General features: G+C 44.7%; 9 protein-coding genes across 45 annotated transcripts; 2 read left to right on the plus strand and 7 right to left on the minus strand.

Annotated features, from left to right (window-relative positions):
• Nucleotides 1-20,975: 20,975 nt before the first annotated feature.
• c8h1orf127 (chromosome 8 C1orf127 homolog) lies at nucleotides 20,976-24,943 on the minus strand. Of its 5 annotated transcripts, none has more exons than XM_057040989.1 (11): nucleotides 24,371-24,943; nucleotides 24,217-24,293; nucleotides 24,030-24,128; nucleotides 23,820-23,944; nucleotides 23,582-23,722; nucleotides 23,473-23,511; nucleotides 23,252-23,386; nucleotides 23,072-23,156; nucleotides 22,757-22,953; nucleotides 22,561-22,678; nucleotides 20,976-22,132 (listed from the first exon to the last, which is right to left on the minus strand). In XM_057040989.1, the coding sequence occupies exons 1-11, from the start codon at nucleotides 24,397-24,399 to the stop codon at nucleotides 21,813-21,815; spliced, it is 1,365 nt and encodes a 454-aa protein (XP_056896969.1). In that variant the 5' UTR covers nucleotides 24,400-24,943; the 3' UTR covers nucleotides 20,976-21,812. The 5 variants fall into 5 exon arrangements, with proteins under 5 accessions (XP_056896969.1, XP_056896968.1, XP_056896966.1 ...); XM_057040988.1 differs by having other exon boundaries at nucleotides 20,976-22,180; XM_057040986.1 differs by having other exon boundaries at nucleotides 20,976-22,180; nucleotides 22,561-22,953; nucleotides 24,030-24,125.
• Nucleotides 24,944-24,977: 34 nt separating this feature from the next.
• On the plus strand, nucleotides 24,978-28,737 carry tardbpa (TAR DNA binding protein a). Of its 8 annotated transcripts, none has more exons than XR_008951742.1 (7): nucleotides 24,979-25,715; nucleotides 25,902-26,065; nucleotides 26,177-26,317; nucleotides 26,491-26,649; nucleotides 26,729-26,813; nucleotides 27,522-27,667; nucleotides 28,118-28,737. XR_008951742.1 is itself a non-coding variant. In XM_057040992.1 (6 exons), exons 1-6 carry the CDS (start codon nucleotides 25,475-25,477, stop codon nucleotides 27,614-27,616), a joined length of 969 nt encoding a protein of 322 aa, XP_056896972.1. In that variant the 5' UTR covers nucleotides 24,980-25,474; the 3' UTR covers nucleotides 27,617-28,737. The 8 variants fall into 8 exon arrangements, 5 of the variants coding, with proteins under 5 accessions (XP_056896971.1, XP_056896970.1, XP_056896972.1 ...); XR_008951739.1 differs by having other exon boundaries at nucleotides 24,981-25,715; nucleotides 25,854-26,065; nucleotides 26,729-26,849; XR_008951741.1 differs by having other exon boundaries at nucleotides 24,981-25,715; nucleotides 25,854-26,065.
• Nucleotides 28,738-30,145: 1,408 nt separating this feature from the next.
• pgd (phosphogluconate dehydrogenase) lies at nucleotides 30,146-34,503 on the minus strand. The gene is made up of 13 exons (XM_057039795.1): nucleotides 34,363-34,503; nucleotides 33,884-33,959; nucleotides 33,629-33,808; nucleotides 33,482-33,547; nucleotides 33,282-33,400; nucleotides 33,092-33,161; nucleotides 32,878-33,012; nucleotides 32,598-32,787; nucleotides 31,734-31,864; nucleotides 31,506-31,639; nucleotides 30,974-31,073; nucleotides 30,721-30,843; nucleotides 30,146-30,634 (listed from the first exon to the last, which is right to left on the minus strand). The coding sequence occupies exons 1-13, from the start codon at nucleotides 34,368-34,370 to the stop codon at nucleotides 30,515-30,517; spliced, it is 1,452 nt and encodes a 483-aa protein (XP_056895775.1). The 5' UTR covers nucleotides 34,371-34,503; the 3' UTR covers nucleotides 30,146-30,514.
• Nucleotides 34,504-35,003: 500 nt separating this feature from the next.
• Nucleotides 35,004-76,412, minus strand: kif1b (kinesin family member 1B). 20 transcript variants are annotated; one of them, XM_057039782.1, is made up of 51 exons: nucleotides 76,116-76,412; nucleotides 74,813-74,966; nucleotides 65,517-65,593; nucleotides 65,237-65,416; nucleotides 65,061-65,129; nucleotides 64,589-64,767; nucleotides 63,939-64,050; nucleotides 63,752-63,829; nucleotides 63,595-63,660; nucleotides 63,424-63,441; nucleotides 63,041-63,116; nucleotides 62,668-62,746; nucleotides 62,443-62,585; nucleotides 62,186-62,227; nucleotides 60,364-60,497; nucleotides 59,630-59,709; nucleotides 59,128-59,203; nucleotides 57,956-58,035; nucleotides 57,239-57,345; nucleotides 57,027-57,110; nucleotides 56,754-56,934; nucleotides 56,592-56,664; nucleotides 50,054-50,159; nucleotides 49,943-49,960; nucleotides 48,928-49,076; nucleotides 48,571-48,749; nucleotides 48,311-48,448; nucleotides 47,315-47,566; nucleotides 45,783-45,901; nucleotides 45,453-45,538; nucleotides 45,158-45,287; nucleotides 44,787-44,937; nucleotides 44,546-44,636; nucleotides 44,341-44,459; nucleotides 44,168-44,223; nucleotides 42,941-43,049; nucleotides 42,801-42,867; nucleotides 42,592-42,676; nucleotides 42,219-42,324; nucleotides 41,856-41,882; nucleotides 41,044-41,158; nucleotides 40,815-40,948; nucleotides 40,637-40,698; nucleotides 40,403-40,548; nucleotides 40,053-40,304; nucleotides 39,872-39,943; nucleotides 38,688-38,809; nucleotides 38,429-38,581; nucleotides 38,032-38,224; nucleotides 37,778-37,896; nucleotides 35,004-37,691 (listed from the first exon to the last, which is right to left on the minus strand). In XM_057039782.1, the coding sequence occupies exons 2-51, from the start codon at nucleotides 74,916-74,918 to the stop codon at nucleotides 37,649-37,651; spliced, it is 5,439 nt and encodes a 1,812-aa protein (XP_056895762.1). In that variant the 5' UTR covers nucleotides 74,919-74,966; nucleotides 76,116-76,412; the 3' UTR covers nucleotides 35,004-37,648. The 20 variants fall into 20 exon arrangements, with proteins under 20 accessions (XP_056895762.1, XP_056895754.1, XP_056895753.1 ...); XM_057039774.1 differs by having other exon boundaries at nucleotides 60,364-60,566; XM_057039773.1 differs by having other exon boundaries at nucleotides 60,364-60,575.
• A 705-nt stretch (nucleotides 76,413-77,117) lies between these two features.
• ube4b (ubiquitination factor E4B, UFD2 homolog (S. cerevisiae)) lies at nucleotides 77,118-90,958 on the minus strand. Of its 3 annotated transcripts, XM_057039748.1 has the most exons (29): nucleotides 90,662-90,958; nucleotides 89,490-89,706; nucleotides 88,949-89,084; nucleotides 88,667-88,754; nucleotides 88,258-88,402; nucleotides 87,947-88,172; nucleotides 87,306-87,785; nucleotides 86,530-86,634; nucleotides 85,721-85,862; nucleotides 85,519-85,619; nucleotides 85,236-85,350; nucleotides 85,012-85,095; nucleotides 84,760-84,816; nucleotides 84,545-84,661; nucleotides 84,369-84,467; nucleotides 84,183-84,296; nucleotides 83,815-84,013; nucleotides 81,974-82,112; nucleotides 81,801-81,900; nucleotides 81,281-81,408; nucleotides 81,085-81,183; nucleotides 80,749-80,984; nucleotides 80,516-80,642; nucleotides 80,285-80,429; nucleotides 80,021-80,155; nucleotides 79,732-79,923; nucleotides 79,403-79,577; nucleotides 78,258-78,404; nucleotides 77,118-78,139 (listed from the first exon to the last, which is right to left on the minus strand). In XM_057039748.1, exons 1-29 carry the CDS (start codon nucleotides 90,683-90,685, stop codon nucleotides 78,075-78,077), a joined length of 4,137 nt encoding a protein of 1,378 aa, XP_056895728.1. In that variant the 5' UTR covers nucleotides 90,686-90,958; the 3' UTR covers nucleotides 77,118-78,074. The 3 variants fall into 3 exon arrangements, with proteins under 3 accessions (XP_056895728.1, XP_056895729.1, XP_056895730.1); XM_057039749.1 differs by lacking the exon at nucleotides 86,530-86,634; XM_057039750.1 differs by lacking the exons at nucleotides 86,530-86,634; nucleotides 87,306-87,785.
• A 626-nt stretch (nucleotides 90,959-91,584) lies between these two features.
• Nucleotides 91,585-92,549, minus strand: rbp7a (retinol binding protein 7a, cellular). Its single transcript, XM_057039759.1, has 4 exons — nucleotides 92,380-92,549; nucleotides 91,978-92,156; nucleotides 91,796-91,897; nucleotides 91,585-91,698 (listed from the first exon to the last, which is right to left on the minus strand). Exons 1-4 carry the CDS (start codon nucleotides 92,450-92,452, stop codon nucleotides 91,639-91,641), a joined length of 414 nt encoding a protein of 137 aa, XP_056895739.1. The 5' UTR covers nucleotides 92,453-92,549; the 3' UTR covers nucleotides 91,585-91,638.
• Nucleotides 92,550-93,028: 479 nt separating this feature from the next.
• On the minus strand, nucleotides 93,029-96,976 carry nmnat1 (nicotinamide nucleotide adenylyltransferase 1). 2 transcript variants are annotated; one of them, XM_057039756.1, is made up of 5 exons: nucleotides 96,837-96,976; nucleotides 95,864-96,002; nucleotides 94,768-94,951; nucleotides 94,209-94,321; nucleotides 93,029-93,972 (listed from the first exon to the last, which is right to left on the minus strand). In XM_057039756.1, the coding sequence occupies exons 2-5, from the start codon at nucleotides 95,976-95,978 to the stop codon at nucleotides 93,572-93,574; spliced, it is 813 nt and encodes a 270-aa protein (XP_056895736.1). In that variant the 5' UTR covers nucleotides 95,979-96,002; nucleotides 96,837-96,976; the 3' UTR covers nucleotides 93,029-93,571. The 2 variants fall into 2 exon arrangements, with proteins under 2 accessions (XP_056895736.1, XP_056895737.1); XM_057039757.1 differs by lacking the exon at nucleotides 96,837-96,976 and adding an exon at nucleotides 96,245-96,377.
• lzic (leucine zipper and CTNNBIP1 domain containing) lies at nucleotides 96,870-98,307 on the plus strand. The gene is made up of 6 exons (XM_057039758.1): nucleotides 96,870-97,000; nucleotides 97,125-97,260; nucleotides 97,378-97,476; nucleotides 97,577-97,672; nucleotides 97,811-97,892; nucleotides 97,975-98,307. Exons 1-6 carry the CDS (start codon nucleotides 96,900-96,902, stop codon nucleotides 98,028-98,030), a joined length of 570 nt encoding a protein of 189 aa, XP_056895738.1. The 5' UTR covers nucleotides 96,870-96,899; the 3' UTR covers nucleotides 98,031-98,307.
• Nucleotides 98,308-98,943: 636 nt separating this feature from the next.
• Nucleotides 98,944-118,973, minus strand: clstn1 (calsyntenin 1). 4 transcript variants are annotated; one of them, XM_057039751.1, is made up of 19 exons: nucleotides 118,361-118,972; nucleotides 112,503-112,625; nucleotides 110,286-110,315; nucleotides 108,782-108,977; nucleotides 108,455-108,663; nucleotides 108,013-108,162; nucleotides 107,738-107,923; nucleotides 107,400-107,648; nucleotides 106,603-106,724; nucleotides 106,353-106,515; nucleotides 106,100-106,150; nucleotides 105,000-105,157; nucleotides 104,765-104,913; nucleotides 104,440-104,684; nucleotides 103,627-103,797; nucleotides 103,333-103,478; nucleotides 103,091-103,226; nucleotides 102,389-102,573; nucleotides 98,944-101,702 (listed from the first exon to the last, which is right to left on the minus strand). In XM_057039751.1, the coding sequence occupies exons 1-19, from the start codon at nucleotides 118,440-118,442 to the stop codon at nucleotides 101,505-101,507; spliced, it is 2,949 nt and encodes a 982-aa protein (XP_056895731.1). In that variant the 5' UTR covers nucleotides 118,443-118,972; the 3' UTR covers nucleotides 98,944-101,504. The 4 variants fall into 4 exon arrangements, with proteins under 4 accessions (XP_056895731.1, XP_056895734.1, XP_056895732.1 ...); XM_057039754.1 differs by lacking the exon at nucleotides 106,100-106,150 and having other exon boundaries at nucleotides 118,361-118,973; XM_057039752.1 differs by lacking the exon at nucleotides 110,286-110,315.
• Between the last annotated feature and the right edge of the window lie 7,936 nt (nucleotides 118,974-126,909).

Raw genomic sequence — 126,909 nt, forward strand, 5'->3', positions numbered from 1 at the left:
AGAGGATTATTCATACTGAAGTCACGGATAAATGTTTCAAACAAGTGATAAACGCGCAGAATGAAAGAAATGCACGTCAAAAAGTTTCCACGCTTGGAGGACAAAGTTCATCCTGCACGCTGGCCGTGAATACAGCACGGCTACAGCGCCCCCCACTGGCGCCCCTGGATATAGGCGCCCTCCCGATCAAGCCTAAACAAAATCGCTGCTTCTTTTTAAAGGCATAAAGGGAATATTTAAGGTTTATGGGTCATTACCAGTGGATGGGAAACATTTCATGGATCACAATTACCGCAGAAATGATCTCAGGGTGTTAAAAATGATGCAGAAGTTAGAGATGGGAAAGGCTGCAATTGTGAGACGTTGTAGATCAGAATATCACTTTAAAGGACAGATTCTAAAAATACTTTATGAAATTCACCTTTAATCAAGGAGAATATCAGCTTTTAGAGAGGCAGTGGCCGATATATTGCGCACACGAGGCTGTTAATCCGCATGAATGTCACTGTTCATATATTATTGTTTAAATGCATTTTATTGGCCATCAAAACAGAGATTGGAAATATCAGGGACAGGTGGAAGCGAACCGCATTCTCCTTCCAAAGCCCGGATGATTTTATTAGATATCCTTGTCCTTTGTTCGGAGATCATTTCAATAAACCAGCTGCAGTTGCTCTGCAGGTAAACTTCACCTTTTCCATTCAAACTTCTGAATTTGTGCTAAGATATCCTGAGCACCTCCCCCACCCCACCCCCCAGGAGCCAGGCAGATTTCTCCGAATTAACAACAATAAACACACAGCCAAGGATGTCCTCAATAATGGATTTACGCAAAAACCCAAGACAACGTCTTCAAAAGCCCACCACCATCTGCAGGAGACTTCAGGGAAGGTCGGCTTTGTGAGCAGCCGAGTGAGGGGGGAAATCACGCTTTCGCTCACCACAATGTGAGCATTTCAATAAGAAATAGAACCCGAGCCCAAGTCCTTTATTCCAATTCCTCCGTTCCCACACCGGATCATGCAACAAAAACACAGAAAGGAACTTGTCTTCAGGTGCCGCTACAGGGGAGAGCGAGCGCATGTGCTCGTGACACACAGTCTTGTCAGTGAAGCGGCTTTATAATAAAGCTTGTTTGTCTGGCCCCCATCTACATGTGACACAGAACAGAAGTCTGCACTGGTGGGGCCCTGAGGGGTCGGCCAGGCATCAGCGGCAGCATCACAGAAGTGGCCGCACTGTGGCAGGTGATTTAACGGTTGTCACGGCAGCCGGGGAAGCGTACGGAGACAGGATTCCAGTCAGAGCTAATATTTGTGATAAATCACTGTCATGCCATTGGTAAATGTATCACTAATCGACGCAGGGAAGATCTACTGTTAGCTGCTTCTGCTAATGAGCGTGTTGTTTCAGTGGGGGAGGGGGGTCTGTGGTAAAGGCAGAAATGAGGGGGCTCATATGGAGGTAATGACAGTTTAGTTGGACAGTGGAGGAGCTCAAAAGTGCAGGAGGATGATCCCCGGAAATATTTATTATCAGCCGGATGAGGAAGAATCATGTTCCTGCAGGTTTTGGACTCGTCTGTTGATGAAGTTATATTTTGCAGGAATGGATACACTCATTTCTATTCCAGTGGATAAGTGGCTCTGCCACAAAGTGGCTTTCTTTAACAGCCTTTTCTCAGGTGATAATAAAGGCACCTGTTTCATATTTCCTGGTTATGAGTAAAATGTAACATTGCCTGTGTTGATTTTTGTTATGAGACAACAAATTATCCAGTGATGCTGGATAATCTACATAAATATACCAGCGTGCTGTATACATCACCCTCTGTTGAATGTGGGAGGCCTCTAACACACATTTGGGACCTTTATCAACTTTATTATACTTTACATGTTCTATTTATACATATTTAGATTTCTTATTAGGCTTAAATTAGCTAAACTATTCCTAATACTATGTTAGCACGGAACATTTGGAGCCAAAACTATTAAAACCAAGTCTTGTTTACTTAATCAAGTGCAAATTGAGCTTCAAATATAATTTTTTTTTGTAAAAAGTCGTCTGGCAGTGAAGCCTAATCCTGTGATTATTGAACAAATTATCTTTCTTGAATTTCTGCCATGTAGTGAAAACTGGTTTGAGGGAAGTTAGGGAAGAAAATCTCTCTCGTTCTCTGTCAATATTGTATTAAATCGCTCAATAAGCCCCAGTTCCAACCCTTGCTTCCATCCCTGAACACACAGGGGAACTCTGTGACGACACACTCGCAGCCCCCTGACATCCCATAAGCCTCTTTGGAACCACGTCTGTGTCTGTGTGTGTGTGTGGGGGGGGGGGGATTCTATTGACTGAACAGTGAATGACGTCAGGCTGTGTGACGCTGGCGTGCGGGAGGGGGGACAGGAGGGTTGAGGCCAAAACAGACGAGTCTTTTAGCGGACATGTGTTTTGCTTTAGCTCAGTGGAGTCAGATGTGTTCTGTTGGACGTCAACGGCAGCGACCGAGAGGTTTAATATCACCGAAATGTCTGCTGCAATATGTCTGCAGACGCAGAATTTAATCAAATCTATCGAGAAAAAGTGGCGGTTTCTGTGAACCAGAGGCTGACGCGCAGCCGTCATCGTGTATTTTCCATCGGATTTGTGTGAACTGATTAAAAAATAGGTGTGTGCGCTGTCACTCAGGCTCTCCGGCCCTGCAGTTTAAAGGCTTCTGTCAGATTTACAGGCCCGCGCCGACTTCTGTGCGTCCGTCATGATTCATCTGGACAAAGTTAAAGCGCCTTTTAAAGCAATTTCTCAAATTTCTCTTCCAGCGGTTTCACTTTGCCCCTTTCGTTTTCACAGAACTGGTGCCTGTATGCACTTACAAATGGGCCAGTATAAACTGGGAACCACAAAAGACGGCGCTCCGCTCAGTGATGTCACAGCTACTTAATCCCGCCGCTCATCCGGCCAGCCTTTGAACCGTGTCTTGTAAACGCTGAGCTCCTTCCTCTCCTGGAACGTCGATCCGCCGAGCATCACAATGCGGTCGGCCTGCGTCTGCCAGGGAAATATGCTAAAGCCTATCAAAGTCAGAAGGCCTAATTCGTCTTGTTGGGGGTCTCGCTCAACCCCCCCACATGCAGCACCCTCCTGCTCCGTACTCCCTCCCAGCACATTCAGCCCAAACCCTCAATTGCTTGTTTAACTTGACACATAATTACCGTGGAAATATTTGTGTATTTTGTACGAGTGCCACGGCCCCGCGTCGCCGACCGACTGCCAAGTCCTCACAGCTCCCACTGCAGCTATCGCAGCCAGAATCCCTGATTAAAACAAGATGCTTTCATTTGGGCCAGCTTTGGAAGAAATCGCTCCCAGAGTGGGGGCCTGTGCCTGCCAAGGCTGGCTGCTGCAGGCTTTGCCATGTGTGGCAATGCTGACATTCTCATTGCACCAAAGGAGGCTGCCCCCCCCCTTTCCTCCTTTATTTGGTTTCAACCCAAATGTGCTACTGAATCTACCCTTCTCCATCAAAGCGGTCTGAGTCTGGCTCAGCCGGTGCCACTCCAGGCAGACATGACACACGACTTCAAACCCACTGAGTTGTTATTAACAACCCGTTCAGTTTGACATCATCTCTGTAATTTCTTCTCTTTTTTTTACACAGAACCCTTTCATTTTAAACTTCATTTGCTCTTTTTATAGTAAGTCGAAGGTAAAACCGTTGAATAACCATCCAGTTCATGGGTAGGGTGCTTTAGGCATTAGATTGTAGGGGTGTTATTACACTGTGGGCTCGTGTGTCTGTTTCTGACCTGCCAGGTTGAGGTTTCCTCTCACATTCATCCATGTCGCGGTGGTTCTGCTCCCGTGACCCTTTGACCTCTGTGGGTTCTGGGTGTCGTTAGAAGAAATTTGAAGGTTAGTAGTTATGTAACATCTCCTGGGGACCCGGGAAGTCACGGTGACAGGTCACGTGACTCAGGTTAACCAGCTTTCTGCCCAACGCAGGGGCAACGGGCCTCGCAAGTGGTCATTTCCAGGCCGATCATAAGTTTCCAAACAGCCAGCGCTTTAGCCAACGTCGGGGGACGCCTTCCCGGTAAATTGGGACCTCATTCACAATATCCAAAGCAAATTACCTTCATTAGGTTTCCGAACTCGTGCCGCTGATTTGTCAAGCTGTGAATGATAATGAAGATGTCTTGTTAATAGAGGACTGAAGATGCAGCCTTTCACAATCAGGATCCTCTTCCACGACGCTCTTATGAATATTTAAGGGTCCTAATTCTGTATATAATTGCACACAAAAGCTGGGCCCTCTCCACAGACTTCAGAAATAAAGCACATAACAGGGGAGACAGACGAAGCTATATTTCATTAATCACTGACATTAATTAACTATAGGATGTTACACTTGCTGCCTCCATGGGAACCGTGAAGGAGGGCGTATTCCAGGAAACTCTACGTCTTTGGTATTTAATGGAAAATCACAGGTATTCTTCCACCCTGAGACAAACTATAAAGCTCCAGGAAACGCACAAAGGTGTACCTATTCTACCTAACTGAGCAGATTTAGAGGAGTAGAAAAAATACTGAGAGTATATAGAAATGTGCAAAATCATCTAAACTTTAGCAAATAGTTACCTGTGATAAATGAGGAATTAGAAATTCATATTAAAAGGCAACTTGTGCTCTGGAGGATGTGCAAGCTGAAGGTCAAAAATGTAACTATGAATGTAAGACTGGTTTAAAACAAAAAAACACTTAGCATCCATTTACTTGAGGGGATATTTAAGAGGAACAGTTTGTCTAGAACTGTACTCACTCTTTAGTGGCAAATCAATTCTTAAATAGTCATAAATTATAATGCAGAATTGCTAACTAACCATTAGGTCCTTGTTTGACAAATCAGAAATGGGCCAGAGGAGTCACATATAAGTAATATTTAACTAATCGCTCATTTCTTATTAATTCAAGATTAATTCCATTAATAGTCAGTGACTTAATAAGCATGAACGAGCCTTAGTTCTTCCCTGTTAATACCTATTTTAATTTAAAAATAGATAAATAAAAATAAAACCCTGCATTCACTTTAAGACGGAGACCCAGATATATTTCACACGGCCATCATGATGTCACCCTTGTAAGCGACGACCGAACCACTTGAGAGAGACGGACGCCCGGCTTTAAGTGAAATAAATGATCTTTTGTGTTTCCTTACAGCAGCGGCGCATGAGTCAGGCCACAGGAGTGGGAAAACAGGAAGCAAATAAGCTCGGCGCTATTGAGATCTTATCTGCCCTCTGTTCCCAGAACAGCTTTGGGGAGTGAACCAGAGTGGATTTGAGTGTCATGGTGGAAATCCTCAGTCAAATAAAACAAAGTGGGGCTGCATCGATGCTCTGTCTTGTTTTATATGATGGCTTGAAATAAATGAACTTTAAATGGAACCTTGGCAGGGGTGCAAGCTATTGATCGATTGGAGCAGGAGCTGAAGTTTAAGGGCACCGCTTTCCCGGGCTGGGGCTGTAACCAGAGTAATGAAATTGATTAGGCCAAGGGAGGGTGACAAGCCAGCAGAGTCAAGCCCTTGATGTAAGGAAACAAGAGTGCCATCTAATTGGGGTGTAATATGGGTCTTTAGAGGACATTAAGCACACAAGTGGCGGAAGGGAACCACTCTGCTGGATGGAGCCAAGATGATGTTGCACCAGTGTTATTATTTTGTAATTATTCACCCAGCTGATCGGATTACGGGAGTCAAAACCCAGAGTCCAGCCAAGGGTCAGCGTGAACACGCGCCGCGGCGCCATTTATAACAACTTTACAACAACTTTGCCTCTGCGTCTTGCCTCAAATCCTGGGGGAAATGATCTTGTTTTAATTCACGCATCCTGTGGTCTCTTCTTTCATCGGGGGATTTTCTTCCCTCGGATCTCGGCGGCGTCAGATCTCCAGATGACTTCATGGAGGATTATTAGAGGCAGACAGGCAGCTGAAGTTGAATAAAGAGCGCTGGAGTAAAAAAGCAAATGCAGGCTACCGGAGGGCCTGGCTGGTTGGGAATGAGTGAGAGGAGCTGGGATGAAGGGGGACACCTGGAAGCACAGTTACTCCTCCTGCTTTGGGGAGAGATTCTGGCAGTAAATCGTATCCTTGGTCGTAGGGTGCTTGTTGAGGGACCAGCAGGCATCCAAATAATTAAACGATGCCGTTTTTAGTCTAGTTTAATGCTTTTTTACCTATAATCCTCATTATAAAAATGATTATTTAGGTTAAATTTACGCCTGGTTCCCCCTTCAGCCTAATTTACCGAGTCTGGACTTCTCCCTGACCTCGGAGCAGACGCGTCCCTCCCGTCTCGCCACTGAACCAGAGTAATTCCGTGCGGGATCATGGGGAGTGCCGTGTCCTCCTGCCTTTAGAGGCCCTGTCCGGCGCGGGGGGGCATTTATCTCCTGGCCTGAACTGTCTCACTCAACAGGACGGCCAGAAGTTACGGTGCATTACAAGCACTTAGCGCAGTGATATCAAGGTTCACCTCCGATTTCCAATCTCAGGCCAGAATAGTGGGCTGGGAGGCCGTCATTAAAAAGCCATTACATGCCCATATTTCATACACCAGTCTGTGCTATGTTTCAAGGTGTTAAAAGCTCAATGTATATTTCCTCTATATTTAAGCGGCAGGACAACGGTGCAGCACATAGCATCCCGCTAGCAGCCATTGACCTTGGCCTAGCCAGCCTTCATTAGCTTTTAGACACTTATCAGTCATAACTGGGTTTGTCCTCTCCGCAACGTTTCCTCCTTCACTTCACTTAGGCCGGAAAATAATGGCTGAAATCCATTTATCTGCCATTTCCAACAAGTGCGTGACATTAACAAATTATCTACTTTTCTCTAAGTATGGCCAAGGTACCCTCTAAAGGATTCCTCCACTCTCCCGGCCAAGGTCAGAGCCTTTTAGACTTTTTTCTTTCTTTTAATACCTGGACCCGCTCTTTCCCATCTTTAAATATTCATCCTGCGCCGGCACGCCGGTCCGACTTTCAACGGCCGCTCTCCGCCGTGTTTCTCCAAACGCGCATCTTTATTTGTTTTTGATTATTTATGCTCCACTCCGACTTTATAACTCACATCCCTTGGAAAAGATTGATCCGAGAGGCAAATGAATCTAATTAGGACCTCTTTCTTCTCTGCTGTATATTGACTTGTTTTGAAAGGTGCCTCTCCATTTCAAGCGAATGTCTCTGGAATGCTCCGTCTCAATCTCTTTAAGGCAAACATTTAAATGCTGATGAGATATTTTAGACTGTAAATGGGACCGTATACAGATCTATAGCCCGGGCTTCATAATGTATTACATTAATTGCCGGATGTGCTGGGTGCAGCTCTCAGGAACTCAGAGGCCCCGGTTGCTTTCGCAGTTGTTCTTTTCCTTAATCTTAATCTTAATTCATTTCAATGCCAAGCGGAGTGCCGCGAGGCCCCTGCCGATGGCACGCTCACGGGCACGGCCTGCCAATCCGGTCGAGGACGGTGCGGGAAGTGACGCGGCACCGTTAGTCAGGAATCATCTCGGCTCCGGAGAATCTTTGTTCTCGACGCGGAAAACCTGTGCTCCTTTTCGATCAGGGAGGAAATGGGGCCTGGCGTCATCTCGCATTCAACCCCCCCCCCCCCCCGCCCAGATCTCTATTCTCAAGGCTCCCACTGCTTGTTCCTGCCAACGCTGCCGCCAGCCTTCGATGTAAAGCCTTCGCGTTTCGCCATTTCTCCACACACCCGATTCCAAAACATTCCCTCCCTTCCTTGTAGTTGGTTCCTATTTAAAATGGTTGTGATTATTTTATTTTGAAATATTAATGGAAGTACATTTGGGGGTGGTTTGGGGTGGCGGGGGGGGGGGGGGGCATTTGCAATTCACATTTCCCTGCATGATTACATTAAGAGTATGTTCTGTCGTGTTTGATTAATGTATTGTGTTTTCTTTAAAACAGGATTAAAATATGAAAACCGACAGAAACGAAGCTATTACAAAGAAAGATCAATTTTTAATAATCTGCTCAAGGGGGGAAAATGGAGTGCTGCTCAGAAATGCAGAGATCGGGATTCTGCGACATTCTGTAATCAGCGCTGGGCCGCGAAAACAAGCTCTGCTTTAAGATTCAGACACAATTAAAATGAAAGGCTGCCAGGCTGAGCTTTTATGGCTATTATGTTATGACGCTTGAATTTGAGATATGACTTGACACGGTTGCCAGGTGTAATAACACATAGTGCATTCACTTTAAACACACCGACAGCTGCCGTGCTGTTAGCATCAACTACCGGTAAAACTGTGAAAACTCGCTCGCTGCAGGTTTGCTCCTAAGCTCTGATGTTTAACCTTGGACAAACACAGCGAAAACCTGCAACTCCAGCACCAGCAGCCAGTTTTGAAATAAAGTATGTGTACCAGAATAAACGTGGGCTTCCAATTCCACTGTCAGCCATTTAGCTTGACCATGGGTGACTGTGAATTAAAAAGAGGGGCCTTTATGTGCGACCCCGCAGCACAAAAGGCTACATCCATAACTTACAGAGACAGGGAGGCCATTAGCCGCCACTGCCGGGGCCACCTTTACATAATACGGTGTGTGTCCACTAATCACTGAGCTGAAAAGTCAAACTGTGTTAAGTCTACATCACACGCACGCACGCACACACACACACACTTCCAGAAGATCCAGCGGTGATGACATGCTCCTCATTTGCAGCCAAGGTGTTTAGTGTCCGATCCACTAAAATAGTTCTAATCAGTTAAATTTCACTTATCTTCATCTCACTTTTATCACCTGAGCACATGACCTTGTGTGTGTGTGTGTGTGTGTGTGTGTGTGTGTGTGTGTGTGTGTCTTCACATTTAATGCATATTGAGCACCAAAATCCTCATTCTACTCGTGAAGTGGGGCCATTTTGCTGGTCCCCGCAGCTTCAAAAGACCATTTTAGGGTCAAGATGACAGAGATTTAAGATTGAGGATAGAGTTGGGTTTAGGTTGGGGTTAAAGTAGGGGATGGGATTAGTTAGCATACCGTAGTTTGGGTAAGGACCTGGGTGATGTATTATGTCCGTGAAATTCACCTAGGTATGAATGTGTGTGTGTGTGTGTGTGTGTGTGTGTGTGTGTGTGTGTGTGTGTGTGTGTGTGTGTGTGTGTGTGTTTCCCCAACCAAATGTGATCCACATGGGTCGCAGTGCTGGAAACCAATCCAAATGTCTCCAAAGAGCCAGTCGTCGGTGCTGAAGGAAATAACGACAACAAAGGGGGTCAGAGGAACCAGAACCACATGGACCGGGCGTGAGGCTCAAGGAGGATGATCCAGCAACACACTCTGCGCAGCTGTCAACACAGCTGTGTGTGTGACGCTTGTGTAAGCTGCGATCAGTCTCAGGGCCCCGTGTTGTTCTTTATTTTTATTGGAGTGCTTTGTGTGTTTACTTCTCCTCTGTGTACACATCAGCGGCACCTTTTATGCTCGATCACATTAGAGTAATATCTGTGCGGAATCGTATTGAGGACCGGGGACGGTAATAATTCCGAGTGAAAAATGATTGTCTTTGATTTAACTTATTTAAAACGGCGAGACTCCAAACAAAGTTGTGCAGGAATCAGGTGAATGATACGGCGTGTGTGCTGCTTAAAAGGGATTTGCAAGCCATTTGGCCAGACTGCTCTTCATATTACCTTAATGTCTCCCAAAAGGCCCAAGCCAAGAATGAATTATTGATAGGCATCATATGGATCGCACGCCGTGGCTCCACATGCCTATTAGAGGGTTTTGTTCATTCATTTACGCTAGCTGGGATGGCTTCCTTGAACGGCGCATCACTCTTCTTCTTTTACTTTTATCCATTAGCTGTTAACAATAACAACGATTTTATGCCGGTCACAGAGTTTCCAGCAAACAGTAAAAACAAAGTACCATCGCGGGAGCGTCGTTTGCCTGGTGGTCACACTTCATTGGCTGAAATTTGACCCGCGACGTCTCTGGTTAGCCCCGGCTCCACTTAGCTTTCCCCTCTTCTCTACACAGAAATTAGAAAAGGGGAGAAACGACAGCTGGAATGATAATTGCGAAGTTTAAAAAACAGAAATCTAATTGTGCAAATCTCCCCAGAGACTAATAGTGGACTATCTTATAAAAGGCAGAGAGTATCTCTGCAATGATTTATTGCTGAATTCCAGTCATTTTCAATACATTATAGTTTCCAAATTGTGTTTAAATTGAGTGTAGAGGAGAAAAGGCCATTAGGAGATGCAGAAATGAAGATTATATTTAAATATTCATGCACTCTGTACCTTATTATTGAATCTGTACACTAACAAAATCAATATTAAGTGCAGTTTGACATAAATTTATTTATGAATTTCGACTTTCTAAGTACTTGTGTTTTTCACTCAAAAAAGGATGAGCATAATGCTGTAATGATATCAAAACAGCGTGTCAGGGTGCATTAGTCTGGGAGTTTATGAACCCGCACATAAAAACTCAGGAGCGCTGCGGTGGAAGCGCTTACTCGGCAGAAATGTCGCTTTTTACAAACATCAGTCATTTTACGGCCCCGTATCGCCCGGGCGCTGCTCGGCTGCGGGTGATAGTTAGAGAAAGATGTAGTCATCTTGTTTGTTCCTAAATGAGATCTTTGCAGCGAGCCTACTTGTATTAAGGCCCGGGAGTGGGACCCAGTGTAACATTTAATTAAAATTGATGCCTCTCGCCGTGCCCAACCTGTCCCCCCGACTTCTTCTTGTTTCCAGGCCACATCTTTGTTTAGACAACAGCCCAATGTGACGTTTATGACATGAGGACGCCGTGGCTCCGAGGACTCTCTTGTTGCTTGAGACGGGCGAGACGCCGCCATTGGCTGCCGCTGAAAGCCTCAAGGAGAATCACGGATATACTACCAGTAATAAAATATCAATGTCTCCTCTTCTGGTGTTTGTGGAAGCTCGGGAAACACTTCTCGTCCGTCCTGTCGGGCTCAGCGCACACGTGTGTGTGTGTGTGTGTGTGGTGTGTGTGTGTGTGTTGGGGGGGTGGGGGGGCACTGTTGGAACAGTAGGCTGCTGCGTTTTCTTTTCTCTTTATAGAAATGTGAGCAAAGTTAAAAGGCTCTTTATTGGAGGAGCCGCATCTCTGGACACAAGATGATGCCATAAAAGCGAGGCGATATTGAAAAGCAAAGCATCAAACTGAACCCAGAGCGGGAAGCCATAAATCATGCAGAATCATAGCCCCTCCGCCCCGCCTTTAAAATCATTTAAACAGATTCAGAAAGCCTGATTCCGCTCCGGACTGTCTGTAAGCACCCGTATAAAGTCTTTATGTGCCCGAGACACAGAGGATGTAACCACACAGATCCTGTTTGGGAAGGGGCGGGGAAGGGGGGGGGGGCTCGTCCTGGGAAGCTGGTATCACAGAGAGGAGAAGAGTGGGTGAAGATCAGGGAAGATTCCTCTAATCTGCTTTACAAACCTTTCCAGCTCAAACACTGAGTTCCAGGTTTATACGTCTCAATCAGAGGGCGAGTGCATCTCTGATGGAGGCCCCCGATTTCCGTATTTAGAGAGGTATCAGCTGCTCTGCTTAAGCTCAGCGGCGGATAACCACGTGTCCGTATCAATCAGCACGCAGCCGTGCACGACCTCCGCTCGAGTGCTACCACAGATCAGGGAGGAGGAAATGGATTTATTACATCTAAGGGAAAATCTGAGAGCGTAATCAAATTCACGAGGGACGCATGGGGAGCGCGGCCTGGCGCAGGAAGTAGCCGTCCGTGAAGCGTTCAGGTGCTGCTTTAAAGAGGGAAAACACAAACTTTAGCACCAGAGACCAAGATGTGGAGCTGCCTGGCAACAAGGCAGAACATGAGATGGACAGATGTCCAGGAAAAACAGGAGAAATAACCTCACTGAATGTTGGCGAGTGTTTAAAAATATCCAAATGTGAAATTTCCTTTACGTCCTGTTTCACTAACTTTAGTAAAATGAGGGTTGTTTTCATGCTCTAAATGTTTTCCATAAATGAGGCGACTAATTGGATCCAATCATAGCGTCCGTGTCTTCTGCAGTTTGTCCCTTTTGTTGGGTTTTGAGGCACCAATAGAACCTGAAAGGATCTGCTTCTGTATTAAAGTGCATTAAAATGGGTTTCAGTGGCCAGAGACGTCATTTTACTGTAAATCTCAGCTGGAATAAGAATCAGGTGAATGAAATCAGGTTCAAAGGTGTGAAGTTTAGTCAAAAGGCTCAGACGTTTAGAACTTTGGCTGCGGCCCATCCTGAGTGTTTCCAGCCTGGTCCTATGAGGGGTAGGACCCGCTTTCTCCCCGCTTGTTTACATTTTCTCCTCCCCGGAATATCAATTTTACACATTCGGTGACATTTGAGCGGAACGGTTTTACAGCGTTGTCAACAGAGACGGCAAAGTTCTAAATGTTTCTGATGTATCTTCCGTCTGTTCCCGAACCCTCGGTCCCGCCTCAAGCTGCGTTCGCACAAGAAATGGAATCGTAAAAAAAGAAAGAAAAAAAGCGTTGAGGCTAAATGAAAAAGGGGCATCGTAAAGCTGCATTACGCTGCAGTGGGCTCCCGCACACCTTCCATTCTTATCAATATCAGCCTTCATCTCATCGTGCATCCCTCATCTCCACCCTCCAGCACCCGGAAACGAAGTATAAAAGCTGTAGAAAGACGTTAAATCAATCATTCCTGTTGCACAAGATAAGCCTTTAAACACTAAAGGACCAGATCGCCCCCCCACCACCACCACCCTCCTTGTTGACAGTCTGCTGCTGAGGATTAGCACCATCCACAACTATATATTATTTGCAGAAGAGCTTAGTGAGCAGAGCCTCAGCCTCTACATATAAGTCAATTTATATTAAAATTTCCATATGTGCATTTTCTTGTTACCCTCAGCATGCAAAACTGGTAGTTACCAGCAAATAATGCATAATGCACTCCAGGCCGCGCATCAATAACTGCATTTGAGCTTTAAAGGGAAATGTGAAAAGGCAGGGCATAAATACGGCCCGCGCAAGATATACAACACATTAAACAGGGAAACGTCAAAAATATAAAGATGGCTCTTTGCTCCAGAGACAGCAGGTCATTTATCTCTAAAGAGGAGGAGGAGGAAATAAAAAGCTTTACCTCCCAGAGCTCCTTTTATATTTCATTTACTAACAAAGTCAGGTTATCTGCTCCCTCTCCATCCGACGGAGACGGCAGCAGGAGGGACGGCATCAGATGTTTACATCTCTCATTATCCGAGCTTCCTTTTACACCCACATGCGAAACGCTCTCCTGGTTCTGCCGATTTCACAGTCTGCTCGGGGTAAAACACACAATTAGCGCCTCATTTCAACCGCCAAATAGGCCTTTTCTTTCTATTTAAGATCCACCGGGGAGGGGGGGGACGGCAGCAGTCACTTAAAGAGCAGTAGTTTGGGGATACGGAACGTGCCAGCAAACACCTCCTCCGGGCACTTTGGTACACCACATAACACGTGTTCCTCTCTGCTGGCTGGCTCGGAGTGGAGGGGATGCCGCCCAGCTTTGTGGTGAGGTGTACTGTTGCTTCTGTTGCATTTTCTCCCACTGGTTTGACATTCAAGATCGCTCAATTATGTATGAACGGCAAGCAATATCCTTTACCATCAGGCCCTGGCGTAATATATTTCATTTTCAGGGGCTGTGGAGCACAATCAGACCCTCTGTGTAATTACGACTTATTAAAAATGATTCCAAATTATCAGCGGATCTGCGGGCTGGCGTCTGGGCCCGAACCCAGAGCTGCTGCTCCGTGTCATCCGCGGCGCGGCTCCCCACGGGTGGACGGCGCGCCGACAAAGATCCCCGTCCTTAGATCACTCGACACCACAAATTAATTACACGGAATCCGGGGCCGCCATTGTGGCTGTGAGGGCGCGAGGAGAGCACCTCCGGAAGCTGCGTTCGCCTCCTCTTTCCTCGCTCTCTTCAGAAATAAGTGGCTTTGGAGAATAGCCGTTATTGGAGAGGCACCCCGGGCGACTTGTTGCGGTACACTTTGAGCACTTTCGTGACTAGTTTTGGCTCCCCGGCGCACAGCGGCATAATGAGAAAACACAGTTCAGCAGAGAAAAGACATCTCAAACAGCATGTTTACCCTTCACACAACATGGAGGAATTAAAAATGGATGAGCGCCCCATCCATTATTTCAGCCTCCAAATGGCAAAATCCGTATAAAGCTCTGAGTATCCGTCTGGGTGAAAATAAATAAATCAAATATGCACTTCAGCATTTCCTGCCTCTCCCCCCCCTGCATAGGATGCGGCGTGGTGCTGGCGGAGGACACATCCTGCTCTTGAGAGCGTGATAAGCTTTCTTACCGTGTATAAATAAACCAAGAGCTTGCAATTAGCTTTCTCATCTTTTCTGTTAATTCAAATGATTTTGTCACATTTTCCGGGGCCGTGCATATAATATTTAGGCCGCCCTCGTCGCCCCCCCACCCCCGCCCGCCCCCCCCCGCCCTCGCGCCCCGTCCTCCCCGCTGAATTCCCCTTATCTGAAGTATTCTAATCTGCAAACACGCTGGTGTCAGAAGTGATTTTGCTGTAAAGCCACTAATTATATGCAGCATCAGTGCGATGCGAGGGTGGGGGCACGTTAAAAATTTAGCATCACAAGACAAATGGAAAAATGCGTGCGGAAACAAGCAAAAGAAGCATGAGCGGTCGCAGTCTTCCGATGAATAATGCATGTTTTCCCCCCTGCCTTCTTCACCAAATCTGGCCTCGGCGACACCTAAAAAATGTGTTCCGTCTCGCTTTTTTTCCAGCGTTTCGCACGTGCATCCACTCACCGAGGCACCGCAGGACTATAGGGAGCATTGTTCTGATTTCATTAGCAGCCTGTGTGCACGCAAGTGGAAAAACAATAGGAGGATGAAAAAAAAAAAATAACGGCTCCGTAGTGGGAACAAGTCTTTTTTTTTTTCGCACGTCAACACGTCTCCTACTGAAACAAGAGTGCAGCAGCTTCTTTTTTTAGGCGAGGCCTCTTCCAGCTGCAGGACATCGGCACACTGGGAAGATCTCACCTGTTTGTGACGGAACGTCGGCAGCTGTTCTGCAGCTGCCAGCTGCGTCGACCGAGTAATTGCACCTCAACCGTCGACGCATCGAGCCGACGGCAGCTAGCGCGACCCGCCCTCTGACCTCTGTTAACCGAGGTCGACACGGCGGGGGTCAGCGTCGGCGAAAAACAACTCTGTTTTATTCCGAAGGAGTTTTCCTGGCTCCCTTTACGCAGTAATTATATTCCAAATCATTATGTGTTGTAAAGTCTATTGACCCCTGGTAAACTTATATTTACCAAGCTGGAACAGTTAATGAAATAGTCTTTTAATTAGTCCCCATCTTAAGGGTGGACTGTCTAAAGGGTGGGGGTGGGAGGAGGTGGGGGGGGGGGGTTGTTTTGTTTTGGCTTTGAGGTTGACTGAAAGGTGCAGATCCGCCATCCTGAGATGAAGCGGGAAAATCTTAATTAGGACGCGCGGTTCAGCTGCCTAAAGTCGAAGTTAACGCCGTTGCACGGGGGGGGGGGGGGTGGGTAGGCTGGAGGAAAGGGGGGGGCACCTGCAGCCGAGGCCTAATCCTGAGGAGTCCAGATCAATGAAAGAATGCCATAATTTCTTTCTTTTGTTGTATTTCTTCTTGTTTTTTAAACGCAAGCTCGTTTTTCAGGCTTGACTGATTGAAAGTGGTCCGACTACTCAAGGTAACAACTAAGTGTGTGTGTGTGTGTGTGTGTGGGGGGGGGGGGTCCTTTTCTTTCCTGCTTGTATAATGCAGTCTTTGGCAGGCTCTCCCTTTGTATCAAATACATTAGGACGCAAATGCGCGCTAACTTAAAAATGCTCATGTGAAAAAACACGGAATGTATTAAATTAATGGTCTCTTTTGCCTGGGGGCAGTAATGAAAAGGGACCCCCAATGAGTTCATTTTTCACGGCTTTGGTTATGCGCTCAACACTCTAATTGAATTTCAATGTAAGTTTTACAAAGTCTTTATTACGCCGACTCTTGATGTAAATCACATGTGATCTATCGCGGGACGTCGGCCCATTAAGTCCTTTAATTGTGACATGCACTTCCTGCGCACCTCATGCTTTTATGCCTTTTCCTCCTTATCAAAATTGTCAGTTTCGTCTGTTATCCGCGACTCTTGAGCGCGGGTGGAGGGAAGGGGTCGCCGTGCACTTCCATGAGAACAGCGCCTTAAAAGAAGTAATTGCTCATCTCCCCCACGGTGGGAGAGGGAACAGCAGCCGACAGCCTGAGTAGACTCACGGATACACCAGTCAGAAGGATTTGCCAGATGCTGGCAGACGGCTGCACGCTGCAGTTTTATTTGGGAAAAGTGTGTTATTAGATCATCACGAGAGGAGGAAAAAGGACTTCCAAAGACCCGATGGGAGGCTTTTAGACAAATCTGCTCTGCGTTTCCAAATAAAAGACAACACATTCAGGGTTTCCTCCATGCTGGGGAAAAAACCGAGGAGGCTCCGGGCGGGCGAAGGTCTCGGTCACTTTTCTACGTCTCCATCTAGTGTTTCTGCCTCTCGAACATCCTGAGAGGAAAATAGGAAACCGCGACCTCCCTTTTCCTCCACCCTCAAGGAGATAAGTCTAAAAACATCAAACACACGGATGGACGGAAATCTGATTCAGTGTCTGTATGTTTTTCATCGACAGCGTAGCTGCGTGTGGGTGCGCGCGTGTGTCTGAAGTCGCGGGGCTGAATCGAGCTGATCATTAGAAAGGGGAAGAGGCTTGACCTGATATTTCCTCTGTTGTTTGCTCAGGAAAGGGACGTTATTGTAAAAGGGCCGTAAAGATAAATAAGCTCGCCGTTTCCATGGCAAAGGCACAAACAGCGGCCGCCGAAGACAAAAGAGCAGAGGACAATAAATCCAGCACTGTCAATTTTGTTTAGTTTTCGGAGTGTTTTTGAGGGAAATATGGTTTCAAAACAAGAGGCCACATCCATTTTTCCACAGGGAAAGGGAAATCAGATCTTTTCGCTGTGCTTTTTTTGTCTGACGGAGCCTCGGTTCGGTCGTGTACATTACTTTCCAGGCCGCGCCGTCCTGATTGGTAATAGGAATATCTGACACCATTTTGCCTCCGCTTCAGGAAGCTCCTTGTACAGCTGTATACATGTTTTTATAGCCTCTGAAAGAAAGGGTATTGTCTTTAAATTCCTAAGAATACTCTGTCCAGCCCTGAAATTTTAAGTGGAAAACCATCCCAGGTCCTGTTTTTTCACAAGCTGAACAATCAAGAGTGACCCTCCCCGGTGGGGTCAGGAAGAGTTCATCTGACCCCATCAATCCATGAGAAAGCTACCATGTTTATTACCCCCCCAAAAAATAACTATCCACTTCAGTTTTTGACATATTGCTCAGTGCTGGATGTTTATCATGGAGGAACTGCCCTCTCGAGAAGGTCTCATCACTCAGCAGAGGTACAAAAGGTACCAGAACACCATACTGGTGGCCAGCACAGCTCCACAGGACCTTTCCCATTGACATTTTTAGGATCCTAGATAACCTGGATTGAAACATTGAACTCTTCTGTGGTGTGTTGTGCTCCGCCTCATTTTTCCAGATAATGCATTGAAGCCACCGCTCTGGTCCTCCAGCATCGTACAGACCAGTTTAAGTCTCCTCAGCTTTTCACAGGTCTGTTTCTGTGTGTGCAACATCCAGCCCCTCTGGTCTCTGCTGTTCTTCCATCGATCCAAACACAGATGAAGGGAAGCTTGTTGACATGAAATAAAGGGTCCTTCAGCCCACATCCCCACTCCTGGAGAATTCTGGAAAAGCTGAATCTTTCCTTTTTTTCATTCAAATTTGGGGGTTGAGAGAAAGTTTTACTCTGGTTATTTCGGTGGAAAAGCAGCAAAGTTTTCCAACATCTTGATGATGAAGTTTCTGTGGTGGGAAAAAAAGGGTTTCTGCATGAGCAATGCTTAAATATGGCTCCCCTGCACCACTTTTGGTCATTCTTCATTTTAAAACGTTCTTCCAGGATGTTAAATAACATACTTACTCAACCTGGAGCTGTGTTTTAGATATCTAACCCCTTTAACTACTGGCCGCTCGGTGAAACGTGTCACCTTCATGCACACTGCGCTTTTTTTAAAGGAGCAATCGAGACCAGAGATTAAGGCTGAAATTCATAGATGACGAATTTCTCAATGAGGGAGAAAGAATTGATGAGATTCCTGTACTTTTGTGGAGGTTTAAACCTCTTTTTAATGTAGGAAGGCTATCAGGGATTCCACAGCGTCATAAAGCAAAACCTCTCCGTCGCTGCCCTCTCCGACAGCTCGCCCTGCAGTCTCATCGCCGGGGGAGACGAGCCCCCCGTCACCAGTGAGGTGTGATGAGGGACCGGCCTTATCGCTCCAATACAAGAGCAAACAGGGGAGTCTTTCCAGCACGTTGTCTCACAGAGCCGGGATCACTGCCCTCCACAAAGCCCCGACACACCGCCAATCCCAAACACAGCTTTATCTTGACAGTTTGCCGCGCTTTGTTTGCCTTTTCTGTGAAGGCCGGGGATGAAAGCGCCGCCTCCGTGAGCCGTGTGTGATGAGATGTAATTGTTAACGTTCCCTGCCTCTTTTTATTAGCCAGGCATACACAGGCGGCAGGTACGGGCCTTCGCAGTGATGTGGAGGACTCTCCCCTCGCTGCTCCTGTGTGTTACTCAAGTACTAGTTAGCGCTAAGGTGGCAGGAGTGGAGCCCCGAGCTCGTTGACATCGGCAACAACAACAACAACAACAAACAGGAATTGATGGCGAGTGTTTATTATCTGGTTTAATTGCTCCTCATTTGGAGGATCTGACAGTTGCGGTTAATGAGAGAGGGAGAGGAGGCATGTGCTGCTGGCAGCGAGCGTCATGGTGTACGACATGTATGCATGCACTCGCGTGCCCGTGTGTGTGTGTGTGTGCGTGTGTGTGTGTGTGTGTGTGTAACAGGAACACAGGAATGTTGAAAGTGTTTTGTGAATTATTAAAACAGACCACTGAATCAGGATTATTTAAAATCCAACCAAGAAAGGTCTGAACTTGTGACATCTCACAAGTCAGTGTGCTCACGCACACACACACGCACGCGCGCACACACACATCCACACACTCCTGCAGGGCCGGATCTTTGCTCCTACACAGGCCCAGACCCCAGAGCCAGAGCAGAACAGCCAAATGGAGCCTCTTCCTCGCTGTTTCATCTGGGCCACAGCAGCTCTGGCTCTGCTCCAACTAGGGACCTCCCTGACATCGTGCACTGTCACGCACACCCACACCCGATCGCGACCCAACAGGGAGAAGCATCGACGCCAGTAGGCGTTGTGGTGGGAAGCAGAACGTGCATTGATGACATGGCCAAACGAAAGCGCCACCTCCGGCGCCATCCGATGCTCTTCTCCCCCTCCATTCATAAATTGCTGTTGGAGGAGGACGGACCGAGTTAAACGGGCCGTACCCGGGCCTTTTACTGCTCCAGCTCAGTGGGCCCACGTGGGAACAATTATCGGTGTACGGGAGTTTGGCGAGGGCTCCGTAGCAACGTCTGCGTCTGTTTTTGTTTACCTTTGGCTGCTGCTGGATAATGTCACCAGCACATCTGCTACTGTGCAAGGCAGCCGTGGTTACATGCGTGGTTGACCCGTGATTCTGTAATTACTCGCCAAACGAGATGAAGAGGTCCAGCAAACCACTCAAAGCTGCACAAAGCCTTCCTCCCCACCCCTCCTCTTCTTCTCTCCAGTGGCATAAACCCCCCACCCCCACCCTGAGAGACGGAGGGCTGGCAGCCAGCAAGCAGAGGATGCTGAAGTGGCATTTAATGACCCAAAGTTGTCCACAACAGTAATTCTGACTTCATTTCGGTGCCATTAAATTGTCAGTCAGTTAACGATGCTCTCTTCCTATTACGCGGGATCAAATGTGGTTATTCTCGAACGAGCCGAGATGAGACGCACTTATCAGGTTTCCTGATCTGATCTGGTTGCTCGTTTGCGGTCACGTGGCAGCTCGGTTTGTCACCCAGGGCCCGTTCACCCCGAAGACGCCCACCATTCTAAATAGTCCATCAAAGCGGCCCCGCGGAGGGAGACGCCATAAGAGGGGTCAGATCGGGACAAGCATGCCGGGCCCACATGGATTTATAACAAGACAACATCTAAAGACCAACAGTCGCGTAAACAGGGCTGCAGTCGGTGACACGAGACAAAAACCTTCAAAGTTGATCCTCTGAAAGTTCCAAATTATTGAGCGTTTCTTTTTTTTTGTTGTTCCGCAATCAGAAGGAGGGCAATCAAGACCGAACTTGTTTATAATAATGATGAGTAATTATGAATAATAACAATGAAGACCATATATGGATCACTACACAGAGGCGGCGTGTGCGGGGGCTGGGTGCCACCATGCTTAGCATCTCCCAGATGTGCAAACCATATGTTCTGAGAGAAATTAAAAGAAAAAAGAGAAGAAAAAAAGACAGACATGAAAGGAATTTGCAACTTGGAAAAAGCAGCAAACAGTCAGTACAGATAGCGTTATGGCCAAAAAGAAGCCACATGAAAGACCCTATTTATTTTTAAAAATTTTTGCACCACTTATTCCATTTCCTGTTCATAAGTTCTCCCAGCAGATGGTGACCAAAGGCACGTGGAAGTTTGGAGTTTCTGCCTCACAGCCCGACGTATATGATGCATGTAACGGCGTGAAGCGGCGCCTTTATCATTTACAGATGCTTTGGTGCGTACCAGGAGGTCACCACAGCAGAGGTGAACAAAAGGGTGGAAACAAAACCGAAACACGCCATATTCAGTTATTTTAGTAAAGAGGATCTGTTTCAAATCTGCGGTTTCGTATGGAAAAGTGTTTATTTCAAATCACAGCTGGCAAAGATCCCACTGTATAATCAACAGTAACATTTAGATAACCTCTTGGAAATTACAGCATCTTGACAATTAGGTTCTTGTGGCTGCTTATTTTTAACTAGGCATGAGATATTTGTGTTTTTAAGGTAAATTCATGCCGAAGTAAGGTTTGTTGGGACAACAGCATTGCAAATATGTATTATTTATTGTCTTTTCTGAATAAATCATGTTTCATCAGGCACTTTGCTTCCATGTGATTTTATGAGCTGCATATTGTGGCAAGTTGCCCACCAACTAAAACAGCCTAACAAGGTCAAATATATTTTGTTATAGTTAGTAGGGGGTGATTCGTCAAGCATAATTCCTTTTGTCCCCCTTGTTGTTCACTTCTCATTCCCCAAACAAATAAAAAAAACCTATTTTTCACTCATAACTACAAATAAAATCAGTGTATGTACAGTGTTATTGAACGTAATGCTGTTGGCAGACGAAAAGAAGGCCATTTTCATCGCGAAAATAGATCAAATGTGTTAATTTCCAACATCTGCAGACAAGCTGTGGGTCCCTCTTCAAATAAGACGGAAAACGCGTTGAACGCTGCCCTCTACTGTCGAGTCGGTGTACTGCAGCAGATACGCGAAACTCAAGGGCAAACGTTAACAGTTGTAAAACAAATGCTGGGAGTCTTTTTTATGATGGCATAAAGACATTTAATTGGTCAGCATGGCTGTCTTTCTATGTCTTATTAATACTATGCATTAGAATGTTCACAATAAAAGAGGTGTAACTACATTGCTGCTCACTCACTCAAGTTTCTAATTCTACCAAATGAACTTCAGCTGCTGCTGATGGTCTTTGTCTCCACTGGATGTGGTGAATTGTCGGTATTGCGGCTCAGCTAATGACTCTGAACGTTCGGCTGCGGTCGGTGGCCCGAGCAAGGCCGGCTCTGCATTCATGGTCACATTTAGAAAATCCAGCTTGGTTCTTTCAGTCGCATTATTGGAGGCGGCGCCGTCGCCACCAAACACCACAGACGCATTTGCAGCTCGCTGCGCAGACGTAGCATCCATGTGGAGGTCAGGAGTGCTGTTCTCCAGCTGCACGCGCGTCTCTTCGCGTCTCTTGAGCAGGGGCCCATCTGAGGGCCCAGGAGAGGTCATGACCCCGTGTGACACAACAGGCCCAACTGTGAGTATAAAACATCAGATAGATAGATAGATAGATAGATAGATAGATAGATAGATAGATAGAGATAGATAGATAGATAGATAGATAGATAGATAGATAGATAGATAGATAGATAGATAGATAGATAGATAGATAGATAGATAGATAGATAGATAGATAGATAGATAGATAGATAGATAGATAGATAGATAGATAGATAGATAGATGCAGCTTAACATTAAACAGCTTTAATGTGTAAAGTTAGATGATGACAGATCGACCGAGCAGCAAACAAAAATAAGAGTCTGGCATGTGCAGTAAAACGGCCATTGGATGAATCATATCCTGCAGTAATTAATCACCACTTTAGTTTTATGTGTTAATCAGCAGCAGGCTCACCTGTGCATGGCAGTGTGTTCTCTATGCTCCACTGCATTTTGTGATTTGTCTCTTTGAAGGAGAGCAGCACACCGACCCTGTAGAACGGCTGCAGGAGGCGTTTGCTGTCGGGGCAGGCCTGTAAAACAAACCCCCGGCTCAGGCTCGGACCCTTATTGGGGAAGATGCAGTGAAAACAGGAGCCCGTCCTGCTGACCTTTGTCTGGAGTATTTGGGCCGAGGGGATGGTGAGTGTCACAAACTGGCTGGTCTCCTGCACAGTGAAACGATCCGTCTGGTTCACCGACACGCTGCTGACTGTCAGCGCTTCGGGGTCATGGCTGCCTCGTTTGGTCAGACCCACGTGCCTTTTGAGAATGTGCAGCACAATGTCCTCTTTAATGGAGGTGGTCACTATAATACAGGGCAAAATGTCCTCAAAAGTGTGTATATTTATTATAATACATTTTTTTAAAAGTATTAGTATTAGACAGGTTGTAGTTTCTTCTTGCTACTAAAGGCAGCAGATTACCTGTTGGACATATGGCTTCCATACTGTAGGCATACTGGCCGCTGACTAGCTTCAATGCCAGGAATTCTCCTACATTTCCCAAAACCTGCATCAACAACAAACAGGGCAAAATTATCCAACATCCGTTGCGATGCGTAAGCAGACCACTAGATGGCGGAATTGAACGTGTTGAAGATTTACATCGACAGGGCTCAAGACCTCCGTCCTCCTGCCCTGAACTGAGACGTTCGTCCCTCTCACAGCGGTGCTCATCTGGATCAGGCTGGCATCCTCCAGAGCAACAATGAAGTCGCCCAGAGACAGAAACCACTGCAGCTGCGTGACCAAACACACGCTCAACAAAGATTTACCTCCAGACGTCCAAGCAAATAAAGGATTGAGGCATCAAAATAAATTAGTACCTCATTTCCCCAGTTGACATTGGGAACTTCTCTGGTCACCTAATGATGGGAACAAACCTGATCAAAATCTATGATTGAAATGATCCAAATACGACCATGGCATGCTTACCTGGATAAACTCTGGGTCACACTGGATTTGCTCTCTGCAGGGTAGCACAGAAACCACAGGACACTTCATTATAAGCCTTGGAGACCTGCTTCTGAAGCCGTTTATCCTCTTCAGATTCAGTACAAGTACATGGTATCCACGCTGAATGAGAGCCAGAGATGTACCAGTGACGAAGCTTGGCCGCAAATGTCAAAATCTGTGAATGCAGACTAGAAAATGCTCCGACAGTTTGACAAACCTGATGCTGCACCGAGCAGCCAGAGTAACTGGCTCTAAAAAGGAAGTCATTGTTTGAGTCTTTGTGCAGTGAGAATCCACAGGCAGACAGCTGGAGGTTCAGGTGATCCAGAGAGGCAAGACTGACTGTTGGGAAAAAACCTGATATTCAGCTTGTCTTCAGTGTGTGTGTGTGTGTGTGTGTGTGTGCGTGTGTGTTGTGGGGAATCACCTTTGCTCTGTAAGGTCTCTGACATCCAGACTCTCAGTTCTTGTGCTCTTGCACTGTGGATCGTCGTCTCCATATATTCAGAAAAACACGTCACACCTTCTGAAAAGACACAAAATACAAAAATGCACCACATCCTGCGAGAACACCGGGAGCAATAGTGTCAGTCAAATAAATCGGTTCAATATACCTGATGATGTCGGCGTCTCAATCAATTCTCTTTTTTGGACAGGAGATGCATCCCCCAGAATAAAACGCAGTACAAAACTGTAGAAAGAACCCTAACGTGAGATGTTATATCAATAATAATAAATTTGATGATGCTTAAAATGTATTGTACTCACACAAGTCTGCAGAAATTTGTCTTGTCCATACCGCTTGCCCTAAAAGAAATGCCCGTAAGAAGTCTGATCCTGTATTTGTAGGCAGGTGGGGAAACAGGTGTGTTTGCGTTGCGTTTTTATGTGTAAGTGACAAAAACTTCAAAAAGAACCATCATTGTCTCCAAAAGGTCTTTAAAACGATTTAGCTGCATCTATTCACTTCCTTAGATCTTACTTCTTTTTTTTACACCCACATTCCAAAGGAGAAGAATTAGGTATCATAGTCGTGCACTATAAAACATTTTATTCCATTTTTAGATGTTCATTTATTTAACATTATTCCCACTGCATACTTTTGTTTGGGTTCAACGTTCCGTTGAGCAGTTGGGGGGAGATCCAACAAACTAATCTTTGAGGGTTGAAGGATTGAAACGCTCGTTCAGCAGAGGTAATTGTACAATATTAGAAAGTAAAAGATTTAGCTATATTACAGGTGAATACACCCTTAAAGGCAAACTACTAGTGAAATTTATTTTTAAAGTAAATTTCTCCACCCCTACCAAAATTCACAATGTACTCTGCCATCGGCATGATGTCATCTGTTGAAGCTGGCCGGCCATTTTGTTAGCTAGCGTGTGGCGATAGGGTTAGCTTTGCAGTCACTTTTTTCTGATGCTTCTGCTGTTATATTGCCGCAAATAGCATTCCCTATCGACATTTGTATTTGAGGGTAATTTTCGACAGCACTTTGTTAGACAGGAGCACTATTTGGGTGTTTGATGTCAGTAAAAACGCGTCAAACTGGATGGTCATTCATTTTTTCCAAGCTGTCTTGAGTTTGCTAGCTTGTTAGCGAGCCAGCTAACTTGCTTCAACGTGCTACCAGTGACGAATTTTAAAGAACTTGTAAGTTTTCATGGCCGCAAATATTAAACATTGGGGCAATCGGTGGCGGTGCGTCTTCTGCGTTTTATAAGATTTCGTTGTCTGCCTTTGAGTGCCCTTGCAGTTGAGTTGCGTCACCTTGCTAACTGGAGAAACTTCGCTAGAAACTCGCGTGCATCGTTACAGTGTTTACTGGTAACTTGAGCTCTAGCCTGGACCGGCCTTCAACCCCCTGGAGTCATGCCGTATTTATACATTCGTGTGGCCGAGGATGAAAATGAAGAGCCCATGGAGATCCCATCGGAGGACGACGGAACGGTCCTCCTGTCATCCGTGGCAGCGCAGTTCCCAGGGGCGTGCGGGCTACGGTACAGGAACCCGGAGACGCAGTGCCTGAGGGGGGTCCGGCTTCTGGAGGGCGTCCTGTACGCACCGGAGAACGACTGGGGAAACCTGGTGTACATCGTCAATTACCCAAAAGGTGAGACCAGGTTTGGTGGCCGGGACTTTGTCTCTGTCCAGCTTAACTTGAAATATGTAGCCTAGACAAGAGTGTTCTCATGAAGAATGATTGCTTGTTTCTACGGTAAACCTTAATCATTCATATTCTTTTCTTCAGTTTCACCAACATCTGATGCATCTGAGGCCGCGTCGATTTATGTTTCAGATAATAAAAGGAAGATGGAGGAAATAGATGCTGCCTCTGCAGTGAAAGTTAAAAGGGGCTTTCAGAAAACGTCGGATCTCATCGTTCTTGGGCTGCCGTGGAAAACGACAGAACAAGATCTGAAAGATTATTTCAGTACCTTTGGAGAAGTCATCATGGTACAGGTAAAACATCCTCATGCTGTTGGATATTTTTAGACCGCTCATTTGAGGATGTGCAGCTTGATTTAGTTTTTTTTTTTTTTTTTTTCTAAAATTGTATCTGTTTCGCTCCAGGTCAAGAGAGATCTAAAGACCGGCAACTCCAAAGGCTTCGGCTTTGTCCGGTTCACCGACTATGAGACGCAGATTAAAGTGATCGCTCAGAGGCACTTGATCGATGGTCGGTGGTGCGACTGCAAACTTCCTAACTCAAAGGTACCGGAGCAACATTACCGGAATCGAACCCAAATGATAGGCCGATAATGATGGCTGGGATTCAGTTGGGAGTGTTTTTGTGAAGAGAATCCAAAACGGAAAATTGTGAAAGTGAAAAATAGCAAGATTCCACAGCGGCAGCTGATCTCCGGCTTTTGTTGTCTGTCCTGCAGGCGTGTCCCGATGATCGTAAAGTCTTTGTTGGCCGCTGCACAGAGGACATGACGGCCGAGGAACTGAGACAGTACTTTATGCAGTACGGCGAGGTCACCGACGTCTTTATCCCCAAACCTTTCCGGGCTTTTGCGTTTGTCACGTTCGCGGATCATCAGGTGAGAGTCTGGAAAAGCGAGGAGCGACTTTGACCCGTTTGGGGTTCCGATACTAACGGTGCTGTGATTTGCTGTCCAGGTTGCTCAGGCCCTGTGTGGAGAGGACTTGATCATCAAGGGCGTCAGCGTGCACATCTCCAATGCCGAACCAAAACACAATAATAGTAGGCAAATGACGGAAGGAGGGCAGTCCGGGGCTGGTGGGTTCAGCCAGGGCTACGGCAGTAATCGTTCTGGGGCTAATTTAGCGGGGATGGGGCTTAACCCGGCCATGGTAGCCGCTGCTCTGCAGAGGAGTTGGGGGGTGATGGGCATGCTGGCTAACCAGCAGGGTCTGACCACAGCGGCGGGCACAGCCAGTACCACCCGTGATCAGACCTTCAGCTCTGCCAGCACCAGCTACAGCGGCCCCGGCTCAGCGGGCGTCAGCTGGGTCCCAGGCACTAACGCGGCCTCTAGTGGCGGCTTCAGTCCTGGGTTTGGTAACTCTGCAGAACCCAGCAAGTCTTCCAACTGGGGCATTTAGAACTTAGCGTTAGCCTTTTCTCTAGTCAAGCTAGGTCAGTCTGGTAAGTATAACTACAGGGAGAACTCTTTGTACCTTATTTGAAGACAAAATCGCCTTTTATTTTGTTTAAAGAGAATTTATATGAGACGTTTGAGCAGTTTTTGTAGTTGCACACTGAATGTGTCGCACTCTGTTAATGCGCATTTATGTTACATGTTGTGATCATGATCAAAAGAGCCCCTTTTCCCCATAATTCCTCATGTGTATGCGCCTGAAAGCATCATTTATTTAAAAAAAAAAAAAAAAAACTTTTTTTTTTGGTTGTCATCTTTTGGAACCGACCTGATGAAAATCTCTTCTGCAGTTCATCAAGCGTTCCCCAATTTCCCGGGAGGAATGGCCACACTGGCAGCAATGTTCAACAGATCTCAGTATCAGTTCCCCTCTTCCCATGTGTAAATGCTTTGACATCAAAGAACACAACTTCACTCTGCATTTACTGTGTGGACGGTGGGTGTCGTCTCCTTTCCATCTCCCCTTTATTAGGCATTAGTGTTTGGAGATCAGTGGTTGGTGAGAATGAGCCGTTATGAGAGCGAGCATGCGAGCGTGTGCTTGTCAGAGGAGACGAACCTGTGGATTTGTGCGGGCGCGGGCGCATCACGCCGCCGCTGTTGCCACCAATCCTCTGCAAGGTTCAAGCGCTGCGCCCGTCTGTACCTGGTACCTCTTGACTGTCTGAGTCTGATGTGCGTGCTGGCTGTCTGTGCTCCACTTCCTCCTCTGCTCTGTGTGGAAAGGCGACTCTGGAGCGAGCTCGGAGGGTGGCGTGTTGAGTGCTTGTTCCTCTGTGGAGGTTGTGTTTCTGACTCTGATTTGTGAGGAGAATAAGCAGAACCTGACGTATTTCTGTCTATGTGGATGACACTGAACTGCCCGCACTTTAATCCACATGTGTAGGGGCCTCGGACACGGACAGCCCAGGTTTTCGTCCAGGTTGGAGTCACTTGCAGAGGAGCTGAAGATGTCGGCGGGACTTCCACTGGAATTGTTGCATGACTGCCTTATTCCTGAAAAGGACCATCTTCACTTCGCTAGCAAGACCCCCTCTCTCGCTCTCTCCCCGCCCCACCCGACCACAGCGCTAAGAAAATTCTAGCGGACCGAACCCAATTGGGCCGAAGGCATTTGTCTCCACCCACAAACGCCACAAATTGACCCAGACTCACTCCCACCTCCAGCATCGCTCCGACTTGTGAAAGACAAAACCTGCCTTAAATTGAAAACCCTGCATCTCTGTCAGCGAATCGTCTCTCTCTGTCCTGATTAATCACCGATAACAGGATCGTATTTACGGCTTGGTTTCCCTTTGGTGTGAATCCTGAGGAGGCAGCGTGCGTCCTTTTTTTTTTTTTTCTTTCTTTTTTTGTTTTTGTTTGTTTCCTTTGTAAAGTGGTTCGATGTACGAACTGAGAGGTTATTAAATGGATTTTAACAACCAACCATGCCAGCAGGAGATCACTTTGTGTTTTGAACTATTTTAGTATTGGAGTGTAAAATAAAAGTTGAGTTTGTAATCACCTGGTTTGTCTCAGTCTAGATGTGCATACACATACACAGGAGAGCGCGGGAGGACTTTATAAGTTGTTTATTTCTTTTGTGTAGAACCCTGTCCATTAATAAGAAACAACACATATATATATTCATTATTATAAAGCTCGAAAAGTACATTTGATCCTACATTTATTAGTCTCCCTCAATGGCTTAATAAATAAGCTTATTCTATCTCATTTGCAAGAAAAGGCCATTTATTATTATTATGGGAAAAGAATTCAACGTTTTTAAATGTTAAATGACGTTCCGCGTCTCAACATTTAAAATCTTCAGAGAAGCTGCTCGGACCGCGTCCGTCGTGACCACGTGACTCCAATAAAGATTTGTCATCAAAGGAAACCTTTTATCTTTCCTGGCACCTCAAACATCCCGAATTAAGCTCCAACACCCTGAAATGGGGTACGTGGTTTGTGCTGTAATGTTTTGGGGGTTTTTTTCGGGGGGAAGGGGGTCGTCGCAGTCGCCATAGTTACTGTTGCGTAGTATGACGTTATTGCCCCGCACGTGACCCGTTACACATTATTATTCGGACTGATCAGCTAAATCCAGATAAATGCGACGGCTGAAGAGCACCGACGCGCAGGCGGTTGCGCCAGGTGTTAAATGTGAAGGTTGAAGGTTCTGTGGCGCGTGCAGCGATATGAGGCTTTGTTTGCCGTTAGGACGCAGGTGTGATTTCCCATAATTCCCCTCGGCATCCGGAGCCGACTGTCTCAGCAGGGATCAGAGGGCTGAGCGTTACGTTTTGCGTCTGAAGCCCTCATCAAACACAGTAGGATGTCAATGAATTACTGTCTTATACCTCTGCTCATTACTATAGCGGACAGGATCCATATCAGACTGTCATATGTTTAGAATTACAATAAAAACGAAATGTAAAAAAATGCATTTTGTAAGTTGTACTTTTAAAATGATTCAAATTCTCAGCAGCACTGATTGTATTATTAAGCGGCAGTGCTGTTTTGGTGTTTGGCGCCATCTGCCGGACATCGTGTGAATTGATGTAATTCCCGATGTCCTGTCATAAAGGTGTAAACAACTTTTGTTGTAAGTCTGGTCTTATTTTGGTGCACTTACTACCCCGATGACGACTCATATAAATTAAAGCTAAATTTACCAAAATTATTTAAACACGTACAGGATTGAGAAATCTATATGCTAAACATAAATGTAATCATTGAATCCTGTGAAGCAGGAATTTTAAGTTCTCCGACTGTATAATTACTAGTTTATTATTTAATTCCTCGAGTACTATGCCAACTTGAATTTAAATGCATATGAGAGATTTTAATCATCTGTTGCCCAAATTAGTGTCACAAACAAACAAAGAGTAAAATCCTGTTTACAGCAGAGAGTAAGGACCACACAAGCTAATTATAAAGGGATTAGATTCTTTATTTAGCCTAATACAGCACAGTGCACTGGCTAACTATAATCCAGTGTTACCACGGTGAACCCAGGGCCCACGGCACGGTTTGGCGTTAGCCTGAAAACCAGCATAAACATCAGGGTCTTCCTGGTGGATCCAGCAGCGTCTCCTCCTGTTTCCATCATCATCATCGAATTTGCTACAGTAAATCTTTTACAACACACATGATCTATCAGTCCTCCTGGTGATAAATAAAGATGGTTTTAAAGGAGTAGAAAGTCTAATTAAGGTAGCTGAGGTGGGTGGCAGAGATATTTATGACAGTATCTGATGGGTCATCTCGTGGCTCCTTGGTCTTTGGGGTGGCGTGGTCCTCATGCGTTGTAGGAGGAGGAGGAGACGTTTCCTCCGTGGCCGGTCCAGTTGGTGTGGATGAACTTTCCGGGGTTTGACAGCAGCTCGTACGTGTGCGCTCCAAAGTAGTCCCTCTGTGCCTGAAACGCAGAGCAACCACACTCGCATGAGACAAGAACAAGAGATTTGATGTTGTGTTCAGTTCCAGCGTCTCCGTCTGTCTCACCTGGAGGAGGTTAGCGGGTAACTTCTCGTGTCTGTAACCGTCGTAGAAGGACAACGCCGTGGTGAAACAGGGCATGGGGATCCCGTGCTGGACGCCCGTGCTCACTGTCCTGCGCCATGACGCCTGGGCAGGAACAGGAAAACAGGCTCATTTCATCAACAGAGGTTAAATCAGGAGAAGAGGAAATGCTTTGTTTCCTCGGGTGTGTGTTCATCTGGGTCTTACAAATGTGCGTTTGGACACTTCCTCATACCTGACAGTCCTGCACAGCCTGGCTGAAGAAGCTGTCCAGCAGCAGGTTCTGCAGCTCGCCGTCTCTGTCGAACGCCTCTTTGATCTTACCCAGGAAGACGCTACAGGGGGAGGGAGACGGGCGTTCAGCTCGTATTTCAACTGTGGAGTACGGCTCATTACCCAGCATGCTTTTCAAGCCGCCTCTGGTGGGTTTAAGCAACAGGCGTTTTCCCCACATTCAGTCTTCCTCATTTTACTTTTAGTCCGATTCGCACAACAGTTTCAGAGTTCATCATGTTTCTCATTCAAAGACGCGACAAAAAGGAAAGAAATGATTAAATGGTTAAATTGAGGCGCAACATCAGAAAATGCACTGATAATATTCTGACACAACGGTGGACATGAAGAGGACTTTTGTCCTCGGGGAGTTCGTGCTGAACCCGACCGCATGTCTCACACTGCTGGTGAAAGATGCGTGTTGACATGTGGGAATATTGCACCAGGGTCGGGTGGGGGGGGGCATGTTTTGACCACGTGAGGTTGAGGCGAACCTTCGGATGATGCAGCCTCCCCTCCACATCAGAGCGATGGCGCCGTAGTTGAGGGACCAGCTGAACTCTTTGGCCGCCTGGCGCAGCAGCATGAATCCCTGCGCGTAGGAAATGATCTTGGATGCGTAGAGAGCCTGCGGACACAGACGCACGCAGCCTTTTACGTCACTATATATTTGCCCCGAGACAGTTGATTGATGTTACTGTCTGTGTATTGATGCTTTTTACCTTTCTGATGTCCTCCAGGAACGCAGCCTTGTCGCCGCTGAATTTGACCCCCTGCGGCCCTGAAAGGCTGCGGCTGGCCTCCACTCGCTCCTCCTTGAGAGAGGACAGACATCTGGCGAAGACGGCCTCCCCTGAGACAAAGAGGAGAAGGGAGGGAGGAGAGGGGGAGGCGGAGGAAGGGAGACACCTTAAACCAGTGAAGAGTAACACAGAAACAGAAATGATCGCCGAGTCTCACAAACATGACTCAGCAGTTTTGTTTTGTCAGGAGACAATGAAAATTATTTTGGCGATGTAGCGCTGAGACCAGAGGTGATGGGGGCAATCGGACAGAACGTTGTGTTGTCGTCCACCGTCCCCATAAAGAGTGCTTTTTCCTTTTGAGGGCAGAAAATGCAGCCGAGCCCACTGGTCCCTCCTGTCCTCAGCTCAAACACAGGAGCCTTTTGTAAAGTCCCTATCTTACCGTCATCTATTCTCTCTCTCTGCACGCTGCGAGAGAGCAAACAGACCACGGCTCTCCAGTGTCCACAGCAGTTGCAACACTGGGCGTTCTTTCTTTGACCTGGACATTGATGAGGGTTTTGAAACCATCATGCAGCCAGAGCAAAGCTCAGCGCTGCAGAGAGCGCACAAATCCCCCTTATGTCACTTGACATGAGCAGACTGAGAGAAAAGCCTTCAAATCTTCTTAGCGGCTGCGCATTCATCGCATTCTGTCGAAGACGCCTCGGGGACAAGCTAAACAACTAGCCTCTCATTTCTGGGAACCATGTGGAAATCTCCCCGTGTGTTGTGCAACGGTTTTTGCAATGTCATTGTGACGGCAGAGGAAACCCGACACTTCCTCGTCTGTGACTTTACCGATCAGGGTGACGGGTGTGCCGTACTCCAGGGCTGAAATGGCCGTCCACTTCCCCGTGCCTTTCTGCCCGGCGCTGTCGCGGATCTTGGGCAGCAGGTGTGTGTTATCAGAGTCCCTGTACTTGAGGATGTTCGCCGTGATCTCAATCAGGAAGGAGTCCAACTCTGTCTTGTTCCAGTCGTCAAAAGCCTGAACACGAACAAATAAGCTCGTACGGATTACCAACGACGTGTGTAAATAAGCAAACAACAACGACGACGCGGTCGTCAAATCGCTCACCTGTGCCATCTCATCGTGGTTCATTTCCAGGACGTCCTTCATCAGGTGATACGCCTCACAAATCAGCTGCATGTCGCCGTACTCAATGCCATTGTGGACCATTTTCACAAAATGCCCGGCGCCCTCGTCTCCGACCTGCAGCGTCGAGGCCGATCATTGTGAGACGGGAGGATGATAAACACACCAAACCCCGAACCAATGAGGTGTCGCTCACCCAATCACAACAAGGCTCTCCCGTTCCAACCTTGGCCGCGATGCTCTGAAAGATGTCTTTGATGTGCGGCCTGAAAAAACAGAGAAATTTAACTGTGTATGCTTCATCCTATGGCAGCTCGGCTGTCCCCGACAGGTCGGGGTTTCATATTAGCAGTTTATGATGCATCAGAGAGTCTGTGAAGCCTCACCAGGCCTCCTTGTGTCCTCCTGGCATGAGGGAGGGTCCATAACGTGCCCCTTCTTCTCCGCCACTGACTCCGCTGCCAACAAACAGCAACCCTTTCTCTTTCAGACTCTTACAGCGCCGCTAAATGACAGAAACACCAGAGCTGAGAACAGCCTCTGTTCCGTAAGGTCCGCTGGTAAAAAGCGCTTCTCTGTCACCTACTGTTGTATCTCTGTACTCAGAGTTGCCACCATCGATGATGATATCCCCGGCCTCGAGTAGAGGAACCTCAAGGACAAATACACACCAGTTAGGACGGCGGGCCTCATTCACGAGTGATTTTAATGCAGCCGAGGACGCGGGGCCTACCAGTTTATCAATGAAGTCATCCACCGCCTGGCCGGCTTTGACCAGCAGGATGATCCTCCTGGGCTTCTTCAGCTTGGACACCATGTCCTCCAGAGATTCGGCTCCGATCACTTTGGAACCCTTCGCCTCATTCTTCAGGAAGTCGTGCACCTTGGACACGGTTCGATTGTAGGCACAGACCTGCAGAGAGAGGATTGCTGATTACTCCGAGGGAAAGCTGAATTACCAGGAGCGGTGCACCGGTCATGACCTTACCACAAAGCCGTGGTCATTCATGTTCATGATGAGGTTCTGGCCCATGACAGCCAAACCAATCAGTGCGATGTCTGCTCTGTGGAGAGAATGGGAGAATTTACATTCAATGTTTCGTGGAGCACCGGGTTACAGCCAGAACACGGCAATAGAAATTCCCCACCATTTCCTCCATTGTTGACATTCAGACTGTAGAAACTTTTTTCATTGAGAACGTATTTTCAACGTTTAACAAGCAGTGTAAACTAGTCAGAAGCTGCTGCTTATCGGTTAAGCAGCTAAACCATACATCAAACGGTATCATTTTTAGTAGTAGATTAGCTTGCACGCTGCTAGCTCAATATACTAAACTGTCTACCCCAAATATTCACGCGGAAAGAAAATCGACAAATTCTATATTCTACAAAGACCACACATAAATCATCACAAACTATCTAATTTCTCGACTGCACAAGAGTGTAAACCCGAATTTTTAAACTTACTCAGCCATGATGTTGTACGTGTAAAACTACTGTGAAGTAACACTGTTCGAATGACAGTCGAGCTCACTTCTCTCCACCTCAGATTTCTCTCACTTCCTCATTCTCCTCCCAGTGTGACGATCAACGGCGCTCGCGCACACCCACGTAGGGTTTCCACCAATCAGAAAGCGCTGGTCAAACCGTCGCGAGCGGTTTGCGGATTGTGATTGGTCCATAGACCTGAGCAGAGATCTCGCTTCTCTTATTGGCTGAATGAGACGCTGCACGCCTCAGGCCACACCCACAGCCCGATTTCTGTCGTTTATCGTGAGTTTAACAAAGATGGTGGCTGTAGTTTTCTTAAATAAAACATTAAAATTCGTCAAGCTACTCTTTTCCTTCAGACATATATTAACATGAAACCCGCAATGTGTTATGACAGCACACGTTAAACGCGAAAATTACATGACCTTTCATGTTATTTTTGATTTTCAGGTTTCACCTGATGGATCCGTGACAAATTATTTTTGTGAGTTAAATATAAAATAAATAGGGAATTCACCGCCACCAGACAACACTAATGGTTCACCAAGTATATTTTAGCATGTGACTCGTTTAGATCATGGTATAATTATAAGTTGTCATTAGTAAACAGGCAGGAATTGATCTGCTGAAGCACAGTTTGCACTTTTATTGTTGCCTTAGTTCACTAAACAATGGTGCAAGATTACCATACACACAATTAGGAGAGCTGCATGACACATCTATGCTATACAGCGAATGGATTATAATAATTACAAATACAGTAAACATATTTACATTTTAATTCAAGCTCCATACGACACAGATATTTACAAAATAATTATGAAAAAAATGAAACAGTCAGACAAATAATGTACAGTGTTAATATCACGGTTTGTCTTTTGGTGAATGAATTCAAAAGGGAAAAGCAGCTAACTGATATTTGTCAGAGGGGTCAGTGGGAAATATAACTGCTAATTTAGTTTTAAAGGCATCGAAAAAAGTGTTGAGGTGAGGAAAGACAACCAGCACAGCAATGACACACTATCGTTTTAGATTTCACTAGCTACTTTATATTTTATTCCCTGATATTAGAAAAAAAAAATAAAAATTAAAAACCAGCCTTACATTGTTAGAATTCAAGTGACTGTCTAGCATGAGCAGTGAGGAAATATTGTTCAAAAACTAAAGTAAAACTTGCACTAAAACCCTGAAAAGATGCAGTGGGTTACACATCACTTCTCTTTATAATCCTCTTTGTTAAAACAATGGGGGGGAAAAAAACATCTTCCCAGTACATTCGGCACTCTCCCAGTAGGAACTGGGAGAAGCTGTCACACCGTCATTTGGTTCCGATTCTGAGTAGAACAACTGAACTGCGCAGACTTTATTAGATCAGTTAGTTGAACCTTTTATTGATATGTGCAAAGAGCTGCAAACTAATATATACATTGCAAAAGATAAACACACACAATCCAAAATAAATTATCTGTGGAATGAAAATGTTTGCTCTGACATGCACATTGCACTGAGCCTCCATCAGTGCATAGCTTTTTTTTTTTCTTAATTTACCTTATTTTTAGGGGGATAAATATGCTTTTTTTCCCAGAAACTGAGCAGGTTTTAACTCTCTGACCTACAGGTTGGCTGACCTGAGACAGGCACGACAATATGTTGTGATATGTTGCCAATGGAGCCGCTGGTGCTCGTAACAGGCGGTGGTCGCCTCTGTTTATCCCCATTCAACCCTTTTGTCTGATGAAGTAGGCAAACGTCTGGTTGACCGGCCAGAGTTCTAAATGCCCAACTCCATGTCCCAAATCTGCCTGGTAACCGTTGAAACAGAGACGACGAAAGAATGTTACGACTCACCGGAAGCCAGATGCAGCAGCTACAATACAATCCACAGAGCAAATAATTTCATTAGTAATATTAGAACTAAAGTCCTTGTGTACATTTCATCTCTTTCATATCACTTCTCTCTTTTTGAGGAACATCTCCTGTGTAGCCTCGATGTGCGCTCGTCGGTTTTCCTGCCACAGATATAAACGTGTCATCTATCCGTGTTTTGCTATAGATATGTGTTAATGTGCAAAATTAAAAACCAATAAAGTTGGTTAGAAATTAATAAATAAATGCCCTCTGTTGCATTTCACGTCAAACCTCCCAATGGAATGATAAAGAAGATTCTTTAAAAAAAAACAAACAAAATCAACCCACCGAGCTGATAGCTGAGTTTTGTGGTTTCAAGTCAAAGTAAAGTGAAAATGTACATGATGGGTGACCTGTGGTGCACCTGAACATAAAGTACTTTATTATCACAACAGTGCAAACCATCATCCGTCCTACAGGCTACACGCTAGCAGCTTCAGCAATTAAATACTGGCTTCAAGGCTAAAGCGTTGCAACTTTACTCTCTTAACGTTCACTGTGTAGTTTGGTCTTCTGTGTCGGAGTAAATAAATTAAAACACCACATTGATCCTGGGACAGACAGTATGTACAGATCACGTCTGTCCTCCACATCATCACTGTTTGAAAGTCTGTTTTCTAAGAGAGAACAAACAAACACTGTTGAGATATTTTCATGTACCTTCAAATGACTTAAATTGCTGTGTCGCCTTCAGGCTTCGGTTTTTTGAAGATGTTTTCAGCTGACTTTATCAGCAGCAACAGATCTTTATGAGCCTTGTTTTCTGTAACATGATAACTGAGAAGTCAGTAACTGAGATATCATTATTTTCCCTTCAGTAAGCATAGCTACTATTATTTTTAGCATTTTTTTAAACAAGCAAACGGGGTGTTTTCCTGCAGGTGGTTGCACTGATAAAATTAAATTCTTAAGACGAATGACACTTAAATAGACGTTGCTTTACAGATGATTGGCAAACTGAAGATTAGTGGTCTGACAGAACAGCTCCGGAAGAATCGTGCACACACAAGTAGACTATTACAACATGCTACTAGTTAGGGAGTTTGGGAATGACAACGAAGCGGAATCAAAATTAGACCCAAACATTGTCGAACGAAAACACCAAAAGCTGAGGAGGAGGAGGAGGAGGAAGGGTCTCGGAGAGGAGGTGACAGAGGGATGTTGGAGGGGGGTGGAGGGGGAGGCAAATTCCCCTGGAACTGAAACTTGTAGTCGCATGAACGGAGACTTAAGCCACAGCTCTACTTACAAGAGAAACTGTCAAGAATCACAATGATTAATAAGTGTTAACACTTGGTATGTTCAAAGGCGTTCCACGGAGCACGGACGCCGTGGCTTCCTCCGTGTCGCTCCGTCAGTTCTTCGTTAGGCCGCTGCGCCTCCTCGCCAGCTTGGATCTGTGGGAAGATGAAGTTTACGGAGCGATGACTTGGGCATCAGAGGTAAAGCAACTGTCACTGATGGAGCAGGAGCTGGCGGGTACCTTATCGTTCCAGCCAGCAGAGGGTTAAAGGCGTAAAGCCAGTCGTTCATGTCTTTCTCGTTGAGGGCCTGGAGGAGGATTCCTCGATGCTTCGTGCACACAGCAAACGTGTTTGGAGTCTGAAGGAATAACAATATTTGCCGAACGTCACATTGTTATCTCAATCATCCCTTTTTTTTCTCCTCGATGTTAAAAAGAAACAACTGCTTTTTTGCTTTTGCATTTTTTTCTACATTGGGGTGCTGCGAGGGTACCTTCAGCATGGCCTGCTGGTCTTCACTGTACTCCACCTGAGCAGTGGACAGGTTGAGGACGCCACGTTCCACAGGGTCCTTGTCGCTGTTGTAGATGAAGACGTAGGGCCGACGCACCACCACGAAGTGCTTCACCCACGAGTTGGAGCGCGGCTCCATGAAGCTCAGGAAGCCTTTCTTGGATACTACCGATCTACAAAAAGGACACGGCGTCTTAACCTTCCCAGAGGAGAGGAGACAGCTCAGGAGTTCGAGTCAACTCGGATGATTTTGGCTTCAGCGTGGAAACAGAAACCTCTGCTTTTGTTTGAGGTGTAATGTGGCATCACCCCAGCTTTAAGTAAAAAAGGAAGACTTGAAATCACCACCAACTGAACAAACATGTCTCAACACCCACCCTGGCCTCATCTCTTCAATATCAGGCACCAAGTTGAGGAACTCGTTCTTTCCTGCCCGTGCAAGGTAGGAAGTCTCCACAGACGGAACCATCGGGAAGTTCTCGTAGTCTGAGTAGGAGGGACTGGAGGCACGGGAGTTGTTCTCTGGAGTCCTGAGGAACAAATAAAGTCAATAAATGTTCTTAAAAAGGAAGAAAATCTAAGGTTCTATTGTATAAATTAGATTTGATATTTCAATCTCTAGGTCAAAGAATTTACTTTTGGTCTATGGAACCACAGCGGGAGTCGGCGAGGGAGGGGCACGTGGAGGAGGGGGTGAGAGTGGCGCTGCTGAAGCTGGTCACTGATGGGTCACGTCCCAGGGCTGAGATATCGGACAACTGAACATAAAGAAACCAGAGGGGAAAATAGTGGTGATACAGGCTGATGAGGCAGTTACACTCCAATAATTCACCTTTTTGTTGAGTCCAACAGCCACTCTGGACAAAAGCAGGATAAACTACAAACAACTACAACTGAGGAATGTTTTGGAACGGAACTCCTCGAAGTCCTGAAGCTCCTTCTGATTGTGGTCCAAAGTAAACTCTCTTAACTTACTTTCATGTAACAATAGCAGCTTTTCCCCCTGGACCATCAGTTTCCCCTTTAAATCATCCATAAAGATTTCACAAAATCATTTGAAATATTGAGAGTTTTAAGCCTGGAAACAAGACAGCAGCTACCAAGTTCCTGATCATTAATTATTTAAATCCATGCTAAAAATACTGAGAAAATGGACTCAACCCCAAAATGTACTCCAGTATTTCTGGGAAAGAAAAGAATCAGAAACCCCACTTGCTGTTTAAATCCTTAGCAACAGTGCTGATATATCATCATCTCTGCCCATTTTCTGTACTGTCTGCAACCCTTGATCCTGGCCTGCAGCTGCATCAGCTGACAGCCAGAGTGTGTGTGTGTGTGTGTTGTGTGTGTGTGTGTGTGTGTGTGTGGCAGCGGGGGGGGGGGGGGCAAGAAACTTTTTTATTGGTAGCAGCAGGCTTCAGCAATCAGAAACATGTGATGCTTTAGGAACACGGGCACAACAATAAACAGTCGGCCCGTGTTGAGGCTTCACAATCAAATGTAGCGTTTCTACATTTTATTGCCTAAACCAAAGAAATGAAGCCCATTCTTTTGTTCATTCTCCAGCTGCAGCCTCGGTGACACAGAGGCTTCTAGAACACACGACGCACACAGGCACAACTCCTTCTGTAGCCACCCACAGAAATGTGTTCTTCCATTAGACATGCTGTACAAACCTATCATCAGACCTGCAGAAGGCAAGAGCAGCGAGGTGGAAACGCCCCACTTTTTTGCACATTACAAGTATAATTTGTGCATTTTTAAATCAGCCCTGTTGTGCAAAGTAGCAACAGAGCCTGACCAAGCAGGTCACAGCTCACCTTGCAGTCGCTGATGCTGTTGACCACTTGGTTGTATTCACTGTTGAAGGTGTGTGTCAGGAGGCGCAGGCACTGCAACAGCACAGAGATGTGACGGATCAGTTGACAGCAGGGAGCCAGTCATGGTGTGACGGCGCAGCGGCTCAGCCCGAGTCATCACCATCTGTGGCTCCGCTCTCACCTTGGTGGCCAGCTCCTTCTCACGATCCACCAGGCTCTCTATGTCCGTTGAGTCGTAGCCGCTGCTCTCGCTGGGGGTGATGGCACTTTCATAGGTGGTGCTGGAGATCTGGGAGGAGATGGATGTGGAGGTGGACAGGGTCCCCGAGCTCATGCTGGGTGACAGCAGCTCACTCAGGGATTTGGTGGAGGGAGCTGGGTTGGTGTCACCCAGTTTCTCCCTCAGCAGCAGCAGGTGGCGGGTTTTCTCCACCTGGATGATCGACGCGAGTATGGTGAGTGTATTTATGGTCCGTGGGGTAAAGGCGGGGACGAGACAGGCGGGTCAAATCAGGGATTTTAAAGACCCACCTCATGCAACTGCTCCATTTTCTCCAGCTCCCATTGGTGCTCCACGATCAGACTGTCTCCTCTGGGCCTCCACCCGGCCAGGTTCTCCTCTCCACGCACGTAAGCCACGGATGTGTCCAGCACCTTTCTCCTCCTCCGCTGCATCCCTGCAAAGGAAAAAACATCATCACTGCACCAACGCTCTTACATTGGAGGCCAGGAAGCTTCTACAAAGAGGGTTTGGGGAAGGCTCACCTGGACTTCCGGTGTCAGACATCTTACACAAGCTCAGCTCGTAGATGCCAGTGACTCGATTGCTGTAATGGAGGAAAGGTTGATTCGATTTAAGTCAATGTCGACCATGTAACAGGATCCCCTTTTTTTAAATTGGGTATTTAGAAGAACCTAAATATAATGGGTTAAAGTTTTATACCAGTCTGGGGTTTTGGAGTATCCGCTCACAAACAGGTTCCTGAGGGACCGAGGAGGGGAGATCTTAGCGTCTCGGGAGTAGAAGACCATGCAGATGTCTTTGGTAATAATAGCAGGCTGGATGCAATGGTCCAACTGTGAGGAGAGGACAGCATGTGTTCGTGTGTCGGTATCTGTACGGATATAAGACAACTTTACAGCATATAAAACAACACAGAATGCTTACTGACCTCGAGATATGCGGACAAAGTCATGTAAATCTTCTCGCCATAAGGAGTGACTCGGTTCAGCAGTAGGGAGTTGTGCAGGGAGCTGTCCCACACAGCCTCGAAGCGGTAGAAAGTCCTGAGCGGGTAATTGAAGAATTTTCAGGTGAAATTTTTAACTGTTGGCTAAACTTGCATGTACAAGTGTGCAGGATCCTTCTGGGATCAGGAGTAGTGACTAAGTTACAGTGTGCAGTGACTGAACTGACCCTCCATCCTATTGTCATGATATAATGTGAGAAACAACATGTGAAGTGCTCGACTCAGACTCAGGATTCACAAAAGATTAAAATAAATGTGCAGAGTGCTCCTTTAAATGTCCAGAGGACTGATTGTTATGAAAACCATCTTCTCCCTTGAATACTATAGAGGCAATATACTTCCTAGTGTTGGCAGCAGGGGGAGCTCTAAGCCCCAGATTAGCAGCCCTGCTCAGGCCTCAATGGCCCTGCTTGTTCCTGAATCACACAGTGAATAATAGCTGAGAAGAAAGCATTCATCCGGAATCTTTGGGCTACGGGAGATCCACATATCACGACACAAATGAATGCAAAATGGGGAGGGGAGGGGGTGCATTTGCATGTCCGGCTACCTTTATTTGAACAGAGGCTTGAAACTGAATTGCTATATAATAAAGAAAATAAAGGCAGACCGAATGCAACATTCCAACAAAGAAACACAGAACGACAAGAACTAATTTCTATTAATCTATGGGACTGAAGAGAAGCATAATGTTCTTTCAGATAAAGAACCTTATGTTCTCTGGTAAATTATACCTATCAATATCCTTATCAATAGAAAGCCTGAGTGCAATCCAGCCGCAGCAGGAGGAAGAAACAGAGTGTACAGAAAGAAAGAGAGAAGCACAGACAATCAGGCAACAGGGAAAATGGAGCAAAATAACAGCATGAAAACATCATGCAATGTTTACCCTCTGCCAGAGCAAATATTAAGACAAAGACACGGAAATACACCTGTTTCCTAATGAAAAATATCAACCAAAATATGGGGTAGTAATTTAACAAAAGGCTTGGAAATGAGAAAACAAACAGAATGTCAGCAAACATCCCGTATATACACAGTATATACTGCTCTTTGGGTAAAACTGGATTTCAAACAAACAGTGTGATTCCAGCTACCTGTTGGAGTTGTGAGACGACTTGATGTTCTTGGCAGAGATGATGTTGAGGGAGAGAATGCCATCAGAAGCCCTGTCGTCCACTTCAGCCTTGTTCCTGATGCGGCCTGGCGGCGCCAATGTTCGAGACGTGCAATTAATTCATAATAAACTAAATAAATGCCACATTGTTCTTGTATGAGCCTCTTGGAAAATAGTTTATATTCCAAAATGTGATGTGTCATTATTTCATCTTTTAGCCACAGCATGAAAGCAGTTTAAAGAATGATAAACAGAAACCATTGGAACCATGACTGAGGAACCAGTGAGAGCCTAACAAATGGATTTTATTTAGACAATAGAGGCTGTAGAGATGGTATAAATGGTCTGCTCACCTACTACCAGCTCTCGAACATCCTTCCAGTGTAGCTCACTTCCCTTCTCGTGAATGAGAGTCACTGTGATTCTCCTCTGGATTCCCTGCAGGACAGGATGACAATATGATGTTTAGCTAGAACCGGCTTAATATTTTTGTCCTATTTCATTTAAGATATACAGGTAACAAAATGCTAGAGTTGTATAGAGCTGTGGAGACTGATGGTACCTGGTGCAAGAGGTAGGTGCCATGGCAGGGCAGTCCTCCACTGTGATCCACTATAGCTGGGATGTACCTTAGAGAAGAAGTTCACGGTATTTTATTGTGTCAATAGAATGGCTAGTTAAGTCAACCCAGTCAACACTCACTCTCCTGTGGGCTCCAGCTCACTGATCTCAAACCAGACCAGAAGATCGTACTTGCTCACGCACTGACCCAGGTTGGACTTGGTGATGGTGTTCAACTTGGTAGCTGGAACTGATAATAACACAAAGACTTGATATTCTTATGCAGGTAAATTCCCCTTTTCAGGAGCATTTATCAAAATAAGAAAGAAGAAGTGAAACAAACAAGGTTTTAAAATGTGATGATGAACCGGAAACCAAACACAAGTATAATCCCGGTCATTGAGGTAGCCATACGTGGAAAGAAAATATTACAAACTAGTGAAAAGCACAAAGATAACATGAAGAGTTAATTACACAAGCACTGGCAGCACAGCACCCTGCAGCCTGACACTTCAGGATTATAATCCTGTTCAAACAGGCTAATCTCTGAGCCACACAGCTACATTCACTTCACTAAAATTAATATTATTCCATGCGAAAACGTCATTAATTATCAGCAGCTCAGCCTATTAAGCTGATTTATGCTGTGACTGTCAGGCTTGTGATCTTCTATCATTAGAACACATTTTAATATATGGCTTAGGATTCTAAATGCACAAGAGATTTCCCTGAAGGTGTCAACTCAGGCAAGTTTCTGAGGTACAAGGAGGGTTGGGACTACACCGGGAGACCGAAGGAGTTCTGCAGCTAAATGCAGCACAAAGAGGCACTGCAGAGATCGGTAATGCTAATGTCTGCAGACCCCGAGCACCAAAGGGGCAAAGCACAGCTATGCTAATCATCACTTCACAGGAACTACACTGTTTTCTGTACCAACCATGGTGCCGGGGGACAGTTAGCACCAGGTCACATGGCATCGGGAGGAATGGGAAGTGTGAGAGCTGGTCAGCCTCGTCTTCCAGACTGGCCATGGCGGAGGAGGCCAGGGCGTTGGCATGCTCAGACAGTGTGTCCAGCACTTTGCCGTGCACATAGTTGCTCATAAGGTAGCGGACCAACTCTATCTTACGGGCGTGGTCTGTGTTTTCAAGTGCACAGTTTCGCAGCAATATAAAGAAAGGATGGAAAAGCATTAAAGTGAAGGCAGAGTTGTGTAAGAGGATTACATATGGTGGGAAAAGATGTTAAAAGGATAAATAACAAAACAAAGCAATTGCAAAAAATGAATCAGCAGATGAGGGATGCAGATAAAAGGCAGAGACACTGAAATGAAGATGGAAGCACTGTTGATAAGGTGCAAATCCCTACCTGGTTTAGACAGAGGCATTGGAATAGGATAGTATTTCCTCGACTGTGTTGGAGGACTGTGAAAAAATAGATACAGTTGCAATCAAAAAGAAATTTCTCACCTAGAAATATGAATTATTACAGCATAAGAAACATGAGAAAACATTAGGCATTTTCTTATTAACCCCACAGACCTGATGAGCTCCTGGCCATGAAGGTGCAGCGGGTGTTGCTGGTAGTGTCCAAACACTTCAAACACAATGGGCTTACTCTTGATGTACTCGATGAAGGACTCCGTGACCTCAACAGAAATCTGCTCCGACAACACGACAGCACGAAGAGCTGGTTAAAACTGTTGTTATTAAAGTACAGCTTCTTTGTGTTTGGGTTGACACTCACATTCTGGACGTGGTAAAAGCCCAGGGGAGCTCCTTTCCCTGCGTTCTTCAACGGCTCAGTGGAAAAAGCTTCATCGTGTCGATGTAGGAAACTGACAACAAAGAAAAGACTTTGTTTTTATTTTCTGACGAAGGACTTAATCATTAGGACTGGTATCATTTTCAACAAAACTCTTTAATTCAACTTTAATTGAAAGGTGGCTGCCATTTCTATATTCTCTTTCTGAGGAATGTTGACTTACTTGAACTGACAGAAGATGTCTGCGTACTCAGGTTGGACACCGCTAGCCTGTAGCACAGTGACACGGAAAGTAAAGATGCTTCCAACTTCCAGCTGACCTGCCAGACCCTCACGGATCAGTTTGGTGTCTGCGATGTTGCCCAGTTTGAGGTCTACGGAGTCACAGAGGGGGTGTTAGGAGGAACTGTGGTGTGATGCATTGAAAGTGACTGGTGACTGTTCTTTTTATAATCTGTATAAGAATTGTTAAAGCTGCAGGGAAGATTCTGCACACTCCCTCATAACCTTCAACAGGACCACGTGCCAAGTATATTTTTCCTTTTGAGAAAGAAGATCAAAATTTACTTGAAAGAGGAAAGTCTGCAGCCGTACCAATGTCATTGATTCGATTGAGCTCCTCTGAAGGTGTGATGACCTCCGAACTTTGACCCTGACCCTCAACAATGCGCAGCTCTTCCAAGGACATACCAGAGCGGGTCATGACAGTAGAGGGAAACTCGTTCTGATTGGAAGACAAGAAGACACAACAATAAACAACTTAAATGAAACAGGAAAAGAGGAAACTCCCAAAAAAAACAGTTCCCCTCAACGTGTTTTCTCTCTGTTTCACAGGCACACACAAATATTTAAGACCATAAAGCAGCTTTTTATCTGCCTTTGAGCTTACCTTTTTAAAGTATTCGTCATCAAAAGAGATCTTGGCAGTTCCTGACTGTCTAACTCCTGAACCGTAGTCTGGAGCCTCCTCATCAGCTACAAAGAGCAAATGTTTCTCAGATCAGATCAAACAGTTAAAATGCCTTAAAAGAACAAAAGGAAATTTTACTGTAAATTAGTTGTATATTTGAATCTGCACCATAAACACATAGGATGGAGACGAAAATCATCATTCATTATCACAGCGAGAAAGCCTTAAAATGAAGGGTTTGCTGCACACAGGAGGGCGTTGTGTGAACCCAACAGTCTTGCTCATCACGGAATCTCATTAATTACTCACCAGCTATAGCCTGGACTCCCACCCGCAGGAAACCACGCACCTCGCCCTTCTCTGTTACTATGGCAACACGGTGCACCAGTGGAACAGAGTACAGCAGGTTACTCAGGTACACAAAAGCTCTGCGAGTAAAAGAAAAAGGAGGAGAGTGAAAATCAGGGGATAGTGCAGAGTTGACCGACTTTTTTGGAATTTCTGCCACATGATACATCCCATCTGATGTATTTATCTACAGAGAATAAATCTGATGTCTACTGAAAACGCTTGTAGACATACATACTATAAAGGGAACAAATGTGTGATTAGGATATATTAATCACTATAATGACAAACGGTCAAAACAAATTAGTCACATTTGTTATGAAAAGAAAAAAAAAGGACAAAAACATAAATTCAAGCAAGCTCCAGGGTACCGAATGCAGCAGCATGTTAAACCATCACTTTATTTTTGAACTGTGGGGAAATGCAAGGAGACGGCAGGTCTCCGGGGATGCAGCAGTAATATCCAGTTTATTGCAGTGAGTTATGATGATGTTAGCCTGTCGCTAACATTTTGTTTATATAAATCTTGGCTTGTTTTGCTGCACCTCTGGTGACTGCCTTCTCTGTCTGCCCCCCCCCCCACAACCACCTCACAGGCTCAAGGACAAGATGGAGGGGGGAGATCAAGCCGTAAAATCTCTGAAGTCACTGTGACGAAGGGAGCCGAGTCGTTTGAGAGTCTGGTCGGCTTCTAGCCCGCATCGATCTGCTGCCTCATTCTAAAGCACACGCCGGTTTTGAGTGAGCTGTGATGTTCACAGCCATGAAACAAAACGGCCTCAGCATGTGTGTCAAAATGTCGACCCCCGCTGCAGCCTATGGTTTCATCCGGATGAGGATTTTAAACAAAAACAATCATGATGGTCAACAACTACCGAGTGAATTTACATATGGTACATTTCAAAAGCAATGTTAAAAACAAGGTCACAGCTTTAAACAAAAATATGTTTAAAAAAAAAAAAAAAAAACTTGGACAGAAAATATATGTACCGGTATGTCAAACACAGATGAGTTAATACATCCAGAGCAGTGGTGGTGACTGGAGAGGAGACATCATGCTGGGAGGATGTGAGGAGAAAAAGATGTTGGCTTTTCAATTTTTAGAAAGTGGGTTCTAAATTAAAATCACACAAAGAACGCCTGTGGGCACAGAGGTACGGACTAATCATGTTAATGCTAATGAATGCATGATCTGCTTCTGAAACATTTTTATTTTTCCACTAAGGGGAAAGCTTCACTGATGAGTTAATAATCTTATGTTTAATGCATTCCCTTGCATCTTATCAAAATACAGCTAAACCCAATACGGTATTAATCAATGTATCTTCTGGTAAGCAGAGATGTAAACGGCGAAGAAACATGTTTTCATGTTGCACAGCCTCCTTTGCTTCATGGGACGCTGCTTTCCACATTAAACCAAGCCAGCATCCACCCCAGAGCACCGTCCCAGCCTGTGTGCAGGTGATGTGAGGTCAGCACTGCTGGTCACCAACCTTCCCACCAGGATGAACCAGGGGGAGCGGTCGTAGAACGGGTCCTGGCCATCGCTGAAGATGTCGGAGCCCTCCTCCGTGCCGGCGTCCGAGCTGGTGTCGTCCACGAATGCCTCGTCGTCGATTAAATCGGACATCTCGCTCTGACGCTCGTCTGCCATCTCAGTGATCTCCGAGTCGGTGGTGGAAAATGTGGGGGAGGGCGTGCGGTCGGCCAAGTGCTCATTGACACAACCGTGGAAGATGGGGGAGCTGAGGGGATGATTGTGTGGGTACACAAATGAAGGACAGGTGGGGTAGCAGAACAGTTAAACAGGCAACTGCAGCAGAGAAGAATATTACACTCTTAAAATGAACATAGAACTAAATAGGATTTATATACAGAATATGAGGAGGATTAATTTTGTAAGGATCAAGTATCAAAAATGTGTCAAGGCAGTTTATGGAAACTATTACACAGCAAAATGGAACGTAACTGTAATAGGATTAACACAGGAATCTAACGTACTAAAGAGGATAAAACGCATAATGTTACAAGTTTTCTTTTCATCCAAATCTGCTGTGCTGTTCAGAACTTTTAAATGAAGCAACAGCATTAAAAAGATGAAAACAGCAACAAACATAAAAAAATAACACAATGGGAAAAATGGATTAAAAAGTAAAAACAGACAAATGGACACTAATGAAAACTGAAGTAAAAACACCATTGAAGAAAATAAAAATGAACATTACAACATAAAATGTTTGGGAACAGAAAATATGGAACATAAGGGATAAAACAAGATGACAATGACTTTTAAAACAAAATTGAGGATGAAAGTGAATCAACAAAACACGTTTTATTTGATGAAAAAATTGATTCCAAGTTGCTTAATGGAAACAGTGTCAAATTATTACTAAAAAACCCCAAACCTGACAAACAAGAAGCAGCAACCTCTATCATTAGTAAATTGGAACAGCAAGATGGAGACTTGTCTCTGTGATTATGATACGAACCTTCCCACCAGCTTAAACCAATGGAAGCGGTCATAAAACGGGTCGTTTCCTGTCAGAGGTCCTTCTCCTTCCTCCTGGTTTGTGGACGCCATTTCTCCAGCACGGTCATACATCTCTCTCATCTTCTCCAACCGTTGCCTTCAAATGATGGGAGAACGCATCAGCATTGATAAAAAGCAAAACAGGAAGAAGCACATGTCCAGAATGGTTACAAACAAATGCAACACAAACGCGATAAACTCCTAGCTTTAGGTCATTACTTGAGTTTATCCAGTGACCAGTGGTGAGTGGCTCCATTTTTTAGATCCTGAACCTCCACAGCTACCACAGTGCGGGGGAAAGGCCTGGAGTCACGCTCTTTTTCAGGCTCTTGTGATGCCAACTCAGGGGGCAGTGGTGAGTACAAGGTCTCTGTCAGGAGGACAAACTGGAACTGAACCTGGAAAATGGAAGACGCAGTTGAGATTAGAGAAACAAATGACTCTGGAGCCACCTGTGTTTTCAAGCGTGGCTCTGGGTCAAATAAACCAGTACAACCCTTGATTTATTGGCCACCTTCCCATTATCCTTAAATGATAACACACAGAATTGATTAACAATATTTAACAGTATTTTACCTTTTTCTTGAGCTCTACACTAATGGCATTGGCTTCCTTTAAGTAGACAGCGTTGCCCCACAGCTGATCACGCAGGGAGGTGAACTGATGGTATCTCCACTTCCTGAAGGCCCACTGAGCCAACTCAAACTCATGCTGAGTCCATGGAACTGCAGAGGTAAACGATGGGATGTTAAAACCTCAACATTTGCGCACTGTGAAAGCACTCACAGTAAAACCACTGTGAGCCATTTCAGAGGTTTGACCCCAAACACTCCGCCATGCCTGGAATTCCTGGAATTCCTGGTTAACCTTTTATCCTACTACTTTGAGTCAATGGCTGCATCAAAATCTAAAGTTCCAGAAGCACACAGAGTTGTAGTGCAATGGAATACATTTAAAGGTTTTAAACGTCATAAATGACTCACAGGAGAGTGAGATAGATTATGATCATTAGCAAACACGAGTGCAGAAATCCCCTGCGTATTTAATCTAAAATTATGGTTTAAATGGCAGCATTTCAAGTCTAATTTGAATATTGCAGCTCACAGACATACAGATGAAACCACCGGAGCATTTCAGGGGCATTTTATGACTTTTTAAGACAAGGCCCCACTTCCTTCAGCTCCTTCACTGTATTTATCTGTAAAGCAAAGTAACCCCTTCCGTCACTGTAGAAGGGAGCAGATGGGTGAAGTTTAAAGAGCCAAGGAAGCGATTTGTTTTTTCTTAAATAAAAAAAAAACGTTCTCTTAAATTTGGACTAAAATTGATAGGAACCAGTGACTCTGGAAAGTAACCTGATTTATTTGATTACAAAGGCTTTGGAACTTTTCCCACTGGTGCTTTCAGGTTGGAGAGCTTAACCATGTAAAAGTGCAGGTATGGATGTTCCACGGCACATTTTGTGCATTAGTATGATGTTATGTGAACAGAATTAGACATATTACTTGTTAACTATAGTTAGTATATTTATGTCAATGAGTAATTAGGACTACTTTACATTATTGTATAAAACTGTAGGTATTTTACGCACATGACAGCTGTTTGGGCTCTGGACAGAGAAGTGAAGGACAAAGCATGTACCGTACATGTTATCAGATGTCTAATGGGAATAAAGAAATATCTGGTGATGTAGAGGACATACCTTCCTCTTCCTCCTCCTCATATAACTCCTCTTCATCGGGCGTCTCGGCCACCAGAGATATAGTCTCCACTTGTTTCTGCAGTTCCTGCAATTTGCTCTCGTACACCTGGACACCAACAAACGGGAGACAACGAGGACAACTGACCATCAGCTGCTGCAACCAAGGAGCTCTGCTCGCCATCTGCACCACATTTCACCTTGTCAGGAAAAATCATACAAGTTTAGGCACAAAAGAAGAGAAGAACAAAGGTTTTTCTCATTAAACTGTCTGATTCCAAATGACTAAAGAGGAGTTCTGTTTGTTGAACCTACCTTGGGTAAAAATGGGACAAAATGTTAATTATATTGAAAAAAAAAAAAAAAAAAATCACATTTTTGTTACACACAATCACAGAACAAAACCTAAAATAAGGAAAGAAATATTATCAAGCAATCAGTGGGATGTGGCTGGAGAGGAAGAGGAGCGGTGCTGGTTGAGGCTGAGTCAACTGTAATCCAATGAGGGGCGCCATCATCATCATCATCAGCGCAGTACTGCTGTGGTCTCGATGACCTCATCCTGCTTGTTCTGTGTCTTCTGGGAAGACAATGCAGCTCTTTCATCTGGCATTAACCTCCACGCCTGCTGAATTCCTACCAACAGGACGAAGGCTGAACTGTCCAAATCTAAAGCACCGACAAGTTCATCTGATGAAGATTCTAATCTTCAACACAAAAATGGCCAACACGTTGGGCGTGAACACCAGCAGCACTTTAAAACATGAATAATTGATAAGGTTGAGCTGTGACGGGCTAAATTTAATGCTTGAGGTCAAGTTAATGACACAAGCTTACTGGTAATATACAGTACACAAACTACAGAAAGTGGAGTACAGTCAGCTCAAGTTATAAGGACATTTTTGCAAAGTCGTAGGAGTAAATAAAACTGCAGTAAAATTTCTAGAATGTTGCTGGTTTATTGACAACCATCATTCACACACACATATATAAAACTTCCTATAATTAACAGCATTCTGAGGAGCAGGTCGTTTTATTTAAGTCGTACCTATACTTAAAATAAACCACCAGCAGTACATGGATTCACTATAGTGAGAGTGTGTGCATGTGCGTGTGTGTACATGTATATATAATAAAGTCTGAAACACCTTTCTGGAAATATGCACAGTTGCTTCAGCAGCATCATTTTGTTCAGACACGATGAGGCACTTTATACGACAAATTCAAAAAGCACGTGTAGGACACTGAAATAGTTTTAACTGAGAATAAACACTGACATGAATGTGTGTATGCGCACTGCACATTGTCCTTTAGAGGTTGCATACTCTTGCCAGCAGCACCACCAGTGCATATGTAACAATTGTTAACGGAGCATTTATTAGGCATAAAGAAATATCAGGCAGCACGTGCAAGGATAGTCAGAGGTGAGGCACAGAGAGACTAGACTTGCATATGCAACATCATTTGGTTTTTTCCATTACAGAATAATAAGGCAGAATATAGATACTGTAAAATAGGTAGTGTAAAAGATTACTCCAACTTTTAGTTTTGAAGACTTCTCAAAAGTCTCTTCCAACACAGCTGATGATTCTTTTAAATTTAGAGGCACAGAGGAAACTAATTCAAATAAACGATAACATTCATCTGTCACTCGGATAGAATGACCAAGGTCATATTAGTGATTGATGCTGCATTTGATGTGGATACAAATTAGGCACTCTAACAATCTTCAGTGTGGATTGTTGTCCAATACAACAATAATGAAAACACTTCAAATCAATGTCCACCCTCCAAAATGTTTGAATATGAGTATCGATACAAAAAATGGCAAACTCAGCAATTACTGACGAATGAGAAATAAAGTAATTTCATTAAAACCAATTGTCCTCAGACAATAAGTAGTAATATTTTGTTGAAACAACACATCTTTATGTAGACTGTAAGAGAATTAACTCTCAAATTAACGTAGCTGGGAATTCAAAATGTGCAAAACAGTGAAATGTTGGGGACAGTTATATATTTAAGATAAATGAAATCAAAATCAAATGCAAAAAACAAGTGTCATAGCAAGAATCTAAATAATTCAGTAAATTACAACTACTGCTTTAAAATTGTGTAAGAATGAAAGTAAAAGGAAAGTAAAACGTGAAGAAAATTAATATAATTAGTGCGCAGAGGCACCATTTTTGACCACTTTTCCAGGCAGCTATCCCACTAAATGATGCATCAAATTCTCATATTTTATCCCAATGGGCTTCTGATTCCAGATCTCGGCCACTGGTGTGAAAAAATGCTTTTAGTTAAATGCAAAACGTCAAACTGCAAATAGCTCCGTCCATCTAAAGATTGAAATACAAAAAACACAAAATATAGGAAAACATTCACGATGAACCAACATAACACATGACGTCAACTCAAAGTTAACCATGAAAATAGTTTTGACAAATTAAAGCACGGTTGCTGATCCGACACAAATGCCTCAAATAAACAGAGTGGGCTCGCTAAAAACACGTATCCATGAATCATTGGTTAGCTACAGCTGTCCCAACACTTGTGATGGCCGTGCACACAAGGCAACAGTTTAGAATAAAGACGATACTTTTGAAACGACCAACGACACACTGATGGAGTGCAATGGTCCGGTCTTAGCAGTTGGACTCATGACTGAGACCTGTTGTGATCTGTAATGTGTTTTTGCCTACTTAAATTATACTAAAATAGTTCAAGTCCCACTTAGACTGTCGTCTCCCTGCTGGCTTTTAGATTAGGCGCAGACATTTGCCTGCGCATTCTTGGTGGCGCCTGGAAGTGGACTGGATGGTTAGCATGTTCGGTGGGATGGTGATACTGGAAGCCATTGAATCTACCATCGGCATACATCATGCCGCTGTAGTGGTAAGGTTGTTGTGGATGATGTAGCAGAGGGTGTGCAGGTGGATTCTGATGGTAGCGAGGATAATAAAAACTCTGCGTATGCCTTCTGTTGCTCTCAGACTGCTGCAGGGACTCTGTGGAGCCCATTGGCCGCTGGCGGAGATTAAAAGAGTTGCTACGGCCTCGTTCCTGGGGTGACTGATGGGGGTTGTTTCTATAGTTATGTCTGTGACCCTGACTTGGGCCTTGCTCCAAGTCTTTGCTCCTGTGCTGGACTGGTGGGTTTGGTAATGGGGGAGTGATCTGAACGATGGAAGCCGCCACTTGATCTCTGGAGGTCCCTCCCTCTTGAGGTGGGCAGCTTTCTGCCTCTTCTTCAGCTACAGCTTCTTTAGGCACCTTTAACTCAATGACCTGCTCATCAGTAATTATGATGTGAGTGCCGGGGCTCCAGGAGTTGCGATGTTTAGGGTTGCTCTTGAAAGGGAAGCGCAGCTTGCGGTCTTCTGGAGGTATGAAGCGGTGAGGTCCAGTATTCCGACGTAGCTGCTTGGTGATCTCTTGCTGCTGAAGATTTTTGAGGCGTAGCTGCTCCTGACGCATCCAGCGCATTTGGTTGCCTCGTTTCAAGGTTGTATCATCTTCTGCACTTTGGCCTATTTGTGACTCTCCAGTCTCTCCCTCAGGCTTTACGGGCACAGGAGGTTTTCCTTCTACGGGACTTGGATTTAGGGTGGAGCTCGGAGATGTGCTCACATTAGGAGGATTTTCTTGCCCCTCTGGGGTGATGAGTGGCAGAACCTTTTCCATTTTGACCATCTTGGTTCGAAGAGCACGTATCTCCTCATCTTTCATATTATTCTGTTTTTTCACCTCGTGCAGGATGTCTTCAAGTTTATCAATGTGCACCTTCAGCTCATCCATGACGATCCCGCCTGGTCGAGACCCGTTGGTGATGACGTCCTCGATGCGCTCATCGCCAACCCCAACAGTGTCCCAAACATCTCGAGCTACTGCTCTCCAAGAGTCCCGCTCATTAGGGTCCTTCTTAGTATAGCTTGCGCAGAGTTCCTTCATCTTCACAATGGCCAGAGCCTCAATCTCCTGCCGCGTGTGGCGGAAATCGTTAAGTGCGACTTCGTAGCATATTTCTTTGACTGCCTGAATCTTCAGGTCAGAGATGGTCACCCATTTGGAGTCCTTGGTGATGCGACGTCGCTGGGGGATCTGGTACATCTTCACAGGCTCTCTTCTCTTGCCACTGCTGGGTAATCCACACTTTCTCACAATGGTTTGTAGCTTGCTTGGGGGCAGTTTTTCCCTCAAGGAGGTGATGAGTCTCCAGCTCTCTTCGCAAGACCTCTTATCAGAGTCATCACCACTATCAGAGTCTCCGTCCTTAAAACAACAGAAGGAAACAAAACCAAAATGGTTCCCAAAAAAGGAAGAAATTAAAATGGGAAATCAAAGAGAAGATGAAAGGATGGCTTGAGGAAGAATGAATGGAGATATGAATATGCAACATGGGATCTTCAGCTATGAGCAGTCAATTCAGAATAAATACTTCTGCATCAACAGAATATTGCAAAATATTGATTGAACAAAGACCTGTATCACTGCCACAATTTCCATATTTTGCATACATCTTTAGTGTACGATGTATGGCCACATGCAGCTTTTAGAAATACACATTCACAGAATTCGGTTAAAAATTAAGATACATAAACAAATGAAAATCAAATAGTGGCTTCCATTGACTTTCCTGTCAGTTTGTCATTCGTAATTTTCCTTCAACAAAATGGCGTTGCAGATATGAATATTGTTTTAATCTTGTTTCCCAATGTTGCATATTGATATTAAAGGATAAAGGCAAAGCATGAATGTCATGATTAGAGGCAAAAATATCAATAGAGGGTAGTGGCTGATTGGAGCTCATCTGTAATATTTGTTATATTCCTCTTCTTAACGGAAAATTTTGGGATTTCATTGCCGATCCCAACGCATGCTACAGTTGCATGCATGTAGGTAGATGGATTTTGGAGATTTCCCCTTTTTGTCCAGAAGGTCTGAGTGACTTTAATATTAGCCGTGAGTTAGAAGACAGTGTGTTGTGCCAGTTGTTCAGAAAGCCAGTAGAGGAGAGGCAGAAGTGAGTGTTAATCCACTACAAGAAATATGTTAGTTGGAAAAATGCAGTTTCTCATTCTTTTTCCAAAAAGTACATTACAGATCACAACCATTTGCTAGTTAATTCAGATCTTGTGTATGGTGTTGCATCTTTGGCTGTTGGGAGCTGGAAACACAGCAAATAAAACCGTCATCGTGTGTCTGATCCACTGATTCAACCGTAAGCAGTGAAAACTGTTGCCGAGCCATGCCCTCAGTGTGCTGTACATTTGCCATGTTGAGGCTAGAAGTCAATGAGAAACCACATTGTCATTGTCTCAAAAACTACAGCAGGATTCTTTTGTTATCACAATGCATTGAACATGTCAGCAACTGCATTGAGGAGATTAAACTCGGGTCAAAACAGAGCAAGAAACTAGAATAGAAATCTAATCAAAGCAAATCAACAGCCACTTCAAAACTTTGACCAGCTCAATGTCAAACACTGCATCTTAGTCCAGAACCAGTACCAAGGGAGTTAAGAAAACATGCTATTAACATGAACCATGCAAAAGCAGCATCACAATAGTAAATACAAGGTGGTATATTTCAAGAACAACTTATGGAATATATATAATTAGTATTATAATGTTAAAAATAGCTGTGTTGCTATGTTGCTGTTTTGCAAGATTCAGATCCACTACAGAAGACATAAGAACAGTGAAAACAGGGATTTGAAAAAGGGGAAAGCTTTACAAACTAGTTCTCAATCAATAAAAATACTAGAGAAAATCTGTTATAATTTAGGCAGAGAGGCAAATAAAATCTCATTTGTCCAAACCCAGACAAACAGCCATGCAGGAAGAACAGACATGCGGCGAGTTGAAAATCTTAGACCCACACAACCCAAAAGTATCCAAGATGAAGTAGACTCGGAACTAGTAAGATTTAAGGCTACATCCACATTATTACAGTTTTAAACAAAAACTGTGTGGAAAAAAATGTTCATGATGTTATATAACTAAGTATGTAACTGTAACTGTGCCAGCAGTCCATGAAACTCCTTGTTTTTTCTAAACTGAAGTGGAAATTTGTTCTCATCTAGACTTGGGTCACATTACAAACACAAGATGAATCAATGAAAGGCTGAAGTCATAACTGTCATAACTTCTAACAGCCAGTCACAACGTGTTTTACTTGATCAGTTTTAAGCGTTTATCCTGTCACCATCCAGTGGGCGACACCTTCAAACGTCTATCTTCATGGCCTTGAATTTTGTTTGGATTAGTGTAGATGAAGCCTTAATCTCACAAAAACCATAGTGCCATTTGTAATTGATCATGGAAGAATCATTATATCTTAATCTAAGTTATGTTTCCATTGATTATCCTGTTTTACATTTGCATTTCACACAAAGGTACCCCGGTTATCACATTCTGATTAACTCAACTACCAAAAGTTAGATTTAATCCAATAAACCAAATCTGAGGTTAGTCCTAACTATTCTACGTCACGTTCCGATGAGAAAATTCTAATGAAAGAGCAGTACAACTGAACTTACCAGTCGCTGCTGTTCCAGGAGTTGGTCTGCTTCTTCTTTTTCTTTTTTGTACAGAATTTCCATTTCAGTGAGCCTGCGCGAATCAGGGAAATACAAAAGATCAATTAAGACCGAAGAATGACGAATGTATAAAACGAAAATTGCATAAACACAACTGCTAACCGTTTCTCCATCTCCTGTTTCATGTCAATTCCCTGCTTCTCCAAAAGTTCTCTCTGAGCAAAGGTCCAATCCACCGGCTCCATGGGAGTTTCAGCAGAGGGCGTCTTCTCCCTTTCAGCTCTGGCCTGTTCTGGGTGGTTGAACCGGAACACGTGGTTCTTCCCCATAATGATCCGGTTACCTGGAAGGTAATAGTATTTTAGCAACAGCATCGAGATGACACAAAAAGGGCATTTGGAGATTATTAACGATCAAATTTGGACACAAATGTACCTGAACGAAGCTGGATTGCGTCTTCAACACGTTTGCCATTAACATAGGTCTCCGACCCCTCGCAGGGCACCAGCAGGACAACAACTGAGAAGATGAATTTTAAGTTTATTTGTGCAAAACTTAAAACTAAACCAATGACAAAAAGGAATTCTGAGGCTTTTTCCATTCGCAGTTGCCAACATAAGCAATCAGTCTCATAAATGCTGTCTCACCGTCTCCGTTGGCATTCCTCTCACTGCGGAAGATGCAGTGCTCCTCTCTGATGTGAGCACCACTTAAAACAATGTCCTGTCGTCTCTCAGCATCAGCTTGACCAACCCTGAAGACAACAGGTCACATTTGACAACACTAATCTCTCACTGGCAGCCATTTGATAACAAGCAGTGACAAATTAAAATCGGCCCATCACTTTCTAAAGGAAAAATGGCTCATTTGCTTCTCTCTGTTGTTTTTTGTTCTTTATTACCCTCCTATTATGTGTCACAGGTAACACAATCAGAAAGGCCACCTAAGAAAACTCCTGGGTTCACTAGCAAATTTCAGACAAAGCATGAATAGGTATTATGCATTGATTCACATTTTTTCACTTCCGATCCCAATACCTAAATTTGGATATCTGCCCATAACGATACTTTTTACCGATAATTTATAGAGTATTATTATTGTTGATTTCATGAGACGTAATAAACTCCTCTATACGGGCAAGTATATGCACGTATGCATGTACCATATGTCCTAAAAGGCACGCGAGGCCCATCTTGATTTGCGGTGTTTTGAGCGTAGATACAGTGGATATGTTGTTTGAAAAAGTTTGCTACCCCAAGTGCTGCTCAAAGCTACCCTGCTGACTTCCTAGCTGCAAAATGCGAAACAGTGTTTCCATTCTCTCGTGCCAAAAGTCAGGATTCTACAGTGCACATTCATTTTACCTTGTAATTCCGTCTTTTATGTAGTAGAGCAGACACTCTGACATCAGAGGATCCTCATTCAGGTTAACCAGGTGTGGAGTCTACAGAAAAAGGTAGACCAGTAATCAAGCTTCTTTTTGTCAATACCGGGTACAAAATTGTGGTAAAATGGGACTGAGGTGGTCACATTCAGACAGAGCCAACACCTGTCACGTCTAACAGAAACACCACTAAATATACTAGCAGATGGGCCTAAATCCACCAACCTTTTTAGGGGAAAACACCCCGTTAAAGTCTGTATACAGATCACAAGGCTTCTCAACGAAATGCTAACCCGCGGCGCAGCAGAGAGTGAAAGAAAAGAAATAAATGAATGCAAAACAAATGGATATAAACAAAACTGAAAGAATAAACGAAGCAGGGGAAGGGGGTCAAAGCACGCCTAAGAGAAAAACTGTTTTTGAAGAGAGGAATGCATGACCTCCGATGATCTTGTGATAAGCAGTGCATCATCAGTTTGGTTAAAAAAACAAAACAACAATTCTCTTTCTATGTACAGTCAAAACAGCAGATCTACTGGCTTTTATGAGACTATCCAGAGGACACTGGGATGCTTAGGGGAGTAAAGGGAACATCCAGTGTTGTCCCATAAAATTTAATGAATTCATGAAATTCAGCACTAATAGGTCTAAGCAGCTAAAGGAACGTTTGAATAATCCCCATAAAGCCAAGAATAATATTCATGCATCGACTTCAAAGAAGCTTAAATGCAGAATCACTTGTCAAATCTAAATACAACAAATTAATTTAAGAATTCCAGCAAATATTCACTAAACAGTCAGAAAATGTTTACAGTGGCTTGTAACTGTTATGGTTACAGGTAAACTGTTCACCAGAAATAGACAGGAGGAACCACGTCACTCAGCTCAGTTATGGGGTCACATCTACTTCAGCTAAACAAACCTTGTTGGCAAACTGATCAAACTGCTCATCAAATGTCATTTCATGACTAAGCTGCAAGGAAAAAAGGATGTGAAAGACGAAAAGAAAAGCAGAAAGATGGAAGTGAAAAGGTGAAAAATACAAGGAAGGTTTGTATAAAACAACAAGATGCTAAAACTGGAGATAGAAAGTGAGAATAGGACATCCCCAACCATAGAAAACCAGCTGTTCTTAACATCTGTTTATTGTACCTTTTTAGGTGAGAAGACACCTAAAGTGCCTCCATCTTCACGAATTGCCACACCCATCTCAGCCAGTAAGGCCTCCCTGTGGTGAAGGGGGAAAATAAGACAGAAAAATGTTTTATACCAGTATCTTGGAGACAGACATAACCATCTGTGGCAGGGTAGGGATGAGCAGCGAGGAGAATGAATGGAGTAACACATTTGACATCTGCAGAAACAGATGACTGAACAATGGGGGGAAACTGTGTCAGAGCATCATTTGTGCAGCAGAGTGCGATGACAGGAAAGACAAGAGGAAGAGACAGAATGGGTTCACAGGAAGTGAGACAGACAGGTGGAGTGAGGCAGGCAGACAGCACAGGGGAGGAAGAGACAGATTGAGCTGTGATAAAGTGGTCAAACAGGTGAGGCTGACTGAAGGAGGCCTGGAAGGAGATTTAAGATCTACATTTTAAAACACTGGCAGGTGGAGATGGAAAGGAAACGGCATGGTTCCACTTCTACTGACCTCTCCATGCGAATGGCCTCTGTCTTTCGCAGTTTCTCTTCCCAAGTTTCATTGAGCTCAGCGATGATCTTTTCGGATTCCTGAGCACCAGAAGTGTGAGGTTAACATCACAACAGTGTTTGCAGCTCCATAATAATGAAAAGACCAGCAGGGGATTTCTTTAAAAAGTGCTACTGACAATGATCCAGTGGTCACTTTTATATCCTGTTTGTAAGTCAATTTGTGAAGCTGTTGAAAAAGTGTGTCTGTATAAAGAGAATAATGCCGAAGGTTTTGTTATGTCAGGAGATAACGAACACATAGTTTTGTTAGCCAAAACAGCTTTATCGAATAAAGAATGGAATTCTCATGAGTATCACTGTCCAAGCTTGTAGGAGACCATTTCCTCTGTATGTGCGTAGGTGCTTGACGTCACTGGATGATAGACTGGCCACCATGGTTACCATGGAAACTGCAGCTCATAAGGGCTTGCTATGGCTATGTGGTCCTTTATCAACAGCGTGAGAGGTCTACAGCAATTGGGAGAGATATTACTTGCTAATGTGATAGTTTATATTTATAGTCTTACATGTGAAAATGTGGTTTTGTACAGCAAAATATTTGGCCATCTTAGCCGCACAAACTGAGCTTTAGGTTTTTCACCGACTCCGGTGAGTGCTTCCAGATAAATGCAGACTTGAGGACTCCAGCGGGCTGACAGCTCTGGGCTTTGGGTGCACACTGACAATCCCTACCTTGAGTCTTTCAATAGCTTCCTCTCCTCCTGGCGTAGACATGATGCGCTCCTGGATGCTGGTGACTGACTGCAAGCCCACCTGGCTGGACAGTGAGCCAGAAGATGGAGAGGCTGTCAAGGAACCAAGAGGTGCTGTGGAGAAATGGCCAGGGCGTTGGTTCTCTGAAGCTATCAAGTATCTATTCTTATTGTTCTGAAAGTCTTTGAGATCTAAGCCAACGGCAGGAGAAAGAGAGGGAGAGGGGAAGGATACGACACACAAAGAAGATGGATGGAAGAATAAAATCACATGAAATGGAAGAACCAAATGTCAAATTGGAGGAAGGGAGAGAAAAGGGTGTGGAGAGACAACAGGGAGAGAAGACTAATGTAAAAACACATTGCAGGTTGCAGGGTTAAGACAAACATCCCGGTACGATGATGAATGCTGAGGAGCAGTTTTCATTGCAGATAGCTGATGTTTGCACCAGCCGTGCAACCCTGCAACATTTCAGCATGTAGAGCTTCCCCACTGGTTACAAGTGGGTAAGAATTTCAGTGCAGGGGAATTAATTCTAAGCAACCCTGATCCCCTACCTTGTAGCTTCAGTTATGAATTACTAGATGAAAACTGCTCTTAGCATATCAAATACAGGATGAGAGGGGGATTGAGAGAGCTAGTAGCCCCAGTGGGAGAACAGATGAGAGTTGATGACATGCTGCCAAAGTTCAAGCTGCAATTGAGTAGTATGTTTCAGCAGACACACTCAGTCACACAAACACACCTTTGTGTTGATCTTTCTGAGGAATTTTGAGACATTACATCCCCCAGCCCTTTACCTCAACCTTAAACATCACACCTGAATATGCCTAGCTCTAACCCATATCACAACAATAATCAAATCCAACCATAACCTGAAAACCAAGTTTATACCCTCAAACAAAACATGATTTTGCTTGTTAAATTCACTGCACTGGTTGTGCTGCAGCTGCTGAATCTGAGTCTACTGCATTAGTAACAGTAAATAAAGTTGATTTCTTGCAACAAACTATACATAATGATTCATCCAATTGGTCAGTTGCACATTTTAATTTGGCTCTTAAAACCTGCCGAACTATGAGAAACACCTATTACTAAAACATGTCTATTACATGACTGTTAAGAAAAACCCTCCTCCAAAAATATATAAACTACCTTTGACAATACCCACGATGAGCTGGCAGATGTGTGCAACTAGTATTTATGCTAAAAACTACAGCATGGGAGGAAAGCGCTTTGAATTTTTGGTAATACTAGACAGGGAACTAACCACTCAATAAAAAAAACAACAACAAATGTCTACAGTAACTAAGCACTATTTTAATTTGCCTTTAAATTTGAAAAGTGGCACCTTTCCGTTTGCAGACCGTTCTAAGGCTTAGAGAATTGTCACCTGTGGCAGATAATTAATGATAAAAACATGAAGCAGAAAGAAATGCTCTGGTACTCAAGACAATAATGTAGAAGCATTGAGAATGAAAAAACTATTTTTCTAAGAACGGATGTTCCAAAATGAACATGTGATACTGCATACAGCTGCCTCAACCCCGTCAGTCTAAAAAGTGGCAAACACAAGCGCCAAGCATGCTAATCTAATGGCATGCTAAACTTAGCATAGCAGCACGCTTGCATAAGCTTTACATATTCAGAAAACTGTTGACTTAAGCGTTTAGCTCTCCAGCAAAGACATGCAAAGCTAATGGCAGACATACTATAAAAGCTGATCACTCGAGATAAGCAATGTAAGCTCATTTTAGCAGAGCCAATAGAAATGAGTCACTACTAGCACACATATACACACATTTGATTCCACTTCCTGGGTAATCATCCCCCATAGGATCAACTAAGGGGAAGCAGGAAGAGATGAAAAGGGTCAGAGGTCAGCAACAGTAGAATGAGAGGAAAAATTTATAGATTTTTCTTAGTAAACTGATGAGAAAGATAATGAAGTTAGAAAGAAACACAATGGAATGAATTCAGTGACATGCCATTTGGGAAACAGACATTTGTGAGTACACTGCAACCGATTATGACCTGCTGAGCCAGCATTAAACTCACTATCCAGGATGTCTCCCAGGCCCTGGGCACGAAGCAGTTCCTTCAGACGAGACACCTCGTCCTTCAAGTCCCGCACCAGCTTGTTGTTGGGATCCTCATTAATAACAGCATTGCATTTGATGTTCTTTGCTCGGTCAGCATACCTAAAAAAACATTTAAAAAAATAAATAATAAAAATCAACATAGTTGTTTTCAGATATTTAAAGCTCCGAACAATGCTCATACCGGAGTGTGCTGAGAGTCTCATCATAGTTGACATCAGCTGGACTGAGGGCCGCTACCATGGCTGTTCTCGAATTTCCACCTGTTACAATGTAAAAAAAAGCAAATCACGTGCCTCAGTTAGCTAAAAGATCATTGTTACCACACTAATGTTCTGTACCACTGTATATATTGCATGACGAATGTTAGATTCATTTAAAACTGAGAGATGTCTCAGTAAAATAACCTGTGTACTCCATCTTGCACATGTGTGAACCAATAAATGATGCATCTTAAATATGCTGAATTTCATTACTCTTAATTTATGGTAGCAATTTTATAACCACGAATGAAAATAACCCCAAAATAATTCATTTTTTTTCTTCTGTTCTCCTACCCAGATTTTCTCTCAGTAGCCATGTCAGAACAGAGTCTCTGTATGGGATGAAGTCAGTCTTCTTCTTTTTCTTGCTCTTCAAGTGAAGCAAAACAATAAAAAAACTGTCAACTGATGTGGAAAGAAAGACCATTGACGTCAAAGATTTTAATAATCGGGTATCTAGCAAACAGTCTGACGTCACATCACAAACAGCTTTTATGATAGAAGCTCAAGTAAAATGAACAAAGGTCTGATTTGATTGGCCATGGTTACGACACTACAACTGAATAGTTTGCTTTCAAAACCATCAATGCTGACGATGAACTTTAATACTAAAAACAGGGCAAAGGACCTGAGAGGGGGGAGTCAAAGGTTAGGGGCTGGGCTGTCAAAGGGTTTACCTTGTTGGTAGAGTTATCCTGTATAAGCAGGCATTATAGGGGAAAGAGAAAACAGAAGGGCAGACATTACAGCATGCTTGTCTACAAACAGTAGTGCCTTTAGAAGAGGGGTTAAGTTGTAGAGGAAAAAAGGAGGAAAAGGAAGGACCAGAGAAAGACACAAACACGTACCACCTCCGCCAAAGCTGAGATGACTTTTCCTAAAGTGGTGAGAGATTTGTTGATGTTTGCTCCCTCCTGCATTCAAAAGAACAATATTGATGAGCCATCATGCTAACATGGTTCAGGGATTATTAATGTGGCCTGCATGTGCTAAAACGGTTCTTACCTTTAGCCTGGTACCTTTAGCTCCAGTGGAATCTGCTCGTTCACTTCCAGCCAAGTCTACCAGACTAATTTTACTGACCTGTAGATGGATGCAAATGTATTTTAGGGGCATCAAGAATAACTTATACGTTAATAATTCAGTCAGCAAAACTAAATATATAATGAATATGCTTCGAGCATCTTCTGACCTTTTCTGTAGAAAGGTCTGTTTCGCTGTCGTGTTTTTTCTGCGTGAAGACGATTGTGAAAACGGCGTGGGACCTGCTGCTGGTCTCGTTCATGTTGGTGGCAGCCACAGTTCTGGAGGGTGGAATAAAGTTAGGAAATAGCACAAATTGGAGGCAGCTGCTGCGTTTATTATTGAAGTCAATGGGCTTGGTCATACGTATGGAGCTATTGTTACTGGGTTTATGTGTATTATGGTGAGAGTATTGCTTTATGTATACGGGGTATTTAATAACCTGAGCACAGCAGACACATGATGTGGTCAGAGGGAACGTCTCGGGGGAGATACTGGCTGTTCACGCCATGTTCTAGAAATAAGCCTCCTGACTCAGCAGGAAGACTGAGGCAGGCTCTCTCCTCCCAAGAGGAGGTCTCATGACACATGCATGCAGCAGACCCACTTATTTTAATGAGTTCTTTAGGTTTTAGGCCGGCCTAAACTTGCTGCTACGGATTAAGTTGTCATTATCTGTGCGGTAAGAGGACTTTCTGACTTTAAGCCAATATCTTATTGTCGATTGTATTGATTAATGACCTCATTCTGGCATGTCAGCCGTCCCCCGATTCTCCTAATGATCTTTGCGTGATCACATGATCCCAGGGCTTGACTCACCTGGCCTTGTTGCCTGCATCCATGAGGTCAGCGATGTCTGTGTAAGAGGTGACAGCGAGCTTGGACAGGTCCTCCACATAGGGGCCCATCAGAGGGTGCTCTCGTACCCGCAGGTTCCCTTTGTTCTTGGGGTTGAGCAAATCTCTTACTCGCTCACAGTAGATCTCCATATAACTGACCTGGAAATGACAGTAAAATGAACATACATTACACCGTCAGGAGGAGGCAAATTTAAATAAATGAAAAGCACTACAGTGTTAAAAAGTCGCATTTTGTGCTCCTCTTAAAATGTAATGGTGTAAATGTCTCAGTATTTATTTTATTTCAAAATTCAATTTCTAACCCATTTTTATTATTATTAGAAGCATATTATTTCTGGACTGAAGTTCCTTAAGAATATAATAATAAAATGGCTGAGCCCACAACTACCGTTTGATACACAATAACAACCAGGATGACAGATGATGCTCACCTCAACTGAGTAGGAGAGCCCTTCTTTGTTGGTCTCCCCATTGATCTTCTCAAATAGATCTTCACAGAGCTGAGAAGCAGAGCAGGAAGGTGATTAGCAGTAGCTACCAGTATGTGAAGGGGTGAAAGAGAGAAGGAAGGGGAATGTTATTGGATTCTACGAGTTATTGAACAAACCATGGGAATGATTCCTTCCTGCCCCTCCTCCTGCTTCCCCATCATAGTATACGATTTGCCTGCTCCTGTCTGTCCATAAGCAAAGATGCAGACGTTGTAGCCCTCGAAAGCGTGTTGCAGCATCTCTTTGCCGATGTCATTATACACCCGGTTCTGAGATGCAAAGTTGGGGTCTTCCGTCTGTTGCCAAGAGAGATGAATTCATTGAATGAGACGATTGCAGATCTTTTCTACTTGTCATTACATTGGATGATGGAACAAAGACAATGCTGAGACGCACCGTTGTGTGTGACCAGTAGGAATAATCAAAACTGAAGTTCTTTGCTGGCTCCTTTGGGGCTTTGGGGTTGGCAATAGCTGCGAGAGAAGAGAAACAATTGTTTAAGTGTCTCAATCAACTGGAAACATGAACATCAGTGCACAAAAACATGACATGTAATTTTAAATCCATCTCTTCTTATGCTGCACAACTGTATCTGCGCAAGCTTTGATGACTAAATATCTCCACTCTAGCCAGCCTTCCCCTGTGGTCACTGGCCACAGACATTTCTTAATGAATAAGAATCTGCAGCCATGTCTGGCATGCCATCCCAGCCATGCAAGCCTGTCCCTGTGGGACGACTGTCCCCGTGGGACGACTGTCCATGCTTTCCACAGTGTCCTGGAAATGTGACAGCGATAGCACACAAAAGATCTCCTCAGCCTCTCCTCCAGCCTTGTCACTGCAGATATTTCCACTTGAAACACTCTTTAAATATGCTGACAAACTGGACTTTTATTGACTAAACGCTTCTTGGGTCAGTGCAGTTTACTGGAGAGGTGAAGATAAAGGAGAGTCTGGTTAATAAATGGTTTGGCCTTCACAACAAAACAGTGCTACAGCAGGAACAAAATCATGAGCATAGTGAAAACCAGCACGTTTCGAACATTTTACATCTAAGAAAATCTCCCACACGACTAAAAGTATTTAATGTGCTTTACTAAAAAAGGAAATTTATAGGGCGAAGTCTGGCATGAAGGTGCTTAAGAGGGTTTTTGCATTAAGATGTTTCAGGGAGAGTGCCTTATGTGTTCAGAGGATTGCAGCACACATCAATAATTCAGGAGATGTGGAGAGACAGGGATTGCATATCGCCCTCCACAGGTCACATGCTGGCAGAAAAGCACAGCACGTCCTCAGAAAACAGAGCACCAACTGCTTCATGGGTAATGTGCTGATGGTAGCAGCACAAAATGCACTTTAACTGAGGGGGCCTACTATGTAGAGGTAAAACTAATGCATCTGTGTGGAACCTGCAGGTAGGTTAAGGTGCACAGGCCTTACAGAGGGTTCCAAATTGGGCACTGGAAAAGGATATAGCAAGACAGGTGGCTAAATAAAGCCAAATTTCACCTCTGACCTGCCTCCAAAGGGAAATTGGATCCTGCGCATGAAGAAATGAAGTGGGATTTAGGTTACCGGTGCCCCTACACCCCTTTCCTGGAACAATCTACAGCAGCTATTAATGAAGGGACAGTCTGATACACAGCCAGCCAAATCCAGTGTCACAAAAACACACAGACAGATGAGACAGTGCCATGTGAAGGGGATTTCAGAAGGGGAAGCCCAAGAGAGGCCGGCAGATACTCAGCTGTGTTCAGGTAAATAAGAAAATAGATGAACTTTGCAATCTCCTGGTTATCAGCTGGTTCTGAACGGCAGAGGATGGGAGACAGGACATGAATGAGCTTCTCTCAGAACAGACACGTCCATTCCACAATAAAAGCCTTAACAGCTTTCCATTTATGGCTAACATTCCCACCAGAGTGACGTCCTACTCTCAAAATGGAAAACATTTCCTGATGCTGAATAAACGTCATCACTCAGTCTTCCTCAGCCATGGCAACAGGTACAGGACCAGATTCTGGTTGCCATAGCAACCTCAACTTGGCACAGACGGAGCACACAGAGTTCTGTTTTCTCTTGCCTCCAGCCTTCCCAATTATGATGTTTTAAAACGCAGGAACACCTTTTCATAAGCTCATAGCATTATTTACATTTTGGGGTTTTATTAATCGTGATAGTTAACGATCACCGAAATTCCCATTTGTGAGCAACAGCTCATAAAAACATCAACCACTCAAATAAATTGTTAAATTGGGCTAAACAATACCATTATTTTGCGCTCCATCAATTATTTGCCAGATAAATTATGTCTTATTTGTGTGCACCAGTGAGAAAACTACTCTGTGCACGTCACACATGGTCAGCCATCCATTCCAGAATAAGATGACATGCAAATCTCTGTGGGAAAGGGTGTAGAAGAGACACTTTCTCCATAAATTTAAATTGAACAGCCAGTTAACGCACACACAATCTAATATGGGGCATTGTGCAGCCTTAATGGTCAGTCCAACATCCCATAGCCCTGCCATTTCACTTCCTGTTGACTTGAATATGGAATAGATATGACGCTGGCACTCCAGAGATTTCCTTTTCAAGGCAGGGTGGAGACCAGCTAACGAACCACATCCTGCTATCCGAAGAGCATCACTCGGCTGGTTATACCTGGCAGACATTTTGTGTTCGCCTGCTCGCTGTGGCACGTATAATCTGACCAGGGGTGGAAAGGCACCCCGCTGTAATGACACTGTTAGGAGGTCTTTGAACACCAGATGGGGACTAAAAGCTAGGCCTATTCACCAGAGACTAGCAGAGAGAAGCAGGGTTTAAATGGCAGAGTGGCCGCTCCCTAAAACCATCTAAGGACTGCGGAAGGCTGTTAGCTGGAGCTGATCGATGCTCGTCTGAGATCACCAGAAAGACCATTAAATAAACGTGTGAACTGTCAATGCTGATGTTCCTCAGACTTCCAGAGAAATACAATAACTACTAGATGTGCACCTTCAGTATGCCTGTGGCATCTGAACAGCGTTCCCTCATATTCTTCTGCTGAGGAATATTTCACTCTGAAGTCAGTCGCCTGCTGCTGTGAATAGATTCATTTCTGAAGGCACCTCCAAAATTATGACTGGTAATCTGAATGCAGCTTTAGGTTACCCACTCTATCATATGCCCCATTTACATTGGGCAACAATTATCTTAGTATTAATCGGTCTTGCTAGCATAGCATGTGGCGAGATTAGTGGCTGTTTATCTGATGACAGCCTGGCCACATCACATGCTTATATCACACATGTAGCTTACCTGGGCAACCCGCCTCAGTCTGATGAGACTTCCCATCCCAGACAGACACAAACCACACTTGCAATTTGGTTCAGCCTCTTTTCAAAATAGACCAAGACAGCTTCTGGTGGATTTATAATGTTTTCTATCTTGCCTCTAAAACTATTTCCTTAAATTAAGTGAAACATCAATCCTGTACATCCCCACTGCTAAAGTGTAAATGCTTTCTTTTGTCACAGTTTGTGAATAACTCATGAGCCGAAGCAGCTGCTGACATGAGCCGATTACTCCAGCAACGCCATGACGGTGCTGATGAGGTTATGGAATGCAGACCATAACAACAGGACAGTGAGGCTTCTGTGTGTCGTATCCAGCGTCTTGTGTGCGATGCCTCGGTCTCCAGGGCAACGGCACAGGTGACAGAGTTGTCAGTGGATGAATCTCAAAGCTGCAGGCTAAAAGTAGTGACTGAATACTGCTGTGCTGCATTTGACTGCTAAGTTTGTCACAGCAACGCAGCTCACACAAACATCTCCAAAACAGAAACCACAACACTGTGTGACACCTCCATCACCCTGCTGGACCAAATGACAGCTGTGTCACAGGCTTTAAATTAAAACATACGGTAATTAACGAATCCAGACATTTCTAAAAGCGTCAGGACAGCTTATAAAGCAAATATATGACACCTGGGCAGAAACTGATGTTAAGATAAGGTTTTTTAAATGGCAGGAATCGCTCTATGGTACCGGCTTGACCATAAAATAAGCAGTTCCATGACCCAACAAATGATCTCGTTCTACTCAGAAGGCTGATCACGTAATTTTTCTCTTCCTAAAGGGAGAGAGGAGAGGGAAAACACACAGGAAGACACCAGAACAATGCACTGAAAGCAGGGGATTGTAACAGGCAGGGTCTGCAACATGCATTAGGTAATCTGTTATGACAAGGCTTTATGTGCTCACATCCCTCCAATTCTCTCTGTAAAAATTATTTAGGCTAAAGTATTCAATAAGTGGATACATGCAAAAGAAAGGTAGGACTTCCAAAACGTGTCTGTGGCACTATTCCAATCAAAATGTGAAACAAGGACAGCCACATTTTTTAAATTAAACTGACTTTTGGCTGGTCTGGTTATCTTAAAGGGCACAGTCCCGGCCTGTGGACCAGCTGTTCCTGCTCCGACTACCATCTATTTATACAGCAGCAGATGGCAACTAGTGCTCTGCATGCCGACAGATTGTCAGTGACGGGAAGGAATGGCCAGATTTCAGCTGCCCAACCTTTCTGACCGAGCTCGTGGCGGGGCCATACATTGCTGGCCGCCCACAGACGCGGATAACCAGCTTTTGATGTTAGACGCTTGTGCTGGCTCGCTGATAACAGAGACTACAGAGAGGGTTCTAGAAGCCAGCAGGCAGAGAAAACACGCCAAGCCAGCAGGACTCCATTCATTAGCTAAATAAACACAAAACTTCAACAAAGACAGAGGCGTGTCAGGCAGACTCTCAGGTGATGACACACGCAGTCTGCCTCAGCAGCACACGCCAGCAACATGCTTTCAGCACTGAACCGTTTTATATCGATACACTGATGGGGCATCTGATCAGGGAGGAGGTTTCCATTGCAGGTGCACCAGTGAAAAAAAGAAAAAGAGGTCTTTCCCAACACATCCTGTGTCCCAGGAAGAAGAGAACAATACATCACTGAGCAAACTCAGACAGGATCCATGTTTGCTAGTTTAAAAATATCATGTGATGCAAATTCCAACTTGCAAGTGTCAGCAATTTCACAATGAACATAGAAGGAAACAGAAATGTATTAAAAAAAATTTTAAAAAAAGGGGTTAGGAAAGATAAAATCAACAGTAATCATGAAGTGGTGCCAAACAGGAAAAAGGTGTGCACAAAAGCAAAAAAAATATATAAACTACCGTCACATTTTAAAACGCTGGCTCTATAAAATGCACTCAATAATTTGTTTTCAACCCAAAATCATGACATAATGTATGATGTGGTCCTGGTGGAGCGCGTAGTAACAGGAAGACAAGGGCCATACAAAGCCCATTTTATTCATAGCTCACAATCCATTTCATAGAGCAGTGACCTGGATTTCCTCAGCTAGCTTCAGCCCAAGACTGGGGTCTCACTTTAAACGATTCCCGGGGTTATATAAACAAAATGACGTCAGAAAATCACTCTGCCAAATGGGAACCAAAGTAATAAAAACTGAGCATTTTATAGTGTTAAATCTTTTTAATGAAAGTCAAGGACACAAGCAATTAATCAGATTGTCAATTAGCTTCGGTCAGAGCTTCCAAAATAATACCGCCATGTCATGCTCTGTGTGCACTGAAGAATAACAGCAAATGCATCATCACCCAGCCCCGTGCTATCGTGCCGGGACTGCTAAGTCCTCCTGTTTGCTGCTGAATTCAATCCTCAGACCGTGGGAGGAAACAGAACAATGCAGGCTGGAGAGAAAGCGGTGTTGGACAGGACACATCCCTCTCCAGCAAGGTCCAACTAGACGACAACCCAGTGGGAAGGTAAGAGGAGAAAACTGGAATGGTGGAACAAACGTAGCATTCAAACGATAAAACTGTCTCACGCTGCGTCACTCAATGTTTACCACCAATAAATCAACTGTGCTAACATATGCTAAATTATTTTGAGGCATTTTTTTTTTTTTTACATAAATTTGGACAAAGAATATTCTGTGCACGTGTAATTTCATCATTTCTGGATGTAACGCGCAGGATTTAATAGCGTTTCTTTGACAGTGTGACCCCGTCGTCCTCAGCTGGGGGACTATATATGATGCTGCCTCACGCTGTCTCACACGTGAAATGTGCCTACACACAACTTCCGCTGTCTCTGCTGCGCTCGCATCTACCATCCCCCCCCCACAGCGCCGATCCCGCCCTCTCAGACAGCCCGTGTTTTCTGCAGAATGCTTCCTTTGCTCACAGTGGGAACTACGTCAGTCGGGTGAGAAGAACCCACCGACGGAAGGATATAATTATTCGATTATTAATTATTATTCTGCAACGTGAGGAAGAGAAGCAGGAGTATCAAGTCCCAAGTTGAAGTGAAATTAATATTAAAACATAGGACTTAATTGAACCTCTAAGGATATTATTCCTATAAACATACATCTTTATACAGTAAAGCCTGATTTTTGATGATTCAAACACTTCTGAGAACAAATAAAAACTCGTGGTACTGAAGTGTAACATCAATACAAGTAGGCAGGTGAAAACCAAATGACCAGAGAATCACTAAAACTGCTCTTCAGAGTGAGGAGGCCTTTAGCACTCGTCCCCTCTGACCCGTGTCAGGTGCACGCCAGGCAGAGGTCGTTTCAGGCATTCATTGACTGATGGGGCCATAAACCAACATCTGATCGTCCATCATTTTCTTCTCACTAGTTTGCATTTTTGCTTTGTCGTTTTGGGCTCGATGAAAAGCTCGTAAAAAAAAAAAAAAAAAAAAAAGGCCTTTGAATTATTCTTTATTAAAAATGTCTCACATACAGAGCACGCAGCCAGAAACAACTGGACTCACATTAAACGACTACGGTTATGATGTTAAACATTGAGATCATTTCTTCACGTGTCCAAAACCTTGAATGCATTCCACACCCTCAGTGGCTGTAATGCTTTTAAGGACTAATGCAGCAGGGGATCGTAAAGACGTCCACCTGTCCTCCCGTGCTCGTGAGAAGCTCAGTCGGGAATATGAACGTCGAGGCGCACGGCTGTGAATTTCTGCCACTCCAAAAACAATCTTGGCGAAAGGCCACCAGGATGGTTCACATCCTGAGGGAGTGGGTTTGTGCGTACCTACGGGGGTCAGGGGGGATTACAGCAGCAGGGCGTGGTGACCCGCTGAGAGCCTGCAGATTACTGAGACTAATCAGGTCAATCGTTCCTGTCTGCGCACAGGCAGGGTGGCCATCCCTCAACTGAAACCATACTTCCCATATTACACCCCGGCTTCTTAATGGCCACCAATTGGTTCATTGTCTGGTCCTCTGGTGTGTAACAGAAAGTGGAGCCGAGCAGATTCTCCCCTTCAGCCATGTTCGAAGGTCATCGTGCATTTAGCTGACGCGGAGAGGACACTCTGCAAAATTGGCCCTGAAATACGCAGCTTTAATTTGAATGCTGACCTTTTGTTTGTTCCGTTTGGTTTACCTTTAGCCTTGGATGATATTTTGTAACATCGATCCACTGCAGGACCACTATTTGGCAGCACCTCTCTCAAAGGAGTTCCAATGTGATGTAATATATACATGGCAGATGATCAGCGCATGAAAGATGTGTCGACCATCTTTGGCTACACACGAGTGGAAGCACAACACGTGTTACATAACGAGACGGAGACCACCAATCAGGGTCCTAATGAAGGCTAGCTTTCTGCACCCTGTTATTACCCAACATTTGGAGAGCCAACACTAACCAACACAGTGGCCCGTCACGGCCCCCTTTCTTATTCCATTAGTGCTAGTGTGTTTAGGAGTGTCTGTTGAACAAAGCCGCTCCTTTCCCCAACCCGGCTCACTTTATTGAGTACTTACTTGGACACATTTCCTGAAAACCGGATCATCAATTTGCCACCCTGCTACCCTCAGTGCGACAGTGAGGAGGGGTAAGAGCATACCCTGCTCTTGCCCCCTGAAGCCCCCTCGGTCTCTGTTGACGCAGATGCCCTTGAGGGAGACGTAATGGGGGGGTGTCACGACTGCTGTACAGTCTGCTAAACACTTTCACAAATGCCGAACAAGCACTTCCAAACGTGGAACTCCAACTTTAGACCTGCTCTAAAATCCCCATAAAAATAAAAATTCTGCTCTTTCCCACCCTATATCAGGATACACCACTATGCTTCTGGGCCTCTTTCTTTGACCTTGTCGGTGCATGTTAGGTTTTTTAGCACAAAAATGCCAAAATTAAAATAAATCTCAATGATTTTCAGGAACTAATGAACAAATCTAGGCGCGAGTTCCAGGTAAACCTCTCTGATTCCGAGAACATTCCCAGCCTACCATCTTTAATGAAGCCCTGATGGAGGGAGAGCGTGGCCGTCTGCCAGCTTTCCTGTCTGCTCCGCAATCTGCCCATGTGATGCGAGGTGGAGTAGGCAGTGCTGCAGCCTCCTCGCCTTCTCTAGCACACCCCCGAAAGACTACACACTGCTGCGGTTCTGCCAAAAATCACGAGTCACACTTCACAACCCCAGAGTGACTTTGGCATAATGAAAACCAAAGGATATAGAGTCAAAGAAGCAGGGATTTGACACAAAGCTTCTTTTTCATTCAGTCCGAGAGATAAAGAGTCAGTATCTGATGGGGACGCTTGATCTTATGCAAGATTCATAAAGGCTTAGCTTAACGAACCCGACGACAGCGACTGAAAAGGGCACATGTAAATAAGGCTGCTTGTAACAGGTTTCTACTGGCAGACGCCGTCATGCTCCCGGGCGATTTAGTGTTCAGATGTGTTGAGTGTTCAGCGTCAGAGATGTTGGTTTGTGTTGGTTTGCCGGGCAAAATGGGACCCACAACTCCGTCCTGAAAAAGGAAAGAGCTGGCCGTTCACAAAACCAGATGAGTCACCGTCACAAGTAGGAAGGTTGAATCACAAGGCTACAAAATTACATTCAGAGCTCCTACTCTTCCTCTTCTGTCGTCTATTCTTCCCTACACTGTGCACTGGCGTCATTCGAGATTTTAATATATTCACTAAAGCTATGTAATAGTACTAAGTGTAGAAAATGGTTACACATCTAGTAAAAAAAACCAACAAAATGACTACAAACTCAATCAGATTGTGTTGGTATGCTATATTTGAAAAAGCTTACAAAAACGTGTAAAATTTCTTATAATATAGTTTACAGAGATGTATATCTTGAAAAGTATTAACATTTAACCTCATGTGTTTCTAAATCACATGATATAAACAGTTTTCTGGACTCTTTATGGAAACTGAGATAGCAACCATAAACAGTGTGGTGACACTCATCCTTTCTAAACGCCAACTGTGTGCTTAAGTATGAATGAACTGGGGCTTTAGTGGGCCAAGCTGGCGACCCGTTGGCCTCCCAGTATGATCCAACTCAGCATTTCACACACAGACTCCCAAGGCATGCAGGCCCCTTGAGAGAAGGACTTTCCCTCTGTAAGCCTTTTATTCTCTTTCAGACTGTTTGTCCCCGACCGTCCACTATTCAGTTTGCTCATTCCACTGTTCCCAGCTCAGACCACTGAAGGAAGGCCATGTGGGAGCCTGTGTGGTATACCAAGCATCCGAAACCAGACAGGCCAGCACAAATGTACACGCGGATACTATTCAAGCCATGCATAGTTTTACCAGCATGTCCGGGCGTGCGTGCCAGTGCACTACTTACTTGTAGAGTTGCCTTGCATGTGAATGATGCATTTTGCTTCCATGTTCATCTCCCTGGAATTAAAGGGACGAACGCGGACCGCAACTTTCACGGAAGCCCCAGACATGGTGGCGGTTTTGGACTCCTTTCCAGTAAGAATCCCTGTATATCCCTCCTAAAAGAAAACAAGTGTAAATAAATCAAAATATCATTTGGCAATTTGTTCACAGTAACGGTACATACAAATGACTCTACTGTTCCAAAAACCTACACAAGCAGAGTTATTTAATAAACCCCAGCACATAATCCCGAAAATGTAAATTAAGCACAATGAAATCGACCCCCCCCCCCCACCCCCACCCCTCCCAAAGTCATAACAGCCTACAACAAATATGGCCGACCAAACCCACTAAAGAGATTAAAAATGTTGTCAACACCGACCATTTAAACATCCTACAACCAAAAACAGGGCGACGCATTTAGTTTTAGGATAAAAACCGACACATTATAACGTGATTTCTGACAAACAAAGATACCGGTGCATGCATCGGTTCCCCTGCATGAACAGGACACTTTTCCCCATCGGAATCGGACACACATTTAATTGCATAAAGTCCATTACTCTATACATCCTGCAGCCGGTGGCTACACATGCCAAGTACACGCTGTTTTTCCACGTCCTTGCAGTCAGCCATACTTGCTAAAGCATACGCCCATGAAATTCTATCTCCCCGGATCGGCGAGCGCTACAGTGGGACAGTGGTCGGGCTCCGTCTGCTACATCCATCACGGATCTTTCCGTGCAAAACAATGAGCTAAACGGGCTTTCTGAACACTAATTTTGGGGATGTCAAGAAGTGGGCTAATCCACCGCTGCCGGAGCCGGACCAGTCAACATACCGTGTTTATTTTAGCGACACATTCTGCAAATAAGTCGCCCACCTCTGCGGAATTCTTAAGATTTAATCAGTCGAGGGTTGTTTTAAAAAGGACAAACGTGTAGTTTATTGCACCTTGAGAGATTCGAAGTAATTAGAGCAGGCGACGGGCCCGGCGAGTGTCTGACAGGTTTATCATTTGCATTTGGTTAATAATTAAAGAGAAGGGACGCTGTAAAAGCCGTGTCTTTCTTCATAATAACTCAGATTACGGTTCGATCAGATTAATCTGATATTTGAAACGCGGGTGTAATAGCACTCCGCTACTCATACGGATTCGACTTGCGTTAGCTAATACAGACTGATGGCTAACTATTCGCAGCAGCAACAACAACAAAGAATGCGTTTAAAATGTCCCAAAAAGTGTCGTTTTACTTTTTACTCACGTTTCACGACTCTCACCACGAAAACACCACAGGACAGCAGCGACGACTGACGTTAGCTAGCGGGCGAGCGGATTTTCTCTATTTTATCTAAATCCGCGAACACGAAAGCAGGTATTCAGTCCACTTTCGTCAGAAACACCCATCATAGCGGTGTGTTCCGCCCGACAGACCCGTGTCTACAACCGGCGACTACAGTCGGGGTTTATTTTCCAAAGGAGACGGAGGGTGGACGTCTATCGCCACACCAGCGACACGAAGAATTGATGGATTGCCTTGATTTACCGAAGAGATTACGTCAACTCTCTCTCCGCCGTGCTGATTGACAGCGCGTCGGGCCAATGAACAAACGCGTGTTTGTGACGTGTGGGTCGCTAAGCCAATGAGAATGCTCAGAAGCCGGAGGGGCGGCACCGTTTCCGCTACTCTGACGCCCAACGCTCGGCTCCTGACGCCACACTGCAGGATTTCTAACATGATTCCTGTGCAATGTTCTCCGCACCGCTGTCACTGCAACACCCAGGGTCACCGCGAACAGCGCCGCCTGGCGAAGAGAGAGGCGCGTTGCTCCCGCGTGGGACGCAACTTGCTATCTGACCATGTCAAACGCCACACTGGGAGTTTAAATGACACGATTGTAATCCCGGGTGCTGAAATCACGTGGTTTGCAGTTATCTCTGGCGTTGGCAGTTAGAAATTTTAAGATGTTTAAATGTATTAATGTGATAGGAAATGTAGCATGTTTGAGGCATATGGAATATTGAATATTTACTGACGTACACACGTTACAGGTAAAATTGTTGTAACTGTCTAATCCAATTGTAGTAGATGGGGGGGGGGGGGGGTTCTGTTAATATGCAGTGTTTACATGTTGAAGTTATAAATCTGAGTCACGCTTTATATTTATCCATGCAGTGTCTATATTGTCTTATTTATGTCAAAACTGTATCTTGAAAAATGTTTTTTTTAAATAACATAAAAACAGAACAATGACCAGATGTGAAATAATGTGCATCATCATTTATTTCAGTTCAAAATTCTAGCTTCCAAAACAGGGAGGTGGTTAAAGGAAATCATTTCCTGTACAGTTAAGGTCAGCAAGGTCAAGTTACAGTGCTGTTGAAAGAGACCATCTTGAGGCGAGATGTCAGTGGTTCTGAAGAACAGTTACAGTAAATGGTGTGCTCGTAACATGTCTTTTCTGATGTTCATGCTACATTCTCATGTTCTGTCCACCTCTAACGATAGAGGGTTATTTGTTCATGAGGCGCTTAGGAGGTTCAGAACTTCAGGCCGTGCACGCGCTAGAACGAGCCAGTCTATGAAAGACAACGGGGGACGTTGGACTAAGAGGAGCAATGAAATCTTTTGGTTACCCACTTCGTACTCAAGCAGACACTAATGATTAGTTATGCATTTGTCTTCATGGATGATTGAAGTTCAGAACTTAATTGTTACGCACAAATTGATGATCTTTAGGCTGTGGAAAACCTGTGTACATTAGTTCCTCACCGACGCTGAACTCGGCACTAGTAACTTATCCTGAACATTCAACAGTAAATCATGTATTTAATTCAAACGAGTGTTTAGAAACAGAACAAGAACTAATAAAAGAAAAAATAACTTGTCAATGTTTTTGGTTGTGGAAACAATTCTTGCGGCATCAACTAATCCTTGTTAAATATATGTAGATAATTTGATTTATGTATATATTCACAAACCCATGAGAAAAACATGAAAGACTTAACTTTATTATATTTGGACTTAGAACCATGATAATCGTTTCACACAAATAGGGTAAATGCAAATTAAAAACAAAAAAAAATAATTTTCAAACCAGATCTCCTTTTTCCTCTATTCAAAATCTTTTGTGGTTGCTGTTGATGTCATAGGGTGAGAGACAATGAACTTGAAAGATCCCTTAATCATCGGAGCAGGTCAGTTGATGTTAGCATGTGGTCCTCAGCCAGGTCGTCCAGTCTGTTTCTCTCTCATCCAAGTGTGGATCCTCTCCTTCAGTTCAGGGACTGAAGAATAAACAACAAACAGTGAGTAGCCGCCTACTAACCTGCACCTCGATTCCTTCCCAGTAACAGATCCGAGGAAGCCGTTCCCTACGCGAACACACGGTTTAAGACGCGTTACCTGACTCCAGCATGCTCTCCGTGAGAGGCTGCCTGTTGAATGGGTCGGTGGGGGAGTTGAGCAGGTGGCGCAGGATGATGGATCTGTCCATGATGTTCCCGGAGGGCAGAATCACGGGGTCGGTCATAAGGGTGTCCATCAGGGGGTCTGTTGTCACAAAGTTGCAGAAAAGCATTTAAAAAGGAATAGTGATGCTCATTGTTCTGCACAGAAAGTTGAGTCCTGCTGCATTTGGGTATTTTGTATATGAGCACCGAGAGCTGCTGCAGGATTTAATTACATTATCAAGGCCTTTGCACCCATTTTCAAGAACTGCGCAATAATTTAAGGGCTGTAAAGCAGTAAATTCAGTGATGTCGTGTCATGAGGCATCACGTGCCCTGTCCAGCCCCGACAGCTGAAAAAACGATAGCGCTTCAATTACCGTGGCTGTCAAAACAGCAGCGAAGAAAATATCAAATATCTCCTCCGGAGCATTGGAAAAAGGGGTGACCTACGCCAAAATGTCACAAGGTACAGTGCGACATGAGAGCTACAAAAATAATAGCTGTCGTGGGAAATTTTAAGCGCATAGAAAGGTGATACTCCAAACTGCTGCATGGCACACTCCCATCGACTGTGGTGGGTTTGGCTGGCATAACAGCCTATCAAAGGAAGTATGCGGGTCGTGTTCTCTTCCCAGATTATATTAGGCTGGTGGTTATAGGATAGCCCTGCTCTAAGATGCCTATACGACCTCTGTGAGCCGTTGAATCCTCTGTAAATGTCTGGTATTCAACAGTAACACAGGCAGCGGAAGATTCTTTCTGTCTGCACTCGCCAACCTCGACTCAGATCAGAGATCTACATCTCACACCTTTCCTGCTGGGGGGACAAATATTTAGTGATTTATGGCTGTAAAACCTGTAAACACTTACTGCATGACTATGATTCCTAATTTATTGTCATTATTTCCCATTTGTCCTCAAAGAATTTCATTGAAATTGTCACAGGAAGCTAGTTTGAGGTGTGTGGATAAAGTTACATACATAGAGCTTTACTTTGAAGGACACTGGATCCCAACAAGTGTTTACTGATGATATTAATGACTATAAATTCTAAGTGTTGACTTACTGCACTTATAGGCTTGTGCCAGCTAGACATACCTTTGAACTCATCAGGTGCGTCGCCGTAATCCATTTCAGACTGAGAGTTCTTGGCAACTATTTCCTCCACTTTCTCCAACAACAGTTTGAACTTCTCAATGGCGATGGAGGACTTAATACCGGCCTTCCTCATCTTTGAAATCACTTCTTCAAAGAGCTCGCGGCTGTAGGACCTCTGTACGCATGAGACAAAAGTGATAGATACTGTATAAGGGCAGAGAAGCAAACGACCCCTGTGATCTACCACAACTGCCTGCAGCTCAACTCATGACATGACCCATGCTTCATCTCTGAGAAAACTGATTGGATTTGCTATCAACAATGCCCACCTGGTCATCTGCAATTGCTTTAGCGAAGCGGGCACAGTCTAGCTGCAGGTAGATATCGGTCAGTTGGTCTAAGAGCTTCTTGGGCTCAAACCCGTATTTCTCCGGGTTCTCCACCTTCAGGTCACGACACTTGGGCCCACAGAGCTGTTGGAGGTTGTAGTTCAGCATGGCCGCTAAACGAGGCCCGAGCTCCTAAAAACAAACGTGTGGTTTATTAGATGGAGGAGGCTGTGACGTCTTGCTTCACAAATTCCACAGTAAGATGGGGGCTACTCTGTAAATCACTTACAGGCCTGAGGAAAGGCTTCTGAACCTGCTTGGTGAGGATGTGGAACATATCCACAGTCTCAGTGGCCAGGGCAAGATAGGAGCGAGAAACCCGCTCGTCCTGAGTCAGCTGGGACTGGCGGCTCTGCTGCTGCTCCTGAAATGTTGGCACAGAAATATGACACCATTCTCCTCTGCTCCAGACACCTTGCAGCTCAAAAGTAGGTGAGGTGACGACATTCAACACAATAACCACATTCCGAGTTTTACCAAAGTAGAGACTGACCCTGGGCAGCTGATCCCACTGCTCCTTATTCCTCATCTCTTCTTGAACCTCGTGAATACGCTTCAGGGACTCCAGACTTTCGTCTAACAGGAAGGTGGTGTCGTTAATCAGCATGTTGATGTATCGCACAAACTGCTTGCCGGAGCTAAAGATGGGAAAGGTGGATGTTAGACTCAAAGTGGCACAGACAATTCAAAGTGCAGTATGCTGTGTCATCACAATAAAACTAACTTGAACTCCTCCAGGAAAGTGCCATGGTGGGCAAGGTTCTGCCAGAGGCTCTTGAAGATAGTGCTGATATGGTACCGTATTGTAAACTTATCGTAGAATTCGCTGGTGGCTCCAGTATGCTCGACATCTGCCCAGTGGAGAGAATAAAAAGCAAGAATATTTATTCTTCTAATATCCAGCCTAAATCCTGTTCACTACTAGAGCTCAACAATCACTTGACAGACAGAACCCACCGGTGTAGAACTTCATTAGGGCAGGCACCAGCTGTTTGATGCACAGCGGATGGTTTTCCATCATTTCAGAGAATCGCTGAGTACGAGGCTGTACAGCTGGGTTGGTGACAAATAGCACCTCCACAAGCTTGGCAATAAGATAGGGGTTCCTGATATAGTTCTGGCTGCAGATGAAAACCACCAAAAAGGTGACGATGTCCTGGACACATGGCTCATATAAAACCTGGGGAGAATACCTTCAATAACAGAGAGGAGGGCAATCAGATGGAGAAAATGACTCATGCAGTGTTAGTATATAATTTTAAACTCCCAGGACAGTTTACCAATCAAACTTACTGCACAATAAAAAGCAGAAACTCAGTAACATCTTCAATGTAGAACTCAGGCAGAGCAGCAAAGCTTTTAGGAATCTCAGGGTTCAGAGGCAATGTGATGCTGCGGGAGAACCAGTACAGTAGTTTAGCAGTCATGTTTCTGTGTTGCCTCATCTATTCTTAAAAAACAATAAACATGGCATGACAGTGTAACACACTTAGGGTAAGCAGGGTCCACCATGCGAAGAATAAGCTGGATTACTGTGCTGTAGAACTGCAGACATCTGCGTAGTAGGTTCTCATCCAGAAGGCCCATGTCAGCACAAGCTTTGGCTCGGACAAGTTTCTGACAGGACAAAGTCAAACACACTGAGCATCAAAACTAGAAATGTGCCGCAGTCAACACTGCAATACATGTGAGATGCATAATAAGGATAAAATAGCAGATTTACACAATTAGTTTCGTGTGGCAATTTGTGATATTTTTCCAATATATGTATTTAACTATACATTAGGGTAATAAACACTCAGAGTAGATTAAATCTTCCAATCTTTGTTAATGAATACATTTTTAAAAGCCTACACAGTATGCAAAATGTACTCAAGATTGAAAACAGTTCCCCTGTATAAAACTTATAAATTGTGTATAAATTGTGTTGGCAAAACAAAAATGAAGTCATTGCTGGGTAACCTTTTCCTGATGTGGCTCAACTCTTTGTGAGAGAACGCAGAACTGACCTTGAGCTGGGTTTTGCATCGCTTCAGCATCTCTCTGTGTCGACTGGCAAGGGGAGAATCTTTCCACTGGCTTTCACTGTTCTTTAACTCTTCTACACTCCTAAAATGGATAACATCCCAAACTGAGCATGCTAGAAATGGAACTCACCATCTGTTTGCAAGTACGCATGTACCTGTTCAGTTCACGGATTGCTCGCAACCTGCCAATATAGCGCCTGCAGCTCGGCAGAATGGACAAATGGTGGGTGTGTAGTGTCAAGAAGAAACACTCAGTGGGGAATTTGGGTTCTGAGAACTTGCGGGGATCTTCATCTGTTCATGTGAAGAAATAAAACAAAGTTACAAATGTAACTACAGTAGTGTGAATCCCAAATGACCATCAGAGTCCCAATTTGTGGGACAACCACTGTTAGGGCCACCATAACAGAGAAAGAGCTGATCCATCCTCTAAATGCATCCTTCAAGGCCTGCACTACAAACAAAAGATCACACTCCTCCCTTCTCTGCCAAATTCCACCTTAAACACAAGCCACTGATCAACAGGACGTGCGGCTCACTGACACACTGCACAGCGGTGGTGGCCACAAGGAACACAGCCTTACAAGCAGCCCACCTTCAGCGCTACCTGTACCAAGGGCTTTTCTTGGCTCTCGGATGATGTAATCTCCGAGAAGACGGACACCAGACAATGGCTCCCCACTGTGCCGTTGTCAATCCTCACATCGACAAAATATTGCTCCCAGCTCAAGCATATTGATGTGTTTGCCACATGGGCCATCCTGCTCTGCCTCACTGCACCTCATCCAGAGGGGCAGGCATCTGTGGTGACAGTCTCCTTTTGAGACTGAACAGAGCCAAGGGGGACATCCCTGAGCATTTAGGACCTGTCCCTCCAACGAGGTCAAGGCAACGAGATACTGCCATGATATCTTGAGCTTCCAGCACTTGTGCCACTCAGCTTCTAAGTAGAGCTGTTCAGCCACCTCTGCAGGGGTGCAGCAACAGCAAACCCAGAGGAACCACAGCTGAAATGTACGTTAGTTTGCCCAAGAGATGAAGAAAAGTAACAGGTCAACCGGCATCCCACTCAGAATAGCCCAAAAACGGTGCAGGAACACTGTAAGGGTGAGGTCTGGCTGTCGTAGTTACACCGTCCAAAGCCACCCTAGCCTCCTAGATATGGGAGGACCTTCAAGCCGAGACCGTAGAGGCGCACGGGCTGCAGCCTCACACCTCGTCATCACCCTTGTGATCTGCCCGTGGAGGCATTAATAAGCAATGCGAGGAATTGTAGATCCATTGTACCATATGCCAAAGTCTGAAGTCAATCTGTTGTGGTTGACATTTGGAGGTGTATGCCCTCAACCCACCAGCGAAAAGACGCCACGCATCCACGCGCTCAGGAGAGATCGTGGTTGCAGCTACTGGAGGGCAACCGGTCGCTGCTCTGACAGCTGCAGAGCCACCAGCAATGGAGAACACGATACCTGTCCAGGCATGTCAAACTCAGTCCCCGAGGGCCACGATCCTGCCGGGTTTTCTATCCCACTGAATGCATTTTCAGCCTGGTAGGAGACAAAACCCGGCAGGATCGTGGCCCTCGAGGACTGAGTTTGACACATAGACTATTCAGAGCTAAAAGCAACGCCTCTGGCGGTCAGCAGGGATGAAGTAGAACCCATCATTTCAAATACATCAACACCTTAAACAAGCTATCAAAATAATCTGCCAGTGTTTTTTTATTTCACATGAAAGCTAATAATAGGATGATTTATAGAACTCCATTTATATTTATTTAAATCAATTAAAAGCAAAAGCTGCAGGAATATAATATGACTATACAACAATGAGCTGGACCATCTCTGGGATGTCGAATTCCTTTTTTAAAGCAAAATGCCAAAATGGCTTCTGTAGCTGCAGTTAGCGAGTTTCTCGAAAGGGAAACGGACGGATGTAATGTTTTTCATTTCATAATTTCTTTTCATAAAAGCAACAGATAAAATTCTCAACATACTCAGCTCAGTAAGCCAGCTTTTGAGCTCCTCCATGGTGGCTTTCAGGCGGGTCTCCTCAGGACTGACAACAAGGCGACAACGTGGGTGGAAAATATAATAAGGGTCCACTGTTTCCAGTTTGATCTTCATACTCAGCTGCTGCAGCACCCATAAAAAGTTGAGCATGAAGCCATCCGTCGATACCAGTTTATCATCAGTCTAAGAGAGCAAATCAGACACAATTACATGGCTTACATTCACATTAAAGGAACATGGACTTGTATTTCAAATTTCAGAATATCAAACCAAAAGTTTGCCAACACATCCACAGACGCATTTATTTACTATCCATTTTAAAATTTTTGAGATAAGAAAATGAAAAACTTACCTGCATCTGAGCTTTCTTCACATTGTAGTTAACTAGAGCTGCCATGTAATTAAGCGCTGACTCGCGCGTTTCTCCATTTAGTAAAATGTTATGGAGCATTTTGAAAAGATCACCCTGAAAAAAAGGCACACAATATTTTCAACATTTACTCATATGCAACAGATGGACAATGAGGATGATACGCACCCTTGCTGATTCCAGGTAGTGCTGCATTGACTGGCTGACAACTCGCGTGTTCTCTATTGTGATGGCTGGACCAGAGAAATACTTCTCTCCTACTTTTATCTGAGGATGAATTCAATATATACTTTAACAACAGAACTAAGACTATGAATGTGAACACAAATAAGAAGATAACTGACATCATCCTCTGCAAAGACAGAGAGGCTGAAAAAGGTTCCCAGGTAGGACAGTCTCTGGAGCTCTCTGCCACAGCCAGAACTCAAAGGTTTTGGACACCATAGAGGGAGGGACGTTATCTGAATATTAGAGTCATGATGTCACGTTTTAGGAAAACAATCAGCTGGTCATTGAAAAAAACAGAATGTTGAAAACTTAGAAGAAGGAGCATAATTACCAAACTACAGACTGGATGAGTCTTTCCAAACTTGATTTCACAGAGCTCAGCTAATGCCTGTAAATACAACATGTAGCTAAATAATGGTAACAGATCCAAGAGGCAGAGGCTTCCTCCTTTAATGATTTCCTACAATAATCTTCTTTACAGAAACATTTATAAACATGATTTTCAGAATATTCATGAAATATAACTGGAATAATGCAGAGGATTTTATTCTCTCCTAAAGGTCTGAATTCTACATTGCCTTACCATGAGAGGGAATTTAAAGTTATCACTGTCAAAGGAACATTCTTTCATGGCCAGTGCCAGTCCATGGAGGATGGGGACAAATATCTGGAAATCACAAAAGAGGTTTTCTAGATGTTTTATGCCATAAACTGTTACATGAAGTTTACTGAATGTGGGCAGTCATAACCTAGCAACAAAGTAAATGTCAAACCATGAATTAATAATTAAAGATATTTGCTTTCCACCTGTCTGAAGACCTCGTCATCCTGGTGTGTAATGCGCACCAGCTCCTGAATGAAGCCATATGGAAGGTTCCGACACAACATATAAGGTACCAGAAAAGATTGGTGGAGTGGGCTCCTGCACGTGGAACGGAACAGAACAGACAACGCGGTGTTGGAATTGAACAAATACGTGATGTGTCTTTGGTTGAAATGAAAGAGTAGTTGCTATGGTGACTGACATGGGAAAGGAACAGAATGTACCAGCATCCGTAATGACTAAGATTGTGAGCGATGGCGCTCTTACCGAGGCTGGGTCAGGGTGCCTTGCAGGACGAGAGCGACGTGAGAAATACACTGAGAGCGAATGTTGCTGAGAAGCTGGCTGACGTTTGGTTGGCTGCACATCTGTGTCGCAAACAAGCGCAGACGAGTCGCACAGGTGGGAATAAAATTTAGTAAAGCTGTTTTAAACCTGGTGTTGGTTTGTTATAAAGGCGGTCACCAACCTTGGGAGCTTTCCTCTCCTCAATGCCAACACTGTCAAATCGCTCGATGAGGTAGTTCAGCATCTCTGTCTCTTTGCACGTTTCAATGGTGAAACGGTCGCTGGGTGAGTCACAGGACACCCCCCCACCACATGCACCAAGACTACAAGGTAAGAGAAAACAGACAAGGACAGAGAGGCGTTATCTTGTATATCAAATCAAACATAACCATAAATGTATGGTTAATAAAGCCACTCTCAAGGGTCCTGCAAGAAACAAACCACTGCATTAGTGAGGCCCCACAGCCGCTCAGTTCTGGACCCCTGAATATGAAAAACATCATACATTTTTCAGAGCTGATGGCTTTTAGGCAGGTATTAGGATGTTGCCAACTAGAACCCAGAAACCTGAATTGCTGTTAGTGGTCATACAAAGCACAACCTCACAGAGTAACACATGTTCAAATATAAATCCATTTCAGAACTGCTTCATGCCAGATTAAAACAGCTTGATGATATTGGAGTTCAATATTTTTTCTGTGTTGAGAGACATTTATAACCAGCATTTAAACACCACTGTTTCCATTTCTACCACTCAAGAGTAGATTTGGACAAAAGCACTGCTGAAAAAGGTATTTAATACTTACGTCCGTCAAGGCTTTAACAATGCGAAGTTATAGCTAAACCTCTGCTGAGCAAATGTACAGTACAGTAGATTGAAATGTGTTTGTGCATGGTTAGTGGTAAGGCTCACAAAACCACTGGAACATGCAGCGGACTGAGCAAGCACAGACAGGCACGTACACACCCACACCGTGCATCAGTGTGTACCTGGACCCAAACTGAACCCGTGCAAAATCCTCCTCCTCTTCCGAATCTTCGTCACTGCTGCCCTGAGACATGTCAGACAGGGCATGGAACAGGAATGACAAGGGGCTATCAAGACGGGGGGGAAAAAGACAGGGGGGGTGAGGGAAGGAACGAAAGTAACGATGGCGCGCACGCGAGAGGATTGGGGGGGGCATAACAAAGATAAAAGTCGACTCTTTTAAAAAGCCACAAGAGGACAAAGATGATGGGATGCTGGAGGTTTGCATGCTTCGAGCCTACTTCTGGTGCCGCTGCTGTTTCTGAAAAATTCATTACTGCCATTTTGTCTGCAGCTTCAACTCACTGTCAGAGGTTTTTTGAACTCTTAACTGAACTGACTGTCACAGTCAGTCACTAAAGCACCAATCCACAGAGGTGCATGTCACATCTTTGCTTAACTATTCAGAAGCAATTCAGCACAAATAGAATTACAATCCAACATCAATAAGAGTTTAGAAAAATAAAACAATAAATGTGCCTTAATATCAACTACCATGCATGAAGAAATGCCTGTTTTGGAATTTTAATTGGGCAACTGGTGTAGATGAAGCTGCTCTGGTCTAAATCTTGTTTCATATGAGAACCAACTGCATGTAAACTGATGAAAGGAAGTTACACAATAAAATGAATCTGATTTACATTCAAGTTTAAACTCTTCTAATTTCTAAATACTATGCTAGTAATATGTCTGTGTGCAGGTGGACCATAAAGTAGCATGCAACTGGAAGATGAGATACCTAGAGGGTGGGATCCTGGAAGCAAAGGCAGCTGGAAGGGTATTTGATCTGAGAGAGGAGGGCATCACCGGGGGGAATGCAGAGGAATGTGGGTTGTGAGCCCTGGGTGAACTCAAGGAGAGAGGCTGGTGATTCAGTGATGGAGCAGGAACGGGAGTGTTGGGAGGAACTGGAGGCCCCGCTGGACTAGGAAAGGGTCCAGAGACACTGAATCCTCTGTAGCCAGGGCTAGTCGGGGAAGGGGCCGTCCAGGGAGACATGACGGAGTAAGGCCGGTAACGCTGAGAGATGGGCATGGGGGCAGACGCAGCATTCGGAGTGTTTCTTTGACTTGCAGGGGTAGGAGGGCTGGGGGGAACAATGAACTGTGGTGTAGAGGGAGATGGAGGTATGGCGAGGGTGGTGGGGGCAGAGAAAGATGAGGAGGTCCCCCTGCTTGCATCCATGGTCACCGAAAGAGGACTACCACAACCATACAAACTGTGAACAGTATTGATGTTTTGAATATATACACCTGGCAACAAACACTGCAAAAATTCCAATTCTGGTAAAAGCAGATAAGATTCCCCAAAATTGAATAAATTAAATATAACTGGGTGTAGTAGGTGCAGTGTCAGAGCTCAATAAATCATGGTACTTGCCTGGACAGAGAGCTGGCTCCAAAAGACCCTGAACTGGGACCCATGGGACTGCCCCCGTGGCTGGAGGGCTGAACTAATGTCATGCGATGATCGGGAGATTTGGATGCTGTGATTGGTTCAGAAGTGGCGGTTAAGCTGGCGAAAGGGTTGTGAATACGCGACTGTGTAGACATCATTAAGACTTCCATTAGGATCTGGCCTATCAGGTCTTTAAAGTCGGAGTACACTGCAGGAGGGACAAAACCATCGGTCAGGCATAAGAACGAGTCAGGTGGAACGCACAAAGAGAGACAGCGTGGGGTGACACCAACCATCTTTAGGGTTCTGATGGAACTCTATGGCCATTGAAGGCAGATAGATAACATCTCTATCCTGCTCCTTCCATGACACACGGAGGATCCTACAAATAAGCTGCAGGGCCTGTTCCTCTGACACATCCGTGTTTGAAGAGGTTTCCTGAGGTGGAAGAAGCCAGATCGCAGTGAGATTTAATGCAAATGTACATGCAAAATAGATCGTCCTACTGTCATTCTGACATTTACAACTAATCTCCCAACTAGGAAGTCTGGCCTGCCAGAAAATAATGAAACTAAAAGTAAGAGCAGCGTGGAAAGTCCCCAACCAACTTCTCTGTACATAACAACAGACCATTAAAAACTCAAAAAGACAGGTTAAACATGACTCTTCTGTGTGGTGTTGAGTTCCAGTTTTGACCTTTACCTTTTCAGTCAGGTTTCTCTTCTCCCTGCGATCGCTGTCCTCCACCTCCATGTTCTCTATCCCTGAGTCCACATCCACCTGGGACATGCTGGAATAAAACAGAGCGCGACTCTACATCGTGTGTACAGAGCAGGGCAAGTAGCAGTTTATGACACGTTAACTTCAGCTGAAACTGTAAAACACGCAGCTACATGACTTTTGATGCGCTTCTCCCTGAGAATCACAGCTCTTCCTTTCTTTGCAACGAGCTGACATCTCGACATGCCACTGAACAACAGGTACCTCTTTTCGCAGGAGGCAGTGTCGATGTCCATGCTCTGGGACCGTGACAAACTCTGGGATTGCGTCTCGAGGCTGTTGGAGGGGGAGCTGGAGAGGGAGCTGACGCCCTCGCTGCTCTGACTGCCGTATGCCACACCTGTCAAAGCAAAAATCCACCTATATTTTAACGGAAGGCTTGTATATCAACAGCAGTACCTCTGCATAAACAATTTCAGGGAAAAGTCAATGTAGCCATTTATAGTTGACCTGTATTTTGAACCATAGAAAATTAAAAGCAAGCATTTCCTTCATGCAGTAAACTTACAGCAAAATCAAAAGGCGGCGTGTTTATATCTCAATTTCCTGCCTACAGGTCATAAACATAGACTCTAATCTTTAATTACGAGGTTATAAAGATATTTAAAATCGAAAGCGACTAAGGGCTAAAAAAACAACTCTGCTACAACAACCTGACCGTGTTAAGTTAAAGACACGCTGGATTCACAAAAGAAACACTTCAATGACAATGTGCACGTATCTTTTGGCCTGATGTGGTTCTTACCAGCGGTGCCTACTGGGGATGTGGCGGGGGTGCCGCTGTGGACGTTGAGTCCCAAAGACTGAGAGGCTGCTGGTAACGGCTGGCTGGTGGCACCTGAGGGTCCAGGGAGGGGTCCAGGTGGGGTCTCTCTCTGTGGGGACGTCAGGGGCGTGCTGAGGGGGGTGCTGGGCTGGGACGTCTGTCCACCTGCCAGTCGCGCAAGTCTCCTTCGACGAATCTTGAACACAAATGACAGCAGATATACATTATAAAGGGGGTAGTATGGAAGCCCTATAGGCCCAACTACCACTTGGAGATTATTTAAACTATTCGTGAAGGCTGTATCAAATAAATAAATAAATCAGAAATAAAAGGAACAAGTTGAACTGTATGACACAGATTATAATGATTGATCATTAATCGGTTTCATGTCGAAAAAAGAAAAGAAATAAAAAAACAGACGAGAGCCTACACGAAGAAGCTTCTGAAAACTCCAAGTTTTAATGATTCTTAACGAGATGACAATGTATAAAGGAGATTAATGGGGGAAATTGCAATGAATTACAGTATGGAGAGCAAAAGCGCAACAGTCTCAGCGGCCCACTTTAACGCACAATGGTGGCCCGGTCGGTTTTTATGCTGAGTCGTCTCACAGGCTAATTTCTGTTAGCAAAACAATGTTAGCAACTGCCAGCCAGCTCGTAGCAAAATAGAAAGTCTACAAAGCATGATAACTGGTGTTCACTAACAATCAACAGGGCGCATTGACTTGATATAATGCCATTTATAGGGAGTCAACGTTGTCCCTGAACCGGATTATTGCCGAGGTTCTGACACTACTTTAGCAGGTTAGCATTGAGCACCGGCTAAATAAATTAATGCTGTCAAAACCGTATGACAAAGTTATGTGAATATATTCGTTTTAGTGAATGAAAACATGGGTTGTTCTAACTGGCACACAACCAACCATGCCGGTGATGCGCTCGCCGTGAAATTTATTTGGGGATTTGAAAAATGCTATCTATGCTATCGTACTATTAGCTTTACAGCAAGCTCCCTACTAGCGGGGCCATTTAAATGGATGTCAAATGAAATAAAATACATTTGTACTCACGCGTATTCATTGTAAATGTTAGAATAAATAGCAATACTTCTCGGCATGCATTCTATGTCATTTTCGAGTATCATCTTACCTCATCTGCGCTCAATTCCTCCATCGTAGCTAAGTTAACTAGCTATTTCACTTCCAATGCCTTCACTGTGTGCCAGCCAGAGCCAGCTAGCTAGCGTTTTTCGAACTAAATATGCATTGTCTAAATTATTCTGGAAGTGTCAGTCTAAATTGCACTACAAATAAACATAGGACGACAGATTGCGGTGGATGTGAGATATTGTTCCCCTAAAAAGCCTGTCGTTCGCTTGATTTCAACCTTGAAACAAAAAGAAAAGTAGGTAACTGTTACACGTCAAAATACAACAGCGGCCATTTTGGTTCTGCAAAATGTCACGTGATTCCGGGGACGGCGCATCTTGTACATCAGATGCAGTGACAGGCTGCCGTGTCATACCGTAAAAAATCCTAAATATAGTAAATATTCAAAAACAAAACACTGGACTTGTGATTTCTTTTAAAACGTTTTATCGTGCAAAGTCCACAACACACTTCAGGAATGCAAAGGAACAGTTAGGGTTAGGGGTTGCAGTTAGGGAGGTTAGAGATTTCTCTCATCAAACCTGCTCTGACAAACGCCTTTTCAGCTGGCTGACAGAAAACAACACCGAATGTTCAGTTAATTCTAAAGAACACAGACCTATATATACACATTAAAATCACCTCGTCTTGATTGCATCCAAAGCAGCTCTGTTCTATGAGCACATTGACAGGGAACCTCTGGTGGGGCCTCTGTTCTGCACCATTCCCATCATTACTGGCTGTTTTTCAGTTCACAGATGAAGCTTTTAGTCCTTTCAAGATGATGCTGGAGGAGGATTTTACACTGGTGCATGTGACAACTGCACCAATGTTTGGATGCAGAGACTTCCAGGACGACATGACGGCAACGTGAGATGACTTTGGGTTTAATGTGGCCAATTGATGTACAGTCTCAAAGTAAAGTACTGGCACTTTCCGGAGGGGTTTATTCAAATCCCAAATCCCATTAACTCCTCTTCACTCATTCACTTTCTTTTTGAAAACCTGTTTGCAGACTTCTCCTTCACAGAACAGCTCCTTTAAGCAACAAGAATACGGAACATTACACAACAGGCCTCCACAGTGCATGTCGGCTGGATTCATTCTTCTGTAATCTTACATACTCTTGTCTTACCAGGTGCAGCTTGTCTTCTTCCATCCAGTGAGTCCAACCTCGGCACTTTTTCTCCCCAACCTGCTCACACACCATTTTCTTGCCGTGCCATGTCACCATTGACTGTTGCAGATAACAATAGAACCAAATAAACAGGAGATCCACAATGTTCCCCCAACATTTGCCTGGAATTCCATCTTCACCTTAACGTGTCTGTTGTCCAGCCCTTCTGTGAACTCCTGGAACTCTTGACCCACCCTGAAAGTGGTGGCATAGTTACGGAAGGTGCTGCAAGTTTTGATGATGTACCGATCTTCCTGCTGCTCGATGACCTTCTTCAGTTTCAACCTCAGAGCGATCTTACGTAAGTACGGGTTAATGCCTGGGGAGTTCGCAGAGATTCCCATTTAACAGAAGACAAACTTTTCCACCAGCATTCTGTGTCAACACAAACAGCTACACAGAGGAGAACAATCCCCTTCTGGTACTCGCCACAATGGTAAACATTATTTGTGCATGTATTTCACAGCACTGGTAAATAACACACAGATGCCTTAAGTCCTCCTGCACAGATGCAACATATGAAACAAAATCTGACAACTTACCAAGTGCATTCATGTAGCCTTCAAAGTTGACATTGCTGATTATTTCCCAACTACCACAAAAGCTGTCCGGCATCTTTAAGGGTAAAATATGATCCTCAAAATGCAGGGTTGATGAAAACAGGTTGTCGTCCGGGAAATGTGGAATTACAAATGCATAGAGGCCTCATCTGAGAGGCTGTCTTGTGTGGAGGGAGGAACCCTTCTCATCATTGCTGAGAAGTAGAGAAGGACGAGTCCAACTGGTCTCACCCTTCTATAAACCATGATTAATTGCAAAGAAATGTGTTGACATGATTGAACAATGTTTGCGGGACTGCATATTTAACTGGTGGGTAGAATTGTGTGGAAAACCTGCAATTAAGTTACCTCAATAAAGTAGATTTTGTTCCCCTGTTAAGGCTGCCAGATTAGCTAAAGGAGGTAAACACATTGGTGTCACTAACACAGGAAGAATGACGCAAATGAACAAAAATGACTGTTTTTGTTAATTTATTTCCGACTAGAGGAGGGCAAAAGGTGAGACTTTGCAGAAAAAAGTGACCAAAGGTCTGTTTAAATTTTCGCTCTGTGTGCCAACGGTTAGCTTGAGCGACTATTATTAGAGCACAGGACGTGAACTGTCGACGACACAGAAACGACAGGAGCGCTCTGGAGAAGAACACACATGGTTTGGTTTATTTCACTCAATACAAACAGCACCACAACTTTCAAACTGTCAGCATTTAAACACAAATCCCCCAAAATCCTTTGTTTAGCTTCGTCAGCATCATGAAGAGGAACCAGATAAAACATCCAATATACAAGACTTAAATATTTTTCTGCTGCAATGAAATCAAATTGATCTTCTAATATAAAAATTCAAGCTGCTCCTGAATTATTGCATTTTCTAAAAAGTCCTTTACATTCCGGCTAACATTATGTAAAAACAGCATTTGCATAACAGGCACTATTGGAAGCATAAATAAAGGTGAGTGTGTGTGTCTGTATGTGTGTTTGTGTGAGTGTGTGTGCATTTGTGTGTGAACCTGTGCGAAAAAAAGAAAATGTAAACAGTGGTACGTGTTCTACTACTCAGATTATCTGCATTGCTCAGTCTAATCTTTGACTAAAGGCCGTTTTAGACCACAACTGGATCTACATTAGTGTGGCATCCTGATAAAAATGCAGAATTTAGAGCACTGACGTCCCCTCTTTAGCTGGAGGAAGCGCCCGTGTACCTCTGCAGGGGAGCGAGAATCACATCTACATTTTTCTGCTCAGTATCAGAGTTGTAGAGTTGGTGCTCTTGTATGTAGTGGACCACGTCGTCCGGCAGCAGGTACCTGACACTCTGGCCGCGGCGGAGCGCCCGCCGCACGTGCGTGGCTGAGATCTCATTGGTCACCCACTCCGGGACCACGTGGATGTTCTTACGGTACTTCCACAGCAGGTCTGATTGGTGTATGAACTTGTACGGGTCGCTGCCGCTACGGGTGATGCAGACCAAACCGTAACGGCCCAGGATTTCAGCGATGTCGTCCTGCTTCCATAGGTTGGGAATGACAAAGGACTCAAGGACGTCCGCTCCGCACAGCATCATGAGCTGAGGACACTCTAGGCATGAAGAAAGAAGCTTAGAGAGAAAAAACAGGAACCAGCAGTAGAGTTTCACTGTTGTTCACAAGTGTGTTGTGCAACCAGGCGGGATAGTTAGTCATGTGATCACTGTTCATGTTGAAGAGGGTCACCTCTCACTTTCTCACATTCTGCTGTTGTCAAAAGCCACCCGCAACAACATTTCAGTATATTTAAATCAAAAATCAACCATTCTGTGCTCGTGCAGGACCTACCTCTGATTTTTAGATGAGTTGTACCCTCCAAATAGCGCCTCTTTTTGGCATACCTGACCGTGTCCACATCGTCTTCATTCTGCTCTGCAGCCATCTGTTCCTCATAGTGATGCCTTGTTGGATACAAAGAAGATTAACATGGCATCCTATGGTCAGATTCGGTTTTTTTATTTTTTAATAATGCATGACATTGTAGCAGGTGATCTATCATCATCCCTGGATGTGTGTCAATTCTGCCTCATGGACACTTGCATGTGTTTGTGTGCCCACTGTGACGACTGATAGCACAGCTGCAATTGGAATGTGTGGGTGTGTGTGAAATGTAAAGAATGTAAATGTTGATCTGTGTAGAAGTGACTGGGTGTGGGTGTGTGTGTGTGGGTGTGTGTGTGTGTGTGTGTGTGTGTATGTGTGTGTGTCTGCACACATGTCTGGGTGTAGGAATGTGTAAAAAAAAAAAAAAAAAATACGGGATGCAACCAAATGGAAGAAACACAATGAAACACTGCAACATTTCCTTGAATCAGCACCAAGACTGGCATGAAAATCATCAAATTACCGGATGACTTTTAGCGTCTCCACCCACTCTGGCTGCAAACACTCCCAAGAATCCACTGTGATCCACTGTGAGTTCTCTGTGGCCAGTCTGACCATCTCCACACGGTGGCAGGCCTCAATCAATCCCTTCTTCTTATAGCCGTCACTCACTGGGGAGATAATGCCCTTAATCACTCTGTACCGACCTACAGGAAGAGAAGTGAGGAGTTCATCACAGAAACATTTTAATTGTCAACTCAAAAATTCAAAATTCTAAAAATTGTAATTGAATAGAAGGCCCCGGGTTCAATTCCCAGTTGGGATTGAGGGGACTTTCTGTGTGGAGTTTGCATGTTCTCCCTGTGCCTGCGTGGGTTCTCTCCGGGTACTCCGGCTTCCTCCCACAGTCCAAAGACATGCATGATTGGGGATTAGGCTAATTGGAAACTCTAAAAATTGCCCATAGGTGTGAGTGTGAGAGAGAATGGTTGTTTGTCTATATGTGTTAGCCCTGCGATTGACTGGCGTCCAGTCCAGGGTGTACCCTGCCTCCGCCCATTGTGCTGGGATAGGCTCCAGTCCCCCCGCGACCCTCAGTGGAGGAACAAGTGGTAGAAAGTGAGTGAGTGAGTGAGTGAGTGTAATTGAATATAGTATTGGTGACATTGATATCATTTAAATGTTGGAGAGGAAACACTCCTGGTTGCAGCTGCGTGCAGCCTGTGTTACACCATGATGTATACAATGTCGAAATAAAGCTTTTTTTTTCTATAAGAACATCGGAAACAAATGATTAAAATGCAAACAGTGACAAAAAATATCTGTTTTTCTTGCTGGAACACAAATCTCCCACAAAAGTCCTTGGAAGCAGAAGGTTCTGCAAGATTTCTTTATTTTAAAAATAATAACTTCAGGACCTTCGGCATATAAGCAACCACCCAACAAGATGATTCACAAGTTCTTTTGTTGGTGCTGATATGAGAAGATGAGTGTCCATCAAACACTAGGTGGAGTCTGATGCCCACAATACTCCATTTTGGCCTCATTAGACTATTGAACCCGTTCTCAGACATGTTTCCTTTAAGGCTTTTAAAAGAGCTAAACCATCTTTTACAAACCTGTGTCCTCCAGATGATCTCGGGCGAGTTCAAACATCCGTAGATGCATATTGGTAATGGGGTTGAAGGAACCACAGGCCAGCAGGACCACTTTGGACATGTTCTGACCCTCCATCTCTCATTATGGAGGTAGGCTTACCTGACATAAGGTGAAAAACATTTATCAAAACATATGTGATTGATCACAACAGTGCAGAATTGTATGGCATGTAATCTAAATCTGTTGTGCAACAATATCACATGCGTACTGAATCTCGCTTCAATCATTTATAACGTAATTTATAAAGTAATTTGACCTGATAACAAAAGTTTAAGTAGCATCGAGCATAGATTAAATGTAAAGTTTTATGGGAAGGAATGCATAAATAATGCTTATAATACCTGAAGGATCAGAGGATATTTGCTTTAGTTTAACGTAAAGCGTTTTGGTGTCGTTACATCGAGAAATCTTATTGGACGGATCCGACCCGGAAGTAGAGAGCCGCACCCACCGCTGCGAGTTGCGTTCACGAACACCAGTCGAAAAAAGCGTCGACTGGCTTTAAAGACCCACTGATGACGTTAAAAGGTTGTTAGTTTTCAGAAGGAATTGGTAGTTTACTTAAATGAAACCTCTTTTCGCTGAATTTTCAAACATTTAACCTGTCAATCGACTGTGGAACGCGGTGAGCTGTTTTTCCATTGCTTGGTAGCTAGCCTGTGAGCTATATGAATAGTGTCTGGAATCAGTTTAATCCACCGTTTATAGTAGGCGTTTCGTCTAATATCTAACATTTTATATTGCTACTAGCTCCACCCTGCAAAGAAAATCGGATTATGTTGGAGTCTTGCTAGATTGGTTTAAGTTAAATAGCAGTATCGGAGTCAGCTTTATTTATTTGAGTAAGTTTGAATTTGACCGACATATTTTGCTGTAAGATTTTTCTACAACATACCGCCGAGAAAATACGAGTTAATCGAGGAGATGACGTACCATATGGTCGTGTTTATCTGATTTTCCTTGTGTTGTCAGAGTTTTGTAACTGCGACTTAGAAAATGGCTTCCCGTGGGAAATCCGAAACTGGAAAATTGAGGCAAAATTTGGAAGAGCAGCTCGACAGATTGATGCAACAGTTGCAGGACCTGGAAGAATGCAGGTAAAAATGTCCCTTTAACACTAGCAGGTCACTTTTGACATCCCGATGAGCGAGTCCACTCCAAAAATGCCTGTGTAGGCCTATGAAGGTTCATTTCCAGTTCGCTTCCATTGTGTATTCTCAGAGAGGAGCTGGATGAGGAGGAATATGAGGAGACAAAGAAGGAAACGCTGGAGCAGCTGCATGAAATCAATGACTCCCTGAAGAAGATCATGACAGGAGACATGACACTTGTGGATGAACTCAGCGGAATGCAGCTGGTACGAGATGAAGACCTGCAGCTACAATTCAGAATGAGTGTCGTTTGTTGAACCCATCCCAAAATATGCCAGCCTAGGAATTACCTCCTGCACATTCTCCTCTAATGTGTTTTCCAGGCAATTCAGGCTGCCATTAGCCAAGCGTTCAAAACCCCAGAAGTGATTAGACTCTTTGCTAAGAAGCAGCCAGGGCAGCTGAGGACCAGACTAGCAGAGGTGTGTAAATGTGCACGCAGAGCGTGTTTTGTTACTCTGTTCCTGCGCAGCACTGGTATCTCCGCCTGCTTGGCCAAAATTTGTGTCTCATTTTGTGCAGATGGACCGAGACGTCATCGTGGGAAAGCTGCCGAGAGACGTGTACACGCAGCAGAAAATGGAAATCCTCACAGCCCTGAGGAAACTGGGAGAGAAGGTGACCTCACCCACAGCTCACTCGCTGATGGTCGTCCTGGGCCGACTCGAAATTAGCTGTATAAATATGATCACACGTCAGAAGGAGCTGCGTGTCTGAAGGCTTTAATAACACTCTGGTCCTTTTGCTTCCCGACAGCTGACTGCAGACGACGAGGCGTTTCTCTCGGAAAACGCTACAGCTACTCTCAGCCAGTTTGAGAAAGTAACGCCAAACTTGGGTAAGAGCAACGATACGCATGCACTGATGCGCTGATGCTTCTTTTTGGACTAATCCAGTCTTACTTTTTCCTGCTGTTTTAGGTTCTGAAGACAAAATTATGGCTTTAGCGAGTTCTGGAGTGAAAACCAAGGCTTAATCATTCTGCCAAATACTGATTTTAACCGTCGTGATGAAAAATCAAACGTGCCAACCGATTTTTGAAATTGTAAATACCTGGTCTAACTTTAGGTGTTGCAGTAGATGCTATCACTTTTTAACAGCCTTGTTTTTATATGCCAGCTTTTGTAAATGTCTTGTATTTTCCTATTAGTTGTAAAATTGTATAAGTCCATGCATGTGATGTGTAAAAATATAGACATGTGAAAGTTGGCGCCAACGATACTGTGATGCATACAAGAAATCCCTCACAGAAATCAGGTGTGTGTCTCTGTGTGTGTGTGTGTGTGTGGTGTGTGTGTGTGTGTGTGTGTGTGTGTGTGTGTTGGGATTTTAGATACTGTATATAAAAATGAGCAGTGGAGCAGAAATAACAGCCTCGTGGCATCAAAAAATAGAAACATGGCAGAACAGTAAAAATGAATCATGAACTGTGACAAAACTAGTGTGACTGAATGGTCTTGGGAAAATTTTGCAGCCATTTTGTGTCCTTGTCACACAGATTATTGATCCAGTCAGAAAGAAAACAACATGACATGAAACATACTGAGCTGCAGTGATAATTAGATTAAAAACATGGGGAAAACAGTTTAGTATCCTGTTTCTATCATTTTGTCCACTCTACAGTTTATACACACCAGTAAACATTATTATTCACTTAGTCTGACCAAGTTAAACTAATTTAATAAGAATTACATTATATCTTGTTAGTTATATATACGGTATTCTTTTCTAAATCCGTTTGAGTCTACGGGAGGTTAGATTTAGGGGTGTATGTCCTCTGTGCGGCCACTAGGGGGCACCGATGTTGTAGATTTAGCAGCGGGCGTGTCCGTCGCTGCCCCAGTGCACCAGTGACGGTGCACGAGTCACGAAGAAAAGACAGAGCAATCTACCCCAACTCAACATCCTTTATTTTTGTTCACGAGCAAGCATCAACTTCACTTCAGTTTGCCTTCCAATTGGTAGAAAAGTGAGAGCAGCTCCAACAAACACAAAGGAAGCTTCCGCTTCTGAAAACATCGTCTCCTTCCATTGAGTGAACACCTCAAAAAAAAAAAGATATATATATATATATATATATATATATATATCTGGATGACTGAAGCAGACAATCTGAGATTTAGTGTTGTATCAACATTTCCACTCCAGTCTCGACCTCACAGGTGTGCGTTCCCACATGGTAAAACCGCCTCACGTCTCGGTTACAACAGTATGGCTGCAATTCAGTTTGTCAGGCAGTGGCCTCGAGTCGCCCCGCGTCCACTTGGGGCAGATCTACCCAGAAAGTGTTAAAGCCAGAGAGTTGAAGATGGGAGTCGCTGTGGATGGAGACTCGGGAGTGGGTGCGTATGTGAGTGAGATCACTGTTTATGAGTGTTTATGAGTGGTGGACATCAAGTGTTTGGATGAAATCGAGCATTTGACGGGTTCATAACTGGTGTTTTGGTGAATTTCATGCTGCCCTCAAGATAATTTTCTCAACCACTCAGGCAACAGGACACTGTTCACTTTCCACTATACACAATCGACAGTATACCCATTTACGCCGTTAAAGCAAGTTCATAATGTTTCTGTACATCTTTAAAGGTGAATTCTGTCAATGATTAGTACACTATCTATAGAAGACACAATATGGATCTACGTCCCCTACACATCAACATGGACACGTGAACATCTATGTAAAATTTCACTTGTTACGACTAACTAAAGAGAGAAAGAAAATCGCCAGCGCTGGACAAAAATTAGCATTCAACAGTTAAAAAAAAACAAAAAACAGCCACAAATCAAAGAGCACGGATGAACGTTCTTGTTAGACCTGCTAAATGATGGGCTATGATCATAAAAAGGCACTCCCATCTCAGCCGGCTCAGACCTGATCCCATCCCTCCCTCCAGTTCCTTTTTTTCTTGTCTTTTTTTAAAGTCCTCATGGAGTCGAGAGTGTTCCCCTACAGACATCAGGAAAAAAAAAAAAGAAGAGACAAATGTGCAACTCAAACCCTCAAAAGTGGTCTGGAAACTGTCTCCAAACAGAGCCGTGAGCGTGATTACTATTTTTAATTCAATCGCATGCAAACAATCGATCCGTTTGAAGCCCCGATCACCAACTGCATCGGTTTAGTGGAGGATATTTACAGTCGCGCCCAACATCCGTGTCTGAGAGGAGATTTAGGATCAGGACTCCGTTTTTCCAATCAAATGTAGTTTCGTACGACTAAAAGGAGGGAAAGAAGTTTACCAAATGTAAACAAACGTCTCAGAACATCTCTAGAGGACAGTTCAATGTACAATAAAACCCACTGCTCTACTGCTAAAAATAGTTCCTTTTTAAAATGCTTTCTTGTGCGGTTACGTTGCAAAAGGAAGCCAGTTGAAAAATGGAGCTGACAGCGGTTTTTGTTATTTCAGCCACTGAAAAATCAACCTGCCACAATGTGCGTCCACGTCCCGTCTGTCCCCTGAACCAGACTATCATCCCGGCTCCACCCGGACCGCCGCGACGCTGCTTTTTCACCAGCCTTCTGACCTCTGCGTTCTCGGGTCGGCAGCTGGGCAGTGGCGGGCAGCCGGGCGCCCACGCCCTGACGGTGCGCGAGCGTTTGTCTGACTGAACAATAAAGAAAATCCCTTCTGTTCAACAGAGCTCTGCTGGGAATGAAGCGCGCTGACGCCTGGAGCAACGGCGACGCAAAGCAGGCCGACAGGGGCGGAGGGGGGGGGACAAAATGGATGCTGCGGCGTCCCGGAAACCCTAACGATCTTAACGCAAGCGTGATGGAGCAGCTTTCGTGGAGAGTCAGCGACATGCTACAGCCTCTGTGACACAAATAATCTACATTACACACTGCGTCACTGAGGTTATGGAACCTCGTTAAGTAGGGCTTCACTAACACATTAACTAATTACATGAGTTCTATTTACAAAATATTCAAAAAAGCAATGACTTCTTACAGGTCTTCTCAAATAGCCTCATGCACTAGATGGAGAGAAGAAGAAAGGAAAGATGAGCTACTTCTTAAAAGCGTCTGTTGTGGACCGGAAGTCGACAAAGCTCAAGTCAAAGCTACAGGTGAGCTCCTGAAACCTACAAGCGATAAAAGACCGTCAGCCGAGAGAGGAGGATCTTCATCGGAATCTGAGGGGAAACACAAAGTGCAGGGTTGGCTTCCTCACACAGCTCAAACTAAAATGCAAGCCAAGTTTTCCTGGGAATCCAAATATAATAAATACAAAAATAAACAGTAAAAATCAGCAATCCGGTGATGACTACACTACACTGAGTACCACCACTAACATAACAAGAGGAAAACCTTGACCATATATAAGCTGAAGGGAATTCTTCTCTTTTTGTATTTTTTTCTTTATATCATGGCTCCATGGACATGGAACTGTGTGTGTGTGTGTGTGTGTGAGGATCTGTGTGTGTGAGCCTGGTGTTTCTGCGTGTTATTCTAGTAGGTGAGGGTGGAGTCGTCCCACTCCAGCTGCTGCTGTCTGCTGGCCCCCTGCTGGTCCTCTGGCTCGGCGCCCTCCTCATCCTCGCTGCTCTCTGACTCAGCGCTTGTAATGTCATCTTCCTCCTCTCCGTCCTCGCTCTCCTCCTCTTCCTCCTCCTCCTCCTCCTCGCTGCTGTGCTGGTCCTCGTATGTCTGCGTTAAGGACAGGGCGGAGTTTGTGAACAGATGTGTGCTGTGGCTTCATGAATATTTAACGCCAAAACTTGTTTGTTTTTAAAATAAGACGCGCGTCTCATTGTTCACCTTCACTTCTAACAGTGTGCCGCACATCTGGGTGTCTTCACCTGCACTGATCAGACAGAGACTCACCCAGAACAATCCTATAACAGTGGAGTGACCTTATCACTTCACTACTGCACCACTGAATGGCGTCACAGTGAACAAAAAGAGGGCACTAACGCCAGGAGCTGTAATACCTGCAGTGACCTTTGCTGCTTGTCCTTCCCACCTGCTCTGCCTGTCAGCTCCTCACCATCTCCAAGTTGAGATCTGTTTCCCTCAAAGTTCTCCTCCTCCATAAAACCCCCTCTTTTTCTGTCGCTCTGCTACTGTTCAGGCTGTCCTCAGCAATTGATGATGCTAATATATAATTCATCCAACAACTGAATTTAGAATTTATGATATTCTAATTAGTAAGGTGGCACTCTGTCTATGTCAGGGCTGCCAATCACCAGCTCTCACATAAAACTAGGCCAGTTTCACAGCTGCACCCAGAGAGCTTTAGCAGGATCTGTCTAGACTACCACCCGCCTTTGGTGTGGGAAATTAGCTTCTCTCTGCCGGCTTTAATAAAGTGCTTAAACGGGTCCTGGTTTTACCTCCATGGGATTGACGGTGATGGTCAGGGCCGAGTCGTCCCAGTCCATCTCGTTCTCTTTGCCGCTCTCCTGGTCCCTCATGGTGCGCTGGTGTGCGGCTCGGATGCGGAAGACCCCCAGGATGATCATGAACACCAGGAAGCTCACGCACACCACGATGACAATGGTGGCAGCACTGGGAACCACTGCAATGGAGCAGCACGCCAACCCAAAATGGTTACCTCAGCCTTTTTCAGACATTTCACTTTGAGTTTCAGTGTAACTCTACACCCAATCTTGTTTCGATGGCTTCTTAGTTTTAGGTGTCTGTGTTTAAATAGCCTCGCCTACCTCTCCTCTAACCTGCCCCACTTTCCTCTATATTAGCAGCTAAGTGCCTCTCTTGTGCAGCAGCAGGCTTACTCAGCCTGATGGCCTAAAGGATTACTGAGGAAATAAAAGGTTGTTCTCAGACCACCGGCTGTACAGATGTCACAGGCAGCACTCACAAGTAATCCCTTAACTTGTGCCATTAAAAAATTAAACGGACAAACAGCCCATATTTTATACATGACCCAGTTGGAGATGAAATGCCTGTAATCCCTCTTTAGTGGTGCTTAGTTTATGGTAGGTGGTCAAATGTTCTGTGGTAAACTGGACTGTATACTTGGAATCTGGGGTCCACAGGGTCAGATTTTGTTCATGACCTCCTGTTTAACACACCTGAGGCCTGGTGAGCATTGACCAGGTTGTGACCAGACAGGTCCACAGAGGCGTGGTGCACAGGGTTAATGAAGTTGGGCTGCATCATGGCGTTGTTGGCGTGCTCCACAGGATTGGCCGTGTGAATAACATTCACCTACAGAAAAAGAGAGTTAAAAAAGAATGACATGGCCTGGTGTGTCATTCAGGCTCTCTCTTGGGTGTCTTGTTATGCAGCCGTTGTTAGATATCAGATGTCTTACCTCCACCTTGAAATCATTGCTGACATATCGACCGTTGAGCTCCGAGCAGACCAGTTTGAATTTCCTGTCAAACAGAGCCTCTGTGTGCCAGTTTTTGTAACGGATAAGATGCAGGAGCTGCTCATAGTTGGCCATGGAGTTCACCCCTAGGACATACAAAGGGGGGCTTGTTGTTGGAAATAACAGAAAATGCAAGCTTGTACTGTAACGTTACATCATTTATGTTCTGAGAAAAGTAGCTTTTCTACAAATGTGTCAGTCTTTCATCATCAACAACAGCTCAGGGGTCTGTACCGGTGATGACCAGGCCCAGGTTAGAGGAGCCCATCACCAGGCCACGCTGTTGCAGCTGGGACATGTCCAGCTCCAGGCTCTCGTGCTCCCCGTCCAGCTCGTCTCCCACGACCGTGACTTCACAAGTATCCAGATTGTGCATGATCTCCTCCGACACCACTGTCTCTTGGACTGAATGCAGAACAGAGACAAAAGAACATGGACGTCCACATCTCAGCTCAAATTTGGGACTGTCTGTTGTCAAACTCGTGTCGAGTCCTTACTCAATCAACCAGCTTTTATTTTAAAAACAACAAAACAATGATTCAAGTTAATGCTACATCTTGCAGCTCCAGACCCAGTGAAAGGTCTAATTATGGTATCACCTGTTGTGATTCCTCATCTGTTGCCTGTACAACCTAGGGCGGGTAATGCTAGCTCTGGTCTCCATATGGCCTGCTATCCACCACAGGTCATCAAACCTTCCTGTATCTGTGTCAACCTCTGTGCGTGTCTATTGTCCTTCCTCACACACAAGCACAACAGATGGTGGCGTTCACAAGAATTAGTAAACAACTTATCTCTTTCCTCCCTCCCCCTCTCTCTATCCAACCCTGTCTGCTTCCAGACATAATCCTCCCTGCAACCACTTACTAAACATCTATGCAGCTATTAACTCTGCATTAACTGTGCCTACACATCCGTTCAGTGGAGAACACCGACACCTGTCTCACACTGCCTTTGGAAGCACCTAATTAAAGGTAAATAACACAGTGGACCCACGGTAAGAGCTTAGTGACACCTAAATATTATCTGTAGTTTGCATCAGCTTACCTGTGGGGTCGTCATCTGCTCCCTCAGCTACTTCAGACTCGGGGTCTGTCTCCACCTCGCGGGTGATGGTGCTCACGATGCGTAGCTCGGGGAATAGCGTCACGCCTTCCTGGCTCTCGAATTCTGCAGCGCTGCGGGCGAAGTGGTCGATGCCGCTGAGGCTGATCTTGGGCTCCTCTGGCTGCAGCACCATCACGTAGCCTTCCACGTCAGGCACGGCCACGCACGACTCGCCATTGAAACATCTGGGGGCAGACATTAGAATGAATACCTGGGATATCTACATTTTTATAACTTTCATTTGTGTGAATATTCTGCTGCCTACTTGACAGTGGTGGAGATACGAAGGTGCCTGATGCCGGGGGTTGGAAACTGGCGCGAGTTTAGGTAAGAGATGTGCTGCATGACTTTATCGAAGGCATCGATGTCATCGCCTTCAACAGTCAGAGAGGACTGGCTGGGATTAAACTCCACCTGAGAAGAGAATTGTGACTGTGATTGCCATGACTTGGGATTCACTGTGTTATTTTTGGCCTCTAAAACCTTTTTGCTCTCCTCACCTTGACAGCTGCTGCGACCTCCTCAGGCAGCTGTACGTCCAGTCCTTCCTTACACGTATACAAGCAGTCGATCACCTTCTTGTTCTCTAGCTTGCCGGAGCGGATCATTAGCCCTGCCAGGTTTCCCCGGAAAAACTGAACCATTCGCGCATTTCCACCTTTCCCGGCCAGACATGAGAAAGAGAACAGTAACACACATACAAGGACAAGTTAGCGCGAGTACAACCCAGAACGTTATTTGCCTGAAACATGCAGTGTCATTGTGCGAAAGCTGGTGTGGATGAGGGTCATGCACGTTAGTATGTGTTCTCTTACAAGGCCCTGAGCCCAGTAAGAGGGACGGCAGTATGAGCATGGCTTACACACACCTTGAAAACATGCAACATCCGCACTGACAAACCATTGCCTGAATGTAAATTAAACAAACCAGCAGGATACTAAAACACAGGAGTGGACCTAAAGTACAAAACTAAACAATACAACTTAACAGATGATAAAGAAGAGTAATGGATAAAAATCCTACACTGTTACTTAGTATTGCTGTGAAAATTAGCAATCCTGACTAATTACCAGGAAAAATCAGGTTCCATAGCCCCACCAAACCATTATGACCCTAAAGTGACTGTAAAGTTGACCTGCAGCAGACAGGCATAAGCATGAACAATGCTTCAAGGTCACAGTCATAAAGAGTGAGTGTGTGTGTGGGTGTGTGTGTGGGTGTGTGTGTGAATGTGTTCTTTGGAATCTGATATGCAGGAGCTACTTCTTTTGGCTGAAAGGTCACGTTCTTTAAAAGACGCAGCCAAAATGCTGCAGCCAAGTCACAGTTTATTATTCAGCGTTATCTGCTTCTCCTGAAAACTCCAGCGAGGCTAGAGGTGGTGAGAAAAAGGTCACAACGGAAAAGAAAAATAAAAGCCGAAAAGAAAGCAGGCAGGAATAAAATGGCACCGGGCTCATCCAAACTTTACCATGCTTTAAAAAAAATCTGCATCCAACATGTATGAATCATTCTAGTAAACATGGTATGAAGGTGCGGTTAGCGTGGTGGGACACCGTGGACACATGAAGACATTTGAACTTTAAGGGACTCGAGCAACCTGAAGTGGGCTCAGAGACTGACTCAGTGTCATTGTCATGTCCTGAATTGTCTGTAAAGAAGAGAGTGGGGAGAGACAGGAGAGAAAGATGAAGATCCGCAGTAGAATCAGAGGTTACAATTGGGGATACTCTTTTACAACTTTGTTTTGTCAAAGTTTGCTCCAAAATGTCATTTCAAAGAATGACAAGTGAAATGTTTCATCACAAAAGACAATTACTGACAGAACTGATAGGAAGAGCTGCTGAGTTTACCCTGCCAGCAGGCACCGATGGTGAGTTGAGTTTCGATTTTGGAGGCGTGCAGTGGGTAGTCCTCTGTAACCAGGAATGGCTCGAACATAGTTCCATCCACAAAGAGCGCCACGCTCGGGACCTCGACGTTCAACACGTAGTGATGCCACTCTTTGTCACATGCCTGTGAGACACAAAGAAGAAAAGTTGCTCTTAGAATCACTTCAAAGCCAACAATTGCGTCAGGTTCTGTCAGCAGTGGGGGGCTGACCTGGTCCAGTTTCCAGTGGAACTCAGCCGGTTTGTAGTTCTCAGCTTCCGACGGATCCTGGCGGAGGAGGAGGATCAGCCTGCAGTTGTGCACGTAAAGCGAGTAGTGGTGTCTGTTCATCTCTGCGGTGCAGGAAAGGAGAGGTCAGGGGTCAAACTGAAAGTACCGCACAAGCCAATCAACATCTCACAAGAGAGAACGGCATAACCATCTCAAATAACATATGTCTATAATTTATCTGGAGCAGTTCTGACTTTTATAGGATGCACACATGCGCCACATGAGTGGAGATGAAGTGTATGGGATCTTCCTGTCCACTGCACAGACACTCTGATGTAATCCTTCTTATATAAGCGGACAGAAGCTGATGAGCTATGTCGCACAGTCTGTGATGGCTGAGACTTTACTGTCAATAAGATCAAGAAGACTGTAACCAGACTCAAAATCTAAGGCTGACTACAAAAGCAAAAAGGGCAGCAGGCGTTGGACGGGGGTGAAAATACAGCAGAATATGTTGTTATTACACAACCAATTCCTCTAGTCGAACTGAACCTATGATCTCACAGAGGTGTATTTTTAGATGCCATGTTGGCAGCAAGAATGAGAGTGTCAGTGAGATCCCACAGCAGGATTGTGGATATTTTCACATGCTTCCAGGGGAAGTTTAATGTGCTGAAGTAAAGTGAGAACATCAGGGTTTCGACAAAGCTTAATCAGTCCATATAGCACGTTACAGCATGTTATGGTGCACACGCCATGTGCTTTGCTAGTACGTTATTCTTGGGAGGTGATGTTACCTCTCTTATCAGAGTTGCAGAGGATGGTCTCCTTCTCATGGGCACCAGGGCCGTGTCTCATCCACACAGAGATGGTAAAGGGCTCCTTCAGGTTGGTGTTCACCATGCCCTCAGGAACCTTGATAGCCTGGGTACCGTTGAACTCAAAGACCTGGTCACTGTCGTGTCCGTTGTCTGTGGGCAGTCCGACAGTCCAGTTGGCAGAGCTGCTGGGCGCAGGCAGAAGCTCTACAGTGCCAGAACTGGCTCCTTAATTAAAAGTGGACAGAGCCAAACAATTAAGGGCGGGATGGAAGCGAACTACAGACGATCATCATCTCAATGGGACGCTTATTTACCACAGAGAGTGTGCAGAGATTTCTCAGAGTATGTGTCACGATCGCATCCTTTCCCAATATGGTTGGTTTCCAGCTCAATGCTGGCCCGGATGGATGTGATCGGCTCGTCACATGTCTCCAAGTGCATGCTGGGGAAAAGGCCAAGGCTGCCTGTGCCGGGCTCATATTCAATCCTCTTGCTGAATCCTAACAGATACATCAGAATGAAAAGGTGACCTTCAGTACACTAACGACAACTACATCCAGTGACAGTGTGTACAGGAGGCCTTTGGCACCTTGCCAGCTGGGCTTGCAGGTGGGCTTGACGCTGATCTTGACCAGAACATCTTCAGAGGCTCGGTTCTTCCCGCAGTCATAAGCAGTCACAGTGAGCTTGTACATGCGCTCTTTGCCATAGTTTAGCTTCTCTGTGTTTTTGATGAAGCCTGAAAGAAGCAGGAAAAACAGATTAGTGAGCCCCAATAAATATATCCTCTTGCTAATATCTTAAGTCGTTGTTATTATATATTCTTTTTACATCAGTCTTGGGAATATTAACTAAGCGCTTGTACTGTGCTCTGAATGCCAAACCTGGATGACATTCCAAGGAGACCACGACTGTCTCACAAGACTAGAGGCTGCTGTGAATTTGAACTGACTGCTGCATATTTATGCAAATCAATTCAGGATGTGATGCATGTCAATAAAATCGTGTCTCCGGCTACACATAGCCCATACCGTCTTTGTCAACGGTGAAGGGCACGTCAGGCGTGACGATCTCATAGTTGCAGATTTGGCTGAACTGGAAGGAGCAGTCGGCGTCCACGGCCTCCACTTTCAGGATGCTGTCGTACTTCTTCCCCTCGAGGACGGTGGCTTTGTAGGTTTTCTCCTTGAACACCGGCGAGTACTCGTTGATATCGTTCACCTGGATGTGAACAGTAGCCCTGATGGAGGCAAATGTCAGTTTAGTACATTAAATGTTGATCTAATGAATGACAAGCTTGTTAAGCACTTGTTTGGCTTGTGGTTTGTTTGTGGTTTTTTTTAACTTTGCCCACTCACTTGTGAGATTTCTTCATGTTGGCGCCATCGGGACCCTCTCCACAGTCGTATGCCTGGATGGTGAACGTGTGCTCCTTCTGCAGCTCGCAGTCCATCTTGTCTTTGGCCCGGATGACTCCCTCTCCAGTGGACTTGTCCAGGACCACTGCCTCGAATGGGACATTTTGTCCGTGGATCCGGAAGCCACAAATCTCACCTAAGCAATACGTCAACAGCCAAAAGAGAATTTACTCAGAATGGCCGACACTGTTTTGTTCTATTGAAAATGGAAAAGAAAAGTCAACGGAAATGCAATAAATTCAGGTGGAAAAAAACGTCAGCCACAGGTTTTGAGGGTGCCGTTGTTGTGAGGGTGGGGGCTGTGGAGGAAAGCAAAAAGCACGGTCCTGCACTACAGGTGAGTAGTCGGGATGATATTGGGAGAGGGTGAGGGAGTTTTAGTATCACAGAAGACATGGTGTCTCTTCAAGCCATTTCAAAATAGTGCATCCAGTCATGCAGGCAGAAACTGAAAAGATGTGGAAAGGCATTTCACAGGAGTACTTAAGATTCCAAATCAAAGGAGCGAAAACAAGCCCAAAATGTAAAAACAGAAAGAACAATATCTCAAACACCCACGTGTGTTCGTAACTGACAAATCAAAAATCCCTAAGAACAAAAACCATTTAAAACGTTAAAGATATAGTCTTATAGTGACACGACAAACCTGTCCTCAGCCATCAAAATCCTGAAACTGAAAGGAAAAATCCTTTTTCACCACCTCAAAAAGTAGATCTCTGAACTAAAGAAAGTCTTCCTGTGTAATTGTGCCCCTCGCCCAAGCTACGGCAAAAAAAACATTCCACGGAAAATGAAATCATAGTGAACAGTATTAGAACAAATTAAAACGCACTGGATGAGAACTGGGGTTAGAAATATCAACTTGCTTGACATCCACATTAAAACGACAACCGCAGCCATGCTAATGGAGACTGAACGGATCCACTGAGGCAGAGATGCAACAACAGAAATTTTGAGCAGAGAGAGTTTGCATTAGTTAACAATCTCAGCAGCTTTCAGTGACAGGTGTCAAAAGACCACAGGAGTCCGTCTTTTTGATCAAATATCAATTCTAGAGCCAGATTTTACTCCACGAGAGACAATCTTATTTCAATTTGGATTAGACTTGGCCGTTTTAGTCATGCTAATGTAACAATTTTAAACTGAGGGAGCAACTTTGAGCGACTGAAAACTCCTGTTTTCAACAGCTTTTTCCAGGTGGCAGCTGAAAAAACTGTTAGGTCTGCAAACTGCAATGGATGTCACATGCACAGATATTTCTAAGTGCAGTCAGCCCCACGTCACACTTTTCATCCAGCTCTTGGAAAACACAAAACCGAGAACCAAATGGGGGGAATTACAGAGCACGGCGGGAGTTTCCGTATCAACATGGGGATGCTCTCTTTGCGTTAGTGGGTTAATAGTAACAATTATGCACAAGGCAGAAGAAAGAGCCCAAGATCACCTTCTTCAGTGAGGGTCACTTCAAAACTCTCTACAGAGAAGGAAGAGAAGATAAACCCAAGTCAGTTAAAAGGAAAGGTTAGAATCCCAGAAATAGCAGAGAAAGGACAGGAGGGAAATATTAACTACCCAAAACTTCTAAATTCTTTTTTCTCCTGTCTTCTGCCAGCAAAAGCACTGAAAGAGTTTAAACATTTATGAGAAGCTGGGGGTTGTTGAAGTGTTTGCGGTTTTATTCAAGGCTCGGCAAATCACTTTAGAAGAAACAACTTTGGAAAATGACAGAATCTCAAATTAAAAACCACCAGAAGCCAAAACTTTTGGATCATGTCAGCATGTTTCTGGATTCTGTGCAGTGAACTTGTTTGTTCATACATCCACAGTGAGAAGTCCGTTTCAAAGCCCCGTCAGGCCCTCCTGCGGGCCGGATCCTATTGTCTCCATCTACTACACAATTAAAGGAGAATGTGAAGCTGTTCTGGGCCAGTCATGCAGTGGAGTCTCAGTAATGACCAGTTCACACTCGGGCTTAAGCCAGGGTTCAACCATCCTCTCAGGTGCCAATATTGATCTGTATTGATCCGGGAGTATGTTGAGTCCTTTAGTGGTCATTTCATTGTTGCTAACAAATCTTATGTGCACAGAAAAATATGGAAGAAGAACAATTTTTACCAAACAGGAAATGAAATAGCATTGCTTCAACCACTTACCCTGATTCTCAATGATTAATCAAATATCCAAATGATGTAACTAAAAAATATCTAATCGCGCCTCCTTAGCCTGTGGGTTAGCTGTAGCTAAAGCTAGAGCAAAGCTCTGGTCACCCTGCTACCGTGTGAAACCCAACAGATTGCTCCCATTTATCCAGGAATGCCGTTCGGTCCGAAAGGCTGCTTCATTAAAGCAGGGAGCCCCATGCTGGAGCCAGCAGTCCCTCCATTTAATGATCATTTACTGTGAAAGGAGGTCAACATTACACAAAAAAATGCATTCTCAACCCCTCAGGAAATGTCTACTTGTTGCGGAAGTCATTTATAAAAATAACACTGCTGTAAATCACATAAGTCGGAAAAAACAAGCAAAGGAGAACCTTGAACTGAACAGTTATTATATAAGCTATTCGATGGTAACCGCGACACAAAGTCATGAGAGGCCGTGGCTGCTGTCTGTCCATGTAAAGGCAGAACTGAGCGGCGATTGTAAAAAGACCTGTTGGCCGAGCACAAACACACACGCAGCCGCCACGATGGGAAATATTGGGACGTTATAAATCCATGGCCAATGCTGTCTCGAGTCATAAAGCCCAATAATTATGGCTCCCCTCTGGGAGGAGGAAACAGAAACATGAAAGGGGATTTTGATCTGCATATCAAAAGGCCAAAAGTGGAGGATATGGTAGCCAGCTGTACACCAGTATATGAGGCAAGCCATAAAACCTAACAGGCAGTCAGTCATCAAAGCGTACGGGCGATGATTGACGGATACTTCCTCCTTTGGTGATGTCTACCAATACTGAAGCCAATAAATCCTGCTTGAGTTAACATCACATGTTTTAGGTCACGGTTGTCATTGTTCAGTGTAAAACAGTACCTTTGATATTCAACACTCCCAAAAGTCCATACATTAACATTAGTTATACATTATAGCCCATAATTCCAAGGACATGTGACACTGAGATCGGATCATCGGCAGTAACAGACCCAAGTGCTGCCAATCTCTAGTTCACCTCAGTTTACATTGACTTGATCATTTACATGATGTGTTTAGGAAGAGACTCCCTCATATACGTAGCTCGTGCACGCCCCTATGTATATCAATTACAGCCTCATATAGATCATGTGTGCTCTTATATAAGTCATGTACACCCTTAAATAGATAACGCGCACCCTTATATAGATCATGTATGGCCTTTTATAGATTGCGTACGCCCTGATACAGATCATGTACGCCCTTAGATAGATTGTAAACGCCCTTATATAGATCTCTAAAGATAATCTGAGAAGCAATATGAAAACACACCAAAGAGAGAAAAAGACTTTGTTTTAATTGTAGCGTAGTTTTAATCGCTAGATGAAGGTTGAAAGTCGATTCCTAACAAAACTTTCATTTACTAACAAGTAAATATCTATCAGGAAGATTAATTTATATAAAGAGAATGTTAAATGGAACAATCCTGAAGGAGGCGAAGCAGGGGTATGGACTATACAACCTCCCTCACCTGCGTAGCGTAGGGGAGCATCTTTGTCCAGGGCGATCAGAGGGGGGTCCAGAAGAACTTTGTCATCATTTTCTGTGATGATCCCATGGTAGGTCGTCTCGATCCAGGGTTTGTGCTTATTGACTGAAACGGAGAGAGAGATTGCAATAGAATTACAAATAACGACTGTGATGGGGGCGTCTTTGTTTGTTCCCATCCGTTTTTTCCTGCTCTTCATTATCATTGTGCTAGAAAGCTTGTTCTTACTCTGTTCCTTCCATCCTAAATGAACGTTTAATGTTTAATTCTAGCATAAGCTATTAGAGGGATAAAGTCAGCTGTTTATAGCCAGTCTGCCAGGATACGTCTGAGCTGCTAACAAGACTGTGATGGAGGTGCAGACGTCCTGCAGTGACTGACATGTCTGTGCTGCTTCAGACAGCAGCGTTGATGCAGGGAGGATGTGGCGCTCATCGTAAGGCGGTATGATGGATGACGCCCTGATGCACTGATCTGGAAATGTGATGGTAAAGATGGTTGACTGTTCACACGGTGAAACAGTGGGAGAGGTCAGCAGGACCGACTCCCCGGCACATCTGTCGAACACCGAGAGGCAGAACAACAGCGGAGCTGCAGACGAGAGGACGCAAACTAGACGTGTGTATGCTAGGAAAGAGAAAAACGCCATCGAGTGTGAACTAAGAAGCTGAGAGCGTGACCGACGCTGCTGGAAAATGAGATCGTTGCAAGCTAAAACAATAGTAAATGCAGTTATTATTCAGAAAGTCTGCAACACTCTCGATATCTTGGTGGGTTTTTCCACCTGCAGCCACTACAAGTACTATTTTTTAAAAGCATAATCTAATTTATTGCATGTAGGTGTTTGCTGTCTAATGCCTAATTATCAAAGATTCGTGAATCCTGATGAATATTTGCTTAAATGAAATAATATAATAATATCACACACGGTGTTTTTGCCGAGCATTTTGCACATGACGTGGCGGAGTTTAGACGGGCTGCCAGGACAGATGACAGCAATAATCTGCTTTAGCCACACAGGACGGTTATAGTTAGCCCGGTTATAAACAGCCCTCTGCAGGAAGAATGGACCTCATGCTCATTTTAGTAATGGGTTTTTTCTCCATTTGCTCACATCATTTCAAAGGATTATGGAAACAATCCACCTGCCTATGGAATCAATTTAATTCTTCCTTCTGCCATCATGTAGTTACTTAGTTAGAAAGACCAACTCAGCTCGATGCTTAAATCTATTACAAATCAAATGTTGGGCCACTAATGAGTCTTCTCAATTAATCTTGAAATCATGACTTAAAGAGGAACTCGGCCCACAGATGGTCGCCGCTGACTGGACCCACTTACGACGCTGCAACAAAGAGGCTTGTGCTCAATCCTGTTAGGAATGAAATGAAGGTATCCACATTTAATCTTCTGATGGCATATGTTGATGCGTTTGCTAACAGGGTAACGCAATGTCCCTAAAACCAGTAAAGCCAAGTTAATGATTTAATAACAGATGCAACTAAGTAATTATCGACGCCAACACGTGTAAGAGCTGTAAGAGCATCGTGTTGTTCGTGACGCTGGGTGATGCTGAGGGAACCTCTGAGGGCATGTTGCGCAATAATGATGCAGCCCAACATCAGGCAGCCAATGTTTTCATCGATTTAGCTCAAAGTTTAGGGTCCTTGCGTACAGCCCGGCTGCTGCATCACCTATGTATACACTGAAAAGGTCAAGAACTTTTTAAACGCCATCAGTTAATTATCTAGTGATTTGTTGTTAATGCTAACGTATGCTAGCGGTGCAGGGTAGAGGTTGGGCCTGTGCACAAGAAATTATAACTTCACCACAAATTCAGCAACAGAACACATCAAAGGTTGCAGCTGAAAAGGTTCTGGTGAAGGCGGCAACCTAAATAAGCCGCGCACGGTCTGCAAAGCCGACACACTCCCATGTTTGCCTTGTCTTACAAACTGCCCGGCTTGTTGATGCACGCCACCTTCAGCACAGACTGAGGGCTGTTGAAGGAGACCTCGAAGACCCCCTTAAAGGAAATCCAAACCTCAGGGGCCCTCGCTCCACAAACACACTGCTCACACAGGAGAGTCTCTCAGTTGGCCTGCCAGGCAACAGCATTTGTTTGTCCTCTGCGCGGCCCTAACCACCCGAGAGAATGAACACACCCTCGACGAGCACAGCGCTGATCTGAAGAGGGGGCTGGGAGCCACGGAGAATGCAACTCAATCGCTGCTCTGTGTGAACGCCACAAAAGAGCCAGTGAGAGCGGCGGGCCGAGAGTGAGACTAGCAGAACTCCGCAGGCACGCTCGGGTACAACAGCCCTGACGCAGGTAATGAGTTCTTTGGTTACAAGTTTCCCATGGAGCCCGAACACACCCAGGATAAACAGGTCTGCAGGTCTCCAGGAAACAAGGGGGGGGGTGTCCAACAACCGGCTGGAATTAGCATTACTCAGCATCTTTTGAACACGCGACACCAATGTGACAGATTTACAGTCCGGAGCTCATCTACATGCCGACTGCCAAGACATCACTTGTGTTGTGAGGACATCATTTCCATTTTTAGGGAATTATTGGTAATAGAGACATGACATGAACATCAGTTCAATTCCAAATTACTTTCTGAATGTCACCTTCTCAGTGTGTTACAATATTACCCTGTGGCTCATTTTGACAAAAGGTTCTTTCCCGTGTCTGATCTGACTTTCCAGTCTTCAGTCTTCACAACTTAATATTCACAACTGAGTGACCCATTGGTGACGGTTCAGCGGCTCCATTCAGCCGTGGAAAACGCTGCTGAAAGCAAAGTCACCTCGCTCCCAAACAGGGTCGATTATTCTGGTGCTGGCTCCCACTGGCAACATCACAGCGCCACGTAGGACGGCTCAAAGATAATACTGCAATTTGCATTACTGGTCAGATTTACCGGGAGTATCCAGTGAGCGTTAATGTTTAGGCTGTGACGACCTGCCTGTGTCACCGTGGGCACTAAAGATCTGTGCTATCTGGGTTTATCTCATCTAAATGTTCAGTTGCCTCGTTACAGTAACCTTTAACCTCACTTTAATAGCTTAGGTGCTGTTGTGCCGGTCAACAAATCGCATGATGCAACTGTCTACGTGAAATATGTTGCTTACTTTCTTTATGCATTCATTCTTTCCATCATCCCTGCAGTGTTGGTGCATAACGTCTACAGCCAGTGGGAGCTGGCCAAGTCAAAGTGCTTGAAAAGCTGAGCACTTTTAGAGGATTATGTCATTCACAGATTCTTGAGGGGCTTGAGTCCCAATCCTCCAACAGTGACAGCATTGTGGAGATATGGATCCTAACGTCTGCTGCTGAAACTGTGGTTCTGGGGGAAACCGACGGAAACAGTCGACAGTCAACTCAAACAAGGTCTCTGAACAGGACAAGCAAGTCATTAAAAGTCTTTGAATAAGCAAAATCAAGAGAAATGTGATGCAGAACTGACTCTTTTGGGGTTTCTGAGCCTTTCCGATGCCATGACAGGAGCTTTGGTGGCTGCAGCAGAGGCACTTTGTATCAAATGTCTAAAATACCGCAGCACCCGCGGAAACGGCAAATGTTGTTTTAACCCCTCGGCTCCAGCGGTACAACTGACTCGTGTCGTTTGAGGATTGATAACACGCAACTGTAAATATGAATGTTGTAATATCGGAGAGGAGTTTGTGTCTGCAGCCTGCAGCTGACCTCACAAATGATTTAAAGAGTCTGCCATACACGTCCGTGCCGGGCCTGCGGGGGATACAGCCCTCCTCACAACTCATGTCCAACAGAACCTTCATCAACTTAATAAACCACAGGATTGAGTGACTCAAGTCACTTTTGGGGTGTTTGTTGCTGCAAGGGCGAACTGAAAGGATCAACGTCAACGCGTGGAGAAAGGCAGCAGGTGACAGGTAAACAGGCGAGCGGCCTTTGGTTTGTAGAGATACGCCCCGTGGAGACGGTGAGTTCAGAGGCAGCAGCATCTGATAAAGGCAGGGAAATGTGCAGCTGCACTTCACAAACACGTACCTGACAACAGGATAAAGAGACAGGTTTAATGACAACCAGGAGGGGGCGGGGGGGATAAATTAATTACTCTACCAACTGGTGCATTCTTTTGTTTACTAGTGCTGGTTCACAATTCTGAATCAGTACAGGATGTGTGTTTAAGAGCAAAACCATGTGCTCAGAAATGATGAACACAACATCTTCCCTTCATCATGTAGTTGTTAAGTTCTTTAAATGTGGTCTATACCACAGTAGTTACCACTGTTGTGCAATTCTGTTGAAGGTGGAGTTCATCAGATCTACTTTTGTCATTTTTAGATGCCATTTTTTCAGCCTGTTGCTTAGCTACATTAGGTTTAATATACCACCAGATCACAAGTCATTTCACTATGACTAACACTGAGCAGGTTGAAGCCAAACTTCAGATTATCAATTAACCCGGAGGCCACGTGCCGCAAACAGGAAGTAATGAGGTTCTCCAGTCACATGGAGCTCTTTCTATTAGATTACTTTAAGTTACACTGGTTCCATCTGATGCCAAATGCAGTTTAATGTGGTATAAACTATTCCACTTGGCAATGACATCATTCAAAATGAGGGAACAATTTCTACAGTCATCAATAGGTTTGATGTTAGAGTCAAGAAGGGGTGTTGCATGAAGGGAAACAACACATACTGCCCTGTGGCGTTGGTGGTATTTATGCTGCCAGTGAAGAAAATGCACCTGCCTCCACACACACACACACACACACACACACACAGACACTGAAACATTAGTCTCACACTGGGGAGTCGCTGTGTGCAGTTTAACGTTATAGCACAGTCTATAAATTCATGCAATGCGGGCGTCGATGTCTGGGCAACTGTGAGGAGGGAGGTGGACCTCCCTGCAGCAAAGACATGTCCATGCACGGCGTGCAGCGGTGTCCTGCCGACACACTCAAAAAAAAGAGCTCCATTCCACTTTTTAGCTCCCATAAACAGTCTCTTAACAGCATGCCCGGGCCCACAGAGGAGCATTCTATTTAAATCTGTGATCACAGCCCATGAATTTTTAATTCCGACGACAAAAGCGGGGCTTATGTGGAGGATCTGCAATGCGTAGCGAAGCGCTCCATCCTGGGGCCAACGCAACCCTGTCAAACAGAATGTGACTCGCAGACAACTTATGGCTTCAGCATATGCGATATATGCGATGATAAGTATATAATTTACAAACTGGGAGAGGGGAGTAAACATAGCAGCGTCCCTTGTGTTGATCCCAAAATTCCTAAAGCGCAATAACAATAAACAACAAAAAAAAACACTGACGGGTACAATGAGTACCAGACAAGGGGGAGTAAAAAGAAAATATTTTTTCCAGTAAATACATGTTTAGATCTTTAAAAAAACCACCACCAACAACAACCAAGGGGGACTAAATAGAAGGTGAAGGTGACAGAAGGAGGGCGTCTTGTGGCCTCGATATTATCTTCAAAGTACCCAATTATGGTTATTTTCACTTTCGGATAAATAATATCCCACTGTTGGGCTCAACCACAGACGTTAGTGGACAGTTTCTGGTGGGTTTCTTGGCCATTAAAGCGTGTTTAGCGGCCCCGGGTGCACTTGCTGCGGGATACTTGACGACATCCATCAGTTGCGGCTCCATCCCTGAGCAGGTTGGTGAGCCCGCATCACACCCTTTCAAATTTAACCTTCAACGGCGGAAAAGAGGCCGAAAACACGGGAGAACGCTGTCGACATTTTTACACGACGAGAACCTTCCCTGACACGTTCGCACAGACAAAACACAGCGGGAAATAAATCCCAGCTTAGTTACCTTTAGCTGCTTCCACCGCACATAATAGTCCCAGCAGCAGTCCCACAGCGGAGGCACACTGTGTATTCCCTCGGAATCGCATCCCGACTTCGAGTTCAACCGCAGCAAAGGAAAACAAGGAGCCTTCTTTTTCCTCCTTCAGCCAGGCGGAGTTTCGATGTGACAATAAGAATAAAATCCAGGAGATGAGGGTCGGTTACCACGGTAGCTAAGATGGCCGTCGTCGCTCGCCACCGCCGCTCGCCTATCCGCTTCAATCGCCGCTCCTCGCAGTTTTGCAGCCCGGTGCGTTCACTTACCGTCGGACGTTTGGCGAGACTTTCCCCGGCGCGTTGGATACCAATATGGTTTTCATGAATAATGAATTACAAATTAAACCCCCCAAAAATGCTGAACATGAAATCTCAAACAACTGAATTGAGTTAGCCCGATAAAATATTTGCCACTGATAACATTCGGCCTTGTCTAGTTCCAACAATAAATAAAATGTGGAAGTTCCTCACTGGAAGTCAGGTTAAACTTCAAAACCATTTCCAGTCTTACTGGGTTGCTAATGAAAAAACAGTCCAGTTAAAACAACAGTCAGGCTGGATATTCGGGGTAAACTGCAAGGTAAACACTCCGATTGTGAAATGCAGTGGGAGCCCGTAAACGCATCGTGTGACCACCGATGTCCAGTGACGTCAGTACTTATATTGTGGGAGCTCTTGCAGCCAGTTTAGCACCAAGACAGTGGGTGGGGGCCAGAATGTCTTCTGTGCTACCCAGTGGTGATCTGAGATAAACCTAAACAAAGACCTTCAGAGACCTCTATTTGGCAAGACAATTTCAGAATTAAATTATAGTTGTGTCTTTGTAAACACAGCTTGCCTCAGAACAGAGGTGTCATTTGTAGCTGCCGTCTTGTATCCTAAAGGATTGGACAGATGTTTGAGGCTGAGGCTTTTGCAGGAAGCGTGACAAACCATTTTGTATGGTTTGTCATGGTTTGCGCCCGATTCTGTAATCCAGCCATGGGGATTGTAAAAACATGACAATATAGAATGTGTCTAAAAGCCACACTTGTATTTCACATTTTCACATCAGTTATCATGAATTATGCAGGAAGTAACATTGATCATTTATGGCGTACGATTAAGTCTCCCAACAGAACAACCACACCTCAAAAGGTGCATGTACTGAATTGCAAATTGGGAGGGTGTAGCCATGAATCAGACACCTTCAGATGTGGAAAGCTTCCCCTTTTCTTGCAACACCTGTGAACATCTGATTGTTTTCAGCTCTCATGATGTTCTGTGCCATCGTTTTATGAATCCTGTCAATACATTTTTTATGCCTGCATCAGATTCCACATTTTCTGATTTGCCTGTCCAAAAATGCAAATAGCTAACTTTGTTAAAATAACTCAAAATCCATTATTGATCAATTTAATTTTATTACAGCCTGTGTAGCAGCATTGGTTTAGGAGAAGCGGTAGAGAAAGGGAACAGTTACCTTATATGGGAGCGCAATTAAGTGCGAGGTCTATAAACGGGGTCAGTTTATGAGCACCAGAGCAGGAGCAAACTGACAAACAATGCTCGTCTGTTCCCACTTTGGCTTCATATAAACTGGCCAAGTGAAAGTGGAAGCCCACCACCCCCCTTCACAGATGCCCAACACTCTAGAGAGGACACAGCCACCATTATCATTCCTCCGGGGGACAATGGGTAAGAATGAGGCGGACGTGTGAGATATCAGCCAGTGTTGAGTAAAGGTGGAAGTTCCTGCAGACAGTCTCCACCACTGCTGAGAATTTCCATCACAAATGATGGTTTGTGCCCCGCTGTGAATGCAGACCAACCAACAATGTGCTGTTTTGCAATGGAAAGTGATGCTGTGTAATTGAGTGCTCTCTAGCTGTGGCTGTCTTTTCCTCATGCAATTCCGTCTGCTGCCCGTTATTGAATTGTCACATTTAGCTTTATTTTGAGTAAAGACACCATGAACTGACAAAATGCATTTATCTTCATCGGTCTACCTTTAGTGTGGTTTAAACCCCCTCCTAATCTCTGAGACTTCTGAAAATAGACTGGCAGATGAGTTATGATACAGGTATGAGTTATTTATAGCTGCAGCATTGTTTTCCAGCAGAAAACCACCTGACACGCCATCGGTCACAGAGCTGAGCTTGCTCTCGAGCCCCCAGACAAGGATTTTGGGATTAGTTGCGCCACGTTATTTTGATGGTCTTGGGTCGCCGATGCCTCATGGCTGCTCACAGTGTGTAAAATCCTTCTCCCTCAGTTTCCATCCTTTCGCCTCGCGCTCCCGGTCTATATGTGCAGACAGACATGTTTGTGCTCAGACAGATTTTGCTCCTGCATTAAAAGAATTTCCCTCACGGGACTCAAAGTTCTGGGGACCATTAAAGGCCACTGCCTCGCAGCATTCTGCTTCCTGTGTTGTGTCTAGACTGCAGCTTGTGCCATTAACCACTGCTTTCCTGTTTGCCCCTGCAGGAGATCAACAATCTTCTCCAGTTCTGCTGCAATAGCAAAGATTAATCCAGATAATAGCCCGCCAGATAATTGTTTTAATAAGTCTGATTTTCCTAATGGCATTTGCACGTGTGGGCGAACGGTAATGATGTGTAAACGTGGAGACAGAGGAGCCGATTTGAAGAAAATAATTAGCTGAGATGCTCGGAAAAGTTATTTAGAGGATTTTAGCTCTGCATGCTGAATTACCTTTATTTGAGGAAAACAAATCCTCATTATTTCTGTTTCAGATGATCAAAAATGTATGGAATAAAACCACTTCATAAATTTATGATCTTCAATCTTCAGTGGGCATTTTTTTTGTTCAAATATTAATTCAGTCATAAAGCAAGCGTCTAATCTTTTTTTCTGCTTCAGTGCAGATGTCTGCTCCCAAATACATTTTTTAAAATTCTTGGCTCAGAGGAAATTAAATCTCCCTTCAGAACTTCTGGATATTATTGATCCCCCTCCTTTCTAAGCCAGAGAGTCCGCGTGCCAGAAATCTGGTAACGTGCGCATGGGGAACCGCAGCGGCGAGCCTCAAATCTACCTTTGCTGTCTGATTCCTTCACCAAAGGGAACATTTAAAACCTAACCTCTCTGATTGATCATTGCCCAACTAAGCTGTCTGCACTTATCTTTGAGCTCCAGCCCAGGTTGGTGCTCATATTCATTTAGTCATCTCCAGCCTCCTCCATGCGCTCTACATTTTACATATGAAGCCAAACTATTACACTGCTGTGTTTTCGCTGGAGCCCCATTGTTACTGATAGAACGCCAACACCACATGGAGCGAGCGAGTGGGAACCCGACAGATGGGGGATTGAAAACCACACAGAAAACTTTGGCCCTCCCAGATGAAGACCTCAGCCTGTACATGCACAGCCATCTGACATTACGCTGATATTAATCGTGAAATTAGGTGGATTTCTGAAAAAAGGGAAATCCCCTTTCATCCAGAGATTCCTCCAGATGGGCATCAGGTTGTTGAATAGACTGCGGGTGACGTGGCGTCCATGTGCTTGTTTTGGGACCTTGACCCCTGACCCCCACGGAGGGTCGCCTCTGACGTGCCATGTGGACCGTTCACACTGCGGGTCAAGCTGGTGTCAAACTCTTGCCTCCTCGGCTTTAGTGCCTCATAGAATTTAAGGGAGGTGGGGGGAGACACAGCTGTCACAATAAATCCAATCATTCATTTGAGCGTGACAGGCACCTCTGGTCATCTACAAACTCTGGAAACTAAAATCATAAAAGGCTAACGTGAGGAATTATTATACATATATTAGCATATAAATAAATCTGATTCATTTTCTGGGTTTTAACTAGTTCATTTCCTTTTAACTTTAACTGATGCTAATAAAAGCTGACCCCCTTATGCAAATGGGGTAGTTCAAAGCGGACAAGCATTTGCTCAATTATCGTGTTTATCATGATTTTTGCAATATTCATGGGAGATGACAACAGTACGAGACTGAGTGATTGAGGTCACCAGCACGTTAGGCCCTTTAAACTGGCTAACGAGCTACATCTGAAAAGGTTCTCGGGTTTATGACTGTGAGTAATGAAACACTGCTGTAGAGTTCTGCACAACAAATGTCTCAGATCCTCCAGCTTGTTCTGTACAGTCCTAAATAGAGCCACCAGAGGAACCTACTAATCCTTCTAGTCTGAACCTTCTGTTAAATCTTCCAACAATATTGGTGCCCATCATTCAAATGAAAGAGTCAGTGATGCAATAAATAATGAGTGTGTTTGACTCCCTGTTCAGGAAGTCGCGACATGACATCAAACCTGGAGAAACTAGTTCGGCCAGTGCCACCATGGTGACATGATGGACTGGGGATTTCAGTCATTTTGAGCCCATTAATGAGCACAGAAGAACCTTTTCAGTTTCATTTCAGTTTGGAATCATTAAATGGAGAAAGGGACTTTTTAAAGGTCCCTGATCCACTCAACGAGGATGTGTTGACCTTCAAGAGTTAACATGCTGGACGATTGCATCTTTAGATCTAAAACTCAAATATTAGATGATACCCAACATGTGGAGTAACAGGAAATATGTTAGTTGACTGGTAAGACAGAACTGGGTGATGCTGAGAGGAGGAGGACATGACAGCGGTACCGAGAAGAGAACGAGAAATAAATCATATCTAAAACCAGAGCGGCGGATTCTGGCTCACTCTGTCCTGGAGCAGGAGGCCACCAGCTGTGAGCAGCTGGCAAACATCAGGTGGATCATTTCTGGGACCCAAGACTGTGATACTGTGTTTTAATAAAACACTGATGGCTGTGCATCAGGATGGGATGTTCTCTCCAGGTGGCACCTTTGATGGACCGGTGACGTTTATAAAGTCAAAATAATAACACTCCTATGACCGTAATAACAGATAAATAAGAGTTTATCCGGCTATCAGTGAAACCATAATTCAAACATTAAAACCAGTCCCAGAGCTCGCTGCCACTGGGACCACTTCATCAGTGTCAGTGCTGGATCGATAGCTGCTTTCAGTCTTTGGCAACGGCAGACTGCTACCTTGTGTTTTTAGAGGCTAATGTAATCCACTTAACCACGGCAGTCACAGACGGTGGTGCAGGGAGCAGCAGAACACGTTGAGTTTACCCCGTGGTGAGTTCAGACAGAATAAAAAATCAGTATTTAGAATTCTTATGTCACATTAGCCCTAAACTCCTGCTGACCTCAAGTCACGAGAGGCAGATTTCAGGAGGTTCTTTCTAACTCCTTTCTCTCTTGCTCTCTCTCTGTCTCTCTCCCTGTCTGTCTGTCTGTCTGTCTGTCTGTCTGTCTGTCTGTCTGTCTGTCTGTCTGTCTCTCTCTCTCTCTCTCTCTCCCTCTCTGTCTCTCTCTCTGTCTCTCTCTCTGTCTCTCTCTCTGTCTCTCTCTCTCTGTCTCTCTCCTCTCTCTGTCTCTCTCCCTCTCTGTCTCTCTCCCTCTCTGTCTCTCTCCCTCTCTGTCTCTCTCTCTCTCTCTTCTCTCTCTCTCTCTCTCTTCTCTCTCTCTCTCTCTCTCTCTACGCCTCTCTGTCTCTCTCTCTCTCTTCTCTCTCTCTCTCTGTCCTCTCTCTCTGTCTCTCTCTCTTGCTCTCTCTCTGTCTCTCTCTGTCTCTCTCTCTGTCTCTCTCTTTCTCTCCACAGGACCTTTTAATTATTGATTTTCAACTCACTGGGCCTCATCTCTCCTCTCATCTCTGCTGTCTTCCCTCCTCTATCTCTCTGTCCTTTTATCTCCAACACGAAATCTCTCACAACAGCATCAAACACACACGCGCACAGATCTAAAAACACGTGCGCCTCTCCTCCTCCTTTCTTTTTCCTGACTTGCCTCCATGGCAGAATTATGCAGCGTCAGTGGGAGGGCCCAGTGATGGTAATTCACCCCCCGGTCCGTCACCTGCACTGCCTGGAGGTGAGTGAGCACAGCTCTTTCCCGAGGAGCCCAGGGCAGGAGCTCAGGGGCATCAATAATCCAGCACCTCTGCCCGTGCTAACGGCGGCCTCACACAGGCTCATTAAACGCAGCGTGTTGGTGCTGCAGGAGCACAGCGTGAAGCTAATGACAGATTTCTTCCACACGTGCACACCTGTGAATGAATGCTTGTAATATTTGGTCAAAGCATCACATTTTATTGTGGAGATTATGCAACAGCCCTCCGGATGAGATGCGATCCCAGCACTGGGATGTTGGCGCGTGGAAAGTCCTCAGCGTGTTCACGCCCACGAGAGGTTTGGGTAGATTTTCCATCGAGCGGCAACCCAACCCGGTGAGAGGCTTCCGTAAATAGGCTGTTGCTGCTCTCAGAGGGGCTGAAACACACGTACAAAAAGCGACGGCTACGTTTTCAGAGCCACAAGCGTGTAGAGGCACGTGCATGTGCGTCGCAGCCGAATCCAAACTTGATTGTTCTGACCTTGGACTGAGCCAAATACCCTTCAAAACATCTCCATTAGGAGCATAAATTGAGCAGAACGCCCCGACTTTGGCACATTCATACAGACACGAGCCCTCGTGTCCGCGAGGCCACTCCCAGGATACAAACACATTTTAAAATAGACACTTACAAACACCCAAAATGGCTCCCAGCTCCATTCCTCCTCTCCGCATCCTCCTCGGGATAATTCTGTCCGGGGTATTCTAGGACTCGGGATAAGATAATCCGGGGACAGCTGCTCTCTAATTTTAAGTGGAAGGCCCGAGGATACGGGTATCACAGTGCACGTTAAAGTGGGTAAAAATGGTGCAAACGCTGGGCAGATTCTTATTTCCCACGCTTCTTTCAAGTGCCCTGAGCAGGTCAGTGTCTGAGCGGGCTAGGCTATAGCTAAGTCATGACTCGCTGGGAGCCTTTCGACTGCCGTTGCCATGACAACAGTGCCTGCAGACGGATAAAACCAGCACGCAGTTGCCTAACTGGAGGCTGTGGGGTGTGTGTGTGTGTGTGGTGATTACGACAAATTTCATGCAGCCAGCTGGTCACATAACCATCAGTTACTGGCATAATCATCTGACGGTCACTGGTGCCGCTGGCTGTGGCCCTGCTGCTGCTGCTGCTGCGTGTCGATGACTAACGATGATGTTGCGTAAGGTCCAGCAGATTCCGTATTAGCGTCAGCATTATCCAGTTGATGCAGTGATGCGATCCCAGCGGCACCAGGGCTCCGCCGCCACCCTGGAAGAGCGTCCTGGGAGCGTGGCTGTGGTGGGGTTCCCACAGTTCTGCTGGGCAGGTCCTGCATCTGCAGTCGGAGCACTCAGAGGTGAAGTTCATCCTTCAGATGTGAATCTTCGGAGAAAAAATAGGAAGGCCGGTTACTGTTTAAAAACTGGGACGTTTTTTTTTTTTTTTAGGTACATTTAGAATATTGTATCAAAAAAAGCTTTCTGATACTTTGAACATTCTCAGATATTTTTTTTCTGAAATCGACAAAATAAAAGATTCCAAATGTCACACGTTTTAACCTCCCCAAATCATGTCCTGTTTCATCTGCTCAGAAAAATGTCACAGTTCCATTTAACACTTGACCTTTCCTCAAAACCTGACATTTTTATGATTAAAAGGAAATCATAAAAGGAAATCTCTTCAACGTTCCATCCGCTAATTGCCAGAAACCAGCTAACACAGGTTTGATTGACTCCTCAGTGGTTGGAACGGCGGAGGTGAAACCTCTAAAGCCGTGACTCGGCTGTTGTCTCAATCACAGCCAGTTTCCCCCCCGTCTGTTTCCACTGCTGTCAGACGGGCGGGAGGACCGGAGGTCAGGTTCCTCAGCAGAAGTCTGCTCTGTCCGCACTCAGCCAACAGTCACAGTGACCATCGACCGGCAGCGGCCCGTACAGGCGCTCTGATTGATGTCCCCCCCAATGCCAAACCCCCGCAGAGAACGCTGACTCATTCTACTCATTCCCAGCATTCAGCAGGAACGTCACGCATACCTCACCGGTCCAATTTATCCTGAGGTCAGAGCCCATGAATAGTTCAGCCGCAGGGTTTAACAGGCAGCGTTTTCCTCCCTCATCAAAGGAGGCGATTTGGTTGTTCGTTGTGTCCGTGGGAAACACAAACAACGCCGGCATTTTGTTCTTTTTAGCTTTCCCAGAAAATGAAATATGAAGAACAAAAGATTTGATTGTCCTTTTGTCTAGACTGCAGCTACGCTGGGTGAATTCAAATGAGAGAGTTGAGCATTTCTAAAGGAAGTAAGATCAAAAATGGGAGATGGAAGGTTCAGATTCTGATGTTTTCCACACCTGTCGTGCAAAAACCAGACCATAATCATTCCCACACAGTGTCATGTGCAGGAAATACTTTTAGCAGTCCGGAAGCGCTCCAGTGGGAATCCTGGAGGTGGACAGGTATGGTGATCCGGAGGGAGCACCGTGTGGAAACCAGCTTCTGTCCAAGCAATAGAGCAGCTAAAAAGCAGCTGCAGCCGGCGGCTACCGGCCTCAGGTCCCAGCGGTGCAGCTGCAGATATTTTGGTGTCATGAAGGACGTCTCCTGCAGGCAG

Source organism: Takifugu flavidus, chromosome 8, assembly GCF_003711565.1.
Source record: "Takifugu flavidus isolate HTHZ2018 chromosome 8, ASM371156v2, whole genome shotgun sequence".
Taxonomy (NCBI): domain Eukaryota; kingdom Metazoa; phylum Chordata; class Actinopteri; order Tetraodontiformes; family Tetraodontidae; genus Takifugu; species Takifugu flavidus.

What these genes read in the sequence shown, in the direction of transcription:
- rbp7a (XM_057039759.1), bottom strand. Translation starts at nt 92,452, where the DNA reads ATGCCGGACAGCTTTTGTGGTAGTTGGGAAATAATCAGCAATGTCAAC. An exon ending in AGGCTACATGAATGCACTTG is followed by an intron (nt 92,157 to 92,379) that starts GTAAGTTGTCAG and finishes CGAACTCCCCAG; the next exon opens with GCATTAACCCGTACTTACGT. An exon ending in TGGACAACAGACACGTTAAG is followed by an intron (nt 91,898 to 91,977) that starts GTGAAGATGGAA and finishes TATCTGCAACAG; the next exon opens with TCAATGGTGACATGGCACGG.
- c8h1orf127 (XM_057040985.1), bottom strand. Translation starts at nt 24,399, where the DNA reads ATGGACAAGACAAATTTCTGCAGACTTGT. An exon ending in ATGTCAACTGGGGAAATGAG is followed by an intron (nt 23,387 to 23,472) that starts GTACTAATTTAT and finishes TTGGTCACGCAG; the next exon opens with CTGCAGTGGTTTCTGTCTCT. An exon ending in GAACACACTGCCATGCACAG is followed by an intron (nt 22,181 to 22,560) that starts GTGAGCCTGCTG and finishes TTATACTCACAG; the next exon opens with TTGGGCCTGTTGTGTCACAC.
- nmnat1 (XM_057039756.1), bottom strand. Translation starts at nt 95,978, where the DNA reads ATGGAGGGTCAGAACATGTCCAAAGTGGTCCTGCTGGCCTGTGGTTCC. An exon ending in AGATCATCTGGAGGACACAG is followed by an intron (nt 94,952 to 95,863) that starts GTTTGTAAAAGA and finishes CTCTTCCTGTAG; the next exon opens with GTCGGTACAGAGTGATTAAG. An exon ending in GAGACGCTAAAAGTCATCCG is followed by an intron (nt 94,322 to 94,767) that starts GTAATTTGATGA and finishes GTATCCAACAAG; the next exon opens with GCATCACTATGAGGAACAGA.
- lzic (XM_057039758.1), top strand. Translation starts at nt 96,900, where the DNA reads ATGGCTTCCCGTGGGAAATCCGAAACTGGAAAATTGAGGCAAAATTTG. An exon ending in AACTCAGCGGAATGCAGCTG is followed by an intron (nt 97,261 to 97,377) that starts GTACGAGATGAA and finishes TGTGTTTTCCAG; the next exon opens with GCAATTCAGGCTGCCATTAG. An exon ending in TGAGGAAACTGGGAGAGAAG is followed by an intron (nt 97,673 to 97,810) that starts GTGACCTCACCC and finishes GCTTCCCGACAG; the next exon opens with CTGACTGCAGACGACGAGGC.
- pgd (XM_057039795.1), bottom strand. An exon ending in GGAGGACACAAGGAGGCCTG is followed by an intron (nt 33,162 to 33,281) that starts GTGAGGCTTCAC and finishes CTGTTTTTTCAG; the next exon opens with GCCGCACATCAAAGACATCT. An exon ending in GGAGGCTGCATCATCCGAAG is followed by an intron (nt 31,074 to 31,505) that starts GTTCGCCTCAAC and finishes CTCCCCCTGTAG; the next exon opens with CGTCTTCCTGGGTAAGATCA.
- tardbpa (XM_057040990.1), top strand. Translation starts at nt 25,475, where the DNA reads ATGCCGTATTTATACATTCGTGTGGCCGAGGATGAAAATGAAGAGCCC. An exon ending in GAGAAGTCATCATGGTACAG is followed by an intron (nt 26,066 to 26,176) that starts GTAAAACATCCT and finishes GTTTCGCTCCAG; the next exon opens with GTCAAGAGAGATCTAAAGAC. An exon ending in TCACGTTCGCGGATCATCAG is followed by an intron (nt 26,650 to 26,728) that starts GTGAGAGTCTGG and finishes TTTGCTGTCCAG; the next exon opens with GTTGCTCAGGCCCTGTGTGG.
- ube4b (XM_057039748.1), bottom strand. Translation starts at nt 90,685, where the DNA reads ATGGAGGAATTGAGCGCAGATGAG. An exon ending in GATGCAAAACCCAGCTCAAG is followed by an intron (nt 81,409 to 81,800) that starts GTCAGTTCTGCG and finishes TTGTCCTGTCAG; the next exon opens with AAACTTGTCCGAGCCAAAGC. An exon ending in CCTAATGAAGTTCTACACCG is followed by an intron (nt 80,643 to 80,748) that starts GTGGGTTCTGTC and finishes TCCACTGGGCAG; the next exon opens with ATGTCGAGCATACTGGAGCC.
- clstn1 (XM_057039751.1), bottom strand. Translation starts at nt 118,442, where the DNA reads ATGCGATTCCGAGGGAATACACAGTGTGCCTCCGCTGTGGGACTGCTG. An exon ending in CGTATCTCCACCACTGTCAA is followed by an intron (nt 104,685 to 104,764) that starts GTAGGCAGCAGA and finishes GTCTGCCCCCAG; the next exon opens with ATGTTTCAATGGCGAGTCGT. An exon ending in AGCAGATGACGACCCCACAG is followed by an intron (nt 103,798 to 104,439) that starts GTAAGCTGATGC and finishes TTCTGCATTCAG; the next exon opens with TCCAAGAGACAGTGGTGTCG.
- kif1b (XM_057039773.1), bottom strand. Translation starts at nt 74,918, where the DNA reads ATGTCTGGGGCTTCCGTGAAAGTTGCGGTCCGCGTTCGTCCCTTTAAT. An exon ending in GAGACTCTCAGCACACTCCG is followed by an intron (nt 62,586 to 62,667) that starts GTATGAGCATTG and finishes ATGTTTTTTTAG; the next exon opens with GTATGCTGACCGAGCAAAGA. An exon ending in GGGAGTCCAGGCTATAGCTG is followed by an intron (nt 45,539 to 45,782) that starts GTGAGTAATTAA and finishes TGCTCTTTGTAG; the next exon opens with CTGATGAGGAGGCTCCAGAC.